We start from the raw sequence: 144,179 nt of genomic DNA, 5'->3' as shown, positions 1-144,179 counted from the left end.
CGCTTAAAGACTCTCACAAGGATTCTTACTTCAGCTTTATTTACAATATTTTTTTTGTAAATACGGGAACCATATAGACGACTACCAATGGGAAATAGAGAAATAAATTGTGATAGATAGGTGGCTATAGACACAGGATAGAAGATTACGTAGAGATCAAAGTAATGTTTTCAGGAATTGTTTAAGGCTACGGAAACCTGCTCTTATTATCAAGTGAGAACGGCATCATACCAACATGTCTTTCTAATATGTTCTAATTCAGTAAACCAGCAGTGCACATGCGTGAAAGCACTGGCGGGGTCTGCAGGGGACAACACTGCTGAGACTATGAGCAGATTTATTTCTGTACTTTCTAGATGGGTAATAGCCCAAAAGGAGTAAAGGAGTGTTAAAAGAGACAAACAAGAAAAGGAGGAGGAGGGGGAGGAGGAGGAAGAGGAGGAGAAGGAGAAAGAAGAAGAGAAGGAGCAGGGGGAGCAGGGGGAGGTGGGGGAGGAGGGGAAGGGGCGGGAATAAGCAGCAACATCACCAGCCCCACTTTCTACCTAGACATCACGAAACTTCTTTATGCCTTTATTTTAAAAACACATACAAAGTATTTAATTACATACCGTACCTGCCATAAGGCTCATATTTCATCTCTTTTCGCTTACTTTTAAGTACCAGTTGACTCACTTATGTAGTGTATGTAAATATTTCAAGTTAATACTTAAGTATTCTGAAGAAGGCACTACGGAGATCTCGCTGTTATCTCCTCCGCAGCGTCGTCCCTGTCCACCATTCCCACGGATGGTGACTCCCGTGAACAGATTTCCCAGGGTCCCTTGTCACTGGACTTACTCCTTCCCACCTGTATTGTGAACCAGGTGGACTTGTTATGGGAGCCCCTTGAGTTTTTAGAAGGGATTCTGACCGGGGCTCCTCCCTGGCTGAGCGCTGGAATTACCTGGGGAGTTCTCAAGAACTGCTGATGCCAGGTTCCATCCAGACCCATTAAACCAGAACCTCTTGCCCTGGGGCCCAGTCATCAAAGCCACCAGGGGATTCTAAGGTGCAGACAACGTTAAGAACTGCTGCATTCTCACCGGCACGTGTTTTCTTTCAAAAGGACATTTCTGTTGCAAGGGAAGGGACCTACCATAAACCCAAACCTATCATCTACCTTTTCACAAAGAGCGCCCATTGTCCTGTTCGGTCTCTGGATAGCCCTAGGGGCAGAGAACTGTGAGGTCGTTTACAGTGAGTGCATAAACTCAGACAGCATGGGATTTCCTGAACTCACATAGCAAGGGGTGTGAAAGTAACAAGACGTCCTGGATTTGACTCTTGTCTCAGCTGGGGGTCTTGGACCAGTCCTTTTTGCACTGTGCTCACTCACCTCTGCTGTTTTCTACTTATATCCCAGTGTTTCTCAACTGGGGACCCAGGGCAAGGCCTGGAGACATTTTTGGTTGTCACAACTGGAGGTGGGGCTGCTAGTGGCACCCAATGGGTAGAGGGGAAGGACACCACCAGCCATCCTGCAATGCACAGGGCAGCCCCACAACCAAGAATTACCCAGCCTCCAATGTCAACAGAGCCAAGGCTGAGAAACTCTGCTCAAGCTCCGGGTTGTGAAGAGTAATCGAGATACTGTCCTGTGTGTTCAGAACAGAACCCAGGAGTTGGCAAAGGTGTGAGAAATGCAATGGTCTTTAGTCCCGTTTCTGTCCCTGCTTAGGGCTCTTGGCCTTCATTAGAAGGACAATCCCCCTGGTGTGGGCGGTAAGCAGTGCGGAGCCAGTTAATTCCTGCACCTCTCAGCAGACAGCCTGGACAAGCAGTCCTCTCTGCCTTTCTGTTTTATCTGCCACAGTGATCTAGGGCTCCACCGTAGAGAGGGAAGCCACCCCGAGTCAGTGACTAACTGTAAAGGGCAGAGCTGCGGCCCAGCTGCCAGGGCTTTGCAGGCACCGTGAGAACCTGGGTTTCTGCAGAGGAGGAAGTCATGGGCAAGGAGGCAGCTGCACTTTATCACTTCCTCCCATCTCCAGTCCGTTGGCTTGCTCACCTCCAAAGTAGGCCACACGGCTCTGGTCTTGTTAGGGGAGAGACCCAGAAACCAGCGGGACAGGAAAAAGCAGCTCTGTCGGTCTCAGAGAGCTAGGAGCCAGAGAGCACCAGGGCTGCCCCACAGACCCCAAAGAAAGGAGGCCAATGGGTAGCAGGGTGTACAAGTTTCCAGGAGCCTTGATGCTGAGGGATTGCAAATGCAAAGAAAAGGAGGTTTTAGACACAAAGGACCACACTAGGCATGGATTTTGTGGGGCTGATGCTGCAGCTCCTGGAACCTGTTCAGCATTTTTTTTTCTTTTTTTGAGGAAGATTAGCCCTGAGCTAAGATCTGCCTCCAATCCTCTTCCTTTGTGCTGAGGAAGACTGGCCCTGAGCTAACATCAGTGCCCATCTTCCTCTACCTTATATGTGGGACACCTGCCACAGCATGGCTTGACAAGCGGTGCGCAGGCCTGCACCCAGGACCCGAAGCTGCAAACCCCGGGCTGCCAGAGTGGAACATGGGAACTTAACTCTGCGCCACCAGGCCGGCCCCCTGTTGAGCTTTTAATGGAGCCTTTTGATGGGGGGAGAGAAATGAAGAGAGATTCTGAAACCACCCAGGCCCCTGGCAGATTCTGCTTCAACTGAGAGGCCTCCCATGAAATGGGAACTGCTTTGTCACTGTGAAATGGGACCGGTAATAATCCTCCCCTCTGAAGGTTTCCAGGAGGATTCCAAGAGACAAAATAGAAGAATGAGAGCCCTCCCTTCCTCTGTCCTTCCTCTAGGAAGCCTCACTTGCTAGAACAATGACACTCTCCATCCCAGATCTCGGAAGCCATGTGTTACAAGCAAGTTCCCAAAGGGTAACTTTGCAGCCTCTTTTCCCTCAAAATATGATCAGCTATTGAGACCTCTTCCAGGCCTGAAGCCAGGCATCTCTGCCTTCCTGCAGGGATGGAAAATAGAACATCCTCCCGCAAGATCCTCTGGGATTCTTGCACGGCTCTTACATGCATGATCCTTGGTGGAATGATCTTTGATGGGCAGCCGCTGATCCGGGACTCCCGAGTTGCTGGGGCAAGTGTTGGTGAAGTCCTCCCCTCCCTCTCTCTGTCTTCTCAACTCAGCTAAATTCCTTGAGGCAGGAGACATGCATGGTTTCACTGTACATCCCAGTCCTGAGAATCATGCCAGGTCTGTAGATCAATTAACTTTCCTTTAATAAACTAGAGTTGACCTCTGAAATCTCATGGAAAGACTCACCACTGGGTCAGTGGGCTGACCTCTCAAGAAAGCCTGAATGTTCAAACCTCCTCTTCTGAGTTTTGGAAAACGAGGCACTCCACTGTCATTTTGCATACATATGGGCACTTGGGAATGTGCGTATGGATATACTGGAGAGGAGGCAGGTTTAGAGGCAAGACTGACGTGTTGGTGTGCAGAGCCAGGCAGTAAGTCAGTGGCTCCTGAAACGTCTCACTGCCTTGAACTTGGGAGTGAACACGGGAAGAACCCCCCAGCCACACAACTGCTCCTCCTCAGACCTAATATACCTGCAGGATGTTGTGGCTGGATTGATTATCCAGCCCTGACTCGACCTTACACTCTACTGCCCCAATTGGAAGATGAAGATCATTGAGAATGTTTATCACAAATGTTACAAATCCAACTTGCAAAGCCACAGAGCTGCCCAGATATATAGACGCGCAATCATTTTTGTTTGTTGGTTTGCTTTTCTGCATGAGAAACATGAGAGGAGTGGTACTTAGTGCCCTGCTCAGGAACTTATTAGGCTTGTGATTTTGAAGAAGCACCAAAAGTGACATCTTCTACTCAAGTCTTAGCACTGTTCCTGGCTCCTTACAGGCGACCACTGGTGATAGCTCCCACTACCTGCTATTGAGTTCTTCCGTGGGTCCCAAATAAAACATGCAGAGGAATAATGAATCTAATACATACCGTACGGACACACATGCATGATACATTCAACCCTATGCAAATGTTGATGATGAAAATCATGCATCCAGTGGTGATGAAGAGCCAGGCTTGCCTTCAGCCTGCCTCAGTTCAAATCTCAACTCCACCACATACCAGCTGCGTGACCTGCGCAGGTATATCACATAACCTTCTATGTAAAATGGGAGTGAATGTGTCATCTCGTGCTCAGATGATACTCTGAGGGACTAAGGAAACAGGCTTCTGAGTCAGATCCCACAGATTGCAAACTGTGACCTGGGCAAAATGCTGACCTTCTCTTGGGCTGAGTTTCTGAGTCTACGGAACAAGGATCACAATCGTGAATAACTCCTAGTGTTGTTTCGAGACTTGAGTGAGTTCATACGCACACCTCTGCTGAGCAGCGCCCATACACGCACACACTCTCTGAGTTTCAGCTGGGAGGATTAAGTGGATGACACTCACAAAGCACGTAGAACAGCGATGTCAGAGGATGGGTCCAAAAAGTGCTGTCCTTTGTCCTTGCTATGCCGTCCGTTTTGTTCTGTTATTCCTGCCTCCCAAGTTCTCTGAGGCTCCAACGAATCGTTCATGAACATGTAGTTCGGAGCCACACAGCGTGGTTCACGTGGCTGATGCTGCCTACAGCGAATCAGGGACCTACGAAACACGAGACTTCACTGCAGTTTGTCTTAGAAGTCCTGGCCACTGACTCTGCTGCATGAGCCAGATTGAAACTTGGACTAAAACAGATCTTTTTACGATCTTTTATTAGCTTTCCACAGCTCTAAGGAGAAAGTAAAAAGCATTTAAAATGACCTACGAGACCCATGTGACCTGTCCCTTGCCCAACTGTCTGGCATAAGCCAGAACTTTCTCTCTCATACTCAGCTCCAGTCATCTTTTATTTCAGCTTCTTCAACGTGTTAGGATCCCTCTTGCTCTAGGGTCTTGTGCACTCGAGTCCCTCTTTCTGGAATGAATGAATGAATAAAATACGTGTTTGGTACTCCTTTCCTTCTCCATTATTTTTTACTAATTTGATACTTACCTCTATAAAAGGAACATCTACTGGGGGTGGAGTGGAAGCAGTCAATGTGTTTGTACATGGGTTTCTGAGATTCCAAATGTCCCCAAAGTCAAAAGAAAAGCAAAAGGAACCAAAAGGCCAACACCCACAGGGATTAGTCTCACGTCAAACTTTCCACTTTGACTCCACAGTTGCTGCCGATGAATTGTGGCTGAAGGTGTCTGTTGAGAGGATTACATCAACACACCTGTAGAAAGCACACTGTCTTCGTCTGGACATGTCCACTGCCATTGTTGAGTGTTCGCCTGGCGCTGTCCTAGGCCAGCTATGCACACATCACCTCATTCAACCTTCTCAGGAACAATATGGCTATTTTTAGCCCTGTTTCATAGATGGGGAAATTGAGGCCCAGAGCAGTTAAGCGTGGATCAAAGTTACAAAGCAATATTGGAAGAGTTGGAGCTCAACAGCCAGATCTGTCTCATTTCCTCATTCAGTCGCTGATTGATTTCACGAGTGATTGATCATCTATCATGGGTCCTGCCCTGCTGGAGACCATGGAGTTTCAACTGTGATCAGCAACTACATGGTACCTGCTCTAATGGAAGCTTCCAGGCTAATTGGACAGTCAAATAAGTGTGCAAATAAGCACACACATGTGGTACAGTACAGAAGACAGGCAAATGATCCAGCTGGAAAGTCACTGTAAGTTCTCTAGACTGAGTGTATCAGTTAGATTTGCTGTGTAATAAACCAATTCAGAACTTTTTGACCTAAAACAATATTCACTTTGCCCACGAGTTGGCAGTTTGGGCTGGCATAACAGGGCACTTCTTCTGGGCTGGGCTGGGCTTGCCTACTCATGAGTCTGGGGCCATGGGTGTGTTGGCTGGACGTGGCAGGATTATGATGACATTATTTGGGGTGACTGGGGCCTATATCCATGTTTCACCTCTTCCCCTCCAGCAGGTTAGTCCAAGCCTGTCTGCAGGCCAGTCACAGAGTTTCAAGGGGACAATCTTGAATGCCAAGCACTTTTCAGACCTTATATTTAGGTCTTTGTTTGCATGATATATGCTGCTATTTCACTCATCAGAGCAAGACACCTGGCCCAGCCTCGAGTCAGCGTGGGAGGCTTCCAGAGAGCCTGGACACAGGGAGGCTTTGATAAATTGGGTTCATTACTCCAGTCAATCAACAGTGATGCCTACACTGAGACAGGAAGATCGAGAAGGAGCTGCCGGACAGAGAGGAAAGAAAGTGTCGGACAGCGTGATAGCCTGGAAAGTGGAGCGAGCAGAAGCACATGATGAAATGCAAAAAGTTTTCCCTTTGCATTATCCCTGCTTTCTCTCATCGTCTCTCCAGATCCATATGGAAGCTACTGGCCCCCCGAAGGAAGGGGATGATTCACCCAGGTCTGAGCCAAGCACGGTTTGGGCAGCCCTTTGACAAACTCAATGGTTGCCAATCAACGGGGATCCAGGGAGCATCAGCCCCACCTTCGGAAGCCAGCATCTCTCCAGCATGGGCCAAACCATGCAGTGGTTTGAGCCTGAAGCCAAACGACACGCAGCCTGACAGCCATGGGTCAGCTTTCCTGTATATTATAAATAGAAATCACAGATCGAGATGGGGGTGGGGGTGTGGGTTGTGCTTGGGGAGAGGGGTGTTGAGGGAGAAGGATCTGAACTTTTCCCTTGAACTTGGCAAATGTGAAGTTAAAATGTTTCTTTTAAGTCAAAACGACCATGTCATCCTCCTCCTGCCCCACAAGCCTGGTTCTGATTATTAGCCGAAGTTCAGTGCACGTTAAAGGCGTTTCTGGTGGGGCAGCCGGGGAACAATGACCCCTTTATTCAGGGAAGAAGAGTCGAGTCTGATGGCTGAACGAGCCGCCTGGCTCATGGGCTTGGGGTCAAGGCCACATCAAAAAGCATTCTTTCTCCAGGGCCAGGGCCCCACGGCTCCTGTTCCATGTGAGTTTCCCGAGTCATGGAAAAACCGCAGGAGTGTTGGTTCCCGGGAGCCTGGAGCAAGATCTGGGGTCTTGAGCTGCAGCTCAAAGTGGAAACGTGGCAGCCTTCCTCAGCTCTCAGGCTGCAGAGAGCTGCAGGGCTGCAGGAACTGGACCCACCTAGGAGGGAGGCGATAGCCAAAAAGGCTTGAAAGAACAGGGGTCCAACAGAAGTGTGGCTGTAGCCAGAGCTCAGGATCTGGGACTAGACTCCCCATGGACCCCTGGCTTGCTGTGTGACTCCAGGCCTCTTGCTTCACCTCTCTGAGCTTCATAGACCAGAGGGCTATGCTGTGAGTATCACTGGATAACTGGTCAAGGGAGATGCCGCTGTGAATGGGAACAAAGTCAGGAATAACCTTGCACAGATATTTCCTCCATCCCAAATGCGTGAGGCTGGCTCAGTCCCTGACGGAGGTCCCATCTGCTCTGACACCTACAAGTCCAGGTTCAAGACTTGCCTGGCCCCCAGGCCGAGCAGAGGGCTGACACGAAGGATGGCATGTCCCGGAAACCACTCTCACCTCTTCACAGCACAACCAAGGCAGGACCTCAGCTAGACATTGTCCTTCCTCCAGAAGCCCCCCAGTGTATTAGTGTCCTGTGGCTGCTCTAACAAATGACCACAAACTTAGTGGCTTAAAATGACACAGCTTTATACTCTCATAGTTCTGGAGGTGAGAGTTCTAGAATGAAGGTGTCAGCAAGCTGGCTATTCCTTCTGGAGGCTTTGGAGAAGAATTCATTTTTTACCTTTTCCTGGCCTCTAGTGCCAACTTGAACTCCTTGGTCTGTGACCGCCTCCTCTATCTTCAAAGCATCATTTCAACCTCAGCTTCCATCGTTACATCTCCTTTTTCCTCTTTTGACCTTCTTGCCTCCCTCTTATAAGGATCTTTTTGATCACATTTAGTCACCGCCAGGACTGTCTCCCCATTTCAAGATCTTTCTCTTAATCTCACCTGCAAAGTCCTTGCCGTGGAAGGGAAGGTTTGCAGATTCCAGGAATCAGGATGAGACCGTCTTTGTGGGCCATTTCTCAGCCGACCTCGCCCAGCATCCTCTGGTGGCCCACATGCCCTCTTTTACTTTATCCGTTTGGAAGCAGTGGCACCTGCCCCAGGCCCTGCTCCTGAGGATGTGTGGAGCCAAGATCGTTTGTCCCTCAAAGTCACCATCCCCAAGGGCCAGGGCGGGACTGGCCTTAGCGGCGAGCTGGCAGGGACATGCAGCTGGCTGTTCCCAAGGGAGGCCTACAGCCTGTGCCCAAGGGCAGAGCTGACCAAACGCAAGGCTGAAGAGAGAAGTAGCATCTGCCGCCGGAACCCTGCAAGAAGCCAGCAGCAAGGAAAGCTCTCTGCTTACTCATAAATCAGGTGAAAAAGAGCGAAGAGAAAGAGGATTCAGGAGGAAGGGAGAGGGGTGGACAGAAGGAAAGCAGACTGTCCGTCACCCCCTTACGTACAAGGATAACATCTCTTGCGTTCACCGCTCTTGCCTCCCTGGACCTAGATAGAGTAGACAGGTTCAGCAAATTTATATACAAGGCAACTTGTTAAATTTGAATATCAGATAAACAACGTTTTTTTTTTTCCCATAAGTATGACCCAAGCAATATTTGGGACATATACTGAAAATAATTTGTTGAGTGTCTGAAATTCAAATTAAACTGGGCATCTGTAGTTTGTCTGGCAGCCCTAAGCTAGCACAAAGCTGGGTACAATAACCAGTGTTGGAGAGAAGGAAGGAAGGAAGGAAAGAATGAAGGAAGGACAGACAGCATCATCACAGTTTATTATGAGTTGGATCCTGGACTATGTACTTAGCATAGGTTTGCAATTTAATTCTCAAAATGACCCCCTGAGGTCATCATAACTATACCTAATTTACAGATCCAGTAACTGAATTCTAGAGAGACGTTGTGCCAAGACAGCAAGTTGTTGTCTAACTCACCTCTGTGGTGCCCCCGAACTTTTGAGAAGACAGATTTCTGCTCCTGGAGAGAATCCCTGGGCCAATATTGGTATCAGGCCTTTGCACGGCCATGATGGAGCACACACAAGACTTCCCACCTGCAAGATCCCCTTAGCTCACACTGCTCTTTCTTGTTCCTATAAAAATAGAAGCACCCCTGGTTCTATGCTGCCCACTCCAAGGCCCTCCAGGAGCCCCTTGGCACAAAGAAACCCAGGGCTCCACATGGAGAGGGCCTTTGGTGGGGGCCCGGATCCAAGCTCAGCCACCTGCTTCTTTGACTTCAGAAATTTGTTCCAGGTAGAGGCCTGGGCTGCCCCTGACCACTCCCCAAAGCTTTGTCCAGTCTGCTTGTCCTGCAGCTACATCAGCATGAACCAGTGGCCTGGCCCCATCCTTGGCAGAGCATCCATTTGCTCTGGTATGGGCTGGAAGAGGTCAGGGAACGCAGAAGTCACCCCCTCACCGGGAGGGGCCTGAAGAGAGACCCACTTGCATTTATGGAGGGAGCTGTGGTTTACTAGGTTGGTGACCCTGGGCAAATTATTTGCTTCTCTGAGGCTCAGGCTTTGCATCTGTAAAACGGGGATGATGTCTCTTGAGTTTACTTAAGAATTTACTGCAATAATAACTGTAAATCATGAGTCAGTAAATCAGTCCCTAGCACGTGTTAGCAAGCAACACCCCTGTGGGTCTGAAAGATGGAATGTTCATTCATGTGTCTTAAGAAGGAAAAGAAAGAGAGGAGGAAGGGCAGGAGAGGAGAGAAACAAAAAGAGGCAGAAGAGTCTTCAATTGTAAAGGGCATAAACAAATGGAAGGAAGCAGAAAGCCCGGGCTGCTTTAAGTTTCTAAGGTGCTTACACGTGTGGCGTCTGCTTTGTTCTTCGCCTTCTAGTGCACATCACTGGACTTTCCTTAGGATTTCCAGGCAGAAGCAAGGCAGAGACCAAGTCTAGCTCTGGAGGTAGCCACCGCCATCCTTCCAGGGCTCCTCTCTGCTTCTCTCAGGCCCCAGTAGACAGGAAATCCCGGCTCCCAACTTTCCAAGGTCAGAGTCATTGCAGTTCTCTCTCTGTATCTCAATTTTCCAGCTGAGGACTCTTACAGTTGTCAAGACATAAAGACCCAAAATGGACATTTTTCAAGATGACCATGAGTGTATAGTTAATTGATTAAAATTGTCAAGATGTTACTTTCAGTTAGTTAAAAGATGTATCTAAACCATTCTGTTGTTTAAGGGTAGGCTGTGTGTGCACAAGCATGTGTGTGTGTGTGTGTGTGTGTGTGTTCTAAAGAGGCTGAAGTGCCCTGGTCTTCTCCTAAACCTTCTGAGGCTCCCGTCTCCTCCAGGAAGAGATCCATTCTTCTGGCCTGAGCAATACACCAGCCTCTTTCTTTTATCCTAAATTCAGACGAGTGGACACCAGTCCCCCCACGTATTAATTGGGGACACTAAGTGCTTGATTTATCCTTGGTTTGCTCATCCATAAAATGGGAATTATATTGACTGCCACATGCGTTGTTCCAAAAATTAAAAAGATCTAAGTGAGAAAGTGCCACCAGATTGAGGGCATATAATGCAGCATGCTCACTGGACATAAAATTCATGCTCAAATCATGGCACTGCCCCTTCCTTGTCTCCTACTCCATCCTTTTGTGGGAATGATGTTGAGTGACCAGAAGCTGAGTCTGGGATCTCAGGACACTTGACAGCAAAACTCAAAGAGTTCAGCACTGTTACCATTGTCACCACACATCATGGTGGAGGGGAACATAAATAATGAAGAACGTTGGGTGGCCAACCAGACCTGGGCTTGAATTTTCTCTCTGCCTTAATAGATAGAAGGCCTTGGACAGGTTCCTCCGTAAGCCTCAGTTTCCTCATCTGTAAAATGGAGCTAATATTGCAAATGTGCATGTCTGTTACATGCAAATAAAAATGCATGTGTAAAACACTTAGCACAGTGTCTCGCACATAGTGAGAAATCAATGGAAAGCTGCTGAATTTGCAGGATAATATTTTCAAAAATTATTTGATTTGCCCTCCAACCTCCACACATATCACACACACACACACACACACACGCACATTATACGTGCTACTCGTATTCTGAGATCTTTCATTCCAGCCCAAGCAACCAGATAAGAAGCATCCATTGCTCCGGAGAAGCCCTGTCACGCAAGACCTAGAGAACTAAGACATCGAAGGTTGGCATTTGAGTGTCAAAAGCTGTGGTCTAGATGTAAGCCAGAAGAAAGATCTGGAAAGATTCATAAACAGGCTGCATCCCAAGACGTTTGTTAAATAGCCTCCTTGATGTGTGTTATGGGCTGAACTGTGTCCAAAAGCCATATGTTGAAGTCCTAACTCCCAGTGCCTCAGAATGTGCCCTTATTTGGAGAGAGGGTCTTCAAAGAGGTGATTAAGTAAAAATGAGGTCACTAGGGTGGGTCCTAACCCAACATGGCTGGTGTCCCTATAAGAAGAGAGTAAGACACAGACACATGCAGAGGAAAGATCATGGGAGGGCACAGCACGAAAACGGCAATGTACAGGCCAAGAAGAGAGGCCTCAGAAGAAAGCAGTCCTGCCCACACCATGATCTTGGACTTCCAGCCTCCAGAACTGTGAGACAATAAATGTCTGGTATGGGATGGCAGCCCGAGCAGACAATATGTGGAGAAGAAGAGAGAAAGCAGAAGAGGAAAATGATAAGGAAAATCCTTTTTATATCCCAGAGAAGTGGTCCTGTGCCCTGCCTTCCCCACCAGGGGCTGTGGGGTATGATGAGGGCAGTAGAATTCCCAGATGGGTGTGAAGAACATGAAGCCAGGGATACCTTGAACCCTGGTTCCCCTCCATCCTTGGAGGCGGTAAGACCCCACCCACTTGGGCAAGTGGGGCATGACAGCCCGTGGAGGAGCCAGGCACCTTCTCATCAGGGTATGGGCAGTGAACCACCTTGCCCATGTGGCTGGAGTGGCAGGACTGTGACTCAATGAGCAGGTGGATCTGGATAGGTCTCCGCAGGGTGAAAGGATGCAGCTAGAAGCCTCTGAAGCAGATGGGAGCACAGACCTCTTAGTGATGCCAGAGCAAATGGGTGAGGACAGCAGGTTGGACCCCACTGACCCCGCACCTCAGGGGCATTTGCTGTGGAGCTGAGACAAAACCTCAGGGAGTAGAGTGAAGGACCCTAATCCCATTGGGTTTATCTGGAAGAAGTGCGATCTGGGATTTTATCTCTAGGCAGGACAGGGCTCCAGATAGAAACTAAGCTTAGTGTATGTGATGGGTTGAATAATGACCCCCTACACACACACAGCACAATGTCCATGTGTTAATCTCCAGGATCTATGAGTATTTTACCTTACACAGCAAAAGGGACTTTGGAGATGTAGTTACATTAAGGAACTTTAAATGGAGAGATGATTCTGGATTATCTGAGGGGGCTGGATGTAATCATAAGAATCCTTATAAAAGGAGCACAAGAAGGCCAAAAGCTATAGAAGGTGATGTGAGCATGGAAGCAGAGTGACATGGCCACCAGGGAATGCCAGAATTCTCCACAAGCTGTAAGAGAAAAGGGACAGCTTTACCCCAGAAGGAACCAGCCCTAATGACACTTAATTTTAACTCCTAAATGCTCGTTTAAGAGTTCTGACCCTTAGGTCAGACTTATTAAGAGAGTCCTTTTGTGTTGTTTTAAGCCACTAAGTTTGTGGCTTAAGTCTGTGTTGTTACAACAACAATAGAAAATGAATGCACTTAGTTATAGAAACTAAATAAGGTTACTTTCTCACTATGGGTTTCCATAATACATACTTGGTGCCTGGCATTTTCCTTGAGGATGCCCGGGAACATCTTTTCAGGACTATGGTCCTCACTCAATGTCATTTGAGCAACAGGAAGACTGATCTTCACAAACTAAATGATCCGGGTCAGGATCGAGTACAACAAATCCTTGCTCGCTGTCCAGTGCCTAGAAGTGGGTCAGAGTTGTGCCAATGGCTCAAGGACTCACGGAAGGAACTTGGGCCACCCCCATGCCAACAATGTCTCCTCCCTGATCAGAGAGGGGGCTCAGGTTATAAGGGAATGGAGGCGAAATTGCAGGGTTCTCAGCTCAGTCTGGTAGCGTAAAATTATTCCTCCTAATTCATAACTCCTGACACGTCCTGGTGGGCATCCATTTGGACTTTGAACCTCCCCACAGCCCACTAGCATTTCTGTTTTCCTAAGGAGGAAAGTAAGTCTCAGGGAGGTGAAGTGACGGCCATGATGGCATACAGGTGCAACTGTTCCCAGGTCCTTTGATAACAACCCATCCCCATCTTTGCAGGTGACTTAGTGCTGCCTCTGGAGGCAGAGTCCCTGGGTTGGAATCCCTGCATACCTTCCGGACTGGCTACTTCAGCTGTTTAAGCCTCAGTTTTGTCTAAAAGGCTGGAGTGAGCATAAAATGGATTAGTTTTTGTCACAGCCAAATATGGTATCTGAATTCTATTATGTGCTCTATAAGTGTTAGCTTTTACCTGGAAGTTATTTATTTAGAAATTGGTATATACTTCATCTCATTCTAAAAATTGGTTTAAGGAGAATTTTTAGAAATTGTTACCCGTGATAAGTTGTTTTTGAGACTCTATAAGAACTTACATATTTTAGTTCTTTCCCAGCAAAATCCTCATCATCTTTTAATAATCAACTCAAACCCTACTCTTAAGTGATTTAAGTCTCAAAAAATTACCCTGTCCCTGTTTTGTCCCATCGTCCCTGATTCACAACTCTGTTTAGCACTCACATCCTTCTACATTGCATTAGAATTTAGGTCCATCTCTCTCATGGGCTGCACGCTCCTTTAGGGAACCAAATGAATTCCCAAATCCTGTTCAGCCTAATAGTTTACTCAGGCATCATGTCATTCAACAAAGGCATCCTTCAGGGTACAGCCAAGAATACAGAAACCACATTTCAAACCGAGGGGATGTAATGTGAGGAACCAGAAAACTGAAAGAGTAAATAGACAACCGATATTACCCAGAAATAATAACCAGCTAATACCCACAACAAGCCATTGCAATTAGGGGCTCAAAGGACAAAAGGGAAGTGGTGGGGATACCAGAGCCAATAATCAAAAGAGGACCCCAACATGGGGCCCAGACCCCTGCGAATAGGTCACCACCCAGCCAATAAGGATTTGTCTAAGAAGCCATGAAAAGGCGAATTCCGGAAGAGGGAAAGGAAGGAAGACACGGCAGGCAGCTTAAGTCTCCAGCCCTTTGGCGTGGCTGCTGCTTCCATTGCCATGGCTCCACAGGAAGCCAGGGTACACCCTGGGAAACGCAGTTCAGAGAGTCCAATCCTCGCATCAAAGAGCAGAGAAGAGGCATGTTTCCTTGGAGCTGTGAGCCAATCAGTAAGCCACCGAGGAAGCTCAGTAAATATTTATTGAGCTTCTCCTCTTGGCTGAGTCCTCTGCTCAGTGCTATGCTCATTGCCACAACCCCTCAAGCGAGTATGTCTTCCTTCCAATATGGAAAACTTAGAAGTGTGTAGGGGCAGCATGGTATAATAAGAGGTCAGTTTAGACATCAATTATACCTAGGTTCTGATACCATCTCCGCTCTTTACTAGCTGTGTGACCTAATCAAGTAATGAGACCTCTCTGAGCTTCTATCTCATCCATAAATAGGACATCTTTCCTCCACGACATGTTTTCTGGGAGGACTAAATGAGTTAATCTATCAAGCCCAATGAATGGCAGTGTTTTACATATTTTTGGCTCAACAGACTAGAGAGCCAGACACCTAAAGGGATTATAAATGACATTCAAGTTCAATTTGGAACAACTGATCTGGCTAGGAACATCTAACAGGTGATAGAAAAATAAGCCTTAAGCATCTATTGATATTGTGTGTGGTCCAGTGGATAGTCAAGGAGCAGAGGGCATCAAAATAAAACGTAATCCTCTCCACTCAGAGAATAATTGCCAATGACGTGTGTCCCTCCCAGAAAGGAGAAGACCAAAAGGAAAATACAAAGGCATGTTTTCCAATTTGGCTGAGTTACACCTGCCTTACTGACCACACCATCCAAGGACTCTGAGCAGAAACATTTACTGTGATGATCTGGAAGTCACAGGATCTCAACTGGACCAGCTGGCTTCTGAGAGTGCCCCACACACTGAATTGCCCGATTTGACACGTTACACCCTGATAGGGAGTGAGGCAGTGCTGCCTTTGGTTCCCAAGATTGCTGAAGATGGAATATCATTCAACAGCGATAGATAATTCTTGCTGAAGAGAACAGAAAGAGACAACTCAGATATTTTTAGGGTTTACACAGTAACCTGAAATCTATCACAAATGTGTCACTTTATGCTACCATTTCTGCAGCAAGGGAAACAAGAAGCAAAGAAATGGAAATGAAACAAACAGGTCTGCGAAGCTGTACCTAGCGCTGTGGCAGCACACTTATGGGGGCTAGTTTACGGAGTGCTCGCGATAACCTGTGAGGCCCGAATTACAATCCCCATTTTCTAGAAGAGAAAACAGAAGTCTAAAGAGATGAAATATTTTCCACAAGGTTGCCCAATCCCTTTCAGAAGCTGGATTCAAGCTGAGAACTTCAAGGCGGGTGCATTTTGTCCTGGTCTTGTCTTATATAGAATGCAATACGTGACCCCATAAAAGTCCCTAAATTATTGAACCTTCCATTTTCTCTGTCAGAAAGTGATGACCTCCAAGGGTATCGCCAGCTCAACAAGTCTTCGAATGTGTGCTGATCACTGAAAATAGAAGCAATCAAGAGAAATGCAGAAAAGCTAATGACACGACCACTGCTAGTGTAACCAAGACTCAGAGCCTTGCAAGCAGAAGCAAGTTTCTTTTTTTTCTTTCCCAACTTTTAGAAACCCTTGCATATGGTTGTCTTTATTTTAATGTGCATGAATAAAAGATATCCTTGTGAACTGATGTAGTCTGCAGGCTTTTGAGATCAAACAGTTTTCTACTCCAGGTGAAATGTGGGAATGACAGATAATGTTGTCAATATGCTATATTTTTGTTAGGTTGAACAAACATGGCCATAGCAATCACTTTCATCATATTTATGTGTGTGTGTGTGTGTGTGTGTGTGTGTGTAGGGGTGGAGGGAGTATTTAAAGAATAAGATTTAAGGGGAAAAAAATCAATAAATGCAGAATTTTCCATAAAACCTTCAGTGAGAAATCTCCCTCCCTCTTCCTCATGTATATTAAAGTGAAGAGAATTTGCTGACTTGCATAATGCAATCCAGAGTGATCAGAGGTGATTAAATAACCAGAGCATTTGGAGGTACCTGGAAATAAATAGCCTCATTCTGGAGCCTGTGCAGGGTCCGTAAAAGGTAATGGAGGCATTCTTTGGATATTAGAGGCCACACTTCACCCCTCCTTTGCTAGAAAAGCAGCACAGATTTGTGGTTTGTCAACAATGGGTTGCACTTTGTGTGTGGATAACATATGAAATGCAAAATGTGTTTACATCTAACGAAGGAGCAGCGGTGGGGGTGCGTGCAGGCTCTGGATAAAACAGACGCTGTGCTTGAGCTGAGTCTTGGCCTCAGCTAAATAACCCAACTCTTCTAAACCTAAATCTTCTCACCCATGAATGGGAGTTAAGTGTTGCCAGCAGGATGTCTGCTCTTTAAATCACAGCGATTACTAATAACTTAGTGTGGTATTAGTAACAAAGTATTTTTTCTTGAGTCCCCATAGTAGGATATCTACTGAGTTCATTAATGATTTTAATCCTCACGACAGCTCCATGTGAGCAATTTTGCTGAGGTTGAAAGGGAAATTCAGAAAGAGTAGCTACTGGATTCCATTGAATGTAAGTTCTAATCCATTGTAAAATGCATCATTATTTTATGCACCAGAAGAGAGAAAGATATGGCGACAATTGTAATCGTAAAATTCCATCAATTGTAAGATACATTCCTTTTCAAATGTTAAAATATTGCCTTAGAATCGATAAACTATGGCAAAGTACCTAACATCATAGAGCAAGTCACTGGTAGGACCACGGTCTGAGCACAGGACCGTAAGTACAAGGAGCTGGGAGCTCGTTCCCACAGCTAGCACAGAGCCTGCACACTGACTGACAGAGCGTGCTTCTTAGATACACTTTATGTTACATATTATATGATATTCCAAACAATGCAGCTCACATATACATGTGTATATATGTAATGTGCTTTTTCACGTCAATCTCCACTTAGGGATTTTTCTAAAATCATGAAACAGGAAATAATTTATTTATGTACACATTTTTAACCAAAACTAACTCTCGGAATTTTCTCAGGGATGAAAGTCAGAGATAGAAGCAAGGCAAGTTGCTGTTGCTGTTCCTGAAAAGATGACTCTTCAGCGTGGAGATTGTGAAATATACGCGTCTCAGCATCCTGGAGCTGAAAGAGTCACACCGTCACCCAGGTGAAGGAACCCCAGTGCTCAGCTGCTCAGGAGTTAGTCTCTCCTCTTTTTAAGAATAGCTCCAGGCAAAATAAAAATATCAACTTGTAATGGCTGAGCTCCCTTGAGGTAGATAAAATGTTGGGACTGATTTGCCATGTTAGGACAAAAGTTAGACAGACTGTGCAAAGTGTTAAAGTTGACGTGAAACATGACCAGTTAGAAAGAAAAACACATTAGATTGACCAGATAACTCATATTCCAAATTTATAGCATTTTTAAAACATCTATTTCTTGAAAAGCTGCCATGTGCTGGCAATGCAGAAAACATTGGCCCCGCCCTCAAATGCTCATAGAGTTTGTGTGTTACGGGCAGGAATCCCATAGATGCTTATGTGAATTCCCTAGCTATTAAAAATGTGTCCGCTTTAGGCAAAGGATTCCACACTCATTGCCTACCCACTGCTGAGAGCTTTGGGATCTACCAAACACTCCCCTATGAGTCATCTTGGGGCATCCTAGAAACTTCTGTGAAGTGGGCAGTGTCTGCTCCCGGTTTTACAGATGGAGAAAGGGAGCCATGGAGAGGTCAGCAGCTCGTGCCAAGGCCACACAGAGGGAAGCAGCCCAGAAACACTGGAGATGCACTTAAATTTTTTTCTCTCAAATTCCAGAAAATCAAGAATAGGAAAATGGCCATTTTGGTCCTTTCAAAATTGCGAAAACATATTAATGATTGTACTAAAAAGATGACCTCCCAAGCACAAGACAGGTTGGAGTGAGTGCTCTACAGTTTGCAAAATGCATTCACATGCAGGGCTTCATTTTATCTTTCGCATCACCCCCTCTCTTTTCAGATACGGAAACGGAAACCGAGGCGAGAAGGGGCACCCGGCTTATCAGGAGGCGTTGAGACTGGGGAAGCTCTCACTCCCTGTCCCGGCGTCTTTTCTGCCCCACCGCGCTCTCCCTTTCTGATGCCAGAGCATTTTACGGCAGCCTTCGTAATCCTCAAATCCGGCTTTGTTTGATGGGGATGAGAATAAGGATTTGCAAGATTTGACCAGCTATCTTTCACTTCAGTACCACTTGAGCTAAGAGGGAGACTTCAGGGATGACAGAGAAAATATTATCTCAAGTGGAATTTCGCCGGAGCCCACGAAGGGAAATCTGAGCCGAAGGCAAGAAGAGCACTAACATTTATGGGGAAGCCACTCTGCATCAGGACCCTGGAGGGATGACCTGTAGCTCATTCTCCACGTCATGAGTGAGGCTGCTGTGGCTCCAGGAGGGTGAATGTCTGACCCAAAGTCATCGGCGTAGAAGGGCTGAGCCACTTTTGAGTGGAAGTGTCTTGCCTCTGACTTCCCAATCACACTGCCTCTGACCACTCCTGACTCCATTGCAAGCTGTCAGAAAGAAGCCACCTTCTGGTCACACTGTTGGCACCTGGATGGGAGATGAACCGAGTGTCACGGATAGGACACTGAGGTTCCTGAGCCTTGCTCTCCTGCACTCCTGCACCGGAGCCTCGCAAAGCAGGATTTGATGTCATCCATGCCCCATGCAATCTCTCACCTGCATCTAGGCCCCAGCTTTCCTGAGGACACCTCTTGACGTGTTTCAGCTTCTTCTGCTTCTTAGCCAAATCTGAGAGAGGGAGGGGTTTAAGGGAAAAAGACCCTGCTGCTTGTGCTTAGTAGAGACAATTGGCAAAATCAGCCCGGCCGGTGAGGTGGACTTCAGCCTCTGCCTCTCCATCATTAGAGCCTTTTATTTCTAAAATAAAATAGGTGGGCCTGTGAGAATGGTTATTTCTCGCTCAGTTTTTTTTTTTTTTTTGGCCTATTCTAAAGGTTGTGTTCAACATATACAATAAGGAGCATGAATAATAAGTAGATAGAGATAAACCCCGTCCTGCCACTCCCCATATTCAGGACACAACAAAAATTTCAACAGAGACAAATTTCCCCATCCCCCACTCCCGGAGTCCACGAGCCCCAGTGCAGACAACTTCAGCTTCTCAGCTCATGGTGTCCTGAAATTTCTACCTAATGAGCCCAGGTATAGACATTCTCCGGAAGAAAAGGTGAGGCAGCAGACCCAATCTGGTGAGCCAATTACAGTCTTGTCATACATCCCTCTGTTTCTGTGCCTTTTCCCCTCTCACTCACTCTCTCTTTCTAAAACTCGCTAATAAGTGGATACTGGATTTCATGGATACAAAAAGCTGCAAGACCCCATTTCCAGGAGTCCCGTTCACTCAGCCTGGGCAGAGTTTCCACAGAGCCCCGTCAGTCCTGCCCCTCCTCCGTTGCGGCCAGTGCTGGCTCTTATGTCGTCCTGACAGCAGCAGGCCATGGTTATGCTCCCAAGCCACTATCCCAGAATGTAGACATCCAGTTGAAGTCATTGTAGCTCCATTGTGAAAGTGCTACCTGTGCCGATGTCTCCTTCTTGGTAAGTCAAGAAAATCCTTTAGTTTTGTGGCGCACCCCAGTTTGGCTGTTGCTTCTCCGATGTAGAAAGCCATGTCGGTCTCGCTGTAATTGAGGAGAAATAAAAATTAAACAGGCCTGTAAACATGCTTACTCCTTTTTCTTCCTATTCAAAAATACAGAACATAAATAAGAAGCAGAGAGAAAATAACCGGGTCTCACAATCCAATCGTCCCTTTACTCTGTTTGCACCCTAGCCCATCTTGTCCTCATGCATAGAGCTGCTTGCTTACTATTCATGAATGAGCTTCTTTGTTTAAGCTGCAAGGTTCCATTGCATAATAATTCAGTATATATATATATATAGAGAGAGAGAGTATATAAATATATCTATATATTTAGACTACTTGAGGCTACTTAATTGGCAAAAATAATGGGAAATATAATAAATAAATCTCCCAAATTACTGCCACTTCATCCACATAGAGTTAACCACTGCATATTAGTGCTCTGATGCTCATCTCCCCATTTTTATTTTTGAATGTAAATACATTTGCGTAAATGAACTAGCCTACTGCAAGTGCGGGTTTGGGAGGCGGACCTGAATGTGAATCTCAGTCCAGCAGCTGTGCGACCAGGAGCAATGACATCCCCATCTGAGCCTCTTTTTCCCGCACCCATCAAATGGAGTTATGACCATCTACTCCCTGGATTTGGGCAAGAATTAAATGAGATTAGGTCATAGGAAGACACGTCCTTACTGAGTGCTATTATTACTGTTGTTATTCTTCTATAATGTCATATATGATACAACTGTGATCATACTCTATAAATATAGTGTATGTATAATTTTCCATTCATTATTATAGCAAGAGTATTTCTTAATTTACTGAAAAAATTTTGTAATAAAAAATACTTTTTAAAAATAATTTTAAGTTCTCATAGTCTTCTAAGAATTGCCCATGCTACAATACATTCCGATGCTCCTTGTGCAGACACGTGGCTCCTAAGTAAAGATGCAAGGGATCTGTTCACGCATCCCCTCCTCTCCTCCAATATTTACAGGGCTCCTAAAGATGGATTCACAAACTAGAGGTGGGATCTTTCTATCAGACCGTACAGGGAGTTTAAAGTTAATGAAATACATAGTCAGGTGCTGTGTAACCATGTTTCCGTCAAGGAAAGACCACACATATGACAGTGATCCCCTGAGGTTAGTACCTAGGTGTGTAGTGGGCTATACCATGTAGGCTCGTGTAAGTGCACTCTAAGATGTTTGCACAACAACAAAATCACCTAACAATGTGCTTCTCAGCTCGTATCCCCATTGTTTGGCGGCACATGGCCGTAACGCCAATTTACTCTCCCAAAATGTAATGTATATTTCTACTCCCACAGCAATGGGTGAGAGACTTCCTTCTCTGTGGAGCCCCTCCATCCACAGCTGTGGATTTAATTGCTTTGATTCCAGAAACTTGTCTCTCTGGGGCTTCTGGAGTGACTGATTTTACCTGGTAATGGCCAGTCTCTTTGTCTAGCTTAACTGGCCACATTAATCAAAAGAGCTGCTCTGGTTTCATAACATGAATACCTCCACTCTTCTTTCTTCCTTAACAATCAATGGGTTCACAAGGGGAGTTCACACAAAAGTCAACATTGCCTAAGAGCGTCATTTGCCAAGAAAGTCACCTGGGAAGGGTTCTCTGTGAACCTGGGAATGCACTAGGTGCAATTGGTTTCTTCCTTAAAATTCTCACATAGCCCCTTGACAGTGGCAAAATGCAGTAGAGCCAATGCTATGTGTTTGCCACACCATTTACTCTCCTGGGCATCCAGGAAGACTACATTTCCCAGCCGCCTTATGATTAGATCGGGCCCAGGCTACTGAGTCCTCGCCAGGGGAATGTGAGCAGAGGGATGTTCTTCTCACAGTCTGGGGAAGTCAAGAGCAAGCATTGCTTCTCCACCTCTGTCTCTCTCTCTCTCTCTCTCTCTCTCTGTCTCTCTCATCCACATTACGAAATTGGAGAAGTGAAACTGAAATTTTGTGATTCGTTTGTTGCAGCAGCTAGAGTTACTTACCCCCTTGCTAACAAAGTGAGGGATTGATGAATATCTGAACGTGTTGAGGAAGAAAGCAGATAACAGCAGAGAGTTGGTCAGCAAGTCTTGAGGATGGCCTTGGAAAGATGAGGCAAAGGACACAGAGTAATGAAACACAGATTCTGTATGTCTCTGGTAGTGAAAATATCCATGTTTAAGTGAGGGTCTCTGGCTGACCTTAAAACAGCCAAAGAGGCTGTATGTATGCACCCACACTGACCCACCCACCCACCCACACACACATATTCTATCTCACATTTGGACACAAATACTTACTCAGTGCAAGGAATGTGGTTACTCACGATTCCACAGCCTCTATGCACCGTCCTCAGTGAAGAAAGACCTAAGAAGCATTGAGGTTCTGTTCTGAGAAGGCACGTGGATTCCATCCTGCCGTCTTACATATGGGACCACAGAGGGACAGCAAAGCGAAGTGACTGTCCCTAAGTCACTCACAGGTTAGTGGAGCTGGATTTCAAGCCCTCACCTGGCTCCAAATGTAATGCTCAGAAAAGTGATGTACGACAAAGTCCACAACATCATCCAACCTGATAAGAGCTTTGTTAACGAAGACTTTGTTGGAGGGTAAGATAACGTTCGATTAAAAGGCAACCTGTGTACTGAGCCCTTCCTCCTTATTTGCCCCTTCACAAAATCAGGGCATTGGCCTTCTACAGCTTCAGTCCCAGAGCTGGCCAGGATTGCCCTCAGTCTATCCTGCACACATGTGAGATGTGGCTAAGGGCTGGCCCAGCTGTTTTGCATGCCTGTTGGAGCCGTGTTTCTTGGGGCTTACTTGGAACAATGGATACATTCATGGCACGTGGTCTCAGCAGCTGCGCTTGGCCCGTGAGCATCTCTAGGATGACAGTGGTGTGATCTCCTCTGCCCCTTGAAGAACAGCTGTGGCAAACTGTGCCCACCATGACGAACCCCCACTAACCCCTGGTGCTCCAGCTCAGTTAGAGGGGCCCTTTCTCTGAACTTTTCTGCACCGGGTGGTGGAGCTGGCCGGAGATGAGGAAAGGAAGGCACACAAAGGGGTAAAGATAAAACCCTTGTCTCCAAGGGGCTGAAAGTTTTAGTTGAAGAGTCGGTATTTGAACATGAGGGAAGGATAATCCCCATGGAATGCTAGAAGGAATGTGGAAGGAATTGATGGATTAGACTCGATCTCTTAGGGGCAGAATGACCAGGGAACATCCAGCAGGCACATTTAGATGTGCTGAGACATATATACAGAATTAACCATCAGAGCACTGTCTGCAGTTACAAAGGACCAGAAACAACCTAAATGCCCAGCATTAGGGCACTGGCGAAATAAAAATGGCTGGTGCAAGGAATGCAGTGCTGCTGTTACACAGAACAAGGCAGAGCTATATATACAGCTATGGGACGTGCTCCAAGCTGCATTGCCACGTGTGTGAAGCAAAGAACAAATCTATGCACACAGAGCAACAACTTCTGTGCAAAAATGAGGCAGAGTAGATATTCATATTTGGTTGTATTTGCATAGGCTATCTCTTGAAGGTTATATAAGAAACGGTTCTAGAAGTTTCCCTTAGGAGGAATTCTAAGGAACTGGGGTCAGTGGCGGGAGGAAAATGTCATTTTTGCTGTGCACAAGTTTTCATTGAAATTGAAATGTTAAAATGTGATGTATTACAATTTTCAAACAATATGACCCAAAACATTGGAAGAAAAGAATGTCCAACTAACAAACACAAACTGAAGTCAGCCACTGGATGAGAATGCTGGGCTTTGATGCCTGTCACTTCACTCACCTCAGTTGGCTTCTCTGTAAAATGGTCACGCTAATGAGTCAGAGGTGAGGAGCAATGCCATCTGCACGTAGAAAGCTTGGCCGAGAGCCAGGCACATGTTACTGGTGGTGACGGAGGAGGTGAAGGTGGTGGTGCCAGCCTCTGCACGGGGAGAAGGAAGACCAATCGGAAGCACACAGAAGAAGGTACGTTTCTAAGTAAGACCAGATTCTGAGGAGCTAGAACATGGGCATCGCCAACAATGTGGAATCAGATCCACAGATTAGATTAGTTTCCTCTCCTGGAAAGTGATGCTAATGACACTCAGTTAGCAGTTGCTCTGGGTGTTACCGCCATCAGGAATCTCTAGGAGTCTGGGACACAGTGAGTGCTTAGCCACATCCCTCTGTCCCTCTGCTGTCCTCATCTCACACCCTCCCAGGTAACCGGACTTGGTTCTCAGGATAAGAAAAAAACAATATTAGAACCATCCCTCACTGGACCAGACCAGCTCCGGCTGGGTTCTTACTCCTACAGATAATTAGGCAAAAGTGAAGCGCAACATGGAAGCCAGTAGTTCTCAAACTTGAACATGCATCAGAATTTCCTGGAGGACTGGTTAAAACACAGATTACCAGGCCCCACCCCCAGAGCTTCTGACTTGCTAGACCAGGAACGGGCCCAAGAATGTACGTCTTTGACAAGTTGACCCTGGTGCTCCTGGTGCTAGGACCTTACCATGAGAACCACTGATGCAGGAGACCTGACTAGAACTGGCAGCATGTCTATAAATGGCTGTAGGATCTTAACCAAATTACTCCTTCCTGCCTGGCTTAAAATTTCCTTATATATTATGCACAAGAAATTTGCATGGATTAAATCAACGTTGTTTCTTAAACTATATCCACAAAAGCCATGCACAGGTGTCAGGAGAGCTGTTTCCGGGATCAGCGAGAGAGTGAACGGGGCGGGCTTTGGGTTCCCCACCCTGCTCTAACTGGGGCAGTACTGTTTCTCGCTATTTTATATATTGATTGATGTATGCTATGGTCTGAAGGTTTGTGGCCCTCCTGAAAGGCATGTTGAAATCCTAATGCCCAACGCAATGGTGTTAGAGGGTGGTGCCTCTGGGAGGTGATGAGTCCTGAGAGCAGAGCCCTCAGGAATGAGATTAGTGCCCTTATCAGAGACCCCCAGGGCTCCCTCTCCCCTTCCACCACGTGGGGATACAAGAAGTCGGTAACCCAAAGAAGCCTTCATCTGACCATGCTGTTCCCTGATCTCAGACTTCTAGCTTCCAGAACTGGGAGAAGTACATATCTGTTGTTTGTAAGCCATCCGGTCTGTGGGATTCTTGCTGTAGCAGCCTGAACAGACTAAGACAAGGTAAGAATCAGTTTGAAGGAAAAGCTCTCCCATTCAAAAATGAAAACAAACAGCCAAAACTCTTCCGTAACTGTCAGTTCAGCTTACAACCAAGGTGGCTTTTGGCTTTAAAAGCACATGATCCAGCCTCCAGGAGGATGGATGTCTATCTGACCACTTTCCAAAAGAAGTCCTAGTGCTGGGGTGCAGCTGAAAGCCTCTGTGAGACTGAGGGTTCTGGACCAGGCAGATGATGGGCACTGAGTGCCCTGGATGTGACCTGGGCAGTTGCACAGGGCCCTGTCCTTGAAAGGCTGTGGACTTGGGTTAATGCTCTGCTGTGGCTGACTGACTTGAGATACTAGACAATTTATGTTTGACCTTGTGCTTTGTAAGAGAAGTCCCATGGGGCCCTGGAGCATGTGCGCACTCAGAGGAGATATGCGCAACATGCGTGTCCATCTTTCCTTGCCACTCCATTCACATAAAGTGTTCCTGATGCCCAATGAAGACAGAATTCCAGTGGAACACTATGCATGGAAGTTCAGAAGGATTCACAGTGAGCTCAAGGTTAAGTGTGTCCCATCTGTGACTAAGACGGGAGGGAGAGGAGTGCTCACAACCCCAAGAAGCCACACTTTCCACTCAAACCAGAACTTGCCTCAAACCCAAAAGGAAGCAAGAGAGTTCTAAGAAACACCAGTGGCCAAGGAATGCTATCACGGCCTTTCTACTCAGGTCACCTCCCTGTATTGGCCAGCACTTACACTGGACTTGATGACACGGAAGGAAAGGGAAAGACCATACCCCACATAGCTCCCTTTCCTTTCGGTCCTTCCTCACTCATCGGAGGGTGGAGGTAGAGAGTGATGGCAGAATGTGCACGTATCCAGATGTGAAATAAAGATGTTTGTCTTGTGCAGTGTCTCCAATGTTCTGGGAAGCATGAAATACGTGTGCCATGAATTATGAAGAGTGTCACCATGTGCAGCTGTGCAGGTTATGGACTGTACATTTCCAGGCACAGCATGAATATTCTCACCCTGGAATTATGCACTCACACAGCTGTACACGCTGGTCCTGGAAGTTGGTTTACCTGAGTGGACTCCTGGATTCCGTTCTGCCCACCAAATCCCTTCCTTTCTTCATGCCATCTTCTCCGAAGTTAGGCCGCTGGTTCTCAGATTCCCTGTCCAACATCTGATTCCATGCTAAACACATATCCCATTCCTTGCACGTAGGTGGATTGGTCAGGTCCCTGCTTAGGTCTTGACATGCCCTCCAAAAGAAGAGAGTTTTTCCTATGAATGAATTACTTGGAACCAGCCCCTAATGTCACCCAGTAATCCCTGCCATTCAGATCTATCACCCACCTCTCAGCTTGATAACCTAAGAAAAGGACTCCATCCTCATCAAGACTTTGATTTCTCTACCATCTGTGGTTCAGTCTTTGTCACACCCCAGAGAATTTCACTTCTGGAATCTTTACTGATAAAGCCCCATGGCCTACATACAGCCCAATATCCTTCTGCCTTTTGTCTCTCCCTCCCACACTGTCCACCCAGCCTCAGCCCATGAGCCAATAAGATCTTCCCAGTTTGAGTCCATCCTTGCTCTGCCACTTGTGATCTATACGACCTTAGGATATGTATTTATCTTTTCTCTGTCTCGGTTTGCTTTTCTATTAGGTGGGAATGAGAGAGAGTACACATCTTCGGAGATGGGTGGGAAAATTAAGTGAGTTAACAGATGTTAATGGCTAGAATACTGTCTGGCCCATGGGGGGCATTCAATGAAATGTGAATTGCATTGTTGTTACTATCATCTAAAAGATTACGTATTTTACTTTGGCCTCCACTTTGGTTCTCAGTGCTGGACTTTGCTTAGTTGAAAACTCCTTTACTTTGATCTTGACCAAGCACACCCAGTCCCGACTCTGGCTCACTGGGCTTGACTGTCTGGGTCATATCCAACCCCTCATCATCACCATAACTACCCTTGGCTCTAGTTTTCTATAGTCTCCCCATCTACATCACGAGGAAAACTCTTGCTCATGATTCAACATCTAACTGAAACTGGTCTTTTCTTACGTCTTCCTCAATGCTTCTCTATATTTATGTGTTCCTAGAACTTTTGATTCAGCACATTTTATCCTAACTACTGGTTACTTCTCTGGCTCTTGCTTAGGCACAAAACCTGCAATTTATTTTTCCTCTAACATGTAGCCCAACCATGAGGCATACAGTAGATGCTCAATAAATGATCTTTCTGACAATAAATATCTACTTCGTCCCATAGAGTCAGATTTCATACTTGTAGAGAAAACTCTCATTTGACTTCTTTCACTGGGGACATGATTCTAACCCCTTTTTACCACAATCCCCATTTGTTCTCCTGCCTCTGGTTTTCATGTGAAATGAAAAGTGAGTGTAAAATGTGGCAGGGAGTGAAAGCCAAGCCAAAACTTGAGCCCCATGGATGAACTTCAAACAGAGACTTGAAACACACAAAATCAGAACCAGCTTTGCCAGGACAGGGTCGAAGAAGCTAGGCACTTGGTGACTCTCTCAGATGTTCTGGAAATGCGCTTTGATTTCATATATTTTGAATTAAATTGATTGAAATTCAAAGCTAAAGCCAACATACCACATTTCCTTTGGTCAGAAGTGAAGTGTGAAAATAGTGTTTTGAATTCTCGGTTGGATGCACGGCTCTGGGTTTGAAGTGTGACAGACTGTGGAGGTTTTGGGTTACTGGAAATTTCAACATTCCACTGGCCCAGTCTTCCAAAGGAATTAGAGAAATTGAAAACATGGAATTGTCGAGTGCTGGAATATCAGAATAACATTGGTGAGGATTCCCCTAAACTCTGTGAATTGTCTTAGAGTTGTAGCCATTCCCGTTGTGGCTGCCACAGAATATTGGTAAAGTTACTTATGGCACAGACAGCAGAGTCTTGCTAACTTTTGTGTCATCAGAGTTCCAGTCAGTAGAGACAAGGCAAAGGATTCCCTTTCAACTGCTGACAGAATTGTAGTTAGCAAAATCTATGCATGTTTTAGATTTAGAGTTGGGTGTGATAAATGAACAAACCTTAGGGTGAGTTTATTATGTTACAAATTTTCTGAATTTTGATATTTGTAAGTATATGGCAGTTGGTCATTATATTCGGTTTCTGCTTTGTGCTCAGCAATATACTTTGATTGGAACCTTATTTCATGATGTGGTGAGAAGACGTCTGTCTCTTCTTACCAAGAAAACAAAAATACAGGATCTAATATAGTGAATAAAAGGTAAATATGCACAAGTTAGGGAAGAGAAATTCCCAAGTGTTAGAAGTAAAGGGGCAACTCAAAGCCAGATATATGCTAGAGCTGAAGTTTTGGTGGTCTATAGGGGTAGGACCTGCATATAGATTTTAGTGCTTAGAAATTTAGTGTCCACATTGGGACTAGTGATAGAGACATAAGCCTTCTGGGAGAATCCAAACGATCCCTTAAAGTAAGTATGTATGAAATAATTAAAGAGACAATAGAAGGACTACAACCGTAAGAAAAGAAAGGGGTCTTATAATAAAAGAATGATAGGATTAGAAAAATAACTATATGGGACTTCTAGAAATAAAAATTACACTTGTTGAAACTAAAAATCAAATGGTTCCATTTTGGCTTTTAGTAATGGTAGGATGGTTTGTTGAAGCAACTCTCTCATAACAGCAATTATAAAATGTAAAAGATAAAAAAAGCAAACAACCATATGAAGGCACTGGAGAATAACCCAAAGCACATAAAAACCAGAAGGAAAGTCCAGTCTTGAACTGGGTGTGATTTGTGTGCATGTGGTTTTTTACCTAAGGGCATTCTCTAATCTGTGCAGCACAGCCAGGAGAAAGCCATTGTCCTGTTGGCTTCACATGTAAGAGAGAAGAATTTAGGATTGCCAACATGGCTAAATAATAAGAGGAAGATGCAGAAAAGAAGGGAGAGGTAGAGGGTGTGAGTACTCAATAAACTTGCCTAAATCCTTGGCTAAAGCAGAATTATGTGCAGTTGGGAGATTCCATAGGATCCAGCTAAAAAAGTAGTTAAAATCCAAAATAACTGAGGGAAACTGAGAAGCTGCTCACCACAGGGAAGACAGAGTTGGGAGGTCTATTCCAGACAAGTTAACTGCCTGCTAGAAAATGAGTTTACACTCTTCAGAGGAATATAGCTGAATCCAGTGTCTCTACAATGTATCATTATAATGTCTGGGATACAACCAAAGATTACTAGATATACCACAGGAAAATGTGACCACAGACAAGAAAATAGCGGTTAATATAAACTGTCTCTGAGATGAACCAGGTTATTGAATTAACTAACAAGTATTTTAAACACTGGTATGCTATCAAGGTCCTATAGGCCACATTTTAGTTTTCAAGTTTCTTTTCTGAACAGTTTACCTATTTAGAAGTATCAATATTTTGTGGTTTTTATTCTTTCTTACCAATCTTACAAAGAACAAAGCATTTTAAAGAGTATTTTAATATGATAAAATTCATTCTATCTTGTAATTCAGATGGGTGCATGCTGTTTTTCTTCTATCTGAAATATTTTGCTGTTTCATCATCCTGAGGGTTATTTCATCATTACTTATTAATTATTCCCAATTATGCCAAAAACATTCTAAAATAATAAGAAAATGAAAAATGATGGACTAGCCCTGAGGGTTATAATAGTGAAATAAATCATCACTATTACATCGTCTTTTAGTATCAATAATTCCATTAAATAGAAATGTACTAAACACTGTAAATAAAAGGCAGAAATATCCAGATGGGACATAAAAGCATGATCAACTATATAATGTCTAGAAGAGATGAACTGTAAATACAAAGATGCATATAGGATGAAAGTAAAAGAATGGAAAAGTAAATACCATGAAAACAGAAACCATGAGAAAGGTGGAATGTCTATATTAATATCAGACAAGAGAGACCTCAAGACAAGGAATGTTATCTGAGAAAAGATGAGCATTTCATAACAGGAGTCAATCCATTAAGAAGACAAAATAAAATAAGCATCTAATAACAGAAATTCAAAATACAAGAACTTACAAAACAACTAGATAAAAATATCTGTAAGGATATAGAAGATCTTAATAAAAATATCAGCCACATTGACTTAGGTGACATTTTTAAAACATTGCACCCCATAACAGCAGAGATCATATTTTCTGAAAGTGTGTGTGGACTATTCACTAAGATAGATCATATTCTGGGACAAAAATTAAGCCTAAACCAATTTCAAAAGAACTATATTCTCTGACCACAATAAAATTAGAGATCAATATCACCAGATATCCAGCAAAGCTCCAAATAGCTGGAAATTAAACAATACATTTCTAAATATGTTATTGGTCAAAGAAGAAATAACAAGGGAAATTAGAAAATATTTTGAACTGAATGATAATGAAAACACAATTTAGCAAAATTTATGAGATGCAGCAAAATTTGTGAGCAGTGTATAGATAGAAATTTATAGCTTTAAATGCTTGTATTATATTATTATATATTGTTTAACTGCTTATATTATAGAAGAATGTGCTAAAATTTATGATCTAGGATCCAATCTGAAAGTTAAAAAGAGGAGCAAATTAAACCAAAAATAAGTAAGAAATGAAATAAAGACAAAAGTGGAAATTAATGAATTAAAAAATGGACATCAAATAAAATTAAAAAAGATAAAGTTATTTCTTTAAAATTGTTCGTGAGATTAATAAATTCCTAGTAAAACTGATCCAAAAAATGAAAGAGAAAAAAATAAACTAGTAATATCAAGAACGAGTGAGGGGATACACCTAGGGATCCCACAGACTTTTAAACGATATTAAGAGAACATTATGGACTATGTAAATAAAGTGAACAGTGCCTTTACCAAAACTGACATCAGACAAAATCAAAAGTATGAACATGACTATATATCAAGAAAAAAAAATTACCCCCCAAAGAAACTCTAGGCCTAGATAATTTTACTACTGAATTCTATAAAATATTTGATGATGAAATGATGTCAAACTTATACAAACACTTCCAGAAAATAGAGAAGCAGAGACGACTTCCCAAATTGCTTCATAAGACCAGTAAAACACTGACACTAAAACTTAGCAACAATATTACAAGTAAATCACAAGCCAATTTTCATTACTAGTATAAATTTTTAAATCATTAAAAAAAGATCAGCAGATTTAATCCAGCCATATATAAAAAATTATGAACATCCTGATCAAATGAGGTTTATCCCAGAAGTGAACAGTTTAACATTTGGAAATCAACCACAGGTAGCAACAATGCACATGACAAAATTAACCATCCATTCGTGATAAAAACTCTCAGTAAAATACGAACAGAAGGGAACTTCCTCAATCAGATAAAAAGATTGTATGAAAACCTATAACTAACATCACACTAAATGGAGAAATACTGAATTATTTCACCTAACATTAGCAAGATAAAGATGGTCCTAGTCAGATAAACAAGGCGAGAAAATAAATAAAAAACACAAACATTGAGAAGAAAAAGTGATATTGTCTCTTTTCTTAGACAACTTGATTCTTTTTGTAGAAAATACTCAGTAATCTACCAAGTAAATAATTAAATAAGCAAAAAACAATCAAAGCACTTGAAATTAATAAAGCCTCGGGATATAAGATCAATATATTCTAATAAACTTTATTTATATATACTAGACAATAAAATTTTAGAATTTCATTTAAAATAACATAAAATACTTAGTAGTGAATTTAACAAAAAATGTGTAAGCCCTCTACACTACTAACTATACTAATTGCTGAGAGAAATTAAGAAGACCTAAACAAATGAAGAGATATACCATGTTCATGGATCAAAGTCTTAATATTGTTGAGATATTAGTTCTGTCCAAAGTGACCCATAGATTCAACACTATTCTGATCATAATTCTAGCTGGCTAAAAAAAAAGAAAGAAAGAGAAGAGAAGAAGAAATTGACAAGCAAAATATATGAAAAAGCGAAGAACCTAAAATGGCCAAAGCAACCTTGGCAGACAGAACAAATTTGAAGGACTTTTCTATGGCCAAATTTGAAAAGACTGTGATGTTGACATAAGGATAGACAAATAAATCAGTGAAACAGAATAAGACATTGAGAAAAAGACCCACATTTATGTGGCTATTAGATTTTCAACAAAAACTCCAAAGGGATTAAATAAGGAAAGAAAAGACTTTCAACAAACTGGATGTTTATATGGGAACAAAAATAAACCTCAACCCTTACCTGACACCATACAAAAAAAAATTATTTTAAGTTAACATAAAAAGCTAAAACTATAAATATTTTAGATAGGAAAACATAGAAGAAGATCTTCATGATCTGAGAGATGGCAATGTTTTCTTGAATAGGACACAAAATACAATAACTATAAAAGAAAAAAAGTGGATAAATTAGAATTCATTAAAATAAATGCTTATCCAGAGGCACATTTAAGAAAACTTATGAGAAAGTTTGCAAAACATTTATCTAACAGAGGACTTTTATTCAGAAAGTAAAGAATTCTTGCAACTCAACAATAAAAAGAAAAACAAGCTAATTTTTAAAATGAGTGAAAGATGAACACTTCACAAAAGCAAACCAAAAATTACAAGTAAGCATCTGAAAATTTGTCTGCATCATTAGTCATCAGGGAAATGCAATTAAAACTGCAATGAGATGCCACCACACACCCACTAGAAAGGCTGAAATTATAATGACTGTTAAAATCAAATGTTGCGATACTGTGGAACACAATTCTCTTATATTGCTGGTGGGAATATAAAATGGCATAACTTCTTTGGAAAAGTTTAGTACTTTACATGTTTAAGTTAATTATAAATCTACTTTTTGACCCCATAATTCTAATCCTAGATATTTGCCCAGTAGAAATAAGATATATGCCTTCAAACAAATTTATACAAAAATGTCCATAACAACTTTAGTTATAATATAGCTGAAACCGGGACACAACCCAAATGTCCGTCAACAGGTAAGTGGATAAGAAAATCATAATATAATATAATAAAATATTACTCGGTAATAAAGTTGATTGAATTATTGATACATTCAACAACATAAATGAATCTCACAGACATTATACTGAGTGAAAAATGCTGCCCACGAAACACAGCACATATGTATGATTTCATTCATGTGAAATCCTAGGACAGGGAAAGATAATCTATGGTGAAAAGTCAGAACAGTAATTGCCTCCAATTGGGAACCAGGAAAGAGGGATTTACTGGGAAGGAATACAAGGAAATTCCTGAGGAGATGGAAATGTGCTAGGTCTTGATAGTGGTATGTGTTACAGGGGTGTATTCATTTGTCAAACGCCTTGAATTGTGCACTTAAGATTTGTTCATTTCAAAGTATGTAAACTGTATGTAAAAAGATGTAAATAAATTTTGAACTTTAGTTAGTAGGTTTGCTTTTCACGGTGGTATGGTTAGGCAATTCTGAAATTGCTTTCTGTGTATTCTAGACAAGAACAAATGAGCAAATATATTGAGGATAATGGGATACAGATTTCTCATTGTTGTGAAAGGAGGTACAAATATGGAAAGGAGGAAAGTTTATTCTAACCTGTAATGTGTTTGGTTGGAATTCAAGTACCAACTCAATGATTTTTAAAATAGCAAGATAAAGAAAAAAGAAACAGAGATATTTATATAGGTCATAAGTGTATTACATATAGTTATAATATATATATACTACAATATACATATACATACTTATCAAAAAAAACCCTCTAAATGTATAAGTTATAAAGGAGACGTGACATAGCTGGAGGAGAAAGGGTAAACTGGGAGAGTAGCCTGAGATAGCACTCTGAATGTCTCACAGTGTGAAAGGGAGATGGAAATTATGAAAAAATTATTAAGCCTCACGAACTATAGAGTTAGAAGATCCAAAGAGGGTTAAACAGAATTTCCAGAGGGAGAAAGTAGAAAATATTATCAAAAAGACAACAGATGAAAACATCCCCAAACTAATAAAACATAGGATTCCTCAGTCTGAGAGGGAGATCACTGAATCCTGAAAAAGATGAGTGATAAATCCATACGCAGACAGCTTTGCAAGAAAAGAAAATAAAGATTTTGTATAAAGAATGTCAGATTAGACCAAAAAGAGGAAGAAGAAGAGGAAGAAAAGGAGAGGGAGGGAGAGAAGGAGGAGGAGGAAGAAAAAGGAGAAAAAGAAGAATATTTCAAAGTTTTGAGAGAAATAAACTGTGTAATCTAGAATTCTATGCTCAATCAAACCATTATTCAATATTGATAGACTAACAATAATAATTTAAATAGACTAAAAGAGTTCTCTCTTCATAGACCACTCTTAAAAGGCTGGAAAAAGATTAACTAGGGGCCGGTCTGGTGGCGCAGTGTTTAAGTGCGCACGTTCTGCTGTGGCAACCCGGGGTTCGCTGGTTCGGATCCCAGTTGCGGACATGGCACCGCTTGGCAAAAGCCATCCTGTGGTAGGCGTCCCATGTATAAAGTAGAGGAAGATGGGCATGGATGTTAGCTCAGGGCCAGTCTTCCTCTGCAAAAAGGGGAGGATTGGCAGTAGTTAGCTCAGGGCTAATCGTCTTCAAAAAAAAGATTAACTAAATCTTATTATAGTGAAAATAAAGATTTCTATGATTGAAAAAACACTAAAGTAAAGTTAAAAGATGGGCCACAGATTGGGATAAGATATTTCAAAGTATATAACCAAAAAAATACATAAATTATAAAAATAATACACACATACATACACACACGTTCCATCAAATCACTAAGAGATTAATACATAATATAAGAGAAATTTGGCAAATAATTTAAGAGATGATTCATAGAAGAAACCTCAATGGCCAATAAGCATGGGAAAGATATTCCCACTCACCAGGAACCACAAAAATGCAAATTGAAGCAAGTGACCACTAAAACAATGTACTGTCATTTCACAACATGAAGAATCTGCAATTCAAAAAATATCTGACAATACCAAGTGTCAGTGAGAATATGGAGAAAACAGAAATCTCCTGTGCTAATAGAAATACAAATTGAACAACCATGTTGCAAAGCAATTTGCAAAAATCTAGTAACTAGGAGATATATGTACTCAGTGATCTGCATTCCACTCTGGATGCATTCACGCATGCCCAAAGTAAGTATTGACAGAAATGCACAAGGAGATAACGTGTAAAGATGTTCATTGCAGTGTTGTTTGTACTCACATATAAAGCAAAGTACTTACATATCCTTTAAGAGGAGAATAGATAAATAAATGGTATGTAAATAGCAGTCAAGATAAATAATCATGTATCAACATGGACAAATCTCAAAAATGAATTTAAACAATAAAGAGAGAGATAGAGACGAAATACTAGGTATATAAATCTTTTTTAAAAAAAGAAAGAGCACAATATTTTGTATAGTTTAGAGTTACTTTCGTATAATAAAAGCAGAAAACATGGAAAAGAATAACAGAGTTCTGGAAAAGATTTTCCCAGGGAAGGGAAGAAAGGTAAGGGGCGTGTATGGATAGGGTTGCTGTGTGGATGAGGGAGAATCTGTTAGCCCAATCTGTAATGTTTTATGTCTTTCAAGAAAAGATACCTGAAGAAAATAAACCAGAATATTCATGTGTGTAAAATCTGTATTATATAAATATCTGTGTCTATTGTATTATCTGTACTTTTTATATATTTGATATATCTTTGAATGCAAATTGTTTAGAAAGCTTACTAAAAAGTAGTATCCTGCAAGTTAAGGCACAATTCTACAAACAATCTACAAATTGTTATACAAAAATACTTGAGTAATGAAAGCATAAAATACAGATGAGAAGAATGCAGATTAATTTCAAAATCCTGGAGACTTCTGCAGATGGAGGAAGAGAAACAGGGTCAGAGAGGGATCAAATAGGCTTTGATTCTCTCCAGAGTGGTTAAATAAAAAAATTAAGTCAAAGTGAAAAACAGCAAGATGTTTACCTTTGTGAATTCTAGGTATTGAATAAAATGCTTTATTATAATATTTTTTTGTGTATGTCAGTTTGTTTGTCTTATTTCTAATTAAAATTATTTTTAGATGAGTCAAGGCAAATTTTCCCAAGAGTTTTCCATAATTTCAGTACAAGTTTTTCTTACATTTGTCCTTCATTCCAAGTAACTTGGATTTCTTGACTTTCTCAAATGTTTTTTTTAATCAGATGTATAGTGGAAAGAGAAGAGAAGGCATTTGACATCTCCAGAGGGACATAACAATGTGTACCCATCTAGAAACGCACAGAGTTGTACTGAAAAAGAATTGGCAGCATGTATGTACAGAGCCTGTTAAATAATTCTCTATGTGCTGATCATAATTAAATACACATTTATAGTTTGGGCCTCAGCTTCCTCAACTCTAAAATGAATGATGATAATGATGACGCCAATAGGGCTGTGTGACATCAACATATGACGTTAAACTAGCTCAAGAACGGAGTGTCTGGCCTGGCACACAGTGATCATTTGTGAACAATCAGTACTTTCCTTGTAGCTGTTTCTTTCCCTGATCCTCAAAACTTCAGCTCTACAAAGCCAAACCATTTATGGAGACAAATTTGTGACCAATTCCAACATCCAAAAAAAGTATGATATGTTGGAACCATGTTGTCATGGCACCTGGCTTTGACCACTCCTTGTCTTCAGACTGTGGTCAAGAAGCATGGCACTCCAGAATATGCCTTCTGCGCTACTCCGAGCTCAGCCACTCCCTCTAGCACAGTCTTGGACAAGTCTTGTCTTCTCTTTAAGCCTCAGTTTTCTCTTCTGTAGGTGAAGATAGCAACTCCCGCCTGATCACATGAAGTTCAGGGGTTCCTAAATAAGGAGAGTCATCTGAATGTTCCTAGTAATCTCCTAAGAGCCATGCATCCCTTCCTCATTAGGGTTGCAGTGGGTGGCGGATCCCCAGCAAAGCTTGGCAAATTTGTGTTCAGGTTTTCAGAATTTTGTAAACCTTGCAGCAAGCCTGTGGTTCAGTTCCTTAGACCTTGAGCTCTGGGGCCTCTAGCATTTTTTAATAGAATTACTGCCTCATTTAGGAGGGATCGAATTCTTATTATTTAAAGTGCTGTTGGCAGCTGACACATTGAGAAAATTATCAAAATATAATTTAACTGGCATTTTGGTAGGGAAAAAAAAAAACCCACCCTTGCTGTTGATAAGAGTAACACACAAAGGAACATTTTTCCTTTAAAATAAAACACTGAGAAACTGTGTTTTACCTCAAAATCTTTACTCTGTGAATGTATGTAATGCTTCCTAATTATCAACTTACATTAGGGGAAAAATTACAAATGCACGTGAATTTCTAACAAAATATCATCCTGATGGGGTCTTTGCCAAAGATTCTGATTTGACTGCTTCCGAGGGCAGATGTGAGCACATCAGTCCCACATTTTCCACTGCCTCCTGGACATTTCTCCCAGGATGTCACCTCAGGCTCCACTTGTCACAGCCCTGCCTGTCACCTGGCCCCCACCAAATCAACACTCCCTCTTGACTTCTCAACTCCTTACCCATCTCTGAGGCACAGAGCTTGAAATAACAGTGTTTCTCACTGCTTCCTCTCTGAGTGGAAGACAGGGGTGAAGGGACTAGAAGTGAGAAAGGGCATGCCCTATCTCCGCTGGTCACCATCTGGGCCACCTGTGTGGTGGAAAACCACTCAGTGTGAACTTCCACCCACTGAGCAATTCAGACCTTGTAGCTGACCAGTGCTTTGGAGTCTTGGGCCTCAGGTCCTCAACGGTAGAAAGGAGGCTTTTGACCAAAAGCCAGTGACTGCGTGCCGAAATGTGACAGGCCAGGTGGACTTCACAGATGGGTACAAGGAGCCTGTGGTAGGGATGCTGTAAGCTGGAGTTATGGGTCGAATTGCATCCTCTAAAAATTCAGATCGTGAAGTCCTAACCCCAGTACCTCCGAATGTGACCTTATTTGGAAACAGAATCACGGCAGATGTAATTAGTTAAGATGAGGCCACTAAAGTGGTCCCTAAATCCAGTAAGACTGGTGTTCTTATAAAAAGGAGAAATTTGAACACAGAGACAAATTTGCACAGCAGATCGGAGCATGCTTCTGCAAGTCAAGGATTGCCAGAGATCGCCAGCAACCGGCGGAAGCAGAGGAGAGACCTGGAGCGCCTTCTCCCTCCCAGCCTCGAAAGGAACCAGCCCTGCCGACACTGAGCTCAGACTTCTAGCCCCCAGAACTCTGACACAAGAGGCTTCCGTTGCTTAATCCACTCAGTGTGGGCGACTTCACGGCCACCCTAGGCAACTAATACAGCTGGGCAGGTGGATAGCGGCCGCCCAGCTCCAGGTACGAGTCAATGTGCCGCAGGCCTTGTCCTGTTGACCTCAGAGTTTTCAAGATATGCCAGAAGTCTCTCAATGTGTGAGACCTACCAGTTTTAAAATGGCAATTGATTCAAAAATTTTAAATTATTCCACAAACCATTCCTGCCCCCCGAAAAACATATCTGCTTGCCCCAAATTTTAATTTCTGGACTAAATGAACTTAAATTCCTGTTCAGTTATGACATTCTAGGAAATTGTGACTTTCAAATTTCTTCACTGGGAACATCCTTCTCAGATTAATCAATCAATTAAACGTAAAACTAAGGGTACAGAGAGAGGTCCCGGTTACATACAAAAGAACAAATAGAGGGAAACAAATATGTGTGCAACGTTTCCTGCTCTCGTAAGTGAGTGGATGAATTTTACACACAAATTCTCATATAATCTTCTAGAACAGTGGTTCTAGACAATAGGTATTTTTTGTTCCCGCTTTGTACAGATGAGAAAACTGTGATGCCCAAAAGTGCAAAACCTTCAACATCACACAGCTACTTCCGAGAAAACCAGCCTGTCTGACTTCAAGACACCTGCCTGTGGTAGGCTACCGGGTGCCTCCCAGCGAGTGAGGAAGGCGCTGTTGGGGAGTGAGGTCACTAAGGTGACCGTGATCCAGGTTTGGTCAGCTCATTGGGAACATCACTGAGGATACAGTTGGTAAGCAGTAGGGATGGCTGGAGCCCTGAGCCTTCCACGCTGCAGGAAGCCCTGGGAGCCTTCCCGTAAACGTACTCAACCTCCTTGCCTCTCTCCTCTGCTGCTTGGCGTGCTCACTATCACAGAATGGCTGGACCCCTGACCTCTGGCCAGGCCTCTGTCCACTTGCTCCTTTCCTCTTCCCATTTTCTCGGCCCGCTGCTGTCATGTGCAGCAGCTGACACCCAAGGCCTTTATCTGGACAGCCAAGGCCTGGCCCCCTCTTATCTCACCTCCCTGACCCTCCCGAGACCCCCTCACTTCCCCACCACGTCTAGTTCTATGCTTTTCTCTGCATCAAATCTACTGAGTTCGGCGTCTGGGCTTCTTCTCAGACAGTTCTCTCCACGTGTCCTTGTGCCTTTTTACTTTCTATCTGAACCTTCTCTATACCAAATGGCCCCTTACCAAACCTGTTCTGGGAACCTCAGTCTTTTCCACTAAGGCACCAAATTACTCTAGTGCTTTTAGTTTTTAGTGTATGCTGATGCATTTTGCTTTTAATTGCAAAAAAAAAAAAAAAAAGGAAAAGAAGTGCGGTTCCTATTAGGAAACTGGATTCTTGTGACGTTCTTGCACGAAGTAATGGTGTGTTACTGGGGACGCCACTTGCCCTCATTGGACACAGATTCACTACCTGTGGGATAAGCATGGTGAGTGAGAATCATCTCTAAAGCATTTTACAGCCTCTAAGATGCCATGGCTCGACATGGGTATTTTGAGTGCCTCAGCCCGTTCGTTCATTCCAGGGGCAATGATTCAGCAAATACCCCAGGGGGTCACACCATGTGCCACACACAGTTCCAGTCAACAGGGACAACAGATGTACATAAGACAAGCACGTCACCTCCACTCGTAGATCTTGCGGGCAAGTTGGAGAAAGTGGACTAAATGAGTAAACAAGTGAGTAAATAAGGTAATTTTTATCTTGATGAGGGCTATGAGGAAAGAAAACGCAATGATGAGCAACAGAGCGACTGAGGCAGCAGGGAGCACGTTATACAGAAAGGTCGAGAGAAGAGCTGAGACCTGAAGACAAGGAGGAGCCAGCCCTGCACAGATATTGGAGAAGAGTGCAGAAGGAACAGCATAGGCATGTTTAAGGGACAAGATAGAGGCCAGCGTGGCTGGAGAGAGAAGAGAGGGGGAGAGTGCTGCAAGCTGAGCTGGGGCCTAAGGGTAGAGGCTACAACCTATCGACCTGCTGACCTGTTGGCCCTGTTGAGTGAGAAGAAGTTTGCATCTTTTTTCAAGTGCAGTGAAGAGCTATGGAAGGATCACATTGATGTCAGTAATGCAACGGCTCCCCTACAACTTTCTTGCAACAAGTTCAGAATAGAACGTCTATTACCTTGGAAACCATCTGATAACAAAATCCGGTCCCTAGTTCCACAGAAGTGCCATCCGTGCGGACCTGACATAGTTCCAGAGTGCAACTTTACCAAAGGGAAATGGAAATTGAGCCCTTTTAGAGAATGACTAAACAAACTCAGAATGTCAGCCTGAAGAACAAAAGACTCAAGAGGAACACAAAGAAACGTCTACAGATTCCCGAAGAGCTCTCTTGGGAAAGAAAGGACAGAGCAGTGCTCTGGGAACCAATTAGGTTCAGCAGGGGGACTCCAGAGAATGACATTTTGTCTGTGAGTAACAACCTTCCAACAGCCAGAGCACCCCCGGAATGAAGAGGGAAGAATCCCCAGGAGCAGAGAGCTCTGCATCTTTGAGGTGGTCAAGCGGTGGCTCCACGGACTTGGCAGAGCTTCAGGAGAGGCAGGTAGTTAGCTGGCCTAGAGGCTCTCTAAACTCCAGGATTCCATGACTCTGTCACTTTCTCTCGCTGGGTAGGGAAAATCGGTGCCAGGGTCTTCCTTGTAGAAAAGCTTCAAATTATAATTACAAATTTACTTTTCAGATAAAGTCACACAAATCTGCTGAAATAGAGCCTGGTTGATTTTAAATAGAGCTCATCTTTATCAGATTTAAACTTCCACCAAATATAGCTGAGAGGAAGGGAGGAAGAGAAGACCTTGGCCAAGAGTAAAAATGTAGAAATCTGCTCTCTGGTTGATTGATCTGTCCAAAAGCAAAGCTTCATTTAAAGTTCCTCAAACCCATGAAGACTATTAGCTCTGGCCAGAACCAACCTGGTGAGCCACCTGCCCAACCCCAGCAAGATGCACAGATACACACACCCACACACACACACAGGGAGAGTGACCGGGGTAGAGGAGCAGGGAGGGAACTCTCTGACAGGCTTTAAAGCTAGGCTTTTCCAAAAGCAATATCTCCACTGGCTGTTTTGTATACTCCGCATATCTCAGACTGAAGAACCTAAGATTTTCATCCCTGATCTTCTGCTTTCAATAGGGAATGTTTAAAAGCATTGGTTTTGGAAGCAATCCTAGGTTGATACCCCAGCTCTTCCAAGTGGCAGATAATCATGGCAGCAAGGACTCAATTTCTATGAGCTTTAATTTTTATAAAAAAAGAAAGAAGGAAAAGTAGTAAATTTTTTGCAGGGTGAATGTAAAATTGAATGGACCATGTATACAAAGCGCTTAGTTAGAGCACATAGTGCCTGAAATTTTATCTAGTAATAATATTTAGCATAGACACACTATGTACACTCTTTTAAGTGTTTTTCAGTGTTGTGTATTTAACACTCATTTAGGCCTCACAATATCCACACATTATTACTGTCCCCATTTTACAGACAGAGCCATCGAGGCACAGAGAGTTTAAGGAACTTGTTCCAGGTTTCACAATTGGTACGTGGCAGAGCTGGGATCTAAACCCAGAGCTGTCGTTCTTAACTTTCTGATGGAGGATGCTGCTATAGCAGCAGGAACATTACAGCCCTACCTCGATGCCCACGAGGCATTGGTTCCGGGACCCCGCACAGACACCAAAATCCACGGATGCTCAAGTCCTTTATATAAAATGGCATAGTATCTGCATGTAAGCTATGCACATCCTCCCATACACTTTAAATCATCTTTATATTACTTATAATGCTTAATACAATGTAAATGCTATGTAAATAGTTGTTATACTGTATATGGTTTTTTTTTTAAAGATTGGCACCTGAACTAACAACTTGCCAATCTTTTTTTTTTTTTTTGCTTTCTCTCCCCAAATCCCCCCAGTAGATAGTTGTATGCTTTCAGTTGTGGATCCTTCTAGTTGTGGCATGTGGGATGCCACCTCAACACGGCCTGACGAGCGGTGCCATGTCTGCGCCCAGGATCCAAACTGGCAAAACCCTGAGCCGCCAAAGTGGAGGTGCGAACGTAACCACTCGGCCACAGGCCAACCCCCTGTTATATTGTATTTTTTAGGGAATAATGACAAGATAAAAAAGTCTGTTCATGTTCAGTAGAGATGCAACCATCACATGTGGAACCCACGGATGCAGAAGGCGGACTGTAATACTATATGATACTGAGAAGCAGAACCTACCTTTAACTTCTTTCCTTCTTCCTCTCACCCCTACCATGGATCTGCCATGATGCTAATAGTCAATTTTCTAGAACACAATTTAAACATGCATGGTGCTCTACTTAGAGCCCAAGACTCTCCCATTGCCTGCAGAAAGAAGTTCAAGCTCCTTAGCATGCATTACCACTTGACCTCCTGTTCTGCCAGCCTCATTTCCTGCTGCTCAATCCTTGTACTGAGCACCTCAGTCCCCCCAAACTTATCCTTCTCCCCGAAGCAATACTGCTTTCTCATGCCTGTGTGCCAGGCTGCCTGCTGCCCTCCTGCCTAGAATATTCTTCCTGGCTCTCCCTCCCACAAACACTTCATTTCCTGCTCCCTTCCGGGCACCCTCTGTCATGCTGGCCTGGCTCCACTCCTCTTAATCTCATAACAATCCTGCAGGGGAGATGTCCCTGGCTGTTAGATGGGGAAAGCCAATTCAGAGAAAGTTTTGTACGAGGTCATACAGCAAGAAAGTGACTAAGCTGACATTTAAACCCACGTCTTTCTGGCTTTAAAACTCGCCTACCTCCATCACACAACCTCCTTAAGAAATTGGGGCGATTATATCCTAGCTTTAACTAGACCTCTGAGTGTTGCTGTTTCTCTTGATAGGGTATAAGGGAGGATTTGAAACGTCCCTCCAGCCAGTTATCCTGACCCCTGAGCAGTGCCCCCTTCCAATACATGAGATGGCTTCTGGGCCCAGACAGTTCAGAACACCCACAGGCAGATGCAGCCACAGCTCCAGGAAAGGGCCCTCTCTCTCTCTCTCTCTCTCTCTCTCTGCCTTGCTGGCTGGGAAGGGGGCAAGTCCACGCATGAAGCAAGCCTGGTTTGGGAAGCAAAATAAAATAAAATAAGGGGGCATGTGCATTTTATCAGAACCAAACAAATTGTGGCTATAAACATTCCGTCGCCAGTGAAATTGCAGGCTTCTTTGAAGATCAGTGTCTGTTTTTTAATGTATCTATATTAAAAAAAAAAAAAAGAAAACTGGACCAAATTTCCATTCAACCAGTATGGGGAGGGGGCAGAAGAGGAGGGAAGCGAGGACTGAACGGCAGTGGGGGGGAGGAATTGAATGAGGGAGAGAGAGAAAGGAGACCTTCTGTGCTGGATTAGCACATTGATTAGAAGCAAGTTTCTTTCTCTTGAGCAACCCTCCCCCCCACACCATCCACAGCCCCACAAGCCACTAACCACAGGTATTTCATGGGGTCCCTCTTTGCTTTACTTATTTGATATGCCCAGACTCAACTGTTGTGGTTCAGACAGTTTGTGTTAGGGGTCCTGGGAGAGAGAAAAAAAGGCAGCCTCCTAATCGTCTGCAATCGCTGACATCTGGAAAGCACTCTGCATTTTAACCCTGTCTATGGTAAGGTCCCTCGGTTCTCCCTGCCCCTCCATGACCCAAGCAACCTGGGGCCACAGACATGCGGCAGGAATCCCCTGGCCTCAGCTCCATCCTCAGACCCCAGATCCTCATTCCCATCATCATGGGGTCATCTTGCTCTCCTCACATTCTCTGGACCATCTTGCCCCAGCCCACGGCCTCAATTACTCTCTACATACTGACAAGACCGGAAGCACTACCTCCAGCTTTGATCAATATTTCTTTCTCCAGAACACATTTCAACTGTACAACAGGCACTCCAGTTACTTCCATTCCTTTGTGGGTAGAAAAAAAAACAAATCCTGGGCATCTCATTCTGAGTAACCCCTTCCAAACCAAGAACATCGACTACTATATGTGCAGGCAGGGTTCACAAATTTCTCTCTCCAGCCAGGATCTCTCTCTTGTTTTCTGCACTCATGCGTTCTTCTCCTACATTCTTCTGTTCTTCTAGGCACTACACGTGAATTTCATGAAAGCACTTTGAACTCTAAATGTCTAAAATTGAACTCATCTTTGCACAGTCAAGAATTGTTTCTATATATAAATTGCTAAGGATACACCCAGACTGGGAACCAGCGACATCTCCCAGTCTTCTCTCATTGCATCGTTCTAATTCAGTGCAAATTATGGTGATTTTCCAACTGCAGTCACCATTGTTTTCTCTTCACGCTGCTACTATCGTAATTACAACCCCGCTATTTCTTACCGAGTGTATTTATTCATGTAATGAGTTTTTCTTCCCAATCTGCTTCCAAGAAGAATTCTATGTAGCTTTGAATCAGAGAACTAGATTCAGCTAAACTGGAAAATAAAAAATAATAATAATGGACATCTACCCCAAGAAAATGAATGTTCCATGTTCTTAAACTTTGTAGATCTGTATTGTTATGAATTGCGCACTCTTCTGTATGTGTGTTAAACTTCACCGCAAAGTTTACTAGTAGGAAAATGGACAAAAAGGTCCAGAGCTTCCAGCACCTGCCTCTGGGTGCTCCCTCTGTTGGGAATATCTCTTCCCCTGTGTTCTGCCCACTACGCTCGATTGCGATTTCTGGAAAGTATTCAAAGCCTAGTCTAAATCCTGCCTCCTCAATGGAGCTGTCTGATACTCTCCCCAGTCAGGATTTATCACTGCTGCCCTTAACCCCGCATCTTAATTGGCTGAATTCATTCTTTCCCCCAAACCTGGTTCTGGTTCTGGGTTCTCCATCTCAGTGGTTGGTACTACAATCCATCCAGAGCTATAAACCAGAAACCTGGAAAATGCCCTTGATTCTACACTTCTCATTTTAATCAGTCCCCAGGTCCTACAGCTTTTATGTCCTAAATCTCTCTCAAATTCTCTATTTCTTTGCAGTTCTTCAGCTGACATCCCAATTCAAGCTGTCATCGTATCTGAATCAATGCAAAGTGCTCACAATGAGTCTCCCCATCCACCCCGGTCTCATTTCAATCAGTTCTTCATGGGGAGACAGAGTGATAGAGTTAAAACATAGATTCCACACCAGTCCCAACTGTTCTCTGCTCCACCCTGCTCCTTCTTAAAGCTCTCAGTGGATTCCCTTAACTCTTAAGGTAAAGACCAAAACCTTCAACAGGACCATGCCTCCTCACTAGCCTCAACTTGAGAAGCATCTTCTTGGCTTTTCTCACTCCAATCACACTGATCAGCTTTCAGATTTTTCCGTCAAGAACTTTCATTCCAGCAGTTGCACACCTTGAACTTCTCCTTCTGCTTGATGTCAACTCACCCATCGAAGAAGTTTCTTCAACTTCTCCACATTAGGCCAAACTCTGTCCCCTTAACTACCACTCCCAATGTAATGGGTTAAATGGTGTCCTCTAAAAAGATATGTTCAAGTCCAAACTCTCAGTACCTGTAAATGTGACCTTATATGGAAATAGGGTATTTGTACTTATGTTTAGGACATCAAGATGAGGTCATCCTGGATTTAGGGTGAGCCCTACATCCTGTAACTTGTGTCCTTATAAGAGAATATGGAGACAGATTTGAGACAGAGAGACACAGACACACAGAGGAGAAGGCCATGTGGAGATGGAGACAGAGACTTGAGTGATGCTGCCACAAGCCAAGGGTGCCTGGAGCCACCCCTACAGCCTTCAAAGACAGCATGGTCTGCCATACACATTTTTGGGTTTTGGCTTCCAGAACCGTGAGAAAATAAATTTCTGTTGTTTTAAGCCACTAAGTTCATGGTAATGTTTTTATGGCAGGAATAGGGAACTAATATACCAGTATATGCTCTCATGGTATCACGGCCTCATCTTTTACCCAATCTCTGAATAGACATCCAGTTATATAAAAAGAACTTCAATCCTTGACTGCCCTACCTTGGTGGTTAGTACCATGTTGCTCATTGCCTCTGTGTCCACCATGGCTACTCCAGTATCTCACCTGTATGTGCTTAATAGATTTTTGCTGAATGAACTTGAAATGGCTTAACGCACATTTCTTTGATTGACTTGTAGAACTATCTATAAAAGTGTGACTTGATTTGCATTTCTGAACTTCAGTGAGGGTCAGAACGAGGCTCATTCACGTCCAATTCTCCTGCAGCTTCCTGCACAAGGTCCATTTCATAGTTGGTGCAAAAAATATGTGCAGTGCTAGAAGATCTAGCCCCCTACACTCTGGACGGTTAGGGAATTTTCAGAGGCTATTCTTACAGGTGTTTTGAGCATCACGATGTAAACATTATCTCTTTTCAACCTCCAGTAATTGTTCTGCCAAGAACTCTGCCACCCAAGCATTTGGAGGTGGGAGTGGGCCTTCAACCAATTGTACAGTGTTTGTTCCTTCTTGAGCCCTTCATTAGTCATTCACTCATTCACATGCTTCACTTATCAGATGCCTCCACGCTGCCTTCTGGTCAGAGGGAGTACAGTTAGGACTGTGGGAGATGCCAATTGTGCCTGATGGGACAGCACACATCACTTTAAACAAACACCTCACCCAGGAAAGGAATCCCTCCTATAATGATATATTTAGCTAAATGCGGCTCCAACTTTTCAATACTATTTAAAGTAATTTTTTTCTCATTATAGAACATATATGTGCTCATTAAATAAAATTAAAAAATACATAAAAATGAAATAAAACTGTTTTACTTTAGAATCTCTTCTGTTGTCACATTTCAAAAGAGACCAAGTTTTGGTGTATCTATTACCAGGATTTTTGCTTTATCTACGTTTTAGCTTTTCACTGCTACAATCATATTGCACACACAATTTTCATCCTACTGTTTTTATTTAATTTACATTTTAGGTAATTTTCTGCCCTATTACATAGACTTTATTAACATAGTCTTTATGGGCTTCATAATATTCCGTTGGAGGACTATACTATAATTTACCTAACCACTTTCTTATTGTGCCATGTAGGTTGTTCCAGTTTTTTATGTTTATAAGAATGCTGTGATAAATTTCTAAGTCACGCACTTTTACTAAATGTTGGACATTATGTTAGTTCTTTTCAAAGATCCTGTCTCCCTGTCTTTCCAAGTAGGGGTATTTCCATCAGAGCAAACAGCCTTTGTCATGAAGAGAGAAGTTTTATTTTATTATTTAATTCACAACATAGCTGATCTTTTTAGTTCAATGCAATTTCTCCCTTCTGTGATTCCCAACATCAATTGGAGTCTCTTTTGTTTGGGAAAAATACCAAAATTGCTACCAGTACTACTAATAATTCACCATCATTGTTGGAATGCGTGCGTCATGCATAATCTCATGTAATCATCACATAGTAGGTACTCTTACTAGTATTAACATTCATAGCATTGGGCTCTGTTTGATCTGCACAATTGCGTATAAGCTTAGGGATGGCAGGTACCGAATCTGGCTTAGCTCTGTTAGTCTAATAACCCCTGGCCTGGGAAAGAGCTTGTAGTGGGACACGCTAAATAACTGTCAAACATAAACAAGGTAACAACGATAAAAAGGAACTGACAAGCAACGAATGTTATGTGATCTTATGTAAGTCGCTTAACTACTCTAAGCCTCAGTTATCTCTCGTATAAAACGGGATTTACGGAGGTGGATGTTGGACTAGATGGTTTCCAAGAGGTATGTTAATTACCTTGAACCATCTTTGTTTAAGGATTATCCACAATTTCCTGAGTACCTACTCTGTGAGAGCCCCTGGGCTAGCTACTGAGTTTTCTGATACTAATAAGATAAAGTCTTTTCTGAGAATCTAAGTTTTTCATGGTGAAATGCTGGCTTTGAAGGTCTAAGATTTAACAAGAAGGAATGCCACAAAGTGAATATCTGAGAAGATAGATAGGTAAGCCCAACGTGCTGGTCCAGCCTCTATTCAAGACCACTAACTCAGAGAAGCCTTCCTGGACTAGCTCACATACCCACAAAACATGCATTAGATGACCCTGTGATATAGTCCCATAATATCTTGTACTTCTCAGTAACATCATATGTCTCCTGCTTACACCCCCTGTGAAACTCAAATCTATAGGGAGGCATGGATGGTGCTCACTCTACATGCACAGTGTGTAGCACTCAAGTACATTTGTGGATGGAAGGATGAGGGAAAATAAATCATCTGGGCCATTCCCCAGGGAAACAAAATCTACTAATAATGAAAGAGAGAAAAAGACAAGTGCCAGCAGAGAAAAGGGTCTTTTCTTTTTTGGGGTCCAAAGAGGGAGACGGCACTCCCTTCCCATACTTGAATATTTTCACAGAAGCTAGAAGTAGAGATGATAAATTTAGAGGTTCTGAAGGGTCTGAGATCTTAAAAAAATTGAAATCACATTTGCAATTGCTTTGTAAATCTCCTGGATGATCTGTTTTCTTCACACTGCCACTTGGTGATAATTCAATGTTTTCAAATCTATATCGATACTTTGAATCTTGATGTTATCATTCAGATTCTTTCTTTACGCTGTCAGAAATTTGGTTTTCATATTTGTGTGTCTTTAATCACATCTTCCAATGTAGGTGATGATGCAGGAACGAACAGTGTAGGCAGTCTTTTTCCTCAGATATATTGTTCTTTTAATCATTATTCTTTAGGTATGGAAATTCAATCAGACCAAAGTTCACCTATCTATTTTTCTGTATATTTCACAACTCCAATTATAAAAAGAAGATTCTAAAATATCACAAAGGGAAAAATACAAACTATATTATCTACCAAAAAATAAGACTTAAATAGCATCAGTCTTTGGTCATCACATACAAACACTAGAGGACAGTGAAAAGTCATCTTCCAAGGTTATTGGAGGAATGATTTTATACCCTGAATTTTACACTCAGTCAAATTATCAATCAAATGTGAAGATATAATAAATTTGTTTTTACATTTTTGCTTTCACTTTCAAAGACTCAAAATTTTGCCTCCCAAATCCCCCATCTGAGAAAGTTTCTTGGAGATGCCTCTAGTCAAACAAGTGGGTCACAAGCAAAGAGGATGATGTGGGGAGATTAAAAGCATCCAATGCAAGGGCCCGTTTATAGAAAAGAAAAGCTAGGATGAGAGCTTTCTGCTGCACGTCTGACTGAGTGCTTGAGGACTATGAGGGCCTCAAGAATGATGTATTTAAGAAGATATTTTATAATACTAGAAGAGCGTTTTGTTGGGTTTTCACTTATAAATTCAACCAAAGAGAAAACATGGAAGAGATAAATGAAATGACAGAGCAGAAGGTCAGTGTGATCCACCTGGACAAGGTAAGGCTGACGCCACTACCTAAGAAAAGGGAGGGGTGGCAGGGAAGGAAATATTCTCATAATGCCACCAAATTTATGGAAAAAGAAATCGAGGATTAATATATAATTGAAATTGCACAGATAACCTACAGATGAGCTAAAAAAGGAAAATAAAATTAACAATGATAACTAAATTAATAAAAAACTTGGTATAAAGTGCTATAGGTGAATGAAACTGTGTCTTATCTTAGCAGGAAATCGGCCAATAGTGTCTGATGTTGGAAAACTGACAAATAAGAGTATACGGCCATATTATTTCAAAGATTTAATCATAGAAAAAAGTAAAAGTGATTTTCTTGGAGGATTGAGCTGAGAATGCAGATGGGGCTTGGGGACTCTTGTTTTTTATCATAAATTCTTGTATTCTCTGACTTTTTAAGCAGATGTAAAGAATAAATTGATTTAAAACATTTTTAAGGGGAAAAACTATTATAAGCATCTGAGGTTATTAGAGAGCTGCCTATGCAGCTTTCTTGTTTCTTTAAACACTGATCCACTTTATTTTTGTTGGGATTATCTGTGATTAAGTAGTCAGATTTTTATTTTTTTTTTTAGAACCACAGCTGCCTCCCTCACTCCCTTCCGCTTGCGGGCTGAGAATGGAATTATATACATCCTTTTCCAGAATTGTTTGAAATGGTTGAATTACAGAAGCAGAAAAAAATCTCGCCCTCATCCTTGGAAGCACCCACCTCATCACTGCCAATCATACCCTCTCTTTTTTCACAAAAAGTCAGCACGTCAGCTGCCATCTTTTTTGAATCTGCTTTTATTGAGTTACTCTTAGTTTCATAAGGATTAGCCGTTGCATGTATCACAACCACAATATTAGTAATAATACTAAATAATGCTCAGGTTTATTGAATGACTCTACAAGCCAGGCATTGGTTTAAGGAGTTTCAACTATATCTTTTTAGCCTGATTATAGTCCATGGGGGCAGCCAGTATGGCGGTTGAGTGTAGACTCCAGGACCCACTGCCTGATGTTGATCCAAGCTCAACCACATACTAGCTTATATTAATAGACAGCTTACTTTTAACCTCTCTCTGACTCAGCTTCTCTATCTATACAGTGGGAATAATGACAGTACTTACTTCCTAGTGTTCTGATGAGGATGCGATGAGTCAGTACAAGCCCTCAGAACAGCGTCTGACACATAACAGACAATGAAACGTATTGGTAGTCTTATCCCAATTTTGTAAATTGGAGCTGAGTCACAGAGAGAGAAAATGGTGAAGCTAACATTCCAGCCTGGAAGTCTGATTCATTCATAGCATCTTGCCACTGGGTACCAACTTGGGGAAGGAGGCGGGTAAAGATTTCATCTTATTTTTGCTTTATTCACCTGCTTAGGTGGAAGACACTTGTAAAGTGAGGTGAACTTGAGTTCTAAACCCAGCTGTACCCACTTCCTGTAGCTCTGTGGCATTGGTGAACTTCTCATTTTATTTCCTCATTGGTTGAGGTATAAAAACCTCCTTTGCTGGGTGGTTAAGAGGATTAATTAAGTTAATGTGTAGAAAGTGCTCAGAACCTCATTAAAAGGCAGCTATCATGGAAGATATTTATAATCCTCCTTCCCCAATAAGCCATGTCCAGGAACATCTCTGCCCTCCAGAACCTTATACTGTGGAGGGAGGTACAAGACTCATGAACGTCCGGATTCAGCTCCTAATGCTATTTCCTAAACACTCACTATGCCCCTTGCACTGTGCTAGGCAATTTCACAGATATTGTACCATTTAAATGACCACAGTGACTATTTCTTTTTTACAGGTAAAGAGATGAAAGTTTTGGGACTTGCAGAAGCTGAAACAAGAAATGTTCTAGAATGTGCCTCAAAGCCCTCTGAGTAGTAATGTTTAGAAACAGGATAACAGTTGATTCTCAGTTGTAAAGCATACTTTCCCTTGGCCCTTTGTCTGTGAGTTTCTAAATCAATTCCTAGAGAGAAGGTGAACTCACACTTCAACAGAGATCTCTGAGATCTCAGCTTTTACCAATAACATCTGCTGATTCCTTGGGCTGGAAATAGTCAACTTACAGGTTTGCAATTGCAAAACTGCCCTCCAGTGCAGCCTGATCACATTGAGTCCTAATGGGCACAGAAGGAGATTGCATAGTTGATGTTTCCAGAAGGGGAAATCGAGGCACATGGAGATAAAGATGTGGTCAGGACAAGCTGGCCAAGAGGTGATAGCCCCAGCCCTCCTCTCTAGCTCTCTTCTTGTGCGCCATTCCACTTCTCCTCAGAGCCCATTTCTGGAATCCCAGCGATACCTCTCACGGATGCCAATGGGAGTCCAGGTTGGGACACTCATGTTCCCAGGGCGCATCACAGCCACTGATGTGATGTGATGAAAAGAACGATTGTTCTGCTCCTTATGGAAAGGGTTTCTGATCACAAACAGCTTTGGGGATCTAATTATTTTCCAGGAGGGAAAAAGTGATTATGTTGATTTTGCCTCAAAGCTCAAAACTTTTTTGGCAAACCCTTAGCAAGAAGCTGGCCCCATGTTGCTGGCTCTCACCCTTGCTGGCAGACCTCCCCCTCCAGCGGGGAAGGGGAGGTGACAGGGAAGACCTCAGCATCCCCAGGGAGTCACATTTTGGGCCCCTGTTTATACACACTGTTGGCAGAGAGAAAAAGAAAAAAAGCAACAAAATCTGCTTTTCATGGGCAGAAAGCAAACTTAATGTTCCAGTCCTTGCAATTTCAATATTGATACAGCCTCCTGACTCTGCAGAACTCAGAGTCACGGAAAACATGCAATCTTCCCCGGCCCCTGTTTGCATGGGGCAGGGATAAATTAGAAAGTTACTTTTTTTTTTTCCTTACATCAAGCAGCACAACTTATTTCTGTAATCAGCGTCAGTGAGATTCACCTTTCGGGAAATAAGAATTTTCTCTTCAGCCACAAATCCATTTTAGGTAAACATCATTGACCACCCACATGTAGAGATGCCTTGTTGGGAAAATTACTTTCCCTTTTTTCCCTCCACTTCGTGATTTGGTCGCAAAGTATGGGAGGAATATTCTGCTAGGAAAGTCTATTGTTTTCTAGAGTTAATCCATTTAGGACAATGGAGTCAAAGTTTGTTTTGCTGAAGATGCATTACAATTTCCATAAATACAATTACATTCTAGTGGAAAATATCCTGCAATCAGAGTTTGGTCACATACAGAACTGTAGTATCGGGCATAGAGAATGGAGATCACACAGTTTCTTTAAAGGACTGATTACTAAATTTTTCCAAGTTTTTTTATCTCAGGATATTCATTCATTTGTTCAATAACTGTTTGCCAAATGCCTATTATGTGACAGTCATGGTTCTTGGCACTAAATACATAATGGAAAAGAGGACTTCCATCCTGCCTGCATAGGGTTTTCTGTCTAAAGGAGAGATGAGATTTGGACCCATAAATATCATATATGAGTAACATGATGGTTATCATGTATGTGGGATTTGGGATGCATAACTATCAGACAAATGAGATTCATCTTTACAATCGCTTCATGAGGGATGCAACCTTACCCACATTTTATAAATGAGAAAATAAATGCTAAGAGAGGTCAAGTAGGAACCCAAGGCCACCAGCCAGAAAATAGTGGATGCTGAACCTACATCCGTCTGGCTGCAGAACCTGGGTTCTTTCTTCTTTTAGGAAGACAAGCATAAGGATCGCTGTGGTGTTTGTAGCTGTCTCTAAGATCATCTTCATGTAGCACGAGTTTTCACGTTGGTGATACCAGGGCTGGGTTTGTTTGCATGTTTGTAGATTTATTGGGACAACTTCACAACAATTTCTTTTTAGTCTTAATGACATTAACGTGTCTTTTCAAATTCATTACTGTTTGGAACCAGCAGAAATATCCAATACAGGGACCTGGTGAAGTAACATCAACCGTTTCCAGGAATAATAAACAGGTATTTAGACCATTGCTTGCAAAAAGTCAAATAAACTTTTAAAAAGTTGTCATATAGTGAAAATGGAGCAGAAAGGTACAAAATTGTGTGTGTATGTATGAGGGTATTCACAATATTTTGTGAAATGACTTTGTGAGCAAAAAGAAATGAAGAGGAAAATAGTTAAATGTTAACATGGACAGTAGACTTTCAAACTTCATTTTATTTTCCCAAATGTTCTACAATATCTCTTTTATTAGAGTAATAAATTAAAATACAAATCTTTTTATCAAAGCCATCAATAGCCACTCAGTATAGTCAGTAAATCACAGCATTTTCAGACTTAAAACCACTCAGAAAGATTCACCATCAACTTTCCTTTTTCTTGGTTTTCCCCATAACCTCAGATGGTCTACAACTGATGTTTTCTGTCATACAAAAGTACTACTGGATTTTGCAGTGAAAGAACTGAATAGAATCAGAGTTACGTTGGATTGTGGAGATACATATTTTTAAATATATCAACATTGTCTATTTCCTACCTATCATCTATCTGTCATCTATCTACCTATCTATCTACCTATCTTTCTGTTTATTAACGATCAACGATTGTTAATAACGATCAATCGTTTATCATCTTTCTTTTATTATCTATCGTCTATCCACCTATTTATATCATCTGTTTATCATCTGTCTATCTCTCAATCATTTATCCATCTTTCTATCTCCCTTTTTCTCAATTTCAAAGAACAAATAACTTGCCCGTCTTGAGCACTTATAGTACCCCAGCACTGAACTTGAATTATTGTGTTAAATCCTCATGACAGCCCTGGGAGGTAATTATTACAGCCATCTCCATTTTATGTGACATACGCAAGTCCGCATAGTCAGCAAGTGGCAGAACCTGGGTTTGTATCAGTCAGTCTCTGTCCACTTCTCCCCACATAGTGACCCTCAGTCAGCTCTGGCAGTGTGTTTTTCTCCTGGACAGCACTTGGCATTGCTCTTGGCACACAGAGGGCACTCAACACCGTCAGTCATGTTATTGTTGCTATTATCATTACTTATTATGACATCAACTTCTGTGCATTCTTGCACCCAGTTACTTTTTCTCCTGTTTAGACCTATTTGAAAAATATAAGGGATCATTCAATTTGAAAATTTTTGGCTTATCAAAATGTATTCAAATGCAGGAGAAGGAAGAGTATATTTGTATTAGGTATTGTATTAAGTCAAGAAGAATCTTTCAGAAAATCTACAAATCAGAAAATTATCCCAGATTGGGGAATAGGAAATATTATAGCCCCTGTTCTTCTGTGGGTTGCCTTTTCTCCAGGGATGTTTGCTATGGAAATCAATGGGAACACCATTGCCAACTTCTGCAGTAGAACCCCTCAACACCCAGTACCGGGATCAAGCCCAAAGTCTTTAAACTGGACTAGAATGTCCCTCCTGCTCTGTCCACTTTCCCTTCCAGTCTCTCCTCCTGCCCTAATCCATTCCTAATCCACTATTCCTCCCATACGGTCAAATAAAACCATGGTGGCCAACTGAGACCTTGCTAATCCACACTTCTAAGTCACACAGATTCTTCCAGCTGGCAGTAATACTCATCCTCCAAGGCACAGTGGGAACATCATCTTCTCTGGGAAGAGGCCCCTGACCATCACCCCTCTAAAGAATTCATTCTCCCCTTCTTACAGGTCATCCTGCAGAGTATCCTTTCCCCAAAGGCTGAACTGATACCCTAGACAGAGCATCACCTCTTCCAGACTTGGAAGCTTCCGGAACAAGGTCTGAGTCCAGTGCATGCTCAGTGCCCAGCACAGGTGTGGCACACAGGTGGTACTCAGTAAGAATTTGTCAGATTGCTAATCGGGGGGCCAGATCGGTGAAGGAGCATTGATAATCCAACTCGGTTAAATGAAACAAAGTGAGAAATTTATCATAAAGATAGTGGGGAATCTCATGGAGCTACAGAAAGGAATACTAGGACATTTTAGGCAAGGCTGGAGAAAAGGACCCTCACATAGGTTGTTTCATTCTCTTCCTTCTCGGCTCTTGTCCATGTTTGTTCTTTGTTCTTTCTCTCTTTCTCTCTCTCTGTCTCTCCCCTTCCTTTTACGTTTCCTTATCCACTTGAAAAGAATACATGGCTGCTGCCACTTCAGCCAAAATGTTCATATACTCAGACTCCCTTCCAGGCTTTTGCAACAAGATTGCACCCTATTTCTCAGTTCCTCTTCCAAAATTCCCTGGATAAGACTTAGATTGGCTTACTTTGGATCGGATGACCAATGCTCAACCAAGAAAATAGCTAGGGGACAGAGTAACATTCTACCACTAAGACGGATCCTATAATAACAATCAAGATTTTGGGAGCCAAAAGATGGTGAGAAATGATTTATAGAGACGTCCTGCACACATGCACGTGTACACACACACAGCCCAAAACATAGTAGATCTGCCAAAATATTTGTGAATTAGTAATTGTATATATGCACATATATATGTATTAATACAGATTCTATTATTGAGGAATATATATTAATAACAGTGGCTTCTGTCTAGGAAACAAATTCTCTGCTTCCTCTACCCTCAGAGAAAGAAAATGAATTTTCATTGTGGTCCAAATGCTTGCTGGGGTCAAAACACTCTGTTCTCTTGAGCATATGTTTAATGGTATTTGCTTTAATGAAGAGCTATGGCCTGCCTCCTTCCCCACAGCATTTGGTCTCGCATTTGGGGTGTAGGAGGTCACGCAGCTTGTTCTTGCCCTTGGATTTGGTTCAGCCTCAGGGCAACAGGAGCAGAGAAGGGTGATATAGGATTGGACCCAACCTTCCATTAATAGTTTGGCTGGGTTTCCATCACTGTCCTCTCCCTGTTTGCGGTCCTGCAGTGTGCTTCGGTCAAGAGCAAAAAGGAAGTGGTCAGTTTTAAAAGCAGTGTCTGTGTTTTAACAGCCATTGCAGTATGTAATTTGCCCATGGACTTGCCGTGGGGAAGAAACACGGTGCAGGGGCAAGTGGCCCATGGCGTTGGAGTTACAACTGCGAGCTCCTGAGCCAGATCCGTGGGGTTCCTTTATTCCTTCTTCTATTATCTGACTAGAATGAGTTATTTCACTTCTCTGTGCCTTCATTTACCATAAAATAAGCATCATAATAGTACCCAGCCCACAGGCTCATCGAGGGACTTCAATGAATGACTATGAGAGGGTTAACACCGTGCTTGGAGCACAGGGAAGCTCAAGTCTCAGACTGATGCAGCCATAAACTCACTCTGCCCCCTCTCCAAGGACCATCTTCCTTTACTAACACAATGCTAATAACCTAAACCCAAGTGCTGCTGTGTTCCTGGAAATACAGCCTCGTTGCCCTCCTGCCTGCTCAGATCTTCTGCTGTTTGCTCCTCTCATATCTTGACCTCATGCCTAAACTTCGTCACCTTCTTCTCTGGCTGTCTTGTTACCACTGCCCTGTACCACCATGGCCATCTCTCGTCCACTTCACCCCACCCCCCTACATACACCACACCCATACCACACACACAACACATATGCACACACACCACACATCCTATATACACACACCACACACACCGCACACACACACTCAAATACTTCCCCTCATATGCCTGAGAAGGATGCAAACCTCTCTGAAAGTGTTGTTGGAACAGAGTGAGTTTATTGCCCAAAGAAGACATACCTCAAACTCAGTGGTGCATTATCCCTGTTCCTTACCCCCCCGTAGTCAGTCCTCACAGGGAATCCCTACATTCTTCCTCCTTCGTCCTTGGCCCACCATGGACAGGGGAGCAGGGTTCATCTTCCTCTGAAGAGCCAGCTGGGCCCCGATGCCAGGCATCAACTGGACCTCAGATGCTGCTTAGAGACCTGGGAGGGTAGACTTTAACTTCACTCCACAGACTTGAATATCCTACTGGGAAGCTTAAGCACTTGGGTAATTTCACAGGTTCTGGATTTTCCCCAAAGTAACGTCTCCTTTTGCCCCAAACAACTCTGGTAGGTATTGGCCTTGCATATGTGTGACTACTTGATTCTCCAGTGTGGTTCCACCTGGAACAAACACTCTCTGCCAAAAACAAGTTCTTGCTTCCATATTTGGGTCCCTAATAGTTGAGAAATATTGCGGCCCAGCCTCAAAGCACTCCTCTACAGCAAGATGCTGCATCCAGAATGTCATTAGGAGTGGGTGAGGCTGGGATCCATTGAGCTCACAGTACTGGCCACAGGCTTTATAAAAGCCACTCCACTTATTTAATTCTCTCAACAAAGTGGCTGGGCAAAGTTTTATGCAACTTTTGTTTCAAATCTCTCTCTCTCTCTCTCTCTCTCTCTCTCCATCTAATCTATCTACCATCTATGTATCTATCAATATGTCCATATAACCTATCTGTCTTTTGATAAATATTGTTTTGGCAAACTTTTGTTTCACTTTTGTCTATTTATCTATATACGATCATGAGCCACATAACAATGTTTCAGTCAACAATGAACTGTTATGTCCGTTGGTGGTCTCATAAGATTGTGCCATAAAGCCTAGATTGTACCATATAGGTTTTTGTAAGCACACTCTATGACGTTCACATAATATGAAATCGCCTAATGACATATTTCTCAGAATGTATCCTCGTCGTTAAGCCATGTGTGACTGTGTCTATCTATCTATACCTGGCCTGTCTGTCCATCGCCTATCTCTCCATACACTCTTTTGTACTGGGTTACAGTAAAATGCATTTCTTACTATGGATTGAGGTTGAGAAAGTTTTAAACTCACATCTCTGAATCTCTCTGAAAGTCTTTGAGGTCCAAATGGGATGTATATTAAAAGATCTTGTAAAGTCTGATTTCCCCAAAACAAGCTGTTTACTATCAATAAAAGAAATTGGCATCAAATGTCACTCAGTTCCAGATTTGTACCCCTACTTCTCCTCTGTTCCTTGTAACTGTTTAATAAACACAGCAGATCTAGGGAAATGAAATCAAGTTGCAATGAATACTAGGCATGAAGTAAACCCCGAAGCCGTTGGGGACACCAATGCTAAGGGTCTGCCAAATGGGGTGAGCCTGACACCCAGGACTGCAGAGCTGCGATAAGAGCTGAATCAGCGCATCCGGGCCGACGTTCCCAGGGATGAATTATAAATCTTCTTTAAAGTTGGGCCATCGGAAGCGAGACTGCTCTAGCGAGGGTTCACTATGAATGTTTGAAGCGAATGGCTTTCACAGATCTGTGGATGGAAAGGAGAGCAGAGGACCTTGATGTCAAAGCAAGCAACTTAGAGCTGAACAAAGTGAGGGTCAGACAAGAGGAGGGAATAGCCCAAGGTCACACCACTACTCGGAGCCCGGGTCCATCCCAGGGATGCAAAACCATATATATGCTTAGTGACTCTCACTGCATGCTGGGCTTATGCATGATCGATTTTCTTCTTTGTTTTCCCAAGTTTCAAAAATGAATGTGAATTAATTCTATAATCAGATTTTTTTAATTGCAAAAAAGTCTTAGAAAATAGAGCATATTCAGAGAAGAGTAAAAATGAAAAGGTAACTCAAAAGTACTTTAAACAATTAATAGTTAAGAACATCAGAATATTTATTCTGTACGTGCAGACTCTTGGCCAGAGTGTGAACAGGAAGGGGTGTTCACACTGACTCACTGTCTGCAAGAGCAAAGGAGCTCTGAAGGCAAATGGTGCTGTGTTTTCATTCTTGTGGTTCCAGGGCAGAATGAAGAGGCCTAATGGAAATTCCAGAGAGATCTATTTCTTATCTAGAAAGATCTTCTCACGGTTAAAGCTGGCCTCAGGAAGCCTGGGGATTGTCATCACTCAAAGACTCAGGCAAAGATTAGAAGAGCAAACAGTGTGGCAGTTTTCAAGGGGATTTTCATGTGTTAATGCTTGAAGACAAAGACTCGAGAGTGTTCTAAATTGGGACACCCCATGTGGATGCGAGAAGCTTTTCAAGTGCCCCATGGCTCCACACCCTTTCTTAGATGGGGCTCAAGTTGTTTCAGCTAACATGTCTTATTTGTCGTTATCATCTTCCTTAGCCACGGCTTTCAGGATCTGTTTTTATGGTGACAAGTTCTTGAACTTCTTTTCTCATCATAGTAGGCTGAATAATGGCCCCCAAGATGTCCACATCCTAATGCTTGGAACCTGGAAATACGATACCTGACATGACAAAAGAGACTTTGCAGATGTTATTAAGTTAAGGACCTTGAGATGGAGAGATTACCCTGGATTATTGGTTAACCTAATATAATCACAAGGGTCCTTATAAGACAGAGACAGAGGGTCAGAGTCAGAGAGGATAATGTGACAATGAAGCAGAGGATGGAGTGATAACACTTTGAGATGGAGGAAGGGACCACAAGTCAAGGAATGTGGGCAGGCTCCAGAAGGTAGAAAAGAGCAAGAAATCAATTCTCAGCTACAGTCTTCAGAAGAATCACCAGGCTGCTGGCGCCTCGATTTTGGACTTCTGACCTCCAGGCTCCAAGATCATAATGTTGCATTATTTTACGTCACTAAGTTATGGTACCTAAAGTCCCAGAGATAGTAAATAAGTTGCGTAAGAGAATGTAGCCAGTGAGAAACCAAGATGGAATTTAGACCCAGGGCTGTCTAGCTTTTCCCCTCCAAACCTTGCTGCTTCCTAGCAATCCTCTCCCATATCGGGCCTAATTACTGCGCCGCTGTGCCTTCCCTCTTCCACTGCCATCTGGGTTTCTGAGCTCTGCAGCTCCAGTGGGGCTGGATATGATGAGATTCTCTCACATAGAAGAGAATGCAGGGCTGGTTGTGAATATTTAACACCCTAATGTTTGGTTGGAGCCCAGATGGTGGGAGAGGGGACCACTGATATGGTTTCAGATGCTGGACATGGGCTGAGATGAAGCTGGACCAGGAGAGACCACCCCAACGACCTGCTCAAGTTCTGAAACCAGAGCTGCTTTTGCTCCTGGGTAAGTTTTTAGAAAGATCACTTCCTCTTCTGAGACGGTAACCCGACTGGTTTCTGCAAATGCCTGTAACCCAATCTTTGCAGCATCATAAACTAATGCCCATACTGTAAATGCCACACAGGCAGTCCTGTTAGTTTTTTTTAAGTCAATACGTGCTTTCCTGCAAGCTGTTTCTCTGAATCTCTGTTTTTTTCATCTGTTAAATCAGAACACCATTGCCAAATTCAGAGGGCTGTTATGAGGGTCACAGTAAAGATAACAAAACATGTGAAAACACCTTGAAGCTACAGTATACTATGCAAATTTTAGTTACTAATTGATGAATTTATCTTTTATTAAAAAAAGTTGACTTAAAATGAAAATAATGTTATAAGTTAACGTATATACACACATATACACATGTACACACACATGTGGGAAAGGAAAAATGACAAAAAGTGAGATGAAACTAGAAGGAATTAAAATACAGAAGAATGTGCCACAGGAGATGTCTCTCCAATGTTGTCTTTGCCACCTGTGTCTGAGTCCCCTACTCTCTCACTTAATGCAGACCTCTGGCCCCTCCCTAGGCCTACTAAGTGGTCATATTTGAAGGAGGATTTACAAACAGCATATTTGCCTGTTTTTGTCTCCTCATATTTCACACTAGGGTTTGAGAGTCACTGTCCCAAACTTTTGAAAGATTACTCAAAGAAAACTGCAAATTTCACCCCAAGCTTCCTCAGGAGTCACAGCAGACATGATCAATTAAATATTCAGAGTTCACCAGCTAAGAACAGACCCAATCTTCAGGAACCTCAGAGAAATCTCTCCCTCATGAGCAATCTCAGAAAACCAAGTATCCACCAAGTAAACGGACTCTGGATGGAAGGTATGGCCGGGCCAGGGCAAATGGCCAGGCAGACTGGACACAACCCATCATCAGCGGGCTGCCTTTCCAGTACTGTGGTGTGGCCAAGCCCCCTAGGCTATCCAATGTGCAACCTGTGTGCAAGAACACAGTGGCCTGATGGGGATTCCCTGGGACACTCTCTTTGATGTACTTGCTAAGAAAAATTGCTCAAGACACCTGTTCATGTGGGATGGGTCATACGGTGACTTTGGCCATGTGATATGAGTCACTCGAGATGCAAAGAGGTGAATCTGGTCTATGTACCAGGCCCCACCCTCCTTCAGGAGTCCTTGAAACGTGGACACTTCCACAAGTACTTTCTCTTTCTTTTTCTCAGTTCTCCTCCAATATTTAATAAAGCACTAAATGTCATTGCATCTATTTTTATTTCTCAAATATGTCTAAATTTGGTACTTGATGAATTCAATTTTTTAAAACTAGTTTTATTGACATACAATGCGTGTATCCTAAAATTCACTCATTTAAAGTAGACAGTTCAATATCATTTTAGTATATATGCATAGGGTTGTGCAACCATCACCACAATCAAATTTTAGAACATTTTTGTCGGCTCAGTGAAAGAAGTCTCCCCATCCTCATTAGCAGTCAATTTCTATTTCCTCCCTCTCCTCACTGCCACCCCCAGCCCTAGGCAACCACTGATCTACTTTCTGTCTCTGTAATTTGCCTATTCTGGACATTTCATGCCAATGGGATCATACAATATATTTGTGTGTGACTAGCTTCTTTCACTTACAATAATGTTTCAAAAGTTCATCCATGTTGGAACATATATCAGTATTTCATTCCTTTTTATTATCAAGTGATATCCCAATGTGCGGATGTACAACATTTTATTTATCCAGTCATCAGTTGACGGATGTTTGGTTGTTTCCATTTCCTGGCTAGTATGAATAATGCTGCAACGAACATTCACATACAGGTATTTTTGTATGTTCTTTATTTCTCCTGGGAATGTCTAGGAGTGGAATTGCAGAGTCACGTCAACTCTGTATCTAACATCTTGAGGAAGGGCCAAACTATTTCCCAAAGTAACGGCACCATTTTACATTCCCACTAGCAATGTTTCCACATCCGTGCCAACACTTGCTATGTTACTGTCTGTCCTTTCGTTACTGTTTGTCCTTTTGTCCTCTAGCCATCACAGTAGATGTGAAGTGGTACTTATCGTTTTGATTGGCACTTCCCTAAAGATGAATGATGTTGAACATCTATTCACATGCTTATTGGCCTTTCATAGCTTTTCTTTGGAAAAATGTCTATTCAAATATTCTGCCCATTTTTAAATTGGGTTATTTGAGGTTTGTAATTATTGGATTGTAATAATTCTTTATGTATTCTAGATAAAAATCCCTTATTCAACTTGTGATTTGCAAATCTTTTCTCCCATCTGTGGCTAATATTTTCACTTTATTCACTTGCACTTTGCAGCATAGAACTTTTTTAATTTTAATGATGTCAGTTTTTTATTTTTATTTTTTGTCACTTGTGCTTTTGGTGTCATATCTAAGGAACTATTATATATTATATGGTAAAGAAGATTTACAGGTATGTTTTCTTCTAAGAGTTTTATAGTTTTAACTCTCACATTTAGGTTTATTATTCATTTTGAGTTAATTTTTGTGTCTGGCATGAGGTAGGTATCCATCTTCATTCTCTTGCATGTGGGTATCCAGTTGCTGGATACGTGGATACCCAAGACCATCTATCAAAAAGACTATTCTTTCCTCATTAGACAGTCTTGGTGCCCTTGTCAAAAATCAAGGGACCACACATGTACAGGTTTATTTCTGGGCTCCTAATTCTATTTCATGGATCTCTATGCCCGTCCGCTGTTTCAGACTGAGGCAACCCACAGCCTTGGGAGTCGGGGGGCAGGTGGGCCCTAAGGATTTTGGTTAGATGATTAGTAATCTCCTCCATACTGACAAGGGTATAGCCTCTAAATTGTGCACATGCTGATGTCTCTCGCTCCTCTTTACAAATATTCAGTATCTTTCTCCTTACCCTGCAGGAAAAATCCAAACTTTAATATATGTCATAAGTCCCCTCGTGATATAACGCTGGATCACTTCTCCAAGCTTAAACCCCAAGGAAGATTACAAAAAAGGCCACAGTTCTCTGCAGCTCCTCCCATCAAGCCTAGAGTCTATATCCCCCACCTGGAATCTGGGCTACTTGCTTTAGCCAATAAAATGCAGTAGAACTTAGTCCTAGGTAGGTTCTGAGGCCAGGCCTAGAGAAGTCTTATGGGTGGATCACTCTTTTGTAATGTTGAAATGTCAGACAAAAAGTCCTGGGATAACCTGCTGAGTGATTGGGTACCATCAGGAGGAGATAAGAGGCACCCAGCTGACAGCAGCCAGCCTCCAAATGACCCAACAGCAGCCTTCAGGCTTACTAGTGAGGCTCAGCCAAGATCAGCGGAGCAGCACTCAAATCAGCAGAGCTGCCCATCTGGACCCATCCAAAATTGTTAACCCATACAGTGTGAGCCAAATAAATGGTTTTTCATTTTATGCCATTGAGTGTTTAGGTGGCTTGTTACTCAGCAAAAGCTGACTGATACACTTTCTCTCCTGTCAACCCCACACTACAATTTTTCTCACTGTAAAGTCTTTGTGCATGCTGTTTTCTTTCTTAGAATACTTCTTCCAGTTCCTCACTCTTTCTTCTCATCTGTCATGTCTTTTCTCTAAGAGCCTTTTCCTTTGCCCTAGACCTGAGTGAGGCACCCTTGCCTTGGGTTTCCGTAGCTCTTTGGGTCTCCTCTCGCTCTGCTGTTGTTGCCCTGCATTTTACTGGCCTATTTACCTATCCTCTCTCATCTTCTACACAGACAGTCAGAGCTGCCAAGAGGGTCAGGGACACATAGCTGAATTTCATTGCTGTGGTCCCAGTATCTGGCATGTCTATGGGATGTGATAGGAATGGAGAGCTAGACACCTCATCAAAGTTTCAGAGGTCAGGAGAAATGGCTTGGAGAATGTGACCTTTGAGGATAACTTGCAGTTTGTATAGAAATGGGAGGCTGTGTTTCCCAGGTAAAGAGGATGTGTATGAAGACCTGAGGTTGGGGGGAGGTGACTCCACGTTCGAATACTAGAAGGAATCCAGGTTCTTTTCTGACGGAGTAGAGAACAGGTGAAGGCTGGGAGTCTTCAGAGGGTGCCAGCAGGTTTCGATCAGCCACCTAGACTGGGTCACCTGGACCTCCCCTGCCTTTCAATCCTGTCTGTTTTCTTTGTGCTTGTTCCCTGGATAGAATGCAGTCATTTGGACAACCCCAACCTGGTTCAACTGGGCTAGGAAATATCCAGAAACTGGATTGAGTTTTCAAGATCTTCCTTCCCTCAGACCCAGGCCAGTGGCAGAGATTTCTTTCCCAGATAAACAGGGGAGAAAAGAGAGACACAGTCCAGAAGTGTGTAAACGGAGAGCTGAGGCTAACAGAAAGTGGCGAACTGACTCTCTGCATTTCCTCCAATGTCTGGTGGGGAGCCAGCTCCTCTCCAGGTGGTACTAATAAAGTCAGGCTGGGATAATGGGATAAAAGCCCAGAAACATAAAAGCTGCCCAGAGGGGAAAGAGAAGAAGGGGATGGGGTATGCCTTCATCCCGATGTTAGCTATTCCCGCATTAATCAGATTCAAGTATCTCAAATTGGACTTGTCTGCTCTTCCAGGAACATTAAGGGAAGCCGCAATTCCAGAGTCATAGATCTTTAAAGCGGGAATAGTCCCTTTAATCATGCGGTCCAGCCTCTCATGGGAGAGGTAGAAAATGCGAAAGGGACTGTGCCTTGGGACAGTTTACACAGTGAGCAGATGCAAACTTGTTGCCCTTGACCTTTACTTTCCTCAAATAGACTATAAGATAGTTGAGGGTAAGGGCCTGTTTTTCTGGACTAGTTTCATATCACCATACCACACACATTGTGTTCTAGACAAGAAAAAAGCAACCCACAAGGAGACAAATGACAAGATAATCTCACGGAGAGTCAAGAGTTACAGATCAAATGAGACAGGGCAACGTGATGGAGACTGGGTAAGGAAACATGTTGCGTGTGGAATGGGGGCAGTGTAGGTCAAAGCTGAGGAAGGTCAGAAGGGGCCCAGGAAATTCCTATGTCTCACCACCAGGACAAGAGATGACCCTGAGGCTATGCCACAGTAAAGGTGGTTGGAGCCAAAACCAAGAGAGAAACCAGGAAGAAATGGCAGGTCAGAGGTGGGTGGGTTGAGCTTGTAGACCAGATGGACCAGACAACTCAGCTGAGCAAGTCCAAAGGATCAACTCAGCATCGATGCCACGAAGGTGTGAGCTCAACAGTAGGAGCAGTTTGGGATTGATCTGGAGAACTCAGACCACTTTTACATGAATGAATGAAGGTCTGACTACAGCAAAACGGTTAGTTAAGAGTCTGTAGCACCCTTAGTGGGTAGAAGCCTACTACCAATAGAAACAAGCAACAAGCAAGGAGAAGGGGCTCAGACTCAGATGGAGTCCCGATGAATTCCTAGGAATGAATTTTGCTAGCAGAAACACCTTTTTGGAAGATGACAGATCCACCTCCACTTGCATCTTAAGGCATATGGGACAGACCCTGTCCTCTGGAGCTACACTCCTGGGTCCACTTACCAGCTATGGTGATTCTCCAAACCTTAGAGTCTGCATTTGTTTCGTGGGTACAATGACAAAACCTTTCTCATAGGGCTTTTGGGAGATGTAGAGCATTCAGAATAGTACATACACATATATTTTATGCATTTGTGTTTATCAAGTGGTCTTTGGCATGGTACAATATTGAGAGCTAAAATTGACTAATATCTTAGTGTGGTCATTGCCAAGCACTTAAAACATATTCTTACTCAATCTTCATCACAGTCAATGGAATATGGGACATTTCTTATCTGTTTTTCAGTTGCACTCCAAGGCCAAGAGAAACAGTGACATACGCCTTTACATTCTAAAGTATCTACAATCTGGTTCTGCCGTTATCAACCAATCAGCTACCTCTAGTGGGCTAAGAATTCATTGGGATGGAGGATGGAGAGGGAAAGTCTCTTTGCAAAGAGTTGCTGGCATGCTGCCTTCCCATCACTTTTAGCACCTGAAGAAAGCATCAAGAGAACAATTAGGGCAATTTGATATGTGTTCCCTGGATTTGGGGGTTATAGGGACCATTATCTCTCACCTGTAAAAGTCTAAAGGTGGAAGACTGGACTAGCTTAGGGTGGCATAAAAAAGCCAGGCAGCAGCCATCAGAGTGAGCTTTTTTCCCAGCAGCTCTTGGTATGAGCCAGAGTAGCCAATAAAAAGATTCTGTTTCAGGCTGCCCAAGAAAATGTCCTGGAACGGTTAGAGGGTCTCAGCCTCAAGAGCCTGGATGGATCTCTCACATGTTAAGGCTGAGGGCACTCACGAAAGACCCACGAGAAGGGGCACCACGCTCACCATGGAACTGCCAAGAGAGTCCTCAGTGGGGAGATCTTTGAGGAACCCACAAAAACAGCTCAGAAGAAAATCGCTTTTGGACACAAACACCAATGTCCAACTGCAACTGTAGCAGGCACAGAGGCATTATTGGCACTAATGTCTCTTCTGTGCTCAAACTCTAACCTCTAAAGTGGCTCCCCTCCTGGAAGAGACAGACACATTGTAGGGAGAGGGAGGAGGAGGAAGAGAGGAAGATGTTAGAGAGAGGAAAACCTCACACTTCTTCTCCACTGCTGGCATGTGCACCCATCTGGCCCAAGCTGGGGGTGGGATAAAGCTTTACATGGGACAAGAAATGTCATTAGACTGAAACAGTCATTTGAACAATTCAATGACAGGGATGGAACACAAAGGCAAGGAAAGGATGTGAAAGAATAAAGTTGTTTCCTGACTACACCCAACCTAACCCAACTCATTGAGAAATTGTGGTAAACAAATTGGGCAGACTCTGCATCTCCATGGTCCAGAGGACTCGGACAGGACTTGGACAGGCCAGGGGATTTGCCCAAGATTTCACAAATGCTGAGAATCAGAACTGGAGCCCTGAACCCGGGTCCATCTGCCTCCAGAGACCATGCTTATAACTGCCCTGCTTACACCTGCAGCAGTCAATGCAGAGTAAGTATTAATGGAATGATTTAAGTTATAAAAGGCGGTGTGTGCACTCTCTCTTTAGAGCAGCTTCACTTCTGTAAGGCAGAACACAGTGTGTTTATTGATGAGCCCATTCCTAAGTACCTCCCTAGTGTTTATGAAATGATATGTGGGTGCTGCCCCATTTTTAATGACTCCTTATTTACATGGAGCACGTTATTTATGGAAGCAGAGATAGCACCACTGCAAACCCATTAGAAGGCGGAGATAACAGGAAGTCATTGTCTGCTCCCCAGCGAGGACAGGATTCTAATTACTCAAGAGCTGGAGCCCTCCTTGCCGTGGTACTGAGCTCAATAAATAATACCCCGTGTGAAAATGGTGCTTGATGGAAATTGTGACTTAGTCCATGCAAATTGATGATTGGCCAATGGAGAGCTTCCAGTATTAGGCACGAAAGCAGGCAGCAGCCTGAGAATTCGGACACCTGGCTCCTCAGAGATGGCAGGCCCTGTTCCTCACTGCACACTTCTCAGAAACAATTAACATTTTTTATTTAAGTAACAAGCTCCAAAGAAGAGACGTGGCTGGGAGATAAAAGTGCTTGTGAGATCATGAGGTGTTCGCAGTGAATCTATGGGCACTTCACATAATGAGATGGTCATCCTTGGACGACAATTTTCATAGAGCGTTTCAAGGCTGATCACTTTTCCAGGAAATAATTCTGATAGTCCAAGGTGGAACCTGAACTTCAAAGGCTAAACTGCTCCAACAACTTTGGAATTCATGAACTCTCAGGAAATGCTAGTTGTGGGAGTGAAGAGGCAGTCATTTTGGTTTGTTAAGAAAATATGATTTGCTTTTTTGAAGGAGAGATGGGTGGTCTTCCTGGTGTGGAGCTCAGAGCTACAAGAAGATTCTGGGATTCTGGGAAAATCAACAGGGAAGGTGATGATTCAACAGTTCATTTCCCTTTCTCAGAAGGCAACAACTGGGCCAGTCCAAATCAGCAGGAGAATAATTCCGGGAAGGGGGTGGAAAATCGCAAGACTCGGTGCTTTGAGGAAAAGGGAAGTCTCTGTGAGTGTCCTCCCACCTAGGGCAGAAATTAACCAGAACACAAAAATGCGTAAGTGAAAACGTAGAGATAGACCCCACCCAACCCACCCTACCCAAGTACAGGCTGTGGGAATTCTCCCAAGAGTTGTCACCTGCTCTTCTGCCCAGAGGAGGCAGGGTGAACGGTAGAACAACTTCAAGTTTTGCCGTCTATGGAAAACTGAATTTGCCTCCCTTGTCTGCTGCTCATGTGCTCTGCGACCTTGAGCTTGTGATATAGTGTTCATTCATTCATTTATTGTTCTCTCATCACATTTCTTGGGCACCTTTCATGAACCAGGTTCAATGCCAGCACTAGAGACACAGACACTCTGGGCTCATGCAGCTCAACAGCTTGTGTCCCAAGGTCTCACTCAAGGCTTAGACCTTTCCTATTTGATCATTAGCTCTCAAGGCTTGGACTTTTCCCTTCTGGAGCCTCAGTGCAACTAACACATAGTGTGCCAACACAGGACTAGGGAACTTCGTGTGCACTTTTTCACATATGCTTCAGGACAAGACTTCAAGGGAAATGTTATTAATCCCATTGTACAGATACGAGGTAACGCGAATAGGGCCCCAGTGTTAGTTAGCAGTAGGGTCTGTGTTCTGACTCTTTCTCTGATGCCCCATGAATCTCGGGCACAGCAGCAGACAGCAGCAAGCACTCACACTGTGCACAGGCCACAAACCCTCATCCCCCAATGAGCAGGGCAGAGGTTGTAGCACAGCGGCTGAGAGTCATGGGTCATTGTGCTACCCTCTGTCTGCCACATACTGGTTGACCCAGGTAGGTTACCATCTGATCCTGTTTCCTGCTCTTTAAACTGGGCCTGGGGAGACTCGAGGCTCCTGTGGTCAGTTGTTCACCAGGGCTCCCGGCCAAGGGGCGAGTGGTGGGTGAAATCTAGCTCATTATCCCCTTGCAAAGCTTTGTGCCCTGGCATGGGGCCGGACCTGCCCAGAGAAAGGAACCATCTTTCTTTAATCACTCAAAACCTCCATATATGCTACTGGGTGCCCTGTAGGGGCAAAACGCTATCCACATCCTTTCCAACTCCCCTTGAAATATCCAACGTGCACAATCCTAGGAGACAGTGAGAGGGAGGGTGTAAAAACAGGGGGCACTCCAGCATTAAACTGAAGTTGTCATTTGATGGGCACTTGTGAATCAGTTGAGGCAAAGCTGCCTTGTAGAAAGAGCATGGGCATTAGCATCAGCAAGCCCTGGACTTCATTTCTGGCCACCACTTTCTAGCTGTGTGAATGCAACACCAGAATGACAATTGTCCTCTGCCACAGCTTATCCAACATTACTCCACACCAAGCCCATCAGACACTATGTACGTATGATGTCACTCAAACTTCACCAACATTCTTCTGTCTCATTTTGGGGAAAAAAGGGCCTTGGACACCATCACGGAGTTGGAAAGGAGTCACTTGCCCCTGGACAGGAATCCAGGTTTCTCCAACCTGAAAATGCTTGACCTCGATTGCCTTGCTCGACATCACTCCTGTCATTTCACCTCTCTCTGCGTTTCCATCACCTAGGCTTCAAAAGGAAAATAACACCACTCTTCCCCACTGGTTCTTATGCTGATCATAGGGCTAAGCACTTCAGCTTAGGCCTATGTTCAAATCCTGGCTTGCTTACTTTCTACCTTTGTGTCTTTAAAAAACTAAGCTTCAATTTCCTCACCTTTAATTAGAGACTATAATAATAGTCTCTAACTGAAAAGCTTGTTGTGAGTATTAAATGGAAAATTATACATACACACACATGCACACACAGCCTCTAGTCCAGTGCCTGGCACAGAGTAAGAGCTCAAGAAACATGAACTGCTGTTATTATTTAGTAGTAGTAAGCAATACCGGGGTTATGTGAATTCACGATCCAGCTCCTTGCATAAGGTGGGTGCTCAAGTCTTATCCATTAGGTTTCCTTTGTCATGCAAGAGGAGAGGGGAATTAGGACAACGCTCCAGTGAAGGGTAGTGGGCACAAGGGAGGAGTCAGCAGCAATGTCTTCGGTGACTCACTGTTGACCTCAGCTGTCACTCATGCTTTCTTATTTGCCCCCAAAGAACACCAGCGCCCAGACTTTGAAGTGTTGACAAAGCATTTCAAAGTACGTCTCCTCCAGTTCCAGGAATTCTCAGGTAAAGAACGCTCTTTGAGCCAGCTCCCCATTCCCTTACTTAGGCTCAGGATTCAGGGATGAGGAACGCCCCTGGCTGGCTGCCATATGCCGGCCTGATCACCTCTACCTGGGAACCTGGGAGAGGAGACATGTCCAGGTGGTTCTTTGTCCCTGGGGGTGTCTGGCCTCCCCGCTTCTTTTCCACCTTCAATTCGTTCCCCTCTGACTCACTTCTGTTGCAGCCAAGAGGGCAAGTGTTGGGAGGCTGTTTAAAACACACACACAGCAAACCCTATAATCAACCTAAGAGGTCATTTGATCTACGTGGGAACATGTGCCCTCCCCTCAGCTCCCAGGCACCAGGAAGTGAGAACAGCAAGTAAGGAGGCCACACCACCAACAGGAATAACTGCCATCTGTCCTTGAATGCCTGCTGGTCGCCAGCATTTCACATGCACCGTATCATTAGTCTTCATGGCAGCCCCCTGAGGAAGGCCTTGCAGGATCTGTCTTACAGATGAAGAATGAGGGTCAGTGAGGTCAAGGAACTTGCCCACATCCTCCACAGCTAATAGGTGGCGAAGCTGGTATTCCAGCCAGGTGTGTCTGACATGGGAGCCTGGACCCTGTCTATTCATTCAGCCATGCTGACAATCAATTTGACGCGGTTATGTGAAATATGTAGAAAGCAATAAGAGTAGGTTTGAGTTGTAAATAGTAAAAGTCCTTAGGTCCTTAGGGATTTTTTTCAGGGCCTCAAAAACTCTCTAGATGTCACTTAATAGTTGATTATTGTCTTCCTCTGGCAAAATTCAACAAGCATTTACTGAGGACCTGCCATGTGCCAGGCGCTGTGCTAATTGCCTATCACACACTGAGACTGGATATTCCTACTCAGAATTCTAAGTCTGGGTACCATTTACAGCATTAACTGGGTGATCCTGGCAAGCCACTTGTCATCTCAGAACCTCGCTTCCTTGTCTACGTTCTGGATGTTGTGAAGATCTGAGAGAAACATCAAGCATCTAGTGCGGTGCATGGCCTAGAGTAGGTTTGGGATTATTAATATTAGTAGCAGTTGTTGCAGTTATTATTATTGTTGCCCTTGCTCGATCCTCAGGGTCTCTTCCCTATATGGTCTTTTCTTTGTCCCCACCAGCCTGAGGATCCAGCCCACTTCTTTCCCCTCTCCCCACTAAGCCAGTTGAGGTCTTTCGGGTTTCCTTTATCCCCAGGGATGTCTGAAAAGTTAGACTTTTCCTTTTTCATTCTTCTCTTATTCTCCTCAGGGACAAACCCAAGGGCCCTCTCACTTTAAGGGTTTTCCTAACCATTTATCCCAGGGTACAAAATGTGATAAAGATGGTTCCAGGCAAACGCACATCAGCTGAGTGTGGCTTCTGAATCTTTCTCTGAGGCAGCCTCAGCATTTTCCCGTGCACTGTGTCTCTAACTGGTCAACTGTTCTTGGATTTTTGTAATCTAACTCTAAAGCAGTTGTGTCCTTCTGAGAAGTTTTCAATTTAAATCTAACTAAACAGACACGTAAAGTTTCTGTCATGCCAGAATTTATGCAAATATGTGTGTAACTGTGGTTAACATATTAAGTAAGCTCTTCAGGTTCTATATCCTCGAACCCTTAATTAAGTCTGTTGATTCTGAATGATTCTGGGGAAGGTTATCTCCAAGTTTATAAGATTCATAATGTGTCTGGAATAGAATGGAGAAGAGTATACAATACAAGCGAATCAAAAATTAGCTCTCAAGCTACCTTTGAATCTGAAAAAGAGAAATTTCACAGTTTCTCTTCCATAAATTGCAGTAGGAAAATTGCTCATCCATGTGGGGAAAAGCTTACATCCCTACCTCACACCATGTGCATAGAAATGAATTCTAAGGGATTAAAGACCTAGATATGAAAAGAAAAACCTTTAGACTATCAGAAGAAAATTTGGGTGATTGTCTCCATGACTATAGGGAAGGATTTTATAAACCAGAAACAAAGAGCACAAACCATTAAGGAAAAGATAAACTCTATAAATAAAACCCACAAAAATGAAAATACAAGTTATGAATTGGGAAATTAATTTCCCACATTGTATATATAATAGATCTTCTCTGAGAGATTCAGAAGAAGCCATAGGATCACATAATAGTAGTGCAGGGAGCACCTGTAGAGACTTTCCGCTTCAACCTCCTTACTCTACAGTTAAGGAAACTAGTACCAGCAAATTTTGGAAGTAAGACTATTGCATTTATTCATGAGAGGAATGTCTTGAAGAACATGGCATGGACTGGGCGTTCTATATAGATGCTCTGGAACATAGTTGTGTCTGAAGAACAGGCCCTGGCCTGGCTGAGCTCACAGGCTATTGGAAGGCTACCAATAAGCAAGAGGAGGATTGCAATGGGAACCACAGAAAGAGTGGCAACTATTTGCAAGTTGTGGAAGAGTAGCAACTTCCAAGTGGGTGTGGCATGAGTGCTTGAAGCAGAGACTTGCCAGACAGATGGGGTAAGGAAAGGCATTCCAGACAGAGGGAAGTATGCACAGTGCAAAGAGGCACAAAAGACTGATACAGTGTGTTTAAAATGGAACAGGGCCGTGTAGCTGGTGTGCTAGATTCACGCTTGGGGGTGGGATGCAGGTGGCAGGAAACAGAACTGGAAAATAAATGGGCCTATTGCAATAATCTTTGTAAGTTTCCAACTTATTAGGTGTTGTCATGGGTAGAATTGTGCCCTCCCAAAAGAGATATGTTGAAGTCCTCACTCCCAGTGCCGCAGAATGTGACCTTACTTAGAAATAGGGTTTCTACAGAGGTGATGAAGTTCAAACAAGGTCATTGGGGCGAGCCCAAATCCAATATGACTGGTGTCCTTATAAAGGGGGCAATTTGGCCACAGGGACAGACACACATAGAAGGCAGTTTGAAGGCACACAGGGAGAAAGCCATGCGAAGACATAGGATGGAGTGGCCCATCTATAAGCCAAGGATCTTCTGCGGGGACCAGAAGCTAAGAGAGAGCCATGGAGTGGAACCTTCCCAAGCACCATCAGAGGGAGCAGGGCCTTGCTGACAACTTGACTTCTGATTTCCAGCCTCCAGAGCTTTGAGACAATAAATTTCTACTGTGTAAGCCTCCCAGGTTGTGGTCCTTTTATACAACATCCTTAGGAAACTAAGCCAGGCACATACTGAACGCTAAACCACTAAGAGTGAACGCTTTCATTGGACTGGAATCACTAATGTGACCTTGGCAGACTGCACGGGCTTCCTCCTCAAAGGGCTGGGGGAGAGTAGAACTGAGTAGTTAAGAGCTGAGCTTCTGCCATCAGACTGCTTTTGAGTCTCTTTTTTGCTTCCTTTTAGCTAGTTGACCAGGGCCTCAGTTTCCCGGTCTATTCAATGGGGAGATGCTAACATCCAGAGGGTTACAGTGAGGAATAAGTCACACATACAAAGGACCTAGCCCATGCCTCGCACCAGTAAGTGCTGGCTCTCATCCCTGAGCCCACATCCCTTTGGGTCTTTCTCAATTAAAACTGCTCTTTGCTTGATGTAATTTGCCCGCAGGCCCCAGTGTGACAGGGGCTCTTATAAAAGAGTTTGTTTACATGCATCAAATTACCAGCATTTTCCAAGAGAAGTATTCTCTTTCACTTGAGTATTTACTTACAAAACCTAGCCCCAGCCCAGGGAAAAATGATGCTTGTGGCTGGTGAGCTAGTCCTTGACCCTAAGCCCCTCCCTCGTGGCTCTGCTCAGCATTTCTAGAATATATCCCAAAGTAATCAAAAGCACAGGCGAGCGTGTAAAGAGAGACATGTGGTTTAGTCGGAAAAAAATAAAAGAGTTTAGTCTGGGACCCGGATTTGAATCCCTTCTCTGCCACTGAACACAGTATGGACTTTAACCTGTGACCAGCTCTTTAAGTTTCAGTTTTCTCATGTGCAAAATGGTGCTACTGCTTATTCGGCAAAGATGCCTGAGGATTTAACGAGGCAAAGACACAGTGTGCCTAGCACATTGTTGACACCCTTCTGGCCCTTGGTACCCAGCCATTCTCTACATCTTTTTCCATTTTAGGGAGATGAATGCCATGTCACTTAGGGAGCTGATGAAATGAAATGGTATCAGTTGTTCCATGGGACTGAGAAGTGATCAAGTCTCCAGCTGTCAGTCTCCAAATATTCAGCAGCCACAAGTATTATTCAACATCCATAAATTAACGAACGCCCTGCTCATGAATTTCTTTTTAGCGTTATTTTTGTTGAAATAAAATTTCAGTCTTGAGCCATCAGAATCTTTCCTGTAACGCTGGAAATGATTGACCAGCCAGATGTTGGGTATAGAGTGTCAGGAGGTTTCAGATCCGACAACAGAGACTGCTCTCTGGACGAACCAAGGGTGGGTGACTCACAGGCTGGAGGGCTGTGGAGCTGGGGCAGGTGGGGGTTGGGCTGCCAGGCTGAGCTGGGTCCCAGGGCGGCAGAACTATCCATGTGAAGGAGCAACAAAGGACCAATCCTATCATCACTATTGATGGGAGAGAGAAAGCAAGTATTTTACATAAATCAAAACAATCCTTTGAGATAAGAGCAAGAGAACTACCCCGGGAAGAAAATTTTAAGTACACATCACTTATCGTTAACTACAGGCATTACATTGTACAGCGGATCTCTAGAACTGACTCATCTTGAACAACTGTAACTTTGTACCCATCGAACAACTCTCCGTGTCTCCCTCCTCCCACCCCTAAGAAAGCAGCAAGAAGAACAAACGAATACAAAGAGACACAGGGAAATTTGGAGGTGATGGATATGTTTATCACCTTGATTCTGTTGATGGTAACACAGATGTATGCACATGTTCAAACTCCTCAAATTGTATATATTAATTATGTGAAGTTTTTGTATCCCAATATACGCCAATAAAACTGAAAAAAACATCTTTCGAGACTCACAAGTCTGACTCAGAGTGATTTGGTCTTGAAGCTACTGTAGCATCATCTCAGAATCCTTCCGGCTTTCTGGTACACATGCACAGACCCATACGCAAATGAGGACGGGTGGCAAACGGCAGACTTGAGTAGCACCCACACCCTTAATTCTTCCTATACAGGCGACCTCTGTGCTGACAATGTCCTCGCCTGAAAAGCTAGAATAGTAGTACTGATCCCCTAAGCTGCTGTGCTCCTGTGGAAATAAAGCGTAACTTGCATTAACTTGTGTAGTGCCTGTCACGCAGTTGCTGATCAGTAAATGGCAACTCCGTTTGGTTTTGTTCTTGTAATTATCATTATATGTAAAATATTTCATACCTATTTTTATGGAGACATTTTTCATAGAGGAACTGCCTCATTAAAATTCCCTGGCAGAACTCAGGGCAAGCAGTTTAATTTTTCTGGGGCATAAGCCTTGCGGAAGGTGATGGTGAATGATATATCTGGGGCCAGGTCTTGTGGTACAGATGGCTGTGATGCCAGGATAGAAGGGACGAGAGGAACGAGGCCCAGAGGATGTGTCCTGGCTGCCCACCATGCGTGCTGGTCCTGCGGTAGACCCTGATTATCTTCTGCTGAGACTCTGAGCTGAATGACTTTCACATCAGACCCGAGCCCGTGGTCAGGCTCTGCACAATTCCCACTGGGCTTCTGGAACTCCAGGCCTCCAAGAAAAGCAAGTGGCATGCAAATGAGTGAGAGTGGAGATGTTGCAGAGCTAATGCTGAATTACTCAAATTTCTTAAAAATAGAGAAATTAATCACAAATTGTAGTTCGTTGTTCTTCGTGACTTAACACACATGTGTCACCACACTGAGATTGATGCCTGCCAGCTGGGGCAAGATACTGGACAAGTAGACAAAGGGGTGTGACCCAGGTGGAACAGAAGTGACAAATGCTGTGGGCTGGAGGGAGCTGGTTCAGAAGAAGGAAAGACAATGACCATGGAGGAGGAATAGCGATGCTTCTGGAAGCAAGCAGTTTGAAATATTGAGGGACTAACGAGATTTAAATGCAAGTAAATGGGATGAAGAGAAGAGGGAATGACAGGCAGGGGAACCCCTGGATGACAGGGTACTCATCAAGGACCCAGATAGATCCAGTTAGAGACAGATAGAGGGCTGTGAATGCCCAGAGGAGGAGCTTAAGCTTAAATTAGGAGGTAATGGGGAGCCACTGAAGGTATTGGAGCTGGAGAGGTGTTCCAGAGCTTCTCTGAAGAAGACTGAGGACAAGAATGTGGTGAATTTATTAGGTGAGAATAAGCTAGGGGCCAGAAAATGAGTTAAAATGCCCTTGTGTTGGTAAGGGTAAAAGAATGAGGTTCAACTCGTAGCTTTCAAGACAAGGAGTGAGATCTTACTGAGAAGAGCCTGGTGTTTTCACAGATGCTAGTAATGATCATTACTATCACTCAGTGAGCAGTTCCAGATGAAAAGTATGTTCACAGGAGGGTCAAGCGTCTTGCCCAAGGTCAGACGCTGATATGTGGTGGCATCAGGGTTTGAGTTCAGACAGTCAGACTCTCAAGCCTGCATCCCTCACCATGGTTCCCTTTTGGCTGGGGAGCTAGCAGGAGTCTGGAGAAGTGGGTCTGGGGAGGATCCAGAGTCATGATCAGGCTCACTGACCTCAGACGCTGATGACAGGCAGCCATCAGGAGAAGGGAAGAGTAGATGGGAACCTGGAAGAGACACTGGGGCAGAGCGAAGCTGGATATGGGAGCCCACTCCATGGTGTTGAGTGTGGAAACCTTGTTGATGAGTGAGATCCTTGTGGGAAAGAGCAGAGGGACGACGAGGGAGTCATGGGGAAAATTGTCTCCAAGTAGACGGATGTGATGTTGGAAGCTGAGCGACCCTGACTCTTGCTGGAGAGCATCATTCTGTGGCTGCTGGGGAGTAGCAGGGGCTATGGGAACGAACCAGAGCGCACTCTGTGGTCCCTTCGTGGACGGGGCAAGGGTCCCAGAGGTCACTCCCAGTCACTCCATCTGCTAGATGCAATGGACATGTTCACAGGTGTCATTCTCAGCACCTGCATGCTGAGATGATGTGCACGTTAATGTAGGAAAGGTCTGTGTTGTCACAACTTCCAGGCTGCTGGTCCCTGGGTTATGGAATTGCTGCAGATTCCCAGTCCACCAGGAGCTGTAGTGAGGGCACACCCAGTACCATGGGCAGGAGGTCAGACATCCTCTCTGGCCCAGGAAATGGGTTAGACCAGGAGGCCACAGCTCCAATGCCCACCTCCACCATCAGGCCTGCTCACGCTTGGTGTGGGTCATCACTAAGGAAAGGATTGCTTTGCCAGAGTTACTCTGCAAAGGACCTCCTTGGGCTCACAGGCTGGTTGAGCTGATGCCAGAATTCAGTTCCTCCCTAGACTGGAGCACTGGGGCTGACAGCCCCTGGAGCACCAAGAGAGGGGGCTGTCACAGTAGGAGTTAAGAGGTGATGGCCAACAGGCCCAGTGTTGCAGAGAAGTTAAGGGGTAAAAAATTGAGAAGGAACCAGAACATGGCTCATTTGTAAATTTAGTATACAATATCCATTCTCCCCTCTTCCTGGTGAGATAAAACACTCAATGGCCAAGTGAAAATGCTATTTCTTAGTCTTTCCTGAATGTGGGTATAGTCATTGAATTATGTCCGGCCAATGAGACGTAAGGAAAAGTGTTAGGTGAGACTTCTTAGACAGATGCTCTTGTGAATTGAATTGTTTCCCCTCCAATTCATGTGTTGAAGTCCTAACCCCCAGGACCATAGAATGTGACTTTATTTGGAGATGGGGTCTTTACAATATTAATCAAGTTAAAATGAGGTCATTACAACGGGCTCTGATCCAATATGACTGGTGTCCTTATAAAGAGGGGAAATGTGGGCACAGAGACACACACAGAGGGAAGATGACATAAAAAGGTGCAGGGAGAATACGGCCATCAATGAACCAAGGAGAAGCCTGGAGCAGCTCCTTCGTTCATGTCCCCGGCCCTCAGCAGGAACTGACCCCGCTGACACCTTGATTTTGTACTTCTGGCCTATGGAACCACAAGACAATAGGTTTCCGTTGTTTCAGCCATCCAGTCTGTGGCACTTTGTTACAGAAGTCCTAGTAAACTAATACAGATGCTTAAAGACACCAGGCTCAGCAGCCATCCTGAGTCACTGGGGGCCATCAGGATGGAAGCCACAGGAAGGAGACAGTGGAGCAGGAAAGGGAGGAAGTCCAGGCTCCTTCTGACACCATGGGGCCCGGGACAGCTCCCTCTGGACTTCTTTTATGTATGAGAAGAAACCCTTATGTATATTAATCATTGTTAGAGGTTTAATTGAGTCTCCTCAAAAAATATGTTGAAATCCTAAACCTCAGTACCTGTGAATGTGACCTTATTGGAAAATAAGTTCCATGCTAATGTAATCTAGTTAGGGTGAGGTCATCAGGGTGGGCTCTGATCTAATGTGATACGTCCTCATGAGAAGAGGGAAATTTGGACACAGATAACACACAGAGAGAAGGCTGCATGAAGACAGAGGTGGAGATTGGACGTGTGCTACAGCAAGCCAAGAAAAGCTGAGGACCGCTGGTAACAACCAGAAGCTGGGAGAGCCCAGCTCTGCTAACGCCTTGATTTCAGACTTCTAACCTCCAGAACTAGGAGAAAATAAATTCTTCTTGTTTTAAGGCACCCAGTTTGTGGTACTTTGTTACTGCAGCCCAAGCAAACTAGTACAGTCCCTACTATGCCGTCTGTTACCAGCAAGCGAATCCAATTCCTAACTAACACAAAAGGCAGTGGGGAACACTCATGCCAGTTTTATAAGAGCAATGGGGACGGAATCCAAGTTGCAAGCAACAAAGAGTGGGTACTTGGGGAAGAAGTGGCTGTGGTGTAGATTCCTTCTTTCTAAGGTCTTTAGGTAAAATATTTAACTTCTCTAAGTCTCAGTAGTCTCAGCTCTAACCTGGAGCTAATAATAACAATAGATTTGTGGTTAAGATAAATAAATGAGCTATTGTCTGTTAAGTGCTTAGCACAGAGCATGAAAGGAGATAAGCAATCTCATGCTGGATAAATAGAAACAATTTTTAAAAGAGGTAAATGCTTAATATACATTGTAGATTGAAATGGCTGGGAACTTCGTTAGAGATTCAGTGAGCTTCCCTTTCACTCATCAAATATTTATTGAGTTTTTATTGGGTGCCAGCCGCCATCCTAGGCACTGGGGATATGCCTTGGAAGAAAAGGACGCAATTCTTGTTTTCTGGAAGTTTGTCGATCAGTGAAGTCATTGCCTCCGCTACAAATAACAATGCTACTACCTTCTCTGAGTGCGAAAAGGCAACCCCCAGGACAGAGTCAGCACAAGAAAGTCAGCTGACCACCTACCAATTCTCACATCTGAGAATGTGACTGCTCTGGAATAAAAAGAGAATACAAATGGATAATAAGGACCTAACAAAAAAGATATTTTCCAAATTAGCAGTAGAAAAGAAGAGAGATAAGGAAAGTATTTTTTTACGTGGAAGGCATTATTATTTAAAAGCAAGGTCGGAAAGAATTAAGAGTGGAGCCTCCATTTAACCAAGATCTTGGGTCTGCATATACTACTCTCTGGTCCAACAGTTATCCGGTTTTTAAGGAGCCGTAGAACAGTTATGGTGAAAAAAAAAGTAGACAACACCTAAGCAAAATCTAATTATATCCCCAAGCCAGGGAGTCACTACCTACTGACGGAGACCTGGGAAAACAGGACCAAGCCGTTGATGCTCATGTTAGTACATCCTGTTGGGTCCTGTTGCCTCTATGGTCAGGGTTCTTTGAATTCCTTAAGAAAGCTCCAGCCATAGGACTCCAAATTCCCCACTGCACCCAACTCCCCCACCCACCATCCAGCCCTAGCATCTGTCTTTCCTGTTTGTATTAAATCATGATGTCGTGAGTTGCTTGCACAGATCATAAATATCATAAAGCACTCGGCTCAGGTTTATTTGATTCTTGAGCTGTCTCCGAGGAGACTCAGAACCTAGAAAGGAAGACCGTGCACCCCTCACATTGCGTTATCCTGCTTTGTGACCTTGCCCATCTCCCTAGTGATACCCTGAATTCCTTGAGGGAAGGCACTTGTCTAGTTCATTTCCATATCCAGAACTTTCCACAGGCCTGCCTCAATGAATATTCCTTAATGTTCAGAGAAAACTTTGTCCACAAGGTGACTTATGAGTGGGTCTTGAAGGATGATGGGGAATTTCATAAGTGAGAGATGTTGGGCCACCATTGGAGATATAAGAAGCATGCACAGCTCCGGTGGCCTGAAACAGCATGCCCTGTGTGGGAAATAATGAGTTCAGGCTCCTGGAGATTAAGAGACACTCATGGATTTGTCTGAGATGATCCTGGAGATTAGAGCTGGACTGGACCAGGAAAGAATGTGCCTCCATGCTGAAACTGGAATCTCTCTAGAAGGCAAGTGACCATTAAAGACAGAGTTTGAGAACAGGATGAGACTAACTGATTTCAGGTTTAGAAAGACCACTCCAGTGAGTAGGTCACATAGAGATGAAAAGGAACAAGCCAGGAAACAAAGAGACCGGGTGAAAACTGGCGAGGGTTGGACCTGAGAGGATGGATGCTGGGCAGAAAGAAGGGAAGGAATCTAAAAGGCATTTCCCAGCCACAGTAGGTGATCAGCACAGGAAATAAAGAAAGATTTTTCACTTCAGAGTCTAGGCAGATGGTAGCTCTAACTAATGAGATGGGCAGCACTGAAGAAGAGCGAGTAGAGAGGGAGGATGGGGGTTCAGGTTGGGTTTGTTGGGTTCAAGTCACCAGAGGGACAGCCAGGTGGGAATATCTCAGTCTCAGCTTTTAAATATAAAGATGGAGTTTTGGTGTTGAACCACCCGTGGAAAGAAGATCTGCAGATCATTAGTAAAGAAGCTGTGGGACATGACCGCATTTCAATACTATTTTGAAGAAAAGATACTGGAAACTGCAGTGGAGCTTGCCATGTGAAAATCAATTTTCTACACTTTAAAGTTCGCAGCACACATATGCAGCCTTCACCTCCTGTAGTCCCTCCCCCATCACTGCCTACAGGGCAGGCAGCCAGGGTTACAAAGTCTGAGAACCCCCAAGGTGGGGAGGCTTCCCTGGTTCACGTAACCCTGAGCAGTTCAATCTTGGACTCAACCCAGGATTGATGGCTTCAAGTCCAACCTCAATCCATCTTCCCATCCTAGTGTTTTGGCCACTGAATCCACTATACGCTGAGCTGTGAAAACACCAATGAGGTTTGCAAACTTCATGGGGATGCCTGGCCTGGGCACAGCCCAGGAGAGATGCTGGAAACCATAGGAATGAGCTATCAAAACCACATCTGCAGAGGGAATGTGGAGCAGGAATGGCCTGGAGCAAGGACAGAGGCAACACAAATTTTCTCTGCATCTGAGTGGGGCAGAGGGGGGACCAGAGCCATCTGAACAGCAAAGGTCATGTGCACCGAGACTGGATGGAGTTGAGTTCCAATGTGAGCTTCAGCACTTCTTATCTTAGATCAAGTCACTTCAGTTCCTTTAGACCTTTTTTCTGTTACCTATTTCTGTTTTTTCCACTTTATTGAGATACAATTGACATACACCATTGTATAAATTTAAGGTAGGCAACGTTACACTGCACAATGATTACCACTACGGCGTTATCTAACACCTCCATCATATCGCATAATTACCGTTTCTTTTTTGCGGTGAGAACATTTAAGACCTACTCTCAAAGCAACTTTTAAGTGTTATTAACTATAATCACCATGCGTACATTAGATCCTCAGAACTTACTCATCTTCTAACTGGAAGTTTGTACCTTTGACCAACATCTCCCCACTTTCCCCACCCTCCAGCCCCTGGTCCAACATCTCCCCATTTCCCCTATCCCCCAGCCCCTGGTAACCACCATTAGACTCTCTGTTTTTATTATTTCGACTTTTTTAGATTCCTCATATAAGAGATATCATACAGTATTTGTCTTTCTCTGTCTGACTTAATTTCACTTAGCATAATGCCCCCAAGTTTCATCCATGTTGTTGCAAATGGTAGGATTTCTCGTTTTCTTATGGCAGAAAAATATTCCATTATGTGTGTGTGTGTGTGTGTATTTTTTCTCAACTTCTTTATCTATTCATTCTATTGAGAGACACTCAGATTGTTTCCATGCTGTGGCTATTCTAAATAATGCTGCAGTGAGCATGGGGATGCAGATATCTCTTCAAGACAGTGATTTGATTTCTTTTAGATATATACTTAGAAGGGGAATTCTTGGATCATATGCCAGTTTCTTTTTAATTTTTTGGATCACCTCCATTATGGCTGCACGAACTTACATTCCGGCCAACAGTGCATGAGGGTTCCCTTTCCTCCACCTCCTTGCTGACACTTGCTATCTCTTGTCTTTTTGATGGTAGTCATTCTAACAGATGTGAGGTGATATCTCAGTGTGGTTTTGATTTGAATTTCCCTGATGATTAGTGATGGTGAGTACCTTGCATATACCTATTGGCCATTTATGTGTCTTCTTTGGAAAAATGTCTGTTCAGGGTCCTCTGTCCATTTTTAAAATTGGATTGTTTGCAGGGATTTTTGCATTGCGTTGTATGAGTTCTTTATGTATTTTAGATAGTAAGTCCTTATAAGATATATGATTTCCAAACATTTTTTCTCACTCCATAGGTTGCTTTTTCATTTTTGATTGTTTCTTTTGCTGGGCAGAAGCCTTTTAGTTTAAGTAGTTCTGTTTGTTGATTTCATAATTCCTTTAGTCTTGGTTCACTGGGAAGATTTTTGGATGTCGCCTGCTGGGCTGTTACTCAAGAGAAAGTGTGATTCTGTGCATAAACACTTGACCATAGTGCCTGCTCCTGGTAAGTGCTCAGCAAATTCACATGGTCAGACAGGGCAAAGTTGCTCTGGTCCGTGCTCTTGGTGGTGGGGTTGCTTTCTCTTGGGTCTCACCCTTGTCTCTGCCCTTAAAGGCACCGGGCTTTGCACCAGATGCCTGACAGCTAGTAAATGTTCAAGAAAAGAAAGAACAATCTCAGGCAGTAAATCAAAGGGCAGTTTTTTTAAAAAAAGAAACAACAGAACAAAGAATACAGGAAACATTTGAAAGATTGAGAATCATAACATAAAATCATAGTGTGTCTGGACCTATAAATAATAACGTGTGCTATGGGGGAGAACTCTTTCCTTTTGATAGGTTTATAAAGCCAGATGAAGGAAGCAGGGTAAGTGTCTGGGTTTGACGCCAGGAAAACACATGAACTTATATCTCTTGAATTTGGTGCTTACCAACTCAGTAATGCAGATAAGCTCAGTTGCCTGACAATAATTCAGGTTGAGAAACAGCCTAAACATAATAAAATTGATGATGCCTACTTTTCCAGGGGTTTGGTCCATGAGGTACAGGGCAGGAAGGGTCTGGTCTGATTTTGTGGTGCCATTAATGAATTGAGAGAAGGTTAATGAAGTTCACCAAAGATATCCTAAATCATAATGGCCTGGGAGCATGATCAAAGTGAGAGGCCCAATGCAGGGAACTCATTGAAGCTGGAATTATGAGCTAAAAATGAGATGCAACTTGGAAAACATGCACGAGAATATATTTGGAGGAAAACTATGAGAAAAAAACCAGTGGGAGGTCCCAGTAAAAAAAGCAGAGGTCCCAATGGAGATGGAAAGAGGGGTCATAGACTGCACACAGGAAAAGTGGAATGGGTTGCATGAGCCAAAAGAGGTCAAAATAATGTGTGTGCTGTTGCAAAGTCAAGTAGAAATTTCAAGCACCTCAGACGGCATCACTCTGCCTTTCTAGCTGGAGCATCTTAGAAAAACATGGAGGTGGCACATGTAAATATAGAAAGCTCCCAAAACTTAGAAGCAGACTCATGACACTCCCAGTGACCTTGAACATGTTCCCTGGAGTCCTCATGGCTCAGCGTCTTCGTCTGAAAAGTGTATTTAAAAATAACAACCACCCCCATGGTGCAGGGTTCTTGTGAGGATTAGACGGATAAGAATGAGAAGAAGTTAAAAACTGCAAAGGGTTTTGCAAACCTGAGGCATTATTACAGGTTCAAACAGATCAAATTGATACGACAGTTCTGTAGACTCATTGATTTACCTGTCAAATGAGATTTTTTGAAAAGTACTGACCTCCTTGGGTTTTGTCAGGATTCAATGAGTGAATACGTGTGAGGCACATAGAAAAGTATCTGACAATAAAAAAAAATGTCCAATACATGTTAGTGATTTTTATCGCCATGCTGTAATAATACATAATACATAATGAATCACTGTCTCCTTGTAAACCAGTTTCTCTCTCTAGAATTTGTGCTCCCTGAGGGACAAAACCTGCTTCTCTATGTTTTATCTTCCAGCACAAAATACACTGTTTGATACATTGAGTTGTCCCTGATTATGTTATAATTATAACAACAGTCAGTATTTATTAATGATCACTTTGCTTGAGGAATTATGCTAGTTGCTTTGACTTATTTAATTCTCACAAAAACCATTCTAATTAAGAAATATCATTAGTCTTATTCTACTGATGAAGAAACAGGTACAGAGAAGTGACATGAAATTCCTAAGTGGCACAGTAAAACAGGAGTGGAATTCAAGCCCCGGTCAGGTTTTGGACAATACCACAATCTGTCCTTCTTACTGCTAAAAATGAATGAATGAAAGCATGAATGAATGAGGGACCAAACAAATGAATGAAATCATGAATGAATGAATGAGTAAAGCCATGAAAGTTATGCAGTATGCCTGAGCTGCAGGTTGCCTTCTAGGACCTCGAAATCTTACTTGGGAACAGTGTGCACATTACACAGCCTAAGAGCAGCCTGAGGAGATGCCCACATGTGCAGGGCAGGCAACATGTGTCACAGAAGAATCCAGAAAGCTGGCTGGGAAGGTGGGCTCCTTGGACCCCTCTCAAATTCTCCTGGGGCTTCATTTAAATTTCTGACACATGCAAACCCCTTTTCCTTCTCCCTTCTCCTTTAGAAATCAACCGTCTGGACGCACTCCAGAAATGCGGCTGAAACCCCCTTAATAAAGGGTTATTTCACTAGGAGTGTCTGAGTCAGGGTTGCTTCCCTCTGAATTGTTTGATCAGATGTTAAAGTTTGGTGAAATCAAATTATTACAGAAAATTTTGTTAGTGTGACAGCAAGAACCACAGACACAATGCAGAACACAGCCCCTCTGCACCTTCCCAGTGCAAGAAACTTCTTAATGCCAGTAAAACCTTGACAACACCTCCAAGGCCCACGGTAAGCTCCTCCCATGAGTATCCACCATGGTCCCAGGGCTATGCCAGTACTTTCCATTCATTACCTCCATCTGGCCAAAAAACTACATGCACATGTGGTCATCTTGTTCTATGATGAAGAAGCCCAGGCAAAGTGTTTCCCTGGCTCATATGCCAGCCGAGAAGCCAGGTCTAATTTCTCCCCTCCTAGAACATCCCTGCAGCCCAGAACTGTGCTCTGAGCAAGGAACCTTCATGCCCATCATTTATCATCTGTTTCAAATTATAAGTTTTTCGCTACTGCTGTTTCTGGTTGTCAAATGTTAACACCTCTGAAACTGCACCTCGTTAAACTTTTAATATCCTGCCACAGCCTCCCCTTTGGAGCCGATCTTTAACTCTGGGAGGCATACAAATATATATATTTTTAATAGTCTTATCACCTTGGAAATGACGAAGGAGTTAATGTGACTTATTTCCTCCATCCATTATTGCTGTTTATTTTTGGTCTTGCTCTTCCATTACACCATATGGTTTAAGGCACCATATGGTTGCCTCTTAAAATTGGGCAGTCGTGACTCCTCACAATGTCTCAATCAGAAGTCACCGAGACCATGATAGGGGGCAGCCACTTTCTCATTCCCTGTAGGTAGGAGGAGAGCATTTTCCAGAGATGGAGTCTCAGGAACGTGTCCCAGAAGCTGAATTGGACTACCTGGGTGAACGCCCTTGTCCCTGCTCTGCCCAAACTCTGCCCGTTTGATGATCACCTCCCCCGTTAACTCCTGCTGCTGATCTAGAATGACTCAAGGATCCTGGGTAGAGTGCCCGGAGACCAAGCCTGAGGCCAGTCTAGATGCTGGCTCCTGTGGTGCTTCTGGAGGCTCCCTTTTGCATTTTCCCAAAGTATCATTCATCCCAAGTCCTACACTGGAATCTTGCCTCCTTCCTCCAGCACTGCATGGTGGACCATGAGCTTCCTGCATTTTCGTGGGTCACAGTTGTGCGCAGTGGTTGATCTCAGCCTCTAGGCCGGGCCTTGTGCTGCCAGATGCAGAGCCATCCCACCTGAGGGACTTGCTGTCTCTTACCTCTGCTGCTTCCTGCTTCACCTCCTATTATATGCTTGGAAGCCACACCCCCACCCCACCCTCAACTTGCCTAGATCTCTACCCTGGCTCTCACATTGACCTCCCATCACCGAGATCTCCCTGCCAACTGAGGCCTACTCAAGACTCCATCCCCCACCATGGTCATCCCCCATCACTGGACTGTGCCACCTGTCACCACTTCTTCCAGACTCACCACTGCCCACCTGGTGGAAGACCTTCCTCATTTCCCTCTGGCTCTGCCTCCACACACCACCCCATCAGTGGGTGCCTCTACTCCTCTGCATCTGGCCTTTCTTACAGCCTCCCCAGCTCCTCCTCTGACAGATATTTGAGGAGGATACCCAAGCCACTTAAGGGTTCCTGAGTGTGGCCTGAAAGAAAGACCCATTACCCATCTGGGTTAGGAGTGGATGAACAGTACCTGGGACCCAACCCCGTCATTACACCCCACCCAGAAGCCCTGACAACTAATAGATTTTGGCGCCCATCGCCAGTGGCATCATTAACCAAGGAGAGTCTGACTCTGACGGAAGAGATCAGGAGACAAAAAACCAGGGATGTGCCACCAACCTCTGAGACCAGCTATACCTCCTCCATGCCTTGGCCTGAGCTTGTCACGTCATGGGGGCTCTCAAGTGCTCGCCGAAAATCAGTTGCAAGTACCAGGAGGCTGGACCACATATTCAGAAGTTAAAAGGGGTGACAACACAGATGCAGAGGGGACACATGGAGATAGGGAGAGGGGGACAAGTAGTCCAGACTGAGGTTGCGCGAGTGGAGAGTTGCCTAGGTTTCTTCAGGGGTTAGTGGCAGGTCATTATGCAGAGCTGGCCTTGTGGGCAGGGTTTGGCCTCAGATGGGCAGCAGAAGGCTCTTGGCCCTGGAAAATCTTGGGCAGTAGCGAGAATGATAGGCACGTGGGCATCACTGTCAGTTAGTGAGATGGCATTTTGGTTTCCTAGGCCGGCCAGAACAAATTACCAAAAGCTGGATGGCTTAAAACAATGGGAATTTCTCTTCTCACAGTTCTGGAGGCTAGACACCTGAAATCAAGATGTTAGCAGGATTGCTTCCTTTGGGGGGCTGTGAGGGAGAACAGTCTCATACCTTTTCCCCAGCATCTGGTGGTTTGCTGGCAATCCTTGGTGTCCTTGCCTTACAGATGCCTCAATCCAGTTTCTGCCTCCATCCTCACCTGGCATTCTCCATGTTTGACTTTATATCATCTTCCCTCTGTGCATGGCTCTGTGTCCAAACTTCCTTTATCCTACAATAAGGACACCAGTCAGTGGATCAGGGCCCACCCTAATTCAGTATGACCTTTTCTTTGTTTGATCACACCTCAAACATCTTATTACCAAATACGCTCACATTCTGAGATTCCAAGTGGACATGAATATTTGGGGGACACTATTCAACCCAGTATGGGAGATGGCCAAGTCTGAGCAAACTCTTAAAGAAACCTTGGTTTCTAAAGAAACATCCATGCCAGGGCATAGCATCAAATGCCAAAGCAGATAGAAAGAAAGGATGAGAGAGGATTGCCTCGGGCCTGGGGACAGAAGTACAGGCCAGGCCAGACAGATGGGACAAGTTTGAATCCAAAACTGTAAATTCCCCAGTAAGTTACCCAGATCACACTAATTTATTTCCATATGCAACAGAGTCGGACGGAATCAAGATTTCAGGTCCTGAGCAATTCTTTGCCAACATGATGGCTTTAGTGGGCCGGGACCAAAAGCAAACAAGTACACAAGGAAAGCTGAGCAGAGTGGGGAAGGTGTCACCCTAAAGCGTGCTTCCTCCAGGAGGCCGGGGGTACATGCCACGCCCACAGCCCAGCCCCAGAGGCATGGAATCAAGGCTCCTTTACCCCTTGGCTAGAGTGCAAAAAAACCTGTTAATTGGAAAATGAATATAAATTATTGTAAGGCACTATTCTGGGACTAACAAAAACATTCAAGAGCGGCGAGCATTACACCAGGCTTTCCTGGTGCTATAATGATGGGGATTTTAGAACCTTCTCTCTCATATTTCCATTTGACATGCAAAGAGAGCTTTTTCCTGGGCTCCTACAGCAAATGCTACTTAGTGGGAGAAGTGGAGGAGGGTGGGACCATGTGTCCCTAGGAAGGAGAGGGCTGGTGGAGTTGGCATACCAGGAGTCCTTCTTGCTCATCCCTGGGTGTTAATAAGCACCTTCCTCAAATCCCACAGTGTCACTCTTCATCCTGTCCCTAAGATCACCCGCTACTGTTTAAAGAATTACAAGCCATTTCTCCCATTTCACCTGTGGTCAAGGGCATAGATTCTGGAATCAAAACACCAGCGGCCCAACATTTAGCAGCTGTATGACCTTGGCCTACCTCCTGGCACACTTTTGCTTCAGGGTCTTCATGTGTAGAATGGACGATAATGATGGTGTGGGCCCAAACACTCACAACACCTCTAACCGTGAGGAAGATATTACAATTCTCACTCTTTAGATGAAAAGACTTGAACTCAAAAAAGTTGGGTGGTTGGAACACAGGACTTCTGAAGACTGATTCTTCTCACAGGGCCACTTTCCCCGTCTCATGACCAGTACAGCCTCCTGGCTGCAAATGTCTTTTGTATGAGCGTTAAAAATGAATTCTAATGACACTGATGGTGGTGCTTTTGTGTGCTTAATCATAGCTCATCATCACCCTGCGGGTACCGTGGGACATCTAACAGCTTGAGCATTCTACATGCATAGTTCTACAGTCATCTTACAGCAAACTTTCACAGAAGGGACTCTTAGATACCCTTCTGACAGTTAAAAAAACAGAGTCAGAGAGTTTAAGAACTCTTCCAGAGTCACACAGCCATAAAGGTGGCAGAGCTGGGACTTGAACCTATGAAGGCTGACTCCAGGGCCAGGGCTATGATCATTGCCCATGCGGGGTTTACCTGCAGCCTAGGGGTCAGGGTCATTTTCTCACTCTCTTATGTACATACTCTGATGCCTAGTCCCTAAAGAGGCATGAATAAACAAATGTTGAATGAAGGAATGAAATTTTCATAATTCATCATCTCATATCATTTTACATCTGTTTTACCAGGACAGGGCCATGCGCAGACAAACAGAGACAATAAATTCTTTCAGAATAAAGATCTTGCATAACCTGTCTCTGTCTACCCAGGGCCTAGCATGGTCACAGACATATTTTCAAGGTCCTCAGCATGTTTGTTGAATGACTGCATGGTATGTGTTAGTTTGTGTTGGTAAGTGTATTAGTTTGCTGAGGCTGCCATAACAAAACACCACAGACTGGGTGGCTTAAACCACAAATATTTATTTTCTCACAGCCCTGGAGGCTAGAAGTTCAAGGTCAAGGTGTTGGCAAGCTTGGTTTCTTCTGAAGCCTCTCTCCTTGTCTTGAAGATGGCTGCCTTCTCGCTGCCTCTTCACATGGTGTTCCCTCTGTGTGTCTGTATCCTTGGTGATTCTACGTGTATCTTAATCACCCCAGATGTGAAATTACCTATAACATGACTTTTCCCAGCTGACTCTCCATTCAAGTCTTCATTTGGAAACTTAGTTCATTTGTCCTTGTACAGGCAATTCTAGGCAATCAATAGCATTCATTTACCAAACATTTATTCATTCAACAAACATTTAGTGAATATCTACTACATTCCAGATACTGGTTCTTTTTAATATTAATACTTACAACCTACTAAGGAAGATAAGCGTGTGGACAGAATATTGCAAAACAGTGTGATGGAGTCAATAGAGATAAACATAAAATATTATGGGCACGTAAAGCATTTCCAAGCAAACCTAGAGATTCATGGAAGACTGCGTTGAATTTATCGCCTGTGTTGGATCTTTTACATTGCCTAGGGGCTAGCCAGGGAATGTGCAGATGTGTCAGAGAAAGAGACCTGGAAGAGAGAAGATATGGGGGTGAAGCATGTTCAGGTGATGGCAGAGGTATTTTAGGATCACTGAATAGTCAGGTGTTTCCCTGCCTTGCTCCTCTGCAGGTAGGCAGGGCCATGTTACCACTTCTACCCAGAGTGAACAGAGTACTGTGTGTCACTTCCAGTTCAAACATTTAAGAGCTGTTTTGTAAACAGTGGAAAAGAAAAGACCACAAATAGGAATAAGAAAATTACCAAAAAAAGAAAAAAACAAATAAAATCACTGGTAAAGGCAAATACACAGTAAAGGTAGCAGATCAACCACCTATGAAGCCAATACGAATGCCAAAATACAAAAGTACTGAAATTAGCTATCTCCATGGTAAGAGGATAATGGATACACATGCACAAAAAAGACATTAAAGATGATGTCAAAAACATAAAATGTGGGAGGAGATGTGTAGAAGAGTAGACCTTTCAGAGAGAGGTCAAATTAAAGACACCATCAACTCAATATAGATTGCTATATATGTAGGCTATTATATATGAACCTCACGGTAATTACAAACCAGAAACCTACAATAAATATGCAAAAAAAATAAGGGAAAGGAACCCAAACATCAAACCACAAGGGAATAGAGCAAGATAAGAAGAAAGGAACAGAGAAGAACGACTAAAACACCTGGAAAAAAAGTAACAAAATGGCAATGCACTCTTTACTCTGCCTTTACCAAACATGCATTGCAGATGACTAAGGACAAATTGAATGTTTTCAAAGAGAGTCCCAAGTGTGCACAAGCAGACATCCACAGCCATGCCATTGTGCTCAGCACTGGGGACCCTGGGACAACTATGACACACTCTCAGCTGGAAGGCACCCAGTGTCGTTTATGGACTTCAGGAAGTTGGCCAGAGCAGGAGGAGTCTTGGAGGGGGATTGCAGTGGGGAGTGACAGATGAACAGACTCAGGACACATTTTGCAGGAAAAACCAGCAGGACTCCTTGAAGGACTGGATGATGAAGCTAAAGGAAAGAGGAAAAGCTTTCTCTCTTCCTCCCCCTTACATTTCATGGGCAAGTGCAGGACATGGCACCATCGAGACGGTTGGAGAATATCTGCTGGGGAAATGAGCACGCCAGCAGAGGGATGGAGGAGCAGGTCGCTGCCAAGTGGAATCACTCTAAGTTAAATCGCATGTGTCAAGAACTGCCCTTGTCATGAAAAACAGGCCTCTGCCGACCAAATTTCCAATACATATGGATTACGACTTCTCCAGTCAAAGTAATTAAGAGACCATGATAAATTAGAGGTTGATAAAAGGCTCCAGTCCAAGATTTATGGCTCTTCCAGAATTCTTTTCAAGTTCTCCCAAACGTACAGAGACTGGCCTGTCTCCTGGAGCTGCAACATCTGAGTCCGGTTAGCATGCCCCTGCCTGGCAGGGAGGGCCCCCCATCTGCTGAGAGCGCGCCCCAGCGTGCAGTGCATGTGCCTGGCCCTTGGAAACTGGGGCTGGCCCTAGGAAGAGGGGTTCTTAATTGTGTGTCCCCCTTGGCCCCTGTGCCTTGAGTTCTTTGCCAGCTGGGTCCAGCCCACAAAATTCGGACCTTTGCTGTTACATTTCTGTGGATTTTCTGACATCTGCAGGAGTTTTCTCCTAAAAGTAAGACAACTGTGTGTGCACGTGTGTGTGCACGCGCATTTTGAGATTGCCAATGTGTAAAATGTGGTTGACAGTATCTATTTTACAGCAGCACAAAGATTTGCAACAATGTGTATGAAGAACCAAGGCCTAGGCTGATCCACAAGTAAGAGTTATAGTACAGTTGATAGAGTCTATCAAATTCTATCAATAGTTACGGAGCATCTGCAATGTGTCAGGCACTGTCCTGGTTTTTGGGCAAACAGAAGTTGAGAGGATTGCACACCCCAAGCTTTGGTGTAGTTGATAACACAGTAAGGGCTGGGTAACAGACAGTATCCAACAAACACAACTTAAGCTACCTCCTAAGAATGGCGAGTGCTGTGGAACATCACGAACCAGGGTTGTGTGGTGGAGAGTGACAAGTGACGGAGTCACAGGTATGGGAGTTGTACCCTGTGTGTAGCTGGTGGACAACTGATTAGAAGCCAAATGACAAGATAGGGCCAACAATGGACATCAGGGAGGGATGCCACTGGGAGAGGGAAGAGCTGTTGAGGAAATGATGATGGTGATGATGAGAGGGAGGGAGGGAGCACATACGCACATTCTCTCCTGCATCTACCCATATATCCATTCGCTCCTTGAACAAGCGCATATCAAGAATGTCCTCCTCTGCGCCAGGCTCCCTGAACCAGATCTAGTTCCTGCTTTGAAGAAATTTATAATCCCAGATGGAGGAACCCTATCTGGGCAAATATTCCTCTAAGTTGCTGTTTTGCTTTTCTGTGGTCACTGGGCTGTTTTCAGTCTTCATTGCAACTCCTTTACCTCCAGCTGCGGCTGTCTGCCACGCCCGTGTCCCTATCATTGACACTTCCACGGCATTCTAAGTGGCAAATGTTGAAACCCTCCCCTGCCCAGCCACAGGCCCCTTCTGGGTCCTCTGACCAAGAGACTCACACTAACAGCTCTGAGTAAACCACCCACCTCTCTTTGTTTCCAGGTCATAATTAGTTCAAAGCACATCCTCTCAGCCCCACGTTTTGTCCGCATCATGGAGCTCAGTTTTCTCCCCTTCTCCACTCCGCACTCAAGGGCTCAGCTTGACCAGGAATCAGGCTTGGGTGGGGAGTTCCGTTCTTAGAAGCATTTAGGCAGTGACTTCATCATCTCTATCTGACTTAATGGGTGTCAGTCCCTTTTGCACACCTGCTCCAGACGATGTTTATCTGGGTCTTTCCTGGGCTTTAGAACCACTTATCAAAGCTTATTGGTGAGGTCTGTAAGTTCTTTCTGGTTCCCGGGAAGGAAGCAATCACATCTTATGTGGCCTCCTTGGTTCACGTGGTGCACTGGTGCACAGCACCTCATCAGACCCTCATTGCTTCCTTGGTGTAAGGTACAATTATCCTCATTTTATAGGTGAGACAACCGAATTTCCAGGAGGTCAGAGCTGGAGTGGGGCAGGGTGGAGGTCTACAACACTTGGGAAATGCGAGTACTTCTCTGATCTGGTAACGTACTACAGGATTTCTCCCAAAGATTTTCTTAAAACGTCCATTTTGCAGACATGTATTAATCAACACAGTTCTCAGCACAGCAGAGTCAAGACTCTAAACAAGAACGTCAGACTCTTGGTTCAGGGCACTTTCTGCTACAAGATGCCAGCATCATTATTCTGAAGATAAGCCCCATGGCCCATCCCATAAGTGGCTGTGGGTGGGAGGCCAGAGGGAGAGCGGGTGGAGGTTCCAGACCCAGGCTCTCCACAACCCGCCATGGACATTCTTGTTGATATTACACTAAAGGGGGAAATGCCCTCAGACTATTTTAGAATCACAGGTCAGATCTAGACCAAAAGCCTGAGCATCTCATGGAGAGTCCAGGAAAACTTTTGTCATTCTTGTTCCATGTATCACAACGACGGAAACTCATAGATCCAATATTCTCAAACTTTTAACCAAGGAGAAAGCAGAGAAACCAATTGAAGAAGGTTCATCCCAAATCCCCTTCCATCATCTGGCTAGCTCTTGCTCATGTTTAAGACTCACCTCCCCCATCACCTCCTCTGTGAAAGCTTCCCCAACGTGCGCCAGACGTCCTCTACTGGATGACCGCAAGGCCTGTAGCTCTTGTCACCCTTCATGTTAAAGGTAGGCTTATATGTCGGTCTCTCCCATTAGACCCCAAAGCTCCTCTGGGACATAATGTGTGAGGATCTGTCACTCCTGAGAGCACAGCTCAGTACCTGGCATCAAGCAGAGATTCAGTAAAGACTGAAATGACATGAATTGACTTGTAATAAAGCAGTAGTTTCCATGGTGAGTTCCGTGACTCGTTGGGAGGTGTCAAGACAAGGAGGGAGCTCCATAATCTGGTATCTTTAAAGCTGTTCAGAGGAAGGACATGTATGTAGGCCCCTTTCTTGGGAATGTCTCAGAGCCATTATTATGCCCAGGTGCCTGGAGGAGCAAGGAAGGAGGGCATTTTCCACTTAACTGCAAGCTACTTTTTGTTCAAAGGACTAGTTTGATAGAACCATCTATGGGATATGCTGCAATAGATTCATCTATCTAGAATCCAGGATTCCTGACTCCCAGCATTGTGTGTTGTCCCGCACCATCATCCCCAACGTGTCCCCAACAGAAAATCAACAGCCTCCCAGATTCATCTGTGTGCTCCTACTGCCCGAGTTAAACAGCCAGGTCCAAGCTGGGAGCTTCAAGAAGACAGTCTCAGATGGTGCTATCTAAATGTTGAAAAGGCTGCTGCCTTTGGTACCAGCTATTCTGGGGCACAATGTGAATTGTCCCATCCTGGGAGCCCTTTAAACGGAGGTTGGTGCCAGTGAAGCAGAGAAAATCCAAGATTCAAGTGAACTGGCCTCCAGGCTAACAGATTGCTTAAAGCAGCCACTTTTTAACTGTGTGTCTTTGAGCCAATCACTTAACCTCTCTGAGCTTTAGTTCTTATAGAAGTCAAATGATCAAGGAGATGCAGAGAAAAGTGAACGCCACAGGTCTTAGGGAGCACAGGCTAATTGTAGCTTTAGGAAATGGCATTCATTGAAGACTCATCGTGTCCCAGCCTCTGTTAGAATGGAATGTTTCTCATTGCTTTTTCCCTTTCATTTTCAGGATCCTGGGGCAGGTATTGATATCCTCATTTTACGGACAACAAAACTAAGATGCACAGAGGTTAATTTTTCCTACTTCAAGCTAGTAAAAGACTGAGCAGAGACACCAAAATGGAAGATGGATTTTCCAAGGTGCCCAAGCTACCACAACTACATAATGTCATGCATGAGGCCATATGCTACCCATTTATCTTCTGTGAAGTCCACTCTGCCTTCCCATGTCTGAGGAAGGTGAGCCCAAGCGTCCACTCTAGAAAGCTTCCACAGTGCCCTGCCTCAATGAAAAGCAAACTAGCAGTGGAGAGTGGCAAGAGTTTTGTGTTTGCTTCCTCACACCGGCCCCATCCCAGGGCAGGATGTGGAAGCCATCTCTCCTCCTCCAGGGAGGTCCTAGATACATGTCGAGTACGGCTAAACTGTCTGGTGCTAGAGCGGCAGGATCTCCTTCCTTCTGCCAGCATCTTGATTTGTCTCTGACCCCAACACCCAAGTGTTTCTGTGGAAGGGAAAGAATAAAAGTCCTTAGGAATAGAAAGGTCCATTCATTGGCATTTAAGGAAATGACGCTTCTTTGCAGTTCTTCAAGCCCCTGTGCAATGCAAAGATCCACACGAAGCAGGGCTTCCTTTTAGGGGCAATACGAGAGTCCTGCTCACATGAGAAACCCCAAATGTCATCTCAGCCATCTCTTATCTAAAGCGAGAAGCTCTTCCTCAGTACTTCTGCCCAGAGGACAGCAACGGTCTCCTCTCCTTGCATCTCTTCATTGAAAGGGTGCTCACCACCTGGCTGACAACTTCTGTGATATTGCTACAAAATTCAGATGATCAGAAAAGCTTCCTTCCTTGGCCTATAATCTGCCCGGTGCCCTCAGTCCTGCTGCTCTGGGCCACAAACCACAAGATGAATCTTCCAGCAAAAGGAGAGGAAAGCTGTTTTGGAGGCATCCACCATCCATGCTAACACATCCCTCTTATTTTACGCCCTGCATGGCACGGTCTGGCTTCCCCTGCTATCCTAGACATGCTCCTCGAAGGTCCCCCCACCTTTGCTTCTGCTCCTATTCAAGAGTTTAACCCCAAAGCAAAAACACGCGTCAGAGCTATTCAACCAGCACTGCTCAGCGCTTCACTTCCCTTTGCCCGACATTGTCTGTCATTAATGCAACCTATAGCCACATTGGAGTTTTCAGGCAGATGTACCCTGCCCTTCCCTATAGGAGAAATGTTGATAAAATTGTACTAACTCACGATGGCCATATTATGCAGTTTCTGAACAGTAAGCCCCTTGGACCAAATCTCACTCTTGGGTGGGCTGGCTGCAGAATCTTTCTTTTCTTCTTTCTCTTCAACAACAGGCCTGCTTCCTTCTCCTCTTTTACTCTGCTTCCCCAGGGGCTTTCTCTGGTCTTAAGACAAGCCAGGCCTTTGTAACAGCCTCCCACCTTCCTATCCCAAGGAAAGACCTTTTGGCTGGAGGGATTTCTCTGCTGAACACAGAGGGGATCATTGGAGCAACCAAGTGATGAGGACAGGACACGCCATAACTCTAGCCTCTCCTCTGGACTGTACCCTCAGCGACCTTCTCGGGGCAATTCCAGGGGCTGAACACTCTTCTAAGCCATTTCCAGGAATTTTTAGCATGCTTATCCTTGCCACGGCCCCGTGAACACTCCCACTATTCTTGTCTTTATTTATGTTCGTGAAAACTGAGGCCTGGCTGGATGCATTGGCCACGATCCCAGAGCTGGGAAATGGCATCACCAGATTTGAACCCAGGCAGTATTGTTCTGGAACTCATGCCCTGTCCTCTAAGAGACAAACTTCCAGAATCTTCTAAAGTCCCAGCATCCTTGGTCACCGGGTCCTGGCTCTTTCACTAGGTGGGGCACTGGAGACCCTCAGCTCACCCTTTTCACCCGGCTAAGGACTTAGCTCAGCAAACCCTTCTGCAGGTCATGCTGACCCCTCCTGCCCTCCTGCGGGGGCTGCTCTCCTGGCCCAGTCTGTCCTGGGCCCCGAATCCCATCTACAGACAATGTAGGATCTGTCGTGCCAAGGGGGCATGAACTCTGACTTAAGACTTAATGAAGATGACAGAGGCCTGTGCTGAGAAACTAAGGCCTCCTTCAGGAAAGAAACACCGAGCAGCCCTTGCACATCAGAGTCTTCCAGGAGCTCGTGGCTTGCAAATTCTGTCTTTGGGGCCCCAGGATTAAGGATGTAAGCCAGAGCACATCAAAGTGCCACCAGGTCATTTCTGGACCTCCCGGTGATACCTCTGTCTGTGCGTCTCCTATTCTGGGTGTCATCCTTCCCTCTTCTGACTTAGCCACTCCTCCCAATGGATGTGAAACATTCCCTTTGAGACTGAGCTCAGCAACATGGTGACAAGAGAAAAAAGAACCATTTAAACTTGTCTGGGACCTCCGTAGGGAACAGCTCCCAGCCTCTTGAAATTTGAGTTCAAGCTGCTATCATTTCCGTATGCTCCTGTTGGAACACAGAAAGGTGGACATGATTGAAATTTGCATTTAGATGGAAATAGTTAAAGGGAAAGGCCCAATGTTTAGAGAAATGAGAGTATCCATTTTCCTAAGAGGGAAGCCAAGTGTTATTGCATACCATTAAGGTGTCACTGAGCCCAAATATGTCTAGAAATATTAGACGCTGCTACTGCACGCAGAGTGGTGACCAGCATTTGGAAATGACTCCACACTATGAATGAATCTACGTGAACCCTTGCATCAAGCACAATTGCTTATAATGTTGCCTTCCACCATTACCTAATTCCAGCCCTGTTCACTAAACAGTGGAAGTTCTATTAGACAGCTTTCTCCTACTTTTCAATTGCAATAAATGCCAGAACTTGTTCGTCAACAGACAACTTGGTAACACAGACCACCTTCCATAGGATAGAAATCTACAGACCTCTAAATGTTTCGCTGATGCCTTACCAAAAATGTCACATGGATTGAATCCACATTATATGGCTAGTAAATGGGTCATTATAATAATCCATAAGGAATTATATTCTAAAGAAATGGAGGTTAAGGTTGTAAAAAGTGTTGTTTTTCCTTGTCAGTCTGGATATGCTACGTTATGCTTTGATAACAAGAAACCTGCAGGTGCTTGTAATTTAGAGCACCTCGGCTTTATTCCTTTCTTATGTTCCAGGTCTGTCGTAGGTCCAATGGGCTCAGCTTCTTCCCTCCTCACTCTAAGAATCATGTGGATGGGTCAGCTGCCATTTTGACTGTGCTGGTCACTAAAGCAGAGGGACAAAGGGATCTGGAGGGTCTTTCACATACAGATGGGTTATCTGGAAGTGACTCAGATTTCTTCAGCTCACAATTCATTGGCAAAAACTATTACATCATTCCAGAAACAAACTTACCCTGTGCCCAGAAGGCAGAGACTCAGAAATATTGGATGAGCAGCACTAATGGTCACACACCACTTTCCTGCCCATGCCATCAGGTGAGGAGAAACTAGAGCCGTTGCCTAGGAGGATGTAAAAGGGAAGGCAGGTCCCCAGACTGGATGGCAGAAAACACAAGTGCTACCCAGAAAGTTACCCTCGGGGAGGAAGGACTGAAGTAGAGAAACCAAAATAGAGCAAACAAAGAGCCAAAAGAGAAATTGAGTCCAAGGCAACTTGGAAGCATTGAGCAAAGAGAAAGATGACAGGCTGGAAGCAAGTTCCAAGGCTGAGACAATTGGTAGAACAGAGGGACAGGTAAATAGTAGCTGAACTTGAAACACTTGGAATCCAGGCCCCAAACTCCAGCAGGTGGAGAGCTTTTACATTACAAAGAGCCCCATCACCCTTGCCGGATCAGGAATAGCCTCTTAAAGGAGTTAGGTTGAGTCAGCTGGAAGACCATGCTATCAGATGCGCCACTGTATTTTTTTTTTTTTTGAGGAAGATTAGCCCTGAGCTAACATCTGCTACCAATCTTCCTCTTTTTTGCTGAGGAAGACTGGCCCTGAGTTAACATGTGTGCCCATATTCCTCTACTTTATATGTGGGATGCCTACCACAGCATGGCTTTTGCCAAGCAATGCCATGTCCACCGAGGATCCGAGCCAGTGAACCCTGGGCTGCCGAAGTGGAACATGCGATCTTAACTGCTGCACCTCCAGGCTGGCCCCACTGGCTATAATTTTAAGAGAGTATTTGTTGGTTCAAACAAATAAATAAATGAAACATGACAAAGACCACATCTAAATTTCTTGAACTTTTATCAGCCGGTCATTTCTAGAGAGTTCTGCACTTTGGCCAAGCAGGGGGTGCTTGGTTGTCTTCTGGGTATCAGCCCACTCTTTGTAAAGTGAATAATCATAAGTCCATTCGTTCAGCAAATATATCTCAAGCTTTCTATGATCTGAGCTTAGAAGGGTGGTTAATGCACACTAGGTACTTAATTTAACACACATTTGTTGAAGGGCTTAATGATTGACTCCCAACTCTGAGGCAAACGCTGTACTACAAGCAGGGAGAGAAATAAGACTGTCACCAGACATCCTTCCAGCTCTCGAGGAGCTTATATATAGACTCACATCATGACGAATCAAATTACAGTGGGATCAATGCTGACATAGTGGCGTGATGACAGTCAATTCTACTCACCTATGCTGGACACTCTTCTGAGTGCCCTACCTGTATTTCGTCCTCAAAGCAGCCATACAAGATGGGCATGAGATACATACCCAATATATAGACGAAGAAACTGAGGCCTCACAGGCTTAATTGTCTTGCTTAAGCAGAGATACCAAGATTTAAACCAAGCTGCCTGGTTCTAGAACCCATGACTATGAGGGAAACATCATGGAGGTACAGAGGAAGAAGCCATCATTTCTGCAGACAGTGAGAGTTGATGCATCATCTGGGAAACTATCTTAGTGGAGATGTTGATCAATCTCGGCCTTGAAGGATACGTGGGTGTGCACCAAGAAGAAAGGGGCGGTCAGGGAGATGGTACCTAGAGGACCTGGGGCCTGATGTGCTTCCACACTGGACTGTGAGTCGTTCAGAGCAAAGACCGTATCCCTTCATCTGCACCCTGCTTCAGTATAGTCCATGATTAGCACACAACCACATCTTATTGAATGTAAGATACCATCAGCTGTAAGATGAAATAATATCTATGTGCCACTAAGGAAAAAAGGAAGAAGAAAACGAGAGAGCATGGACAACAAAACTACGGCACAATGCTTTCTTATTACTTAGAAATTTTATTTTATACTTATAGGAAGAAATCCTTTAGACTAAAGTATACAGATTTTTATTATACATCACTCATGATAAAAAGAAAAATCTGGTTATGGTAGTCTTAAAACCTGTTCACAAATGGCAACTTTCCTCAATCACTTCTTCAGTTAGAGTCTGTGTTCGTTTTCCATATGGAATTATTTTCTCTGCTTCCAAGAGTGTTGATGATGCAACATTTCTTAAAACACTGCATGAAAGAATTAAGGTCATTGGTGCTGGGTTATTAAGTTGGCTTTGCAGTTATGTGGAACTAGAGGATTGTTTACTCCTCCTTAAGAACTTTGCTAAACCTGGCTGGTTTACCAGCTTCTCCAAACCGTTTGAGTCCCAGAGGTTTAAAAAGGTGCTATGTCATCATCTCCCAGTTACCATTATCTCTGTCCTTTGATATGCACACATGTGAAGGCTGTGACCACCGTGTCATGACTGCCCTTGGTAGAAAGTGATGGAAACATGCCGTGGGAACATGCCATTGATTTTTAAGGTGCATCCCAATTTCAGAGATGCTTAAGTGCACTTCTTAAAATGCCTGAAAGATAGTAACAGGAATTGATAAGCCTTTGTTGTGTAAATGGATGAATAAGAGCTTGAAAGACCCTAAATATCAGAAAACAACAATTTGAAGTATATCCTGCAGATGACAGGCAGTCGCTGAAGTTTCTGGAATGGGAGCACTTGGGGTGTATGGTGGTAGGTTCTCATCTTGATTTTAAAACCAAGAAGTCCTGAAAAGACAAGAAACTCATCAAAACTTAGATATTCCATTGCCTAAAATAATTAGGGGTTTTCACATAAAACCAGATGGAGTTTAGCTGAGCTGATACTATGGATCTTTCCTGAGGTGAGAGAAACCTGTGGGACTGGCTGCACCCCCAGAGCACTGGCGGGCATGATTTGCATGCTGTCCCCTTGGAGGCAGGGGGTCAGATGGGCTCCCCCCTCCAGACCCCTTCGAGCTCACTGATTCTGCATCCATAAGCAGGCTGCATGTCGCTCATATCCCAGACCATATGGAGTCTGGGACCACAGGAAGACTCCCAGGAGATTTCCAGGGGCTGTCTGAAACCTCCTCAGGACTTTTCAAGCCTGTTTAAAATATCATAAACTTGATGTTTATGGATGGAGTGAGCATGGCCTCATTTGCCAAATCCTGAGGCAAAGAATGACTCTAGAAGAATCTCTCAAAGTCAGAATGGCATTCATTCCAAAGCAAAGAATATAATATAACCCCATGTATAACTAAGTTTGAGAAAACTTAAGATAACGCATAGGTAATTGTAACATTAGCCAATATTATTGGACACTAGTTATGAACCATTAAAGTTGTTTATTCCTCAATCTTATCTTATGAAATAGGTACAATTATTGTTCCATTCCACAATGAGGAAATCGAGGCTCAGAGAGGTTAAGAAGCTTATCCCTGGCACTGGCAAGCGATGGGGTCTTGATTTGAGATCAGACAATTTGACTCATGGGTTCCAAATCGGTACTTCTTCATGGCACTTCACACATTCCCAACTCTGATCCACGTGTCCTAGTGTGTTCTGGATCCACCACTCCCCAGCTCTGTGCCCTCTGGCAGGTTAGTTCATTTCCTTGAGCCTCAGTTTCCTCATTTGCAAAGTGGTAGAAGAAATAATCCCTACCTCGCTCCATTGATACAAGAGTTCAGGAGTTGGAAAGATGTGCAGAACAATGCCTGGCTTAGAAAGTGCTCAATAAACGTTAGCTCAATAAGATAATTTACTACTTATATTGTTATTAGCCATCGCTCCTTCTAATAACTGTTTCTAGTTAAGGAATGGACCACACCTCCATCTTCCGCCATGCAACCTACTTGTCTCAACAGGCCTAGATGTGGCTCTGGGAGCTCCAAGATGGAAAGCACTCCCGCAGCTCAACATGTATTCTCTAAATCACTTCTTTAGAAATGAACCTGATGCAGGGGTTGGAAACCACCACTGACAGGCCAAATCTGACCATTGTCTGTTTTCATATGCACTGTGATTGAGTGGTTGTTATATGTCTTCATGATTGAAAAAAAATCAAAAGAAGAATAATATCTGAGGACACGTGAAAACTGTATGAAATTCAAATCTCAGTGTCCACAAATAAAGCTTTATTGGAACACAGTTGTGCTCATCTGTATAAGTACCATCCTTGGCTGCCGCTTCTACAGTGGCAAAGCTGGGTAGCTGTGGCAGAGACCGTATGACCTAAAATATTTACCATCTCATCTTTTACGGAGAAAGTTTACTGTCCTTTGTCTTGGTCATCTGAAGCAAAGCCAGCAACAGAGCCCACTCCTCCTCTCTGAGCTCTAGAACATGCTTCTTCATCTCTTTCCTCCACCCCATTTACCCCCTACTGACTATACAGCACAGCCCGTTGGCCGAGAAAGTCCTCATTCATGTTTCCTTGCTGGCTGACTTAAAACTCACTTATTTACACTTGCCTTATCTTACTTTGAAACATAACTTTATATTCCTTCACAGTTTGATTGATTGCTTGCTTGCTCTATTAGTTGATGCCTGATTTAGTCTATAATTTAACACAGGGCCTTAGATCTCGGTCACTGAGTTCTACAGGCTGTTTCCACAAAAGTTACTTCAGTGGATAACATTCTCTAAAGCTGAATACTGGCTTCTCCCTTTTCACCAGCTTTGTGGAGATAAACCTGATCCTGAACTCAGCATCTTAAAAGGATTTTGCCAACAAGATATTCAGATAGTTTCCAACTCCTTTTCCTGGGTTTGTCCCCTCCCACTCCCTTAACTATGATGTCTTAAGTACTTGGGGTAAGTTTGCAGGTATTCAAATAGGGGCTCAGTGAAAAAAAAAGAAACTCTACAAGAGAGAATTCACCAGGGTAATGCATTCACTGCCCTTTCCACCTTTGTAAGTTTCACATCTCTTTCAAAATATTGTTTGTGTCATTTCTCCCACACATGAAAAGTAGCCCATATCACATACAGAACCTTCCCATTGAAGATTTCACTAACGTCCCCCTACTGAAATGGTCTTTTTCACTTGGAAAGACTTCAACGGGTTGCGCTGCTGGGACCAAAAATAAGATTTTAATTGAAACACAGATAAGATAGGAGCCTTTAATTTACCTTCTCCCTAAGCAACAGGACTTTCCTGGCTGCATCTGATAGATGGCTTTCCTCCTCTCTTTCTTTTCCAGTCTAGGCTAGAGCAAAATTATCTTATCTGCAGATGAAATATTTTAGGGATTTGGGGATTTTGTGTGCCTCAGGACAAAGGGCAGTGTTTGTGAAAAGATCCCAGTCCTCTTTTGGAGGCAAATTCCATCCTTATTGAAATTCTGATGTTAGAAAAAGTCTGCCATCTCATTACCATGCTGCATGCCACACGTTTTATGCGCTCCTGATAGATGGTCACAAGAATATTACTGGCCAGAGAGAGAAAAGAACACAAGGAGATTTCCCCTGCAATCATGTCGGATGAGACATTTTTCTCCACCAACAAAAGAGTTTGTATAAAATGTGCTGCTATAAAAGTGAATCATATTATTCTGACTGGGGGCTCCAAGGGGCAATGCATTCTGGACCATGAGATCACTGTCATCACTTTCAGAGTAGATAACACGGGTTCTCTTCTCGGCCTCCCATCCATGTGCACACCAGGGCTCCCCCACCTCCAGCCAGCCCAGCACCACCATCCCCAGGTCTGGCCGAACAGCAGCAACTGATAGAGAAGGGCACATAAACTACACAACACAGACTTCCAAGGCCAAAGATAATTGAATTACCTGGTTGTCTGCAGTGATGAATACAAGTCATAGAAACAGGATGAATAGTCTGTTTTTACTGCATTTCTGGCTGCAATTCCAGCTTTTAGTTTCCATGCCGGCACCAAATGGCTACAACTCCACTGTATTGGCCATTTCCGGCCCGTAATAATTCCTCCAGCGCCACTCGAAATGCAGCTTTGAAATCGCCCCTTGCGTTTCACAGATACTAGATGAGAGTTCATCACTTCCATATGTGATGCAATTTTACAAAATGTTCAACTTTATGATTGCATGAATTATGCAACTTTATTTGTTTTAAGTTAAGTTCAAAGCCAAGTGATATTTGTTATTAATCTGTGTACTTATTTTTTTCTTTCATCCTTGCTGGTCAGATGAATTCCACCTACTCTGGTTTGACAGTTCCCACTTTCACCTCTCTGGCTGCTTTGTGGATACCTTGTAAAGAATCCCCAGTACCAAGAACATGTTTGATCCTCAATGTAGTGGAATAGACATTGGGTACACCAGAAAGCACACTGGAGGAAGGCATGGCATGTTGGAAAAGGCTCAAGAATTAGTGTCAGAGTTCTACTGGATTCTAGTCCTCACTCTTAGGAAAGCTCTAAAACTCTCCACTCTCTCACTCCCAAAAGGGCAGACACAATGTTTATTGGAGGGGTTGAAATGGGGTTGGATTGACTTAATGCTCATACAAACACTGGGCATAGACCCTGGTACAGACGACCCACCAAACATGAATTCACTCCTTTTTCCTGTTTTTAGTGGCTGGATTAGCTGAGCCAGATAATATACCACTTCATAAGTGTTCTCCTTTGTTTGCCAATTTATTCTCCTTCCTAGGAGAATTGGGAGTTTAGTAGGTGCATAATCTGTAAACTCTAAGAGAGTGGGGACTACTGTGTGATGTGTTCATTCATCGTTGGGTGGCCAGCAGGAGGGTGGGCCTGGTACCTGCTACATTTTTACTGAGACAAGGTTAAGATGTACCTTAATGATAAATACTCCCCATTCCACTAACAGACTAAAGGAAAAAAATGTTCTACAGTCAGTTCTGCCATAGTGTGACATACGTGTTCCTAAAGTTCGCCCACTATGCAAAATTGTGCAATAAAAACCACAGGATTATGGGGAAAATTAGGCTGGGCATAACATTTAAACACTTCATCAATGGCATACTGAAAGAAAAAAGATAAGGCCTCATTGTAAGGTGGTACATGTGAAATGATTAAGAAAAATATATGCGTCCTGTAATAAATATGGTGCTCTGCCCAGAAAAGGTTTTGAAGTCTACTGGTGGAAGTGGCTATTGGAAGTTGAAGTGAAGTGGTGGCAGGAGGGTTTTCTGGAATTAGAGAAGTTGTAACATCAGAGGTGGATGGTTGTGGATCTTCATAGACATGGTGCACGGGGATGGTGGGTTGATGTTCGAGGGGCATGCGCGTGTGTGATCTGTGCATCCCCTGCAGCTCCCTCCAACTGGGTGCAGTTCTCTGCTTTCCCCTAGTGTTTCTTGCAGAGGAAATAACACATAACCAAGTGCAAAATTTGTGTAATGTTCACAGTGTTCCTTAATACATCAATCACATGGAAACAAATGTGCATTTTCAGAACAAGCGTTATAACAGAACTGGCCGTATTTTCAATTAATTGAGGAGCTCTCCCATAGAAAAACGAGCAAGCTGGTTCTTGGTTTCTCAGATGGAGGAGCCAAGGGGCATGGATAGATATTAGAGAAGGCAGCTCTGATCTTGATATGTAACTCTTAGAGCTGTCTGGCCACCAATTTCCAGGGGAGGCAGTGGGTACCATGTCCTGGGAGAGGTTCAAGCAGAGGATGACTTTCAGTAAGACAGCTATAGAAGAGGGTTCTTAACTGGCCTCTGAAAGACTCTTCGAATATAAACTTGTGAAATTTTTAACAGTATGTTTTAAGTTGTACAGGTAGAGACCAAGAAAAGGTGGAAAGTCAAATATTAAGTCAATAAAATGTTCATTGTGCCCGTAAAATGCTAAATTTCTGGTGTGTGCGTGTGTCTAGAAGTGTGAGCTCTTTCTAGGTGAATCAGCCATATTGTGGGGATAAGCACTGGGGAAAGGTAACACTAACCGCTAAAACAGACAAATCCTCAGCCGTCAGTGAGTTCACACATCTGAAGTTTATTTCTTACTGAAGTTCATTCTAAAATGTATGCTCCTGAAGTTGTCTTCCAAGGTTGCCATATTTTTCTTCATCGAGCCAGAGGAGAAGAGAGCTTGGAGGATTGCGGGAGAAGACACGCAGCTGTCATCATGCAAGGGGGCTGGTGAACTGGGTCTGGCTGCGCGCCCAGGAAGGAGCGGAGGCTGAGTTGGTGATTTTCTGGCAACCTCTGCCTCAGCAGACCTCGCATTTTCCACATCTGTCCATCGCGGTTGATAGGTCATAGCAAAGTTAACTCATCCCAGGGAGTGCAGAAGTAAAGCCAGCATTTATTGAGCACCTATTTTTATTACTATATGCTTGGTTCTAATCCTCATACATATGCACATATTGTCTCATTTAATAATTGTAATCATGCTGCCAGTTGGATATTGTTCTTCCCATTCACAGATGGGAAAATTGAGGTCAGAGATAAGAAGCAAGTTGGACAAGATCACACAGTAATTTACATGTCAGAGAGGAGACTCCAAATGGAAGACGCCCATTCTACTTTCTTTCACTGTGGCCCTTCGGAGGCGCTCAACTGGTAACTTTTGGCTTAGGGTGGGAAGGAGTCTTCAGTGATCAAGCTCTAGACATACCTGGATGTGCCTTCAAAGACGGAGAGGAATGAGAAGGGGGACCTAGACATTGGGAGGGAGTCGGTCTTCAATTTGGTTATTAAATATGTATAATTTGAACATACGGCTTGTTGTCACAAAAAAGTGTACAGAATTGGTGTCCATATAGACCTCAGTGTCTGGACCCTGCTCAGCCAACATGGGGCCACCTGACTTTGGTTAAGCCAGTCATCCTCCCTGAGTTTCAGTTCCTTCAACTAGGAAACAGATAATCAACAAATAATCTTTCTTTTCTATAGTGAGCTAAGAGTATGTTAATAGAGAGCATGCAAGTGAATGTGTTTTTAAGCCCTTAGGTACTATGTAATTATCATCATTACAGAAAATAGCCATTTGTTTTGAAAAGAACATAAAAATCATACTCAGGTTGTTTACAGGGGAAATACAAAAACTTGATGCTGAATGCAGAGGGAGAAAACAAGACTGCCTATTTTTCCTCCTGCTGTTTCAATGATAGCTGTTAATGTTTTGAAGTCTTTCAGATTGGTCTTAAGGACTCACTTTTCTGAGGTCTTGTTGCAGCTGAAAAGCCCATGGGAGTGATTTCCAGTAATCTAACTTAATAAACTGTAAACTAACTTTTTTTCAAAGATAAAGAAAAACAATCAACCCTACAACCTTTGACAAAATCAATGTACCTGTGGTAAAGCAGCCAAATGCCGGTTAACAGATACATCAATGCATTAACGTGGAAAACAAAAAACATCCAGAACCAGAGAACTTATTTTGCAACTATCTGTTTTCTTTTATTTAATTTTCTTTCTCCAAGTTATAATTCCTTCCTAAGCCATCCAATGTTTGGCCAACTTCTGATGGCACTTGTCCATACCGATAAAGCATGAACTAACGGAAGAAGAAAGAATCGGGGCTTCATTCACCCTTCTCATCAACTCTCTGCTTTGTCAGAGAGAATGTTCTGGAGTTTGCAAAAGCAAGAGGAACTACAGACCTTTCTTCCCAGTGATCTGCTTTCAGAATGAAGAAGGAGTCAATGTTTGGTCAGTGTTTACCACGGACCAGGATGTAATATATCACATTATTTAAATTCCCTTCAAGCAGGCTAAAGCATAGATCCTGTTACCTCCCCATAACAATGGGGACAGCAAAGCTCAGAGAGGCTAGGATCCCATGGCTGTCAAAGCATTAGGAAAGGCCTGTGCCAGAATCCCAATGCGGGCCCTCAAGACTTCAAAAACCATTCTTTTCCCTTAAAGAGATTGTTGGATGCCTAGCATCATGAACCCAACCTGGCTTCCTTTTTGTGGGATGTATTAGTAAAGGTTCTCTAGAGAAACGGAACCAACAGTATTTGTGTATATTTAGAGAGAGAGAGAGAGCAAGATGTATTTTAAGGAATTGGCTCATGAGATTGTCGAGGCTTGATAAGTTCAAAATCTGCAACATAGGCCAGCAAGCTGGAAACCGAACGAAGAGTTGCAGTTTAAGTCCAAAGGCCATATGCTGGCAGAATCCCTTCTTGCTCTGGGAAGGTCAGTCTTTGCTCTAGTAAGGTCTTCAACTGATTGGATGGGGCCCACCCACATCATGGAGAACAATTAGCTTTACTCAAAGTCTCCTGATTTAAATGCTAATCTCATCCAAAGAAACACCTTCACCTTCCAAAATAATGTTTAATCAATTATCTGGGCACCTTGGTCCAGTCAAATTGACACAGAAAATTGACCATCACACGGGAGTAGTTCCTGATGAGATCTAAAATGACAAAGAGAAAATCCCCCGAATCTGGACCAGTTGAAATCTCATATTCTCATGTCAGATTGTCAAGGCTGAGGTCCATTGTTCCCAGGAAATGACAAAGAGTACAGAAGAAGTTACAGAACAAAAAATATAAAGGTAGGTGTCTATCATCACTGCACACCAGATTTCTTAAATAGTCTCAATATCACATTTTTTGTTTGAAAAATAGTCACCATAAACTCTGCAATGCAAGACCATCCATCACCAGCAAGTCCCTCTTTCTTTATGAATTTTATTTTCTTTTGACAAGTAAATCCACTCCTTTAGGGTTACACAAACTGTTGGCAATGAAAAGTGTGGCCTTTGCATTCTTACTGTCTTCACGTAATAATACCAGCACACACTTAGCCCTCACTGGGAGCCAGGCACTGGGAGGCCTGTTCCACCTATGCCACCACAGTTACCGCACAACTGTCACTGGTACCCTCATAGTTCTTATCCTCACAATTGGGTATTGTCCTTGCTATTTTGCAGATGAGGAAACTGAGTCTCAAAGACATGAGACAGTTTCTTAGGAACACAGTTTGGAAATGGCAGTGCTGGATTTCAAACTCATGCCTGTGTGTGCTGAAGCCTGTGCCTGGGGCCACTGGGCTAACCTGCCTCTTTCATCATCTTTTTCGATGTATTTTTCCTTTTAGCTCTATATTTTTTCCCATGTTTGTTTAGAAAGTACCCTGCTCTTGAGTTTAAAATACGTGTTTGTTCAACGACTCATGTTTAAAAATAAAGACTTCATCTCTACGTCTCGGTGGTGGTCAGATAGGTGTGCGCATATGTAAAAATTCATCGACCTATGCACCAAAGGCTAATGTGCTTTCTGAGCTAATGATCTCACTAAAAGAATTTAAAAGGAAAAATATGGAAGTTAAAAGGTAAATAATCAGAAGACAAAATAACACAAAAGCACAATGACATCAGAATCACAAGGTCTAAGAACGTCTGCACCAGGAGAGACTCACGAAAACTTGCTTTGCCTCCTCTGACGATTTTATCACGTGACACAGTCACTGCGTGTCTGCTGGCTTTCTTGTCATCCAACCTTGATGACCACAAGCTCACCAAGGGCAGAGCCGGACATATTTTGTCCCTGGGCACAGGCTTGTAGGGTGAGTGAAATAGTTTTTCTGCCTGGATACATTTAATTTGCACAAGTTACCCTGGAATGAGTCACAAACCTCATCATATTTACCAACAGGTCCTTGGCGAAGACATTTATTGCACACCTTAAATTTGCAAGGTTATATCTCCGCATATTGCTGAGCATTCACCTTAATCTTCCTGATCATCTCCTTCTTACCCTGTTAAGTGCCCACTCACCTAAAACACACTGGGTGATGATGTTTATTACCCTACAATGAAAATATTGTTATTTATGGTTACAATCAGGATGTCATCAAATATGAATGCTTGCATTCGGTGAGGCCCTTTCAACTGATAGTTTATGTAAATGAAAGCATTCGCTCATCATCACATCCATTTTGGGAAGAAACAATCAGCCAGGCGGCTTGCTTTTCCCTGTAATATCTTTTTAATATTCAGTTCACTGGAAGCCAATCTGTAATGACAAAAAAAAAAATTAAAGAATTTAAAGTTAAAGTTAAATCTATAGTGAAACACAAAGTTGGCGTGTCCTGTAACTATTGGCACATGACAGGCGGAAGCTCAGCTGTTATTCATCTTCACCGGGAAACTTCGAAGGGCCTCCAATCAGAATGCACTTTGCAACAGAGATGCAGCCTCTCCATCCCAATTTGTCCCACTCTGCACCATGTGGAAGAGACTGTCATCCAGAGATGTAAACCCCAGCTCTGTAACTGGCCATCGTCATGGTCTCAGGGATGTCATGCGTATATGTTAAGTCTTAGGTGGCTTAACTATGAAAGGAAAATTAGAAGGGTTCTAAGTTATAACCCTAAAAATGTGTCTACAATGACCATCTCAATGGATAGATCCCATTTTGCTGTTAAGAAGGGGGAAAAATCTTCCGGCTCTAATATTCGTGGTGGTTAATACTGAGGCTCTAAGTTTGTAATAAAAAGAAAAAATGAGCCCATTGTAGTATTCTCTAAGGGGTTATACACTTCTTTTTATGTAAAAGACCAGATCGCAAACAGGTTTGATTTTGTGAGCCATGCACCCCCTTTTGCCACTACCTAACTGTGCTCTTAGAGTGCAAGGGCAGCCCTAGAGTATATGTCAACAGACAAGCATGTCTATGTTCTAATAAAATTTTATGTACAGAACAGGTGGCTGGACAGATTTAGCCTATGAACCATAGTTTGCTGACCGCTGATCTAAAGCATCATTACCCAAAGTATGATCCGTGAACTCTTAGCCATACAAAAGAGTCTTTGCCAAAAAAAAAAAAAAGAAGAAGAAGATTCTCTAGGCAAATGAGTTGGGAACCACTTCCCATTTTGTCTCTCTTGGACATTTATCATGCACATTAGCCCCTTAAATATATTGAGAAATGCTACTGCAAAGAAATTCTTGAAACTAGAATTTTCCCAAACTGATTTGACCTTCCTTTGCACTCACCCCCAGGGCCTGCCCAAATGACTTTTCTTTTGAGGGATGTTGCCCTGAAGTGTGTGTCTGTCGGCAGGCTCTGGGACGCTGAAAAAGGAAGAGTTATACCCCACTTTGCTAACCCTCCATGAGCCATCTCATGAGGGGCTAGGAGTGGGATCTAAGGAGGCTAACAGATCTAGCAGGTCAAGCCCAGGATTAGTTGGTTGGGATAGTTTTTCCTAAAGGGCTGCAGTCTAGCCAAGAAGCAGCCTTCAAGCCAATGGAAGGATCAATTGAAGAGACCCAAGTCTTGGTCTTCAGCTTGCCAATAACTAGCTTTGTGGTTGTGGGAAGCCGCTTTACCTTTCTGAGCTTCATCTGCAAAATCGCTTCCCTCCAGGAAAAAGGAAGAGATTCGCTTAGGAAATCCCTGAGGATTTGTTGTTTTGTTGTTATTGTTCCAACTGTAGGACTCTTTTTTTCTGTCTCTAAGGGGAGATAGGATGTGGAGGCAAATTCGCAGGGTGAGGAGATGTGCAGAAATGAGGACCAGCACTTCTTTCGCCGTTCGTGCACTTGACTTCCTCACTTTCAATTTCATGAGAATCAAGGTGGCCGAACTTTGTTTCTGGATTCAGAACCACAAGGATCAAAAGCAGCAGCACAGACTCATGAAGACCACTGGGCGGACTGGCCTTCAGATGCAGAAGCCCTGGTCCGAACCCCAGATATGCGTCTATGACCCACGGGAACTTGCACGATTTATCCACTCTTCTCTTGGCCTCAGTTTCCCAATGTATCACTGGAGAAGGTGATGGTCAAATGACATTTTCAAAACTGTCGCCATAAGCAGAGGCTATTACGGTTAATGTCATCACTACCACCATCACTGTGGTTACTCTGTACACAGCGTAAAAGGCAAAACAAAATTACCTGGTGAATATGAAATACTTAGTACAGTTGGCAAAGCCATGGGGAGATCAGTAATTTTTACATAGCGCTGCCCATAGTGTAGACCAGCCTCATTTTCTGCGAAATGGGAATATTTAACCTTCCTTTCACTCGGAGACATGTCGAGAGAATGATTGTAATGTCTCAAACATATTAAATGTTTTTGACATATTATTACACCTAAAAACAATAGTGATAATGCTACCAATGGGACACGACTCATGTAGGAACAGAGAGACAACCTCAATTTCTGCACGAAAAATAGGCTAAGAATTGCAGGGCAGTCTATCCCACTGAGGGATATGAAGAAATTGGCCTTGAATCCAAAAGTTTGCAAGGATTTTTTTTAAAAAACATGACTTTCCTTTCTTGAAAATGTATCCAATTGAATTTCCTTTCAAACGAGAACTGAATGATTCCTTCATTTCAGTTAGAGCCTGGCTTCATAAATACCATCTCTGCACAGTATATTACTCACATCATTTATTCAGCAGATATCATAATATATTCCAGGCTGCTCTTAGGGAGAGAAATTTCAATATTAGATAAAAATAGTGAGATGGCGACAGTAACTGTGTTTGTCTGTTACACAGAGTAAATAGGATTGTTAGCGATTGCTAAAGGCTTCGGGAAAAGATAGGGAAACAAAGATAGCTCGTGCCAGATCCTGAGCCCAGGAGTTGCAGAGGTTCAAGGAAGCTTGATTACCTTCTGCCAGTGTGTACTTCTAAGCAGGCCCAGAGATGAGTTCCTGCTTTCTTATATTTTCTCATAAGAATAGCTGAATCTTATCCTAATTAGAAATCTGCTCAGATTTGGAAACAGGCTGGTGTTCTCATCCTCATCCTTCCATCTTCCCTACCACTCTCTCTCTCATAGGCTCTGTCTCCCCCATACACACACCCTCATAAGAAAGTTCAATGTCACAAGGAGTCAGAGGCCTTGGCTGGGCCCCAAATCATAAGCTGGCCACACGGACATGACCTTGGTTGGGGCTCTCAGTCTCTCTGAACATGTGTTCTCAAATCTGCATCAGCAGGGATGAGACTGAAGGCTCTATGAGCCTCCTTGCTCATTTCCTGTACGTTTAAGAGCTGACCTACTAAGACTGAACACTAACGATGCCCAGGTTGTGTGCTTTACATGCAGGAACTCACTTAATTCTCACACACCCTGGGAGATAGGCAGCATTAATCTCTTCATCTGATGGAGGACGAAACTAAGACACCGAGAATTTCCTTACTTGGCCCGAGGTCACATTGAGGAACTGGCCCAGCAGAAGTCCGACCTGAGCTCTGTGGTTCCCAAGTGCAGAGCAGAGAGCATTGCATAACCTCCTACAAGGCACAGATCTGCCGTGAAGGGTCCTTGGTTAGAGTCTCAGAGGCACAGGTTTGTGTCTGTTCACTAGCATACGCACAAACACCATTCAATGAGCACGCCACTCTCCTTCGCACCATACAGAACTGAGACTCGAAGTGTCCCATTGTGTCATCAAGAGCCCTAAAGCTCAGCTGGAAAGAGTGGACCTGGAGAGAAAGAGCTGCAATTTTGGGGAAGAAGTCAGCACAAGAGAGGAGACTATACTGACTCCAGTAGCAGGGGAGGTGACTGGGGCTGAAGACGTCAGGAGGTTCTGAATGGAAAACACATTCGGAAGTAGGGTGGGCCAGCGAGAAGAGACAAGCGAGGTGGAGTGAAGGGTGGGAGAAACGCCCAGGGCAGGAAAGCGAGAGGTGCTTGGGCCACAACAACAGGGGACTGAAGTTAGGGCTCTGTCCTGGAGGGAAAGGGAGATAAGAAACCTGTAATAGAAGACCTGGGGTTGTTTTTCTTGAGGTTGTTTTTCTGGGTTTTTTGTTTTGTTTTGTTCTGTTTTGAATGGATCCGAGCGCCAGCACAGTGCTCACAGTGGCTTTGGAAAGTCTGGTTGAGCACAAGGGTTCTCAATCACGTGGCTGACGGGCAAGGTTGCAAGCAGAACTTGTAATTCTCACACTTGCCAAACTCTACAAAAGCCCTGGATGATGTCACACTATGCATTTCTTTATTATCTTCTGGATGTGGACAAGTGGATTAACATCTAAGATCACAGAATCTAAATTATTAAAATGAACTCACTTCCTATTTGTTCTTCTCACCTTTTCCTCTGAGGCTTCCCATAGGACGAATAGGAGGACAGAATAGGAGTCTATGTGCACAGTCCCACCTGTTTCTTTCCTGTTGCTCTTAAACGTGGGGCCCGTGGGGCCACTGCACAGGAAGAGCAGGGACCGCGTGGGGACTGCTAGTGTTCCGTGTGACTAGAACTTGCTCTCCCAGCCATTGTTTTTGCCTCATTGAGAACTTCCTTGTTTCTGTGCCCACCAGTAATAGTTTTTGTATTGCTGTTTTCTCCAGCATTCTGACAGTTTCATAACCAAGAAGCATGACTCAGTCCTAGTGGGTGCTCAGTCCGATTCTCCTGAATGAAGAGTCAAATTATGTATGGAGGAAGATTCTTGAAACTTTCTTTATCTACTCTGCTTCCCTACCTTCCAAACCAAGCTCCATATTGAGGTCTAGCAGGTACCCAGGTGCAGCTTTCTTTGGCTTCAACCCCCTGGAGAGTCAGATCCTCCAGCACGGGGCTGGAAGCCTTCAGACGCAGGTTCCCAGGTGGCCTCCATCATTCCTGCAGGATCAGCTTCCTTCTCTCCATCGACAGATGAGAGAGCTGAAGTTAGAGTCATTACATAGTGCAAAGAAATATGGAGAAGGATTAGAACATTAAGATTTAGACACAAATGCATCTGATTCCAAAGTTTTCATTTCTCCCATTGTGCTCTGTGGGATTCTCGTGAATGAAGAGAGTAAAAGGGCGCATGTAGGAAGTTCAGCTTCGTTTCCATCATCTGTAAAGTGGGCCAGTAAACGGTAACTCAAAAGCTGACGGAAAGACCTGAGCTCTCCATGGCTTAAGAATTGCAGGGGGTGAGGTGGGTGCCCACAAATGTTAGTTGAATTTAAACCTGGATCTTCTACAGGAGGAAGGGAAGGAATGCTGTGAACTGCTGCTGGGTAGATGAAGGAAACAGGCAAAGAGAAGTCAAAGGGCTTATTCAAGTTCACGGGGCTCATTAACAGTCTTTTCATTTCAAATGGAGTGTGTGGTTCAGCCTATGGATTCCTTAGAAAAAGCCAAACTCCACTAGATCCTCAGTTGTGGTTTCTTTCCTTCTCCTTGAGTCCTCTCCCTTCCCTTGTCCACTTTCCTTGAAATAATGGGCATAGAATAGAGAGAAATTTGAGAATCAAGAGGCCTGCCTTTGAACTTTCCTCTTCCTTTTCGTCTGAGTCTGGAAAAGTCTTTTGAACTCTCTGAAATTCAGTTTCTTCTTTATAAAAGAAACAAACTGGAGTAAGTTAGATTTTAAATTTAAGATCTTAAAATCTTAGCATCTCCCCTCCTCTCTCTCTCTACATTCACTTCCTCGTGTTGTCATCTACTATCGGGAAGCTCAAAGAACACAAGCAGAAGGCTACGCCTGGCGCACCCAGATATGCAATCACACAGGCAGAGACAACACCAAGGCTGGGATGCCTCCTCGGGATCCCCCAGCTAGGTTTAGGGCCAAGCCTCTCAGCCAGGGCAAAGCAATTCTAAGAGTCTAAGGGTCTCGAGAACATGAAACTCATGGCTCACGCTTCCCACTGCCCCTTCTGGAGCCCTGTTCCTTGCTACTCCTTATCAAGGAAGCAACAAGGCCTGAGGACAGGATTTGCAAATAAAGAAGGGAAAAAGGAGATGTAGGAAAGCAGAAAGACAGGAAAGAAAGGAAGACAGAAGACAGTGAGAGAGCGCAGGAGGCAGAGAAAGAGAAGCGAGCAGGCAGACAGGGGACGGAGTCGGGGGGCGCGACCTTGCCAAAGAGAAACAGGGAACAAATCGGACACAGGAGAAAATTAGGAGCTGGGAAACACTTAAGACCACTCAGAGTTTGAACCTCTGCACTTTGCTATCTTGAATCCCCAATTTGTAATTTCTACGAAATTAAACTGTAACTTATAAGACAAGTCACCATATCATCATACTTTCCTCACCCGGTCCTTGCAGTCTCCCTGCGGAGAGGACCAATACTTGTTGGCATCACCAGGAGGACACCGAGTCCTAAGAGGTCATTTTCCAGAAGCAACCTGAGACTTAAGCCCAGACCCAGGCCCAGCTGATTCCAGAGTCCAGGACTGTCCACCAGCTTGGGCTGCCCGTCTCCAAACTCAACCCTGTTCTCACCCTAAGACTCTCAGACACACAGCTGAGCTCCAAAGTGTGGAAATCAACTACTACTTGTGAAGGAAGGAAGACGGCTCTCAGTCTGAACCAGACACGTCGAGTGACTTGGGCGCCAGGCCCTAAACGCCTCAGAATTGTTCTTTTCTTATTACAGGCCAGCAAAATGAACATCTGCTGGAAAATCACCCACCTAAGAGGCAGCCGTGACTGCCCCTCCAACAATTAATCTATTTGTTAATTCCTTAATTCGTCATTTGACCACAATATATGAAAGGCTGGAGGATGCAAGCTCTGGGGACTATAAATATTAAATCACGACAAGCTTCTGCCTTCCAACAGCTTACCATGGAGTGAAAGACCTAACTTACGTGTTTAAATATCTCTAAAAGAAGATTTGAAAAAGGATGTGAAAAACGAAGGGTGCCAGCCCCACCTGCATGGTCTGGCTAATAAGAGCCTGAGCATAAGCGCCAGTCCAGCCTCTTTTACAGACCAGCTTTGAAGTCAGAGCCTCAGTTTTCTCATCTATAAAATGGAGCAAAGATGAGCCACAACACGCAGCAGCTCTGCCAGGTCCAGGGGACTCGTCAGTGTACTCGATGGCCCGAGTCGATTTATCATCAGGTGTCCAAGAAACATGCATGTCCCAATTCCATTCCAAATGAAGAACGTTTCCTCCAGTTTTAAGTTGATGCTATTTCTTTTTCTGAATTTTTTTCTTCCATTCTTAATAAGTTTAATAAGAGGGACAGTGGACTGGAAAGGGGAAACACGTCAAAATGCCAAGAATTGAGAATATATCTTTCCAAATTGTGCAGCTTGGTGCTGGCAAGACGACAAGGACCCTGCAACCCGGTGCAAACACAGCACTGCAAAACCACGCAGCTTGCGTGTGCGATATATGTGTGTTACATGCCAACTGCTACACGATGCTCTTAAACAAATGACAAATACGAAGACTCGGAGGACAAGGCCAAGTCAGCGTGAGGGCTTTCTGGATTCAGATGCGGACATATGCTCATCTAGTCCCCATCTGCCCGCCAGCACCAAGTCAGGGACCCTAACACAGCTCCCCTTGGCCTCCAGCACCTCCCTCTGCAGGTCCGTGTCCAGCAGCACCCACAGAGGCATATGCAACTTGATTTCAGATGTGAAGGCTTTGGGCTGTAGAATCTCCCCACTCAACTTTGTAAACTTGAATAATTTCCTTCGCCACATGACAGATCCACCAGTTCATGCTGAAAGCAACTTAAATGGAACAGGTCATAAAAATTCCCTTCTATGCCTGTGCTTGATGCCATCGTTAAAAAAGAGAAGGGATGACAAAGTGAAAGGGAAAACGCCGTGATTCTTTTATGTGAAGATTACATTTAAAAATAACCAACTAACCGTCTGCACTTTTCGGGGGCCTGACGTCTCGAAACGCAGTTAGATTGATGCAGACTGGAGCTGGAAGTTCTCGTGCTGAGTAAACAGTCAAGTGTTCTTAATAGGAATTGCAGTTTCTCGACATCTGTTAGGGAAAAGGGAATGGCGAAACAACAATTTAGAGTGAGATTGGTTTTGTTAAATGCATTTAAATTCCAAGATTAGTGGTGTTCTTTCTTTTTCAATTAGCATTTACTTGTAGAAAGGTTACAGATGAAAGGACTGGGGAAGAGATCGGCTGGGTTTTTTTCCTCACGGAGAGGGCACTCCGAAGCATAGTAAAGCTAAAATAGGAAGAGAACATAAGACTTAACAGAACTTAAAACCGGTGCCAAATCGAAACGGCACCTCGTGAAGGGGAAAGCGTTCAAAAAATCAAATCAAATCAAAATGAAATGAAGTTGAATCCGGATTTGAGGCTACTGTCCTCTGGGTAGAAAAATCATCAATTGCTTTGAAAAATTACGGCGATGTGTGTTTTTCAAGCCAGTTCCTGAGTGAGATTTGCGTTACTTCCCAAATACACGCCATGGTTCTGTTGGAGTCTGTGAAGAGCTGTAACTAGCTCAATTTTTTTTTTTGGTAGAAACATAAACAGAGACGAAAAATGTCGGGAATGTTTCACCTGTTTTACTGCCATTAAATAAACCTCATCTGCTACCAAGCTGTTTTGGGTGACATTTGTTAAATAAATACATTTTGTGGGAGAATGGAGCACTAAAGTATAGAGACACGCAAGCAGTATTCTCGGATAAATTCTGTGTGCACCTTGGCGTGCTCACCCCTGCCCTGCGGGGAGAGGAAGGTGGTAAATTCAGACGTATAGTTTCACCTGGGTGTTTTATGTCTAAACGTGCACAGCTACAGCCAAAAGTGCATGTCACTGTTCGTCAAGTTTCTTTTAACTCTCTCTCTGCTTCGTCCCCCTATTTTCCCCTTTCTCTTTCTCTCTCCTTCCTTCCACAAAATGTCTTTATTCAGTAGAGGATTTTTTTTGAATTGGGAACAAATTCATTATTTTTCACCCTTCTATATGGATTGCATTTTTTAAATCTATTAGCGTGTATATTTTGTGTGTAATGTCTGCAACATTTAAAATACTGTTAGATTCTCATGATTATTTTAAAATACGTACATTGGATATTTGCATAATGTAAAGGCTGTCTTACCATTTCTAGTTAAAAAAACTAATAAATAAATAAATAATGAAAGGCTACTAAGACTATTCTCTGAAGTCTCTCTGTGGATACACTAAAAGGCACGAAGATGGATTCCTATTTCTCATGATTTCCTATGTACGGTCTCTGTGATTTTGCAGCAATCGTAATTGGGGAAAGTTCTCAGCGTGGAGTAATGTTATTGCACTGTCTGGACAGCCAGATGTATCTCTTCCCAGTCCCCAGCAGACAGAGTATCCATTCAATGGTAGCTAAAGAGGTATACAGTTCTAGAACATTCTTTCACCAAACTTTGGGAGCGAGAATGCCTCCATAGGCAAGGTTCCTCTGGCTTTTCTGCTTGCTCCCTGTGAAAAATTTCATATGATGATTCTTTTCAATTATCTGTCAATTTTCAAAATGCAAATAGAAACATGCATGTCATCACTTTGGTGCTCAACTGATTTCTTCCAAGCACCCAGACCATAAGCGAATGCAGTTCAATATGTTCTCTTCCTTTTTTAAGTGGAGTTAATATTACTGAGCAGATTTTGGTCAGCTTCCAGGAACCCAGTGTGTGGAGAGGCAGAATTTTTATTTTAGAAGCACAAGTTGGTTTGAAAAATGTGAACTTAGCCCAACTATTTCTTTGTTTCATCTTTCTTGCTAGACACATTTTATCTTTCTAAAAAAATTTTCTTCGTCTCTGCACACGTGCACACACACACAATTTTGGCCAAATTATGATTGCTGCTTAGAATGCTTTTAATTCTTTTACATGCTTATCATACAAGAAGAAACAAAAGAACAAAGAAGGAAAAATGACCTGTAAATACAAGGAAAAATGATAACCAATAAAAAACATTTTTGCATGATTTCATCATCTTCTATGCATACACATTCTATAGAGTTGAGATCACTGCATTTTGCCCTTAACCTCATCAGTAAACATTTTCTTATATCATTAAGATTTCTTTATTTACATAACTTAATATATATATACAGTACCCTACCTGATCATTCACCTGTTTGGGAGCATCTTTTTAGTTTCCATTTTTTTTCTTTGTGATTACAGTAATGCTTAAAAAAATGATTCACATAAAATAGCTGTCTACGTTGGGTTATTTTCTTAGAATGGATTCCTGGAAATAGAATTACTAGGCCAAAGGGTACCAACATATTTAATGTTCCTGATGCATATTGGCAAATTGCCTTTCATAAAAATTATACCAATTTACCCTCTTGCAAGTAGCATATGAGAGTGCCTGTTTCACAGCATCTCCTCTGTTCCGAGATTTTTTTTTAATCCCTGCAAATTTGAAAGATGAAAAAAATATAGTCATCTTTGCCTGGAATAATTTTTAAAATATACACCAAAGAATGGAGTCATTTTAAAAATGTTTTAATTCATCAAGAAATTTAATATCTTACCTTACGATGTTTTCTGACCAATAAGTGCTGTAAAACCATGATGCGTCATCATAGAGAGCAGATCGTGTTATTAGAAAACCTATTACATTCTGCGTGCTGCTAGAGAAGTCTTTGTAGTCTGGAGAATATTTCACGGAAACAGTGGCGATACTAGTTTGCTGCACACGATTGAAGGCAGCTCACACTGGATTCTAAACACAGTTGCAATAGGGCATCTTTAAGGGTAGAGTTTCGATGACCTCCTGTTACTGGTCTTGGTACTATGCTAAAAGGGGAAGGTGGATGGTGCCCTTGGTGTTTGGACAGATTCTCTGAGATCAAGGAGGAGAACTGAAGAGATGTTTGAGAAGCTGATTTAAAACAGTCTTTCTGAGATTGAGCCATGAGAGCTGTAAGAGAACACTCAACTAAACACCCAAGACAGGCAGCCAGGACACCGTTGAAAGAAGCAAAGAAAACAACAGTATAATGAAAAAAACATAGAACAAACTTTCTCATGCCAAAAGACTTGCCAAAGACAACGCAGAGCTCGTTGAAAAGCATCTTTGTGCTCTGCCACATAAGGGTCAAGAAGGAAAGATTCAGTCAATAAATGCTGCTTTTGTTTACATGTGCATTACTCCCCCAGTCTACTGTGTTTTCCCAGTGAATGAAGCTGATCTTCTTCCTTGGTGTTTTCTGCTAGACATTCAAGTCTCTGCCCTCTAAGAGCCAGTGTACAACCCATCCAAAATATCTCAAATTAGCTCTAATAACGGAAGGTGGATTTTTGTGGTAAGGGGAAAGATCAATCACTCTTTGAACAAATTCAACACACGAATTAGCACTCGAAGTGTCTCCATTTATATGACCCTAATCATTTATACTTCATCAGCAATTGCCAGCGGTAGTGAATAGGCACTCCTGCGCCACTGATTATTCAAAACCAAAAAAGGGGAAAAAACGCAGGAAAGAAATCCAAGAACGACCAACTCAAAGAAGCATGCCACCCCGCCCCAAATCCTCAATTCCCTTAACTGTCAGATTTTTTAAAACTGAGCACACCCTTCTGAAATGATGACATTTTTCATTGTAAGAATATTCCTTCTAGTGATCACTTCCCCGCTTAATGAAGTGTTCCCTAAATTAAATCTACCCTTTCTGAAAGGTTACTCCCCAAACAAAATGAACAGGAAAATGCCTCTAGTCCATATAAATGTCATCCTGCCCTCCAGTAAATCTGCTTTAATCACTACGTTTAAGGAAGCAGCCCAACTGAATAGGAGGGAAACTCAATTACTCTGTATACCAAGACAACTGTGGGATGGGGCACAGTGTCTTTTAGAGGAGACTTCCTCTCCAGAGATGCAAGACACACTTGGTTCTGCAAATGATTTCTCCTCTTCCTTTTTGCTAGTGAGAGCACCACCTCCCACTGGCAAAGAGAAGGGGAGAGAATTGCTATCAACTGAGGGTTCAGTGCGCCAATGCTCTTTCACATACATTTTCTCACGAGTTCCTTACAGGAACTCTTTTCCCTTCTCTTTATAGAAATGGAAACGGGGTCCCAGAGGAGGGCTGTTCACCTTCAATTTCATCAGGCCAGAAAGAGAAGAGGCGGGACTTGCACCCACTTCTATACAATTCCAAAGTTTTCGCTCTGGCTAACAGGCACCAATTCTGTGTTCACTTGGGTTTTACAAGCCCATTTAAAAGAAATGCTGTGGGGGGATGAATCAGTCAAATGACACTTAATAGAAGAGTTGGGCAGACCTGCTTGCCTGACACTTAGAAATAAGTGCTTTAGTACAGTTCCTGGTGTCTGCAGGATGCTAATGAACCAGTTGGCCTGGAAGGCAGGCTGAACCCACGACTAAGGCTTCCTGGTCCCAAACCAACATTTAAAGATTAACCAAAGAGGGCTATACATGACCACCCCAGAGAAATTGGTTGGGAAATGACAAACAGCAGGTACCTCTTGACGCTGATTCCAAACAAGCCTGAGCCTTGGATTTGGTTTCGGCAAAGGCATTCATATGCTTTGCAAAGCTAATGTGCAGAGGCAGCCTTCAGTGCTTATGTTTTTTGGAATTAAGTTGCATGACTGTGCCTTGCTCTCTAAAATGTGTAAATGTGTAAATTATGCTAAAACAGATTGCCAATGCAAGTTGAAGAAATGAAAAATATGGTGCACTCTCACGGTAGGGGTGCAGGGGTGTGGCTTGCTGCCTGATGTTAAAGGCAGCCTCCAAACTCTCCATGCTTGGGTGTTCTGGAAAGGATTATTAGAAAGGAGTAGTGAGATTAAAAGAAGCTAGATGGCTTTTTCAAGCACCCAGTTGCATCTGAACACAATCTCTTTTATTGGCACAAAAGAGGTTATGTAAGTTGTATGTGTTATATAAGTCCTGTTTCAAAGTCATATTTAATTTCCCCAATTCACCATATCCTAATAGAAATGCCACAGCCACATGTCAAATCTTGATTCCTAAGATGCTCAAGAATAAAAAGATAGGGAAATGCCCCCACCGCATCGTTAACTCCAGTGGTATATGTGTGTTTCTCTTACTCATTTTAATGTTGGCTCAGTTTATTGTGATAAGAAGACTAATCCTATCTATGAAAATGCCATGAAGCCACAGATATCCCCTTTCTCCAAGAAAATGAAAGGAAGCACTTAGACCCTCCAATATTTCACAGGTTGAGAAGGAAGAGTAAGTGCCAGTCATTTTCATAGTCTGAGAATCTCTCATGAAATGAAGAAATGATATGAAAATTGTGTTGGGCCAATAATGATGTTGGGAGTCATCAGGGCTGATGAGTCATATTGCTGAATGATACCTAGAGACCATTCTGTTCCTTAGAAAACCAAAAATACAAGTGACTTCCCAAGACCAAGCAGCAAGTCTGCTACAATACACCCTAAACGCCCTCTACTCTCTTCCGTGTTCTTCTCAGTACAGGTTATTATTTGGCGAGTCAACAAAATCCTTTGGCAAATTAAGCCAGATGATGTTTCTTCAGCTTCACAAAAATGCGTCAAGTATTAGATATGACTCTAGTTTTAAATGAAATGGGTAATGAACACTGCAAATTTTCCTAAAGGTCATAAGCTGCACAATGAAGCAGAAGAAATGTAGCTACTATGTTTATAGGTAGGTCCCTACAGCTTAGCCAAGAGGCGGAAACAAGTTTCTGTAGAAACTCGTTGACACATGCAGCCAATTTAATTGGGAAGGAGATGTGGGATAGGAATGCTGAAAATAGTGATGTCTAATTGTGGACAAAGGTTTCAGTTGGCGTTATGGAACCTTCCAGATTTGCAATTTTTATTCTCCTGTTTCTCCCTGCCTTCCTTTTCAATCGTTCCCTCTCATTTCCTTTATCCGCTATGATGAGAAAGAGACAAGATGCGGGAGATGATGACTCTGAATTGGCAGTGCCCTGAAGATTTTTTTCCCCTCTGGTCTCAATATAGAGAAATTCCTATACTGTAAAGTATGATAATAAATTCATAAATTTAACCCATACTTCTGGTTAAATTCCTAAAATAGTTGGGCTCTACAGAGAACAGGGACAATTGTATTTTCATCGATTACTTTGGGCCTTGCCTGGTGTTGGAGACTTGAATCAGAGTGTTCCATTTATTTCTCACAGACACCATATCAAACAAGCCCTGGTATTCCAACCTTTGTATCGGAAAACAGCATTGTCTTGTTTACACGAAGACCCTGGGTTTGTGCAGGAATTCTACTAGTGCGTGTGGACGGGCCCCAGATCCAGCCAATAAGGAAGACCTATGACATCTGAGTAAACTAGAGCTACACTCTGGTGCTCCCCTTGCCTATGTTAGCCAGTGACTTGTAACCAAGGATTAGTGATGCTTCAAGGCCCTGGAAATTACCTAGAAATGTTAATAGAGTCTCCAAGAGGATTTGATCTTAAGCTACCATCCCTTATAAATATAATTATTATATAAAAATACTTTGACTCCACATCTGTTTAGCAGTTATTCTGTGAGTCTCTTGAGATCAAAGAGTACACTTTTATCTTTCTTTTCAAAATTTTTATATTTTCATCACCTAGCATATTGCCTGTCATTTAATAGGCATTTAGCAACTATTCAGTAAATAAATGGATGAAGCAAAGAAATCAATCAAAAAGAAAGAGACTAGTTTTTATAGAATTCAAATGCTTTGAACCTCTGATCATTTGAAACAGTTCTCTGCTGTTTTCCTGTTTCTATTTTTTTAATGATTTTCATATCTGCAAATCTTTAAAATGGTTTAATTCATTAAACTTTCACTTTAAATATCCAAATTAAATCTCAAGGGACTATCATGAAAATTAATATATTTATTTGAAAAGAAAGTCTCATAAATTCTTTCAGTATTTTATTTTGATTGAAGATAGAGAACTGTAAATAACTATTGGAAATATGCATATATTTTTTAAGCTCTAGAGCCCGTACTGTGTGGCAGATGTCATGCTGGGGATTTTCATATATTTTTTCATATATATCATTTAATCTTCTCTAGCTATGCATATACTGTCAACTCTATTCCACCTCCTGACGTCTCACTCTAGAATGAAGGACCACATCCAAGGTCATTGAGAGAGCCGTGGAACTGGAATTTGAATCCATGTGTGTCATTCTTTGCAACCACATATCAATATAAAAATGAAATATTCTTTTTAAAATAACTCAGGATTCTTGAGGATCAATCATGAGTGTCCCGTATTTACCTAGACGCTCTGTCAAAGAACGTCAGGAAACTACTTCACAAGAATTTTAACAATTTAGCTTCTTGAGTGATTGATTTCAGAGTTGACTCTCATTAGGTTCTTGCAGGCTATGTTTAGCAAAACAGATTATGTAATCCATTTTTTTGAACTGAATTTTTATTATCAAATATATTTTCTAGTCAACTAGTCGTGATTGAACTTTTTGATGGCTCCAACTTCAAAACTACATCTTACATAATTTTAAAATCCGGTACTAAAAATATGTTGAGAAACATAAATTAGCATTTCTAGAGGAGAAGAATGCTGTGTATTATTCAGGTTTTCTCCGAAGAGTGGTGAAATGTGGGGATTAATGGAGTGTGATCGTTCTAACATCGACGTCTGATTGTAAACGAGTCCATTCATCTCTTCGAGCCTCGGTTTTCTCTTCTGTAAACTGGGGATAATAAAAACACACATCTTTTCAAATTGCTTCTCAAACTGTCACGAGGGCACCGAGGCTATAAAAAGGATTTGTGAAACTCTAAAGTAAATGCAGGCTCTTGAATGAGCTCATGATACTATGAATTAGATGTGCTTTCTGCGTTGGCAATAGCAGGCCAAAATTTGACCAGTCGAACAGTCATCTCCTCTTACTAACGAATGGGTGCACACCTGTCAGTAATTTTGAAAGAGTTAATCAAGATGATGCTACTACCGCTGATACATCGTTTGTTATGAATCTACTGTTCGCAATGATTGAGTCCACCGATTTTCACTCTCAATCTTGGAAAGTTAAAGAATCTTTATTGAAAAATATTATAGTTATTAACAGCATCATAATTACCTTGTAGTGATTAAAATGACCATAATTATATTCTCATTCTGTCTTCTGTTTAAAACACAGTATATGTGGGAGAGAGCCCCATGATGTCTTTGCAACAGTCAGGCGTGTACCAGACTGGCCTGGCACATTTCCAGCCAGGGTAATTGCATTCTGCTCACCAAAAACTCCCTGTAGTTTTCCCTGGAGAAGGTCTCCCTCATTTCCCCTTGAAAACCAGCTGTGCCGTGGGGCTGGCAAACAGCTGCCATGTCACTACCCAGAGGTGGCTGTGTTTCAACACGGGTTGGAACAAGGCTTGGATATTTCTGGGGCCAAGGCTCCAGAGAAAAACAGCAGAGTATCCAGGCATTTCCTTTTACTATTACAAAAAAGCCTTCTCAATAACACTTATCATTAGATGCTATAATTTGGGGTCGAGGGGAGAGGGAAACATGGCTTTATTTTTGCATGTATTTTAAAGTAAAAAAAGCTCACCATTACATAAAATCATGTGCCTCCAGCTGCCACATCTCTAATCAGGGAACTAACAGTCTATTTTATTTTAATTGTTCATAGTTAAAGATGACCTATTGTACCTCCTAATTAATTACTGAGTTTCTTGTAAGATTCTCCGCTTAGAACCAAAGTTGATAAAAAAAAAAACCTAGACCTCTTTCTGAACTGTTATCTTGCAGATGTATTCTTGAATGAGAACATGATTCTGTTTATATGATGTTTAGTGAAAAGGACGATGTAGATGTTTGTGGCTTCGTGCAGGCCTCCCGTAAAACCCCATGCAGAAGATGAAACATGACACCCGCTTTGTAATCCATCCAAGACTCCTACCCCCAGTCCATACGTTTCATATGTATGTAATCAACTTTTATTGGTTCTTGAATTACATTCTGCGAGCACAGAACTCCCTTTTGCCAATTTGAGCACAATAACAGAACATGGAAGTGTCATTAATAAAGGGCTGTGTGGCTTGAGCACAGTGAAACATTTATAAAAACTCTTGCTTGTACCAATGCTTATTTTAGTGTGAGTGAAGCTTTAGAGAAAATATTTCACTGAAAAAGTAGGACATCAAAATTAGAACCTTGATAGACTAAAGTGAGAAAACTTTCATTCATTCATTCATTCTCTATTTTGCTGAGTCCTTCCTATGTGAAAGGAATGGTTTAAACACACATGGCCTAGGTCTGGCCATGAGGAACTCCCACAGAGGTGAACTTGCTCTAGCAGTCCAGAGATTATAGCGCATTATCATCTGAGAGAAAAGCATGCGGTTACAGAAGGATGTTTCTAAAAGTTGCTGATCATGAAGACATCATGATCTAAGACCAGAAATTGCCATTCATCTTGGCATATTCAGGAACTCGATTAGGTTGGAGGAGAGGACCCATCCCTCAGGTCTGGCCTCATACCTACCAAACTCAAAAAGTCAATAGTACAGCTACCAAAATGTTAATTGACTCTGTTTCAGTGAGAAATTGACCTGCCAATGACAAAATGCTTATATTGACCAAAATATTCATTCTCTGTAGGCATCTATACCAAGAGAGTCACGGGAGCTCAAAGGTTGCCTAGTGAGCATGGCCATCGGGGTCCAGACAGGGAGTGGGTGTTTTTGGCATCTGGCTAGGACAGTCTCACACCTGCGTTACCACCAGGAACATCTCTGGGCCAAGGACTGCTTTTGCTGGGACAATTCTTAGGGGCACTATCAGGTCTAGCTGGATGGTCTTCCCAGGTCTATGTCTCAGGCTGCTCCCCAGTCAGCTAATCACAGAGATTTTTCTCCTAAGAAGCATGACAAAAGCCATGATTTTAATTCTCAGAGGCAAATACTGATTCTGCAGATAGGGACCCCTTGTGATCTCCAGGAGAAACCAAATTTCTGTGTAATCCAAGCCTCATCCCTCACACACAACCCACAAGCACTCACTGTTTTCTTTATCATGTCCCGTTGGGTCTGTTTCTTCATTCTTGGTCCTGAACATGGAATTTCCAGGTCATTCGCGTCTCTTTGGCCCCTCTTTTGCCCTTGACCATTTCATGGCCTGTTTCCTCCTCCAACTGTTTCTCCCATCCACCTCTTCTTGTCGTTCCCACTGCTGTCATTGTGAAATCTGTTCCCGGCTACTTGCAGACTGATCTTCCATAAACATTTTATTGCCACTGAATCAAGCCTCCACATTCATCAAATCCCTTCCCAGAACAAAACTCTTCATTGCACTCCATGCCCTGCAGCAGAGACTCCATACTCCTCAACCAGGGTTTGACGATTGCACAATTTGACCACTAGCTACATGTGTCTAAGAAGAACTTCTTTCAGTGTCTGAAGATGTGGATTCTAGGTCCACTTCTAGTGGCTACGAGCTTAATAGAGCCACTTCAATGCTCTGAAGGTCGGTTTTTTAACTATAAGCTAGAAAAAACAATGCCCACGGTGGTTGAAAAGATCTCAAGAGTGAGCTTCCGTACCACAGCTCCACTCTTGAACACCTCTACCCTATCTTCCAACATCCGCTTTCCACCTGGTATCCCGTTTCGAAGGCAGACTGGCGTCCATGCCCTTCCTCTCTGGCTGCAGGAAGGGTTCAGAGTCCAGGCCCACCAGCAGTTCCTCTCGCCTTCTCTTCTGCATTTAGGTGAACTGGAGCGAATCTCATGTCTTAAAGAAGGATTAGAAAAAGCAAAATCACATTAGTCAGGGGGATTAATGACACACCACGGGAGCCCTAACATTCTAGCGTAATCTGGCCTTTATTCTATAGGCAGTAGAGACGCTGTGAAGTTTGAATGATGACTAATAGCAATATAATATGCTACCTTCTGAGGATTATTTATCCCTTAAAAGTGGAGATAAAGTGGACAATAAATAAACCCAAGGGACAGTGCAGCTCTGGGAATTGTATTGGACATGCTAAAGAAAGACTATTGGTCCAGGGTACTACTCATTGCTGCTCAGACCTCTAGTCAGACCCTATTCGAACTAGGATTAAAAGGAGTGAGAGGTAAGCTCTTCCCCACCCTGCTCCTTCCTCCTTTTCTAATTTTTTTCCCTCTTTCTCCTCACTTTCTGCTTCTTCATATCTGTCAAAGTTTTGCTACTTACAGACAATTTTATGCATTTGTGGTTTTATCTGTTTCTCACTTTATGAAGTAAATTAGACGGGTGTGATGCCCCTAATTTATAGACTATTAAATCAAAGTTCAGACAAGTCTAGTAATTTGCCTAAGGTCACACAGCTGGTAAATGAAGAACTATGACCTGAACTTTTGTCTTCTAACCCTAAGATCCATGGTCTTTCTTGAACAAGAGAGCTTTTATCACCATGCACTCAACTATTAACAAATGTGCCAAATTTTAAGCATTCTTGCAACTGACAGGTTTAGGACAAAACTCCAAAACACTGAAATAAAATAAAGCAATATTTTATTTAACAGATATAATAATGTATTACTGATTAACTCAGGAATTTATTTTGTTTTTCTTTTCAGAGGAAGAGGTAGAAACACTTTTTTCCAGAATAGTTCTTGAATTCCAGATATGTGATACCCACACCTTCCACGTATTTAGAGGACAGGAACACAACTATCGTGTCCTAAACATTCTGGCTTGAAGAGTCAATATCCATCTTCTTTCCAAGACGATATCTCAACTGAATATCCACACGAAGTTTCCAACAGAGCGATCTCACCACACGAGGTATTTTCTTCAGAATAATTACTATCCATTTACTACATTCAGAGTCGTTTTGTGACTTCCCCCCATCACATTCTGAGGAGTGATTTTCTACTCGTGCTAAGGATACTTCATTAAGAATGCGTGAGGTACCCCATCGTTCCTTACGTTGGAATTCTCTGAAGCTTCCATTGGAGCCCATGATTGGAATCCAAAGGGGCCTCACCATAGCTTTCTAAGCTGAATGGAAAATAAGGTTGGGGGAAATGAGAAAAGAGAAAGATTGTCAAGTCTTCAGGGAAAACCTCGCATGAAATCAGGATTTTTAGTCAGAGTGACCCAGAATTTCTTTTTTTCAATTTATCCCCTTATTTCCAAGTTTGGGAAGCAGTTTCAGTGAGAAAGACTTTGCCCAAAATCTTGGTCTATGGCATTTGGGGATGTCCATTCATGTGTGCATTTCCTCCGGCTCAGGGGTCCAAGACCGCTCTCTCACTGGTCCTCCTGTTGTTTCTATGGGTCATGATGGGTACCCCTCAAATACTCTTCCCTCGTCATCCCCTCCTCCTGGAAGTCTCTTCCCCCTGTCATTTACATAGTTTCTCTCTCTGGTCTGGTCACTGCTCAGATGTCACCTCGTCAGAGACACCGTCACTGATTATATTTTCTGAAAGGGATCCTCTCCTCACTTTCTCTTTCTTTACCCCATTTTACATTTCTCTATGGAAAATTTCAACACCTGAAAACCCACTTTAAACCTGTTTGTAACTTCTTGCTTCTGTCCCTATGCAAGCTCCGCAGTAGGCAAGAGTTTTACACAAAGTAGGTATTCAGTTAACATTTGACCAATGAAGGTTGGGTGGTTGGGTAGATGGCTTCATGTCATGGAATTGCAGGAATTCCAAGAGCTTATTCAACTCACGGAAGACACTTAAAAATAGGACATCTCACTTTAGTTTACTTTGGTTTCCCCACAAAATTCCTGCAAAGCATGTGCTTAAGAATGATGATCGGTGTGTAGTAAGAGCAGCTTTGGATTTTCAGCCATGTGTGTTGCTGAGTCTCTCTGTGGCCCCTGCAGAAGCTCAGCTACCTTGCAAAAGACAAAACATGTGGGCACCAGCAGTTGTGGCTCTCCAGATGCCAACGACCCTCCTAAATACTGTCCCTGCCAGGCCCTGAAGATTTGGTCTGGTGTCACAAAATGGAGAGGGGAATATTTCTCTGCTGGTGATAGTGAGGGCTGATGAGTAAGACAAAGAGCCAGAAATCAAATTAACAGTGTAGACGTCAGCGTAGAAATGGTGAGCATGAAGTGGGAGAGGTGGCCCTCAAAAACTCAGTGGTCTGGCTGGTTTCTTGGAAAAGAAAGATGAAAGACAAGTGGGAATGGGCAGTCAATGGGATGACACGGGCTTCACTTCTCTGTTTTGTCCACATTCCCATATGTACTTGTGGACTTGCAAATCACCATAAAATGTTGGGGAGTCTGCTATTGAATTGCAGATGTCAGAAGATCTTTCTTTTGACCCCAGGTCTGCCTTGAGAGCCTATACCCACTTACGGAGCCTATTTCCTCATCTGCAAAATGGCCTTAATAATTCTTGCCCCATCTAAATGAGAAGTGTGGGGTGCTGGTGAGCTGTTTTTCTAAATACTTCCTAAGTCACGAAGTCCTACGCAAACGCACGGTTTCACTTATCCATCACAAAATCTTATTAAATGGTGTCTTGCTTTGTTTGGTTTGGTTGTTCAAGACGAAATGTTTGTCCTGATCTTGCATTCTGAGAGCTCACAGGAATTTTAAATCTAATTTGATTTCTCTGATTCTGGCTTTCCCTCGACTTCCTATTTCAAGAGCGAAACTAAAGGAGGATCTATTTCTCTTTGGTTTCAGGTTCTAACAGCAGGCATTTTTTTGCATTCTGATTGCAAGCACAGCCTAACAAAGCCATATTTAAATGCAGAGAAATGTCACTTACATGTTAAAAAGCTCGCAGAAGCAAGTCTCTCTCTGCTGAATCTTTGAAGACACTTCTTAATAAAACCGAGAGATCTTTCTGACGCTGTCTAACAAAACCTCTGGTAGATTTGTTCTCTGCAGATTTCTGACGATAGTGAGCAAAAGGGGAAAAAAGGCAGGTGCATCACAACAACCATTTTTCATTACAGTCAGATATCCTCAAGCCTTAGAGTCGATCAGAAAAGATGGGGTATTAATTATGAAGGTACACTTCCATTTATCAGCAAACGATATCAAACAGGCCAAACGCCACAGCCTCTCATATAATTTATCTCTTCCTGGTAGGGAGGTAGATAGCAATGGTTTGAAAATTGCCTCCTCTGCAAAAAGAAGGAGAAAAACATACACACACAACACACAATTAAAAGCAGATAAGCATCAGGCGAAGTGTCACATTTTCAGCAGAAAGTCAAAAGTGGAGGTCTTAATCTCCGGGGTTGGTTTGCTGCGAGGACTCATTGGTATTTCCCTGGATGTGACTACTTAACTCCTATTAAAATTAATAGGGGTCAGGCTTGATCACCAAGGGAGAAAAGGCCTCCTGGCGCGTATGGCCTTCAAGTAATAAGGATTCAGTGATTGCTATATTATTTGTCCGTTCATTTTCAGATTATCTTGTAAGTGTACGCTCCTTGTGATCTTTGGTCCAATTATGAAGAATAACATGTCACGTAGAATCTATTTTTATTAAAGCAGCCTTCTTTTCTTAAGAAGCATGTAATTTCAGAGGGCGTATTGACAGGATCTTAACACAGAGAGCATGAAACTTTTTTGCCCCCAAATAAGTCGTGTTACCGTTTCCATACCAGGCGTGCCTTTATGAGACCCCTGACTCAAAGATTTGGAGAGCATCAATTCATAGAGAAACTCAACTCAAACACGTCTTGGATAGCGGAAGGAGAGGGTGAGTTTGTTTGGAAAAGTGAGCTGAACTCAGAGTCCAATGATAAAGGTGAAAAATCCACAGTAGCAACTGTTCCCCCAAATCTTTGAGACTCATTTTGCTCTTCTGTTAAATGGCTATAAAATCACCAGCTTCAAGGTTGTTTGAAAGAAGACCATGTTTATAAAATCTGGAATGAGAAGCCATTGCAGAAGGACAAAAGCCACACACCATCGCAGGCTCTGACTGTGCACTGAGGTGGATCGGGAAGAACGAAAGAGTCAGAATTCATTTGCAATTTTTGTAAGTATTGCATATTTTGAATTTTACCCATTAAAGAAATTAGAAAAACAGTGACAATAAGCATAATAACGTCAGCAGTCATCATTTTGTTGGAGAAAGGACATTTTAAAGTCACAGTGACAAATAGGGCATCTCTCTGAAACAAAGAAAGTATTGTGAAAATCATGCCGCACCTCTCTTATTTTTCTCATTTTGCTGCAGATTGGTGAAAACAACTTCTCAAACCACCTCTGGTCTGCAGGTAAGCATCAGGGAGCCTCTGAAAGGGACCGTCAGTGGCTGGGTGCCATGAATACGTTCAGTAGCTCACAGAGAAAGTAATGATTAAGCAAGACACAGGTGTGGTGAGGTTTTTTTTTACTTTCTCATCTGCAGATCAAAATGCTCTGCTATGACCTACGGAATGGAAGAAAATACTTGCAAACCATCTATCTGATAAGGGGTTAATATTCAAAATATCTGAGGAACACATACAACTCAATAACAAAAAACAACCCTAAACAATCCAGTTAAAAAATGGGCAGAGGACTTGAGTAGACATCTCTCCAAAGAAAACATACAAATGGCCAACAGGTACATGAAAAGGTGCTCAGCATCACTAGTCATCAGGGAAATGCAAATCAAAACCACAATGAGATCTCACTTCACCGGGAAAGAACTTTTGTGCACTGTTGGTGGGGATGTACACTGGGACAGCCACAGTGGAAAACACTGTGGAGGTTCCTTAAAAAATTAAAAATAGAGCTACTGTATGACTCGGCAATCCCACTTCTAGGTATATATCCAAAGTAAGTGAAATCACTATCTCAAAGAGATATCTGGCCCCCTATGTTCATTGCAGCATTATTCACAGTAGTCAAGGCACGGAAGCAAGCTAAATGTGCATTGATGGATGAATGAATACAGAAACTGTGAGAGAGAGATATATATTTAAATATATTAATATATACGTATTATTCAGCGATAAAAAAGAAAGAAATCTTGCCAGTTGCAACTACATGGTTGGTTCTTGAGGGCATGAAGTTGAGAGAAATTAAGTCAGAAAGAGAAAGAAAAATACTGTAGGATCTCACTTATATATGGAATCTAAAACCATTGAACACATGGAAACAGAAAGTAGAATGCTGGTTGCCGGGATCTGAGGGGTGGGAGAAATGGGGAGATGTTGGTGAAAGGGTACAAGCTTTCAGTTATAAGGTGAGCAAGCTCTGGGGATCTCGTGTACAGTGTGGTGACTGTAGTTGACACTGTATTGTATACTTGAAAGTTGGTATGAGAGTAGACGATGCTCTCACCGTAACAACAACAAAATGGCGATTATACAAGGTCACAGCTGTGTCAACTAACCTTATTGTGGTAAATATTTTCACAGTATATACATGTATCAGATTATCACTCTTGTACACCTTTAACTTATACAATGCTGTATGTCAATAGTACTCTAAAATGTTTGGGGAAAAAAAGATCATTGCAAGGTTTGAGAAACAATCAGATACCCAGGTCCCTTTCTCAAAATACTGTGCTATATATACTCTTAAACAAGCCTACTTGCGTTTCTAAGTTTTCTGTCATTCTCACTTTTCCTTCCCATACATGCCATTGGATCAACCTTATTTTTATTGCTTGAATTTTACACAATAATTCTTTATCTGCCTGAGTTATCAGTCTTTGAAAGATGCTGGAATCCCTTATGATAAATGAAATTTTCTATTATTATTATAGTGCTGTCCATTTTTCCTCTAAATGTTTTGAGTGTATACTGTGAGGTACACACAGCTTCAGGATTGCTATATTTTCCTAGACAATTGTTGTTGTTTTAATCATTATCCAATGAAATTATTTTCCCTAATCCTTTTTTACCTATTGTTTTTTCCTGCTATTGCTATTGCTAGTCCAGCTTTCCTTTGAATTGTGCACTTTTACTGTCTTTTTAAAAAATCGTTATACTCCCAAAATTTCTGTATCATTATCTTTCGGTATGTCCCTTGTAAACAGAATATAGATGGAAATTGTTTGCTTGTGTGTTTGTTTAATTAACTTCTTATGTTAAGATAATTGTAGGTTTACATGCAGTTGTAAGAAATCATAAAGGGAGACCCATGCACCTTTTATCCAGTTTCACCCAATGTTAGCATCTTGCAAAACTGCTGTACAATGTCACAACCGGGAGATTGACGTTGGTACAGTCAAGCTGCAGAACGTGCCCATCACCATGAGGATTCCTCATGCTAAACTTTTATAGCTACATCCACTTCCCTCCTGCTCCTACCTCCCCTCAGCCCCTCACAACCACTAGTCTGTTCTCCTTTTCTGTAATTTTCTCATTTCAAGAATGTTATGTAAATAGAATCATACAGTATGAAATCTCTTAGGATTCACTTTTTTCAGTCAGAATAATACTTTAGAGATCCATCCAGATTGTTGTGTGTATCAAGAGTTAATTCCTTTTTATTGCTGAGTAGTATCATGTAGTTTGTACATAATACAGTTCGACCATTCATACATCGCAGGACATCTGGGTAGTTTCCAGTTGTAGGCTATTATGAATAGAACTGCTATAAACATTTGTGTACAGATTTTTGTGTGAGCATGAGTCTTCCTTTCTCTGGGATAAATTGCCAAGGAGTGCAATTGCTGGCTCATATGGTAGTTACAGGTTTCGTTTTTAAGAAACCGCCAAGCTGCTTTCCAGAGTGGCTGTACAATTTTACATTCCCACCAGCAATGCGTGAGTGATCCAGTTTCTCCACAGCTTCATCACCATTTGGTGTTGTCATTATCTCTTACTTTTGCCATTCTGATAGGTGTGTAGTGACATCTCAATGTGGTTTTAATTTGCATTTCCCTAATAACTAATGATGCTGAACACCTTTTTTTGTTTGGTTGTTTTTTTGAGTGTGAGGAAGATTGTTCCTGAGCTAACATCTGTGCCCATCTTCCACTATTTTAAGTGGGATGGCGCCACAGCATGGCTTGATGAGCAGTGCATAGGTCTGTGCCCAAATCCGAACCCAGGAACCCCGGGCCACTGAAGCAGAGTGTGGGAACTTAACCACAATGCCAGCAGGCCAGTCCTCTGAGCATCTTTTGATGTGTTTATTTACAATGTGTATATCCTCTTTAGTGAAATGTTTCTTCATGTCTTTGACCATTTTCCAATTGGATTGTTTGGGTGTTTTTAATTATTGAATTTTGAGAGTTGTTTATACATTCCAAATAATAATCCTTTATCAGATATGTGGTTTGCAAATATTTTCTTTTACTCTGTAACTTATCTTTTCATCCACTCAGCAGTGTGTTTTGCAGCCCCCAAAATTTTCATCAGTTTTTCCTCTTAAGGATGATTTTTTTTTAAGATTGGCACCTGAGCTGTCATCTGTTGCCATCTTCTTTTTTCTTTTCCCTCTCCCCAAAGCCCCCCCCTCCCCCCGACAAGTACATAATTGTATATTCTAGTTGTGAGTGCCTCTGGGTGTGCTATGTGATATGGCGTCTCAGCATGGCCTGATGAGCAGTGCCATGTCTGTGCCCAGGATCCAAACTGGTGAAACCCTGGGCTGCCAAAACGGAGCATGCCAAGTTAACCGCTTGGCCACAGGGCCGGTCCCTTAAGGATCATATTTTGCCCAATTGCTCCAGTATCATTTGTTGAAAAGGCTATCCTTCCTCTACTGAATTGCTTTTGCACTTTTGTCAAAAGTCATTGGACATATTTGTGAGGGCCTATTTCTGAGTTCTCTGTTCTGTTTCATTGGTCCATGTGTTTATTCTTCTGCCTTTACCACACCACACAGGCTTGATTACTATCGCTATATAAAAAGTCTTGAAATTCGGTAGACTGAATCCTCCCACCTTATTCTTCTTTTTAAAAATTGTTTCAGCTATTGTAGTTTCTCCATCTTTCCATATAAATTTTAGGGTAATCTTGTCTATATCTACCAAAAAAATCTTGCTGGGATTTTGATAGGAATTACACTAAACCTGCATTATCAATATGTGTTTAACTGACGTCTTCACTATGGTGTCTCTCCATTTACTTAGGTTTTCTTTGATTTAATTTGTCAGTGTTGTTTAGCTTTTCAAATACAAACCCTGTACATGTTTTATTAGTTTTTCATCTGAATGTTTCACTTTTCTGAGGAATTCTAAATGGTACTGTACTTTTAATTTTGGTATCCATATGTCCATTGCACATATATATAAATATAACTGATTTTTCTGTATTTGTCTTATATCCTGTGATTCTCCTAAACTCATTTACTATTCTCATAATATTTTGTAGATTCCTTGGGATTTTCTAATTAAACTATTTACTTTTGCTGTCTTTTTTTCTAATCTCTTTACTCTCAACCTTTCCGTATCATTATCTTTATGTACAACTATTGAGGGTAGAATATAGCTGGAAATTAGTGTTTTTATTCCCATATACATATTTCTTACAACTAGCAAATTTCATTCACTTATATTAATTGTAACTAATGATAAATTTAAATGTAATCCAATAATGTTTTTATTCAGTATGTGTCTCTTTGATCCTTTTTCTCCCTATTATGCTGCCTCCTATTGAATTCAGTGGGTTTTCTTTATTACTTTTATCCTTTCATTTTTGGTGGTTTCCTTAACATTTAAAAGACATAATTGACTCAGCAACATGATTTTTCTCTTGAATATTACAAAGACTATAGAACATTTAATTCCTCTCCTATCTTTCACTATCGTCATCTAGTATTTTAGTATTCTCTTGTGCTAAACCTATCCATGACAAGGATGTCCTATCCTTATGATAATTACTCTGTTTGCTATAATTCATATGTAAAACTAATCAATTTCTTTGCTTAGCATTGCTTTTTACATCCTTCCCCATTCTGAATTTGAGTGTCCGTCGTCCATGTGTATATCATGTGATAGTTCTTTTATCAGGAGTCCCTGAGTGACAATCTCTCTTAGACTTTGCCAGAAATGTCTTCCTTCACTCTTGATTCAGCATTTAGCTATGTATAGAACTGGGTTAAGATTTATGTTCCCCCAGTGCTTTGAGGATATTATTCTGCTCTCCCTGGCTTTTTGTGTCAGAGACAAGAATTGTTGTCAGCCTAATTGTTAATCACTTCTAGATAATCTGACTTCTCACTGGTGGTTTTAGAAATTGTCTTTGCCATTTTCCAGTTTGACCATGTGTGCCTAGGTATGGATTTATTTTCATTTCCAGCTTTCTGCTCAGATTCAATGTGCCACGGCCCAAGATTGGGGACTGCTAGAACTTCATCTTGTTCTCTCAGTACCTTTAGTGTGATGTTTCAGTGAATTAACAGTGTGGAGCAACTCTCTTTGAATTTTCCTAAAATGCACTTGGGGCACAAATTAAAAGCAATTGGGAACAGAAGAGGCAACAATGCTACAGAGACGGCTTAGAAGTAGAAGTGAAATATATTGTCAACTTGTAGAAGACGGAGGAGTTCTTTGGCAAAATATACCCTAGAACTTTAGAGCTCTGTCGTGTTACTAGCTCTTCCTCTCATCTTGGGTTCGTCCCTTTTTTCTTTCACCATCTACAAAAGGAAAGGAGAGCAAGATCACCTTCAAGCTCCTTTGCACTGCCAACATTCTGAGACTTATGCAGTAGCTCCACTTTCTTTCCAGTGCTGAGTGGATCATTCTCTCTCTTCTAACTGGTTGACCAAGAAGGCCACGAGTGCAATTACTTACTTAGTGCCATGAACAAGCAAGGCATCCACTGTGTCTGTCTTATCATTGAATTCTGGCACACCAGCTGCCACGCCTCCTCCCCTTGACTTTCATCTAAAGCGATGCTAAGGGTCCACATCTCATTTCCTTGACAAAAATGTCAACGGCATTATCTTATGCATGTGTTGTACAGATAAGGGGAAGTCACGTTAAACAATCTGTTCCATTCACTTTGGGTTTACCGGCTTATGTTTTTATTTTTAATTCAGCAAAGCCGTGGTCTTTTACTGGAGATGGCAAAGTCAATCCAAATCACCAGTGAGGTGAGTGAGTCACCTTCCACAGTGTGTTGCTTTGTTATTTTCTCAAGAAATTTTGCCGTCAATCAGAAGGGATGGGAAATTCTCCATTCTCCCAGAGAAAACATATCTTGCATATTTTTGTCCAAAAATCTCCTACAAAATAATGAATTTTCAGCCCCAGCATGGTTGGTCATTTGTGGGGTGCAAACTAGAGGAAGCTTTATTTACAGAGTGTCTCAAATTCTCTCTCTGATTTCAAGGGTGACAATGAGATTTTTTTGTTCCAATGTTTTGACAACAGGAATAAGGACAGCTAACATTCACTGAGTGCTTGCTACTTGCTGGGCACAATGCCAAGCACACTATATATCACCTTTTTTGCAGCCCTTATAACAACCCCGCAAGATAGGTACTGTTACATTTTCTATTCACGGATCTGGAGTCTGAGAATTATTAATTGGCCTTAGATTATTTTTCTTCGAAGCAGCTGAGCAGTATTTTGACTTGAGTTTGTCTGAATCCAAAATCGGGTTTTCATCCTCTATCATTTACCCCCAGTTACCAATGCATTAACAATTGTTGTGTTCACTGTCCTGAGTGCTGGAACAGGGTGCGGTCCTGACCGCATTCACTCCTTGTGAGGCAGCAGTCTCAGAGGCAGTGAAGCTGGGACGTGAGGATGCTGAGTCACTTTCCCATTTGACTCCTAAACTCAGGCTTATAACCAAAGCACTAGACAGCTCGGAGGGCAATTCTGCCATGGAGATGTGGCAGGAAAGACTGACTTCTGTCCACTTTGACAGTTTCCTGAAAGAAGGAAAATGTCCCTGGATGAATGAGAATCACTATTCTTACCACTTTAACTCAGCACAAAGTGAAACAGAAACTGGCAATTTATCCTGCTTTGGGGGGAGGCTGTACATGACAGCCGAGGTAACTGGAGTTCAAAAGGAAGGTTTGTTATTTTCTTAGGCGTGCAGGTGAAAAGAGGTGAACTTTGCAAATAAACTGTGTGTCGCTATAGGAGGGCTCACATAAGAATTCTTCACAGCATTACTGTGGAGTGCTCGAGAACTGTGAGCCACATGCACACGTGCCAAATAAAGTGAATAACTGTAGCAAACTAGCTATATGTTTGCGTAGCAAAAAAAAGAAAATGAGAACTACACAGGCAGAGCAAAGCATGAGGGCATTTCACTTTTAGAAATCTATCCTACGTATTGAAGGATGTACACGCAAGTCTCTTTGTTGCAGCTTTGTTTGTGTATGCATAATAGTGAAAAATTGCTAACAAGCTAAATGGACTTTATTAAGTCAATACACATGCTATGAAACATCAGACAGCTTAAAAAGAAGATAGATCTGACATGGAAAGTTTTCCGAAATCTGTTGGTAAATGGCAATTGTGGAACAAAATGCATAGTTGAATTCCAATTATGTAAAAAATTAAAATAAAACAGATACATGTGTATATGTAATATATATGTGTATATGTGTAAGAAAAGCCCCGAAAAGACATGAGCTTGGTCTCTACCTCCAGAGAGAAGAGTCATAGCAGACGTGGGAGGGAGAAGGTTTTGCCCTTCACACGTAGGCATTGTTTATGGTTATAATTATGTATCATTTTTTTTTACAACTAGACTTTCTAAGTATTACTGTGTAATTTAAAATTTATTCATTCCAACTTTCAAAAGCTAAAGCAAAAAAACTAAGTCTAAAGATTTGTTTTACACATGAAGTCCAGCAAAGTTAACTTGTACAAAATACCAAAGTTGGTTATTTACTCTTATTTCTCATCAAAGCTACGGTAATCAAAACAGCATGATACTGGCAGAAAAACAGACACACAGATCAAGGGAACAGAACTGAGAGCTCAGAAGTAAACCCACACATCTATGGACCGTTAATTTTTGACAAAGGAACCAAGAACATACAATGGAGAAAGGAAAGTCTCTTCAAAAAATTGTGTTGGGAAAACTGGATGGCCGCATGCAAAAGAATGAAAGTAGACCATTATCTTACACCATACACAGAAATTAACTCAAAATGGATTAAAGACTTCAAAGTAAGACCTGAAACCACAAAACCCCTAGAAGAAAACATAGGCAGTACACTCTTTGACATAGGTCTTAGCAATATCTTTTTGGAAATGTCTCCTCAGGCAAGGGAAAGAAAAGAAAAAAATAAACAAATGGGACTACATCAAACTAAAGAGCTTCTGTGCAGCAAAGAAAACCATAAACAAAATGAAAAGACAATCTACCAATTGGGCAAAGATATTTGCAAAGTATATGTCTAATAAGGGGTTAATGTTCCAAAATATATAAAGAACCCATATAACTCAACAACAAAAACAACAACTCAATTACAAAATGGGCAGAGGATCTGAACATTTTTCCAAACAAGATATATAGGTGGCTAACGAGCACATGAAAAGATGTTCCACATCAGAATTATCAGGGAAATGCAAATCAAAAGCTCAAACGAGAGATCGCCTCTCATCCATCAGAATGGCTGTTATGAAAAAGACAAAAAATAAGTGTTGGAGAGGATGTGGAGAAATGGGAACCCTCATACACTGCGGGCGGGAATGTAAACTCATGCAGCCACTATGGAAAACAGCATGAAGATTCTTCAAAAAATTAAAAATAGAGCCACAATATGATCCAGCTATTCCACGTCTGGGTATTTACCCAAAGAACATGAAAACACTAATTTGAAAGGCTATATGTATCCCTATGTCCATTGCAGCATTTTTCACAATAGCCAAGACTTGGGGGCGACCTAAGTGCCCATTGACAGATGAACGGATAACGAAGAGTTTCTATATATGTACAACAGAATATTGTTCAGCCATAAAAAAAGATGAAATTGCCATTTGTGACAACATGAGTGGACCTTGAGGGTATTATGCTAAACGAAATGTCTGATAAAAATGCTAAAGGCCATATGATTTTATTTATATGTGGAAGATAGAACAACAACAAACAAACATATCGATGTGCAGAACAGACTGGTGTTTACCAGAGGAAAAGGGGGCAGCTGTGGGGAAGGGACAAAGGGCACACGTGCGCGTTGATGGATGGCAACTGAACATTTGGTAAGGAACACAATGCAGTCTATACAGAAGTCAAGGTACAATGATGTACACTTGAAATTTATATGTTACAAACCAATGTTACTTCAATAAAAGAAAGAAAGAAAAACTGAAAAAAATCAGAATAAATGATAGTCCTTTAAATAGAATAAATTAAGATTTATGAAAAAAAGGTGGACCATTTTAGAGGAATCATAAGTTAATCTAAACATCACAATAAAAAATATATTTTTAGGGTCTGCTCTGGTGGCATAGTGATTGAGTTTGCACACTCTGCTTCAGTAGCCTGGGGTTCGCAGGTTGGGATCCTGGGCGTGGACCTATACATCTCTCAACAAGCCATGCTGGAGCGGCATCCCCACATACAAAATACAGGAAGATTGGCACAGATGTTAGCTCAGGGACAATCTTCCTCAACAAAAAAAGAAAAAAACTACATATCTATATATAGTTTCTGGTAAATCAGCAAAGCCCTATAAACATGGAGCTCCACGAATCACACTAACACTGAATGGGAGATAAACTATGTATCTAACATGATTTGGCCATTAGAGACTAAGACCCTCTCTTTGCTGTAGGAATTGTTGCAAAACTTTGGCTGAAAACCATTTTACATCTCAATTACTCATGATTAATGTAATCAGATGGAGTCAATTAATAAAGTCAAAATATACAGGGAGAACTGAAATAGCACAACCAGCACACACAGGTACGCAGATATAAACAGGAGAGGAAGGAGCGACTACACACCCTGGCAGTGAACATTCAGGAGCGACGCAAAAAGTAAGTTTGCGAGGTTAATTACTGGTGCATTATGCAGAGTACAATCATTTTGTTGGGAGTACAATGTTTGACTTTAATAGGCATGTGGGACAACATGGTAAAGTGGATCAGGGGAAACCGCCAGGGACTTGGCAAACCCTGGTCGCGGAACCTGGCAGTTACGGAGGGAAGTGAACAAGCATTCATTCAACAGGTCAGTAGCGTCTTCATTTTTAGAGCCGTTCAGAAAGCCAGAGGAGCCTCATGCACTTGGCAGTTTTTCCTGCTCTATCTTGAGGGCTTTCTATGTAATTGACCCAAAAATACAATGGTGAGCACAAGCCAGCGATGGTCCCTGCCTT

Source organism: Equus asinus, chromosome 7 (assembly GCF_041296235.1).
Source record: "Equus asinus isolate D_3611 breed Donkey chromosome 7, EquAss-T2T_v2, whole genome shotgun sequence".
Lineage (NCBI taxonomy): Eukaryota > Metazoa > Chordata > Mammalia > Perissodactyla > Equidae > Equus > Equus asinus.
This window is presented reverse-complemented; position numbering follows the sequence as displayed.